Source organism: Accipiter gentilis, chromosome 6 (assembly GCF_929443795.1).
Source record: "Accipiter gentilis chromosome 6, bAccGen1.1, whole genome shotgun sequence".
Taxonomy (NCBI): Eukaryota; Metazoa; Chordata; class Aves; order Accipitriformes; family Accipitridae; genus Astur; species Astur gentilis.
This window is the reverse complement of record NC_064885.1, coordinates 40,961,201-41,105,379: the sequence shown is the minus strand read 5'-3', so window position 1 is coordinate 41,105,379 and position 144,179 is coordinate 40,961,201.

Genomic DNA, 144,179 nt, shown 5'->3' with positions numbered 1-144,179 from the left:
TATAAAATATATGAGAAACTGCTTTTTGAATTTGTTGGCATTTTCCCCATGATTCTTGGCAATTTTAGGTCATTGAGAAATATTAAAAAGTAGTTTTTATTGCTGTCTGCATGTATCTGTAAAAAAAAAATGCCTTTTATGTATTATTTTAAAGGATTGAAGAGTAATAACAAAATGGTCTTACACGAGGAGGTGTTAAATTCTGTTTGCTTTCATACACTTAAGGTGATTCAGTTGTTCAATCCATGTATCAAAATATGGTCTGTTTTACTAATAGTAATATCCAATACAGTTTAAATTGTCTGAATGCTTCTTTCTTAAGCGGTCCTTCTGCAAGGGCAGAACCAAAAAAACATCCGAAATGGATTATCCGATTGACTCCTGATTTGTTGGTTCTTTTTTGGTTGGTTGGTTGGTTTGGGGTTTTTGTCATTTTATTCCTTCCTATTACTGAGGTGTAAAGATCCATCTTTATACAAAATTAATTTCAAATCAATTGTATCTCTTTGATCAGTCCCAAACCTTCCACTAAGTACTATTAGTTTATACGCAAATGTCTTCTGTAACACAATATAATCATATTACCAGAAGTTCTACAGAAACAGTAGAGGATAAACAAATTTCAGGATCAAAACCCAAAGAACCGATCTGTTAGTAGTCTAGTGCCAGGAAACAATAACTTCTTCTTGTTGGGGATTTTCTTTGTCAGTGATTTTTTTTTTTCTTTAGTTCTGTGTAAACCCCAAGATGTTCGTTTTTAATCAGTAGGGTTCATTTATACTTATCCGATGCCAGTTGCAAGGAGCCAGACTCTGTATTTGCAGATGGAGCTCTCGTTTGCCTTCCTTGCCTGTACTCCACGGTATTTGCACATTTCTAAACCACCCTTAACTAAACAACCGTATGAGTGACCTCTCATAAAAGTAACTACCGTTTGTAGCGTCACCCACAAGAGACCTGCTGAGGCTGCTTCTACAAATTTGGGACGGTGTCCCGAAGGACCCAGCCTTGAGCCCCAGGGCAAGAGGTGCCGGACGAGCCCCCTTCCCCGCGCTCGTCCCATTTAGTCCTGGCTTTTCTGGGGTCCCAGGCTGTGTTGCTGTGCCCCTTGTAATTATTGTCTGTGCCTTTTCACTTCAGAATGCCTGAAAAACTGATGTTGTCACAAGCTGCCGAGATGGTTTTTTTGCAGCGTGACAGTGAGGTGGTGGGAATATTCGAAGGCGCGGGGCTCGCTGGAGGTGTTGGTAGGGTGTGTAAAGCAGAACTGATGATATTTCTTGTGCAGACTGATCTCTAGAAGGAAATACCACCTTCTCGGTTTGCTCCGAAAGTGTGGAACTTTAATAAATGTTTGTTGTGGATGATCAGGGACCAGACTGGAAGGTAAGGCATTTTACAGGGTTAGCATAGTACCTTCTAGAAGGTTACTGTATTTAAGCTGTTAAGACACAGACTAGAGCTCTATGGCTATGCCAAGTAACAAAAATAACCGTAATAGTCATCAAATTGATGAATAGCAATTTCCAATTCAGGTTTTCACACTCTCAGCCTGTCCCGAGGCAAACTAACAACAGTAAAGAGTACATGGACCTATTAGGCACCTGTCTTCCATTGCTAGAGTAGTTTAAATACTCAGTGTTACTTTAAGGTTTTCAGGTGTTTTGTTTGGGGTTTTTTTTGTGTGTTTGGTTTTTTCTTCTTTAAATTGAAATGGAACAATATTGCCCTGCCTGCAATGGCAGAGGTGTACTGAACTGCTATGGTATTTCACACAATACGATTTACTTATGGTGACCTATCAACTGAGTATAAAAAGACACGGAGCAGGTAAGCTAATGTTTTATAGCTCTTTAGTTTTATTGTGCTGTGATTCAAAGCTATAACAATGTATATGGAAAAATATCACTGCAAAGATGGCTACAGTGTACACAGCCTAAATAATAGATTGGATTATCTGAAAACAGATACTGCTGTATAGAAATAATATCGTTGTAATTAAGTCATTGTAGGTGACGTGATAATCTAGTGCAAACTGACTGCCAGGTCCTTCCCAGGAAGATCATCTCGGAGAGGATGAGCCCACCACGTACCGTGGCTCGTTGCAAAGGCTGTGGCAGGCTGCTCGGCCACCTACGGAGGAGAGGAGATATCCCAAGGGATGAGCTGCTCCCTGCAGCTTGATTTGGTTGGAGTAGCAGCACATTGATCTCGTTTCCTACAGCGGTTCGGCTTTGCAGTTAGAGGCTTCGCTCCTTCCCATTTCCCTTGTGTTACGATTCAATGCTATGGTAAATAATTAAATATTAAGGGGAAGTTAAATGTCAGGAAATAGGTAAGAGCCTAAAATTATTCCTGTCCCTAACGGTTTCTCAATCAGGTTATTATTGCTGTGTCTCTGCCTTGCCTCCTCCTCCGTCACACGATGTGGTATGACGGGGATCTATGCTGGCTTTGGGAGCCAGCTCAGGAGAACGGCGCTCAGCTTGAGCCACGGGCTTAAGTGTAAATCAAATATAACGTTGCTTTGTCCAAAGAGCAGACCAGGAGGAAGAAAATCATGGTTGTGGATTGATGTTTGCCCTCTCTGAAGGTGCAGATAGACATGGAAACATAAGCAAATGCCCACTCCCATTCACGCATGCAGAAGAGCTTGGGGCCATTCAGGGAGGCTCTTTCCTTGCAATTGATCCCACAGCTGGTAGTCAGCAGAAAGAAATAAGAATCATCTCATCTCACACTCTCTCTTGTGCCCTGATACAGGGCAAGCCATGCTCCAGTTCAAAATACACAACCAGAATAATTATGGACACTCATGGAATGAATGGATAATTTTTTTCTTAGGTATACTGTAGTATTTGTAACGCCTTCTCCAGGAAATGTAGTGAAAACGTAGAAAATCGTTGTTACAAAGTCAGTGTGAAATCCCATTTTCAGTTGTACCCGTTCTGAATTTTTCCCTGATGATTCTGTTTCAAGAGTAGCCTTTTCTGTACAGTGAAGCATGACCTTTCTCTTCAACATGAACTTTACAGTATACTCGTTTCCCTGGTAAGCTAATAAGGAAATAGATAGACATAAAAACCTCCATGAGCCTCACTTGTAAATTCCTAGCATGTTCCTGTTTTATTCCCTGTCCTCAAAAATGACCTTTCATCATCCATGTTAGGGAAAATCTCTTAATGTTGTAACACGTCTGTGGATGAAATTACGGTTTTAGCTAGACATGTTCTACAGATAGGCTTAAGACAAGCAAAAAATAGAAAGTGCTCATTTCTGTTTGTGCCTTGCCCACTAAGTGCGGTTTTTCCATCTAATGGGCACTGAAGCATACTATTGACCTCTGCAATTTGCTGACAAGTCACTGAAGTGGTAATGAGCCATCTCTGGAGGGTGAAAGATTCCCACCCAAGGTTTTTGCATGTCTTAAGTGTGTTGTAACTTTTAGGGAGTAATTTTTTGAGTGTGGCCCAATTTACACACAAAACTAGAAATTTGAAAGTAGCTTTTATTTCCTTCAGACCCTGCTGGAATACCAGGCTCTTAGAAATCTTTTCAAAACAATTTCATCACTATTACTGTAATCACCGCACAAGTGGGAAATCCTGCGCAGGATGCCTCTTGTCGCTATGGGATGTTGTGGTGGCAGTTCTGCTCACAAATTGATATTATCAATCCCAATGTAGTCATTCGAGTTTGCAGTAAGATTGCTGGCCTGCAAATTTTTGCTACTTTTACTACAAAAGACCAAAGCACTGCAGAGTTTGAAAACATTGGGCCTTTTTTTAGGAATTGGAGGAATGTTTGGATTATTTGACTCTGCAGGGAATTGTTTTTAATAGAAGTGTTTCCTTGCTGGGTCCCTATAAGGAGAGATATGAAAATGCCCTTTACTTTACAAGGCCTTCTTGAATTAGAGGACTCTGTGCAACTGAGGCAGAAGGTGCATTTCAAGGGAAATCTGAAATGTTTTATTAAGCTGAGCGCTATTTTCATTGCAAATTACTAGTTGTTTCCACTGAAAAGAGGGACATAGTCTGTTGGCATATTAGCAGACATGTGCTGATTCGGCCCAGCGTCAGATGGAGGATGACAGCTCCATGCAGAAGCTGTAAAGTTCCTGTTTTATTTTTGAGCTGAGTTGGGAATTGCATCGCGGTTCATTCCGAAAGAAAATCATAATCCAGCTCAGACAAACCTCCAGCACCAAATCCTTCTTTATCCTCTACCTCTGCCCCAGCACGAGTGCCATGCAGGCAGTAGAAGGGGAGGTGGAGGAAAGCACAGAAAGTCTTGATTCACAAGCCTGGATAGTAAGGAATATTGTGGGACCCAGCAGCACTAGTCTATACTAGGATTTTCCAGCAGGAATGTTAGAGGATTGTCTTCGTATCTGGCCTTCCTGAGCCCTCTGATGATTCCACCTTTGTTTGTATGCATGTGACTAATAGAAGAGCTACAGAGAAAAACTTCACTGCTTTGCAAATCCCACCTTTAGGCATGAATTTCCAATTATAAATTACTGGTGACACAGGATGGTTACAGTAGAGACTTTAATAATGGCTAATTAATTGTATAAACACTTTAACTTTTAGTAAGGAGAGAGAAAGACTGGCTTGCGTGAGTAACAATTAAAGGTAAATTATCAGCCATGATTCTGTAAGTGTACCCAAATTGAGAAATACTGATTTTGTCTAATGAAACACCTCTGCTGAGATGTACCTGTACACCCTGTCGCAGCCTGCCTTGCAAAACTCGTGGGGAAAGTTATGCAGAACTGAATGCAGAAACAGTTCCGAGTTGTTTTTTTGTCCTGTTTTTTCATATCACTGATTGCTCTAATTCTTGTTTTAAAACTAGAACAAAAAAACCATTATCAGTTATCATGTAGAAGAGAGCTCCTCTTGTCACAGAAAGATGCTTTGTGATTATGTATTGCACATCCCTCACATTTATTTAGCTCAATAAACAATACAAAGACAGCTTGTAGGAAATGAATCCTCTCTGCATTACCTTGTTATCTGAAACTGCATGCATTTCCTCTGGAAGAAAGAGTGCTGGAGTTATTGTGTTTATACTTTGAATTATAATATAAATCAACTCACAAGAGGAAAATAATTGGCTTCCCCACACCAAAATCCCACATTTCCAGGTTCTGTATTTAGGTTGCAGTATTCAGTACAACTATTGAATTTCCTTGTACATGGTGTTAAAAGCTGACTTTATGGCCAGACGTGATGAGTGGTATCTCTCAGACAGTGGGGAATTTATCAGCTCTTTCAATAAAAAAATCAGATCCTGAAGAACTGTGTAGTAAAAATGTTCATGTGATGTTTCCCCTGCCGAAGCAAGATGCTCCTGGTTTGGGTTTTTTTCAGGTGGCTCATTCCCAAGCATGACACCAAAGTCTTCTCAGTATGAAAGTACTCATGGGCTATCACGAAGGATAGGATTGGTGTACAGAAAGCGTCACGTTACAGCAGAATGAACGCTTAGTCCTTTTACAAGTGCCTCAATTTCCTCAACCTTGAAACTCTTTGGAGAAGAGATTGATGGGGAAATATGAAAATCATCCCGTCCCTGGCTTGTGACTGTGCTGCTTGTCGAGAGCACGAAGAAGAAAGACAAACTGATACCTGGAGGTTTGGACATATTGGGCGGGAGGCAGTGTGTGTGTATGGGTGGGTTTATTGCCTTTTCAGTGAGGTGGGCTAAGATAAACAAGAGTAGGAATTACATTTTTTTTTCTTTAGGAAAATGCTTTGGTAGGTCCTTTAAGGTTTTATTTTAAATACAGAAGTCCTTGGGGAATAACCGAAAGCCCCAGTGTCACTACAACTCTGTTCTCTTTGTTATTGAACCTGAGGGCAGGAAGGATTTTGGGATCCATCTCCTTAAGCCTTCGCCTTGCTGGGGAAGCCGACAGCGCATCGTGCTTTACCAACTCCCTGTGCACCCTGGTGGCAGGCAGAAGTTGGCAAGAGGGACAACCTGTGCACCCAACCGCTGCGGACAGGGACACCAAACCACCCCTCTGCGAAGTCATCTCTTTACATCGCAGCAGTAACGTCCACCGCCGATGTACGGATTCATTTTGTCGCATTTGCTGGCCTAAGGCGATGCGTTACTGTGGAAGGAGCTGGGGTTAAAACCGCCATAAGTTATCCTCAGTGAAAGGACAGTGAATATCGCACACAGGGCTTTTAATCTAATGGCTGTTTTATTTGTTGTGGAGGGAGGGGGTTATAGTTTAAGTGCTAACCTGTGCTCTTTCTGATAAGAAAAATCAGAAGAAAGTGTACTTTCAAGGAAAGTTTTGCCTGGCTGAGAAACAGAAATGGACCGGATAAAAATTGAGGCGGTTTCTCAAGACTCGGCACTTATGTACTTCATCTTCTAACTAATAATTACTACACCGTGAAGGTCTGTATGCAGATAAACATATAAAGGTGACAAGAATAAACTCATCAAAACAAAGGTACATGAAACATTTGCATCATATCAAATGGGCTCAATGTTTGTTTTGTGCACCCTGGCAGAGGGAGTATTTAATATCTGAGCAACCGCTTACAGGGAAACACTGGGACTAATAAAGAGTCTAATCCTCCAAGTGCCTTAGCACTTCTAAATGTCATTAAAAGTCACTCCACAAGATAAGAGCTAAATATATATTCTAGCTATCAAACCCAGATTGCTGTGGGATGTGTATGAAACTGTGCATATATAATGTCCTACACCTAACATTAGAGGGTAAGTTACATTTATCACTAGAGGATGCTTCTGCGGATGTTTGATTTTATCGTTTCCAATTTTCATGAAGACACATGTTTCTTTTAACCGTTTTCAGAAGCCATGCCCAGCCATTTCCATTTGAAGATGCCGGGAGGCGTTCTTGCCCTGCCGTGTCTCGGCACAGCCGGAGTAACAACCACAAAATACATGTGTCTGCGTAAGTTTGGGAAAACCTCAGGTTTTTCCTTCCCTGGCCTGGTGTGCCTGGGAAAGCTAGTGCTGGGTTAATCGCAAAAGTTAAAATTTGATGCTTACTTGAAACTCGGGTTTAGCTTTTGCAGTGCTTTGTCCGGAAAGTGAGGCACCAGAAGACTTAAGAAACTCCAGATGAGAAAATGTTTGGGGAAACAAGCCTAACCTCTCATATCTAAATTACTTTTTATGCCTAGATCAGTTTGGATTAATGCTCTGTATATATAAGTTCTTTGCCTTGGGGATAGTGCATAGCTGAAAATCGAGAGGTGAAATCTGCAGCAGGCCTCTCCCAGCACGGTCTCAGTTGATGGGGGGCACGGGTGAAGCGTCCCCCGAGTGTGGTCCATCGGTCTCTGCACTGGTGGTGGGGGGGGGGACAGACTGCCCCTGGGGGTCCTCTGCCTATTTTTCTCATGCTCCTGGCTGCCAGAGCTGGGATTAACTGGTTAGAGATAGGAAAGTGGAAGGGAGGATCCTCCATCCTTTCTTTTTTCTTTGAATCTTCCTATTAATAAACAGGGACGATCTAACTTCATAGCTTATTGATTTGCTAAGAGGCCAATCTGGATCTTGTTTTATTTTGAGGAGAAAATAATGATTCTAAAGCAGATATTTTTATCCAGATATGTGAAATCATTTCAAGATTTAAAAGTACAATTAACTTAGGTAAGGAAAAAAAGAAATCAAAGCATCGAGGAGCTTTCTGTTAATCAAATATGATGTCTGACCAAGGTACAGTGACAACAGCTCACCACACTGGCGCGGTGTGATCAGAGCAATGACTAATGCATGTGTTACCGCAGAGGAAGTTTTCAAATGAAATATTTGCTATCTAATCCATTACTTCTCTCGTCAATTTGCAGGGTCTTTCTTGAAGTTAATGCATATTCAGTGCAATTATTGCCTCCTCAGGATCATTTATGTGAGAGCACAAATAACTAATTAGCCATACTTCACTCTATGAAGGCCATATAAGCGATTTAATTCACTTAGTCGTATTGAGACTACTAAGAAAATACTCCCATTAACAGTAACAGGAAGAGAAACAGGCACAGCACATCTTTGGTTTGCAGTTGTGATAGTTTACACAGATTTCACCGTGAAACTGCTCAGACCGTAAAAAGAAAGAACTGCTTTTGTAATATGAAATTGCATTAAACTATGATTAAAAATTAATCCAACTTCTAATTGGAAATACTCTGAAATTAATGGTTAAATCATTATAGCGATATATTAAAAGGTTACCACTGTCAATTTTTAATGAATTAATTTTAATTATCAGATAAGGACATCAAATCAACTGGTTTTAAAGATGTAAATTTCTGCCTTCTAGAGTCTGGCCATATTCTGTTTATTCCTTGATGTTTACTGTTGATCGGTCAACCTATGTTTGCCTTTGCAAAAGTCTTTGAAGAAACTTCTTCCTCCTGGCCTTTTCCCAATCCCTTTTAATTGTTGCTTTCCTTGATCTTTTTTTTTTTCTTTCTTTTTTTACTCCCTAACTTTTCTGTTCCTCAGATACAATGTTTTAAATACTTGTTCTGCATTTGCCATGCTTCTATTTAACTTGTTCAGAGTTCACTCAAAGTTTACTGAAGCAAAATCTTTTGATTTTCATATGTTGTTTCATCTGACCAAATACTAAAATGTACTTAAATGTAAGCTCTTGTTTCAGTACAGGACACTATTGAGGTCATGAGGATTAGGTGACAGTTCTTCCAGATCAATATATAGTATAGCTTTAAAGATATGTGTATTTGTTTTACAACAGATTAAATATAACGTCAGAGGTACGAGTGTGTAATATATATTAAAAATATAGGGCATAAAACATGGGCAAATAACCTACTGCATATTTTAATTGCATCGTTCCATCAACCTCTGTTATTAATAACAATCCTTGTTGCACGATTTTATAGACGAGTTTTGCACCTGCTGTGTTGAATGCCATTTTCCTACTAAGAAATCTATAAATAATAGTTTTACCAATATGTTTATGAAAATTACAAATGAGAGAGACTTGAGCCTAACATAGACTTTACTAGAAATATACTGTAGAAATCCTTGATGATGTGAGTGAGGCTTCTCCACAAGTTTCTGCTTCTTTTGTCAGGAGCAAGGGATGTTGCAGAGGAAGCGTGAAGGCAGAGCCGAAGCTGGAAGTCTACAGTTGGGAGGGATTTTTAATTTTTTTTTTTTTCAAATTTGTCATGACTGTGTGTGCGTGCATGTGTTTATGGTGGGATAGGAGAACGTGTTCTCAATCTTAGTTATTCATAACCTTAGCATAAGTAAGTAAAATACAAATCTATGGTGTTGTACATAACGCATTGGGTTTTGTAGAAGAACTTTACCTGGCTAACATTAAATGGCGTTTTAGGTTTGTGTACTTCGGCTGTCTTCCTGACTAATTAATTGGCATTCAGGAATACAATAAGCCATTTTTAAAAAACATATTGTCTTCAAGTATAAATCAAACTTCTCCACTTAATAGAAGAAAGCATGTTAAAATTCCCAACAGCCATATAGTGTAAGCTCGAACTTGTCTATCTCAACAATGCCAGAATTACCACCATCAGTGGTGTTGTCTGTGCTTCAATTATTTAGAATAATAGTACAATTACATTTGAAGTAACTGTTTCCTCCTCTCTGAATGAAAATAATCCTTGATATGTCTCCTATGTATATTGAAAAATACCAATTTTTACAGCAATTGTTCCCAGGCCCATGATGTAGTTCTGTGAGGAGGAACCCTTTAGATGCTGTGCTTATGCAGAAACTGCGTAATTTTTCTCTCTTTTTTTTTTTTTTTTAGTTTAGGTGTATTTTTAAAATTATTTTATAGGGTATTTAAAAAACATTCAAGAAACATAAGGAGTAGCACTTGAAATAAATAGCTGAGCCTAGCCAAAATATTTTTGACTATTAATGAGATATACAAGATGCAAAGGTTTGCTGTGCTATGAATCTTGAGAAGCGTTTATAATAATAGCATGTATTTGTCTCTCAATTTCTCCTGAATCAGCCTTTTATGGTAATTAACACCGAGTAATGGTGACTTGCTGAGTTATCTTTCAAATTTTTCAAATTTCAAGTTACATAAAACTAAATTTGAGTTACTGATATTCTTTTCTCCTGAACTATTTACATGTACAATCTCACAGTGTTATCCCAAATCCCTGATGACTCTTTGAAAACCACACAGACAGACTGCCAGAGTCAGGGAGTTCTTGCTGTTGGATCAAAGCGAAGGATTTACGAAGAAGCTTAAGAGTTCTCTGTAAAAGATGGGATGGAGGAATCTAGCTGTTGTTACAGAAATATCAATAATTAAAGTAGGGTTTTTTGAATTGTTTCTATAAGCCCTGGGAACCCAAGTTACAAATTTAAATTTTAATGACTTTACGTGCATTCACTGGTTTATTACTGTAAGGTGTTGTCTCCATCTTACAGGATGCAGGGTATGCTAAAAATCTGCATGAGTTCAAAAAGTGACTGGAAGAAAAAAAAACAAAACAAACCACACCACACTGAAGAAAATCCTTAGAGGAAAAAATCTGTCACATGCAAAGATTTCACCTCAGTTTTAGGAAATCCTTGAACCACAAATAGCTGCAGGCTAGGAAGGTACTGTTGGAAATAGCGTTGCGTTCTCGGCCTTTGCTTGTGTTCTTCTCTAAACTGTGGCTGTGGGCAACGTTGGAGGACACTGGACTTAACATGCACGTTCAGTTTGAGCAGGTCCAGCGTTCTTATTTTTCTGTGTTATCTCCTCATGTGTGTTTTTGTAAAAATCCCTAAAAGACTCTAACCTGTACGTTTTCTACCAACTCGGTCAACTTTTCTGCATCAAACCGGGGAGAGAAATGCTGGAACGCCTTAGTGCTGGTGAGGTTTTCCGAAGTCACACCGGCGGGTGTCTCCTCCAGACTGATGTAATCCAGCCACCTGCAGCTGGGAAAGGCACAGAGCTCATTAGCGAGGTAAGTGGGGCAGAAAATAATGAACAGCACTGGTGTAAATAACATGGAATTGAAAAGAATTTATTTAGGGGATGTTCAAAATTATATGGAAAAAATCCTAAAAGGCCATAACAGGGAGACAACGTATCATGACCAGTAATATATTAAATAAATTTGAGTTTATAATGATCCTTCCAGCCTTTGGTAGCTTCCAACATGACAAATAATGGTGACCTGGATATACTAAGGGTGGCACAGGCATGGCTCCTGACTTCTGCAAACTGAGCGTTGTATTTTTCTTCTCATGGTGGGGCTGTCTGTGAAGCACTCTCACTCCTTTGGGAAGGAAAGTTGCAGGAACGAGCTGTATTTCCCCCAGCAGATCAATTCTTATAACTCAAAACAATAAAAGAAGCAGTAACATATTATAAATTTAAATTATCCCGCATGGTCTTAACTGTACAGATGCAAAGGTCGTTAAATAATGTCATTTTTAGCCATACGCCATGGGGAGCTATCTATCATATGTTATCTAGCATTCTGGTGGAAGTAAAAATGATTAATTTTTACTGTGTCTTGTATAATTTACTTATTAATGTTCCTTGCGGGACAATCTGGGCTTGATTATTTTGCTAATGCATACTGAAATGGAGCTCTGTATATTTCATTGAAGAGAAACTGGTTCCAGCTAATACATGATGCTAATATATTTTAGATGTAAAAACTTGCTTTCAGCTAACTGTTTAGAGAGGCTGTTGTTTTCTGTGAAGTGTATGTATTCAATATACCGAGTAACAAAACAGCTACTGAACAGCATTCTGTAGGAAAGAAAGAAAAACTAGATGCTGAAGCGGGTCATAACTAATGAGAATACTGATGAGTTCCCCAAACGTCCCATCTCAAAGAGCACACACTATCCTTCCACCAAAGACTAAGCTGAAATGTGCAGCTGCTCCACATGGAAAACAACCAACAAATTCCAACAGCATGAAAAAGTTATCTGAAGAATATGTTTATGCTATTAATGGTTATTTTTAAAGGGGGAATGAAAAAGCAATACTACACCCGTAACTACGTTTACTTGAGAACTTTGTGATGTACAGAGTTTGAACTGGAGAGTGACGAAAGCTTCTGCCCCAAACATTTTTTGCAGTAGAAGAATACGCTCAGCTCAATTCCTTGTTCCCAGTTTCACCTGCCAGGCTGCTTTGGGTTGTCCTGGGGGAATTCGGGTTCCTCACTGTCCCCTCCTGCCCCTTTCTGGGGGCATTTGCCTGGGCAAGACTTTTCCCCTCTTCCATCTTCTGGGAGTTCAGAGCCGGACTTTTCTGGCCCTGACCGATGCCAATGTCAGTCAGGTGTTCTCCCTGAATGTGTCTGATTTTTTTGTTTCTAAAGCAATGTAACAGCTCACTTCTGATCCTCTTTTTTGGCTTTTTTTCATACCTTATCGCCAGTGCATTCAAGCCAGTGTAGGACTGGTTACGCACCTCTTACAGCAGAGATTTTTTTTTTTTCTGTTAGTTCAGTATGGGGCTATTTGCAAGGAAGACCCTTTCAGGGACAGCCATCAGGCTTTTCTTGTCTTTTTAGCCCCAAAAGTATCTCTGCGAAGAAGTTTATGCATCCTGACTGCATATAGCTCAATCCTGTAACGGGCAAGGTAAATGGAATCACATCATTTCTGTACAAATCTTGCAGATGCTTCCACAAAAGCCCATTCCTACGCATCCATTAAGTTTATGACTCCAGATTTAGAAATAGGAGTGGTGGGGGCCAGCTCGCAGTAGCAGCATAGGGGACCTCGGCAAAGCAATTTTAGCAAGGTGGGCAGTATACGCAGATCAATTCTGCTGCAGACCTAATGGAGAGAAAGGAAATTGGGAGTTTGCAGATTCAATGATTTCTTCATTTCTTGCCAGAAAATGGCTTCTGTGTTCCCAAACTGATTCAGCCATAATCAGGCTGTGTTTTATTTTGCTTATTTCCAAACCCTGCACATACCTAAATACACATACATTTCTGTCTAAAATGTTTTAATAAAAGCAAATGGGTTATAAAATTTTTCTAATAGGTAATTTCAAGCAGCCTGATGAGATACTAGCAAAGCAGAAAGCAAAGTAAGCAGCTTCTGATACTAAGGCAGAAATGTTTGGCTAGACCTAAAGTGAACAGCCATAGCACTAGTGGTTTAAAGTCACCTTTTGGCACTGAATGTTAATGTCCATTATCATACCTTGTATTTTCCTAGCAGATAGGAGTACTTTGATAGTATTAAAGATATTTTTTTTATTCTGAGCTTGAATACTCTGAAGTAATACATTCAGCAGCCTAGAAATATGTTGCAATTAGGCCACCTGTACAGCAAAAGACATTTAGAGAAACAATGTTTTTCTGCACTTCATTAATGTTCAGGTAGTTTCTGGCAAAAATATCTTAATTAAAATTCTTTTCGACAATTACCCTGTGACGTGGAAATGCACACAAGAACTTTATTTGGTGCCGGTGCTATCAGAAATGCATTTAAAATAGAAACAAATGTTCTGTTGGACTTTCTGTATATTGCTAATGCTTTGAATTGGAAAGCCTGACTTCCCCCCCCCACCCCCAATGGTTTGGGAATATCCCTTTTCTTTGAGGTCTCATTTTGCTACTCCCCACTACCCCTAGAAGAGCTAGGCTGACTTTTCTGTGGAATTGTAAACAATTTATTTAGGGTATATTCAAATTTCTGTTGAAAAATGTCAGGTTGCCATAATGTATTGTGACTGACAAAATGGAAAATAAAAATTGTATTAAAGCTGAAACTGAGTGGAAAAAAACAGTATAATGTATTAAACAGAGGTATGGGATCACATTTACACTAACCCACTAACCTCCCTTACTGTCAGGTAAGGGAGGAACAAAAAACCCCACCCTGATCTAATTTTTTTTTTTTTCTGATAATACAAGAAACAGAACAAAAAATCATTTTTAAATTACTCTATTACAGAGCTGTAGTTTACAAGTATCATCTTAAGCCAGATAGTTACGCACCTGAATATTGCCTATGATTTTAACAATGGTACATTCCCATGCTCTGGAAGCATTGTTTATCTCTCCTTCCTTAGATAAACATGTGTTACAGGAGCTTAAGTTAAATTTTATTTAGTACCTTTTCCTTGAAAACAAAAGAAATATTTTCAATGAAAATCAAAATTCAGTAGGATTGTTTACCATAGTACTTGCTAATCAATCTGCTAAGGAGGCTGAGCTTCTTGATCAAAGGTGAGAGACCATTGTATCATAGAACTGTGAAAGTAGATTTAATGTTTTTTATTTTGTAAGTATCATTGGAATTAGTGATGAGGATGAATTTGTTCAGAGCAGAATTTGAGCTCCTTATTGGTACCACCAATACAGATACCCTTTTCATCAGTTTTGCAAAGGTCTTTGCCTTTCTTTTCTGTATTCTCTTTTCAAGGTGAAAAACATTTCATTTTAAGCTTCATTCTTAGTCACGATTTTGCCAGATTACATGAATTTTTGCATCAAAATGAGCCCATAGTCCTTTTCATCTTAAAGCCTGAAATGTAGCCTGGGTGATATAAGGATTACATAGTTTGCTGAGGTATCTTCTCAGTTTTTGGCCTTCTTCAAGGTCTAATTTCATTCTGAGTTAAATGCTGCTCTTTGAATTACTCATTTTAATGAGTACTGTGAGTTCCATATTGTTTCAGTTAGAAGCTATTTGTAAAAAACAGGAAACGTCTTAAATTTAGTATTGCTTATTGAATTATAGCTAAAATAATCATAATGCAGCTTTTGGGGTCGTATTGAAGGTTCTTCTGAGCTCTGAGCTAAATCCCTAACCCATAAACCAGAAAATGTTTTATTTTTAATTCTTAATTTTACACTGTAATAAAATTTACTGGAAAATTAGGAGCAGAAACACATCTGTAAATGAGTAAATATGTGATCTCCTATCAATACCACTGGTGCACAATTTGTCTCATTCTGTTTCATATTTTCATCTTTCAGTTTTGTAATTATATGGCCCTTCTGTCAAGCCTGGCAGATCATGCTGCTTGTCCATGAGGTTTAACTTTGACTTCCACCCAAAGTTACCAAGTTTTTATATTTGTTTAGCACTTTACCTAATTCTTGATCTCACTACGAGTAAAGCAATGAATATCATGCTCCTTTTTGTTTTAATTACCACTTTTGGATCTCTAACCCTTAAACTGAAAAAAATAGTCTTTCTGCTGGATTACTGTTCTAATAAATATATCTAGTTCTGTGTCAGTAAAAATATATTTTCACAGCTATACTGGATAATCACTAATGCCAGCTTGTTTGGAGAAGAATCAAAATTATGTCCCTCCAAATAACACAAATCAGCAGTGCTTCAAAACCAGAATGTGTTGAATTTCTACCAAGTTGCTTCATGTGTCTTTTGAAATACTTTCCATTCCTTAAATCAAATATTAGCACAACGCCGAGTTATGTCAGCCCCAGCAACTCCCTAAGATGAAATAAAAAGCATAGTTATTTGCAGAGCCTTCAAAACACATGAAACAAATATTGTGGCTGAGATTGTTCAAAGGAGGCTGAAGGAAACAAGCACTGAGGCAGAAGCAGCTGGATACATCATGCTCTGAAGATTCTCATCTACAGATTATAGTACTTTTAATAATAATATTTCTCCTTCTCCAGGAACCGACCAACCGTGTGTATTTTCTGTAATTATTCCTTACTGCATCCTGGAAAAAAGTTTGAGTCATTGGATACACTGTGGTCATCTGATTTTTATCAATGTGCAAAGAATATTTTGTACTAGTAGCAGTGCTTATCTGAAAAAAAATGCAGTCTATAAAAATGCATTAGATTCCATCTTTTATTGCTCTGTATTTATAAAGGGAAATCTTGAATCTCTTAGTGTTGCTATGAACGTTTTCAAGTAAAATTATGTTTATCCTCAATTTTTTACCGATAACTGTCACAAACTGCGCATGCAGAACATGTTAGATAATATAGAATTCTGGAAATTTTTGTAGGTGTGAAAACTTTATTTCTGTGGCCCAACATTTTAGTCTTTATCTCATTTAGCTGAGCACTGACCTCCTTTTGCTGCCATAGAGTTCTTATGCTCGCTATTGTAACTAAGGAATATTCCATCAGTGATTGCTCACCGCTCCAGCACATCTACGTTTACACATCTTTCCTTCGCATTCATGTTTTTTTCCAATTATTTTTTTCCAAAGATGTTATTTTGAAGCATTTGAGGTTCAATCTCATTCACATTTCTAATGTCTCTTGTTTGCTCCTGGCTGTATGTGATTTCCTAATTTCAGCTGGGTGGCATTTGCCATTTGTTCCTTTTTCCCATATCGTTACTGGAGATACTAGAACTGGAAATAATTTATCTGTCTCGAGTACTATATTGTAGTAGTTGTGTTTGTGACATGTACATATGTGATGGTTTTGGGGCCCAGGGAAGGTAAGGCTCTTAGAACAAAAAGCCTGGAGAATAATTTGTAACTCGTGGGCTGCTTTTGGGGCTTGAGGAATGAGGATTTTATTCCTAGTTGACCACATGTATTTGTAGTTAACAGTGTGAGTACTGTCTAAAATATCCAGGGTGTTACAGATCCATTAAAAAAATCCATTCCTTGTCATTGTTACATGTAATTGCATTCCTGCTTTAGTATATATAATTACCTTTTAGGTACATCCCACTGTAGGATATTTTTATTACTGATACAGAGAAACAACAGCAACCAGTAGCAGCCAAACAGGATATGAAAGCCTCATAGCCTGATCCTTACTAGAAGGAGACTTAATTATAGGCTGACATCACAACATCAGAATACAGTATTTTTGTGAATAGACTGCAAACATTTAATTAAAAATGTTCCCAATTCATATTTATTTAATACATGCTCCTGAAGAAAGTCCATCACCCTATAATACTGACATCCCACCTGCCATTTCTCAGCTATGTAAGGCAGCTGCTGTTAAGGCTCGGCTGGAGCCTACAGCCATATTATGCAGAGAACCATCACATCATTAGTGATGTGAACCTGTACGAACATTATTTTAGTTACCACATTGATAACGACCTTAGTGTATAGAACTATGTATATCCCACAGGTCCTACAGAGTCAGAAAACATCTGCTGAACATCTGGATGGCAATCCAGTGTGATGCCTCCTGAAAGATGAAAACATAATAGATATGTTTTATTCAAAAGGTAGATACTAGATGTTTAATTTCTTGTAACTGGTCAAAGTGCTGGAATTTGGGACTTAAGGATGAGAACTGGAAATGGGTCATGGGAGAAAAAGTGTGTCTGTAACAAGCTGCCTGCTGTACTGCCTTGATGCCTAGGATGAATTTGCAACTTTGGAAAGCACTAAAGCCATGGTTTAATCTTTTGCACAGAAATCTGTGATCACAGTGATAAATCTGAGTTATTGTTATATAACTCTATTTTTTGCTTAGAAAGGATAAAAAAGAGGAAAAAGGGGCTGCACCGGAGATTAAGACTGCACATGCAGTGCACTTAAGGAAGCTGCTAAATCCAGACTTATATTGCTAACTTATTCCATGTTAACTTTTAGAACTTATGAATAGAAAAGATTTCTCTTTAGTTTACTACAAAATGGGTATGCATCCTTGGAAAAAAACAAACAAACAAAAACCAAAAAACCCTTAAGAGTGAATATCTGTTATTTGTTGTAAAAATGTGTTATGTCTACAGTCTGTTCTGATGGGATGTGTCAGAAGAACTTTGTCCATTTATGAATTATTTCTGGAAAGCCTCTAGAGCATTAGGCCTGTTGCTCAGGAGGGGCTTGGTGGAGCTCTGATCTCCCCGATCAGTGTGTGCTCTGGGGCTTTGGTGCCTGTGATGTCTTTCTGCCAGGTACACTTATTTTGTATTTGAACCGGTTTTCTCTTGGCCTTATAACGTGTGTGGTGGGAATCATTTATGTCAGTACCGAGTCTGCAGTGTCTCTTGGAAAAGTGTATACATGAGGAACTCACTGATAGCTCTGAACAGCAGGCAGTTTAGGTTATGAGTCTCGTCTGCTTTAGTTATAAGGTAGCTGTATTTTATTTGTGCTCGTTACCTTCAAATCTTTTTTTTTTCCACTTTCTCCTTCTGTCTTCCCCCTCCCCCCCCAACAGAACTGCTGTTTTATTAGTATTCTCTTCTTCTCAAATGTCATTACAAATCAGCCCTCCAGCTGTCTTCATTCCTTTTTTCTCTGGCTGCTTCTACAATATACTTATTAAATATCATTGCAATAATAATAACAATAAATTATCTCCATTTCTGTTTAAAGCAGAAACACTTGTATTGGGCAGGTTTTGTCCACAAGCCCTGCAGCCTCTTCTATTCTGCTCTTCAAAATGCCACTGCTTCTATCACCTTTCTTATCTCCCTTTCCACCAAACGTTAGACCTACATTACATCCCTGCTTCAGTCTCCTCCTCCTACCGCTTGTTTTGCTGCTTCACATTCAGCCTTTAGTGATTTAACCTGTATTTCAGGCTCCATGCCCTCTACAGTAAAACTTTTTTAAAATTCAGATTTCTACTGTGGCTTAAAATTGCTCTCCTCTTGAAAATCTTCTGGTGACTTTAATGAGAAATGTTGGTAGCTATGTGGTTGCAGTCCGAAATATGAAAAAGTTGCTATTGTAAGTTGTCATGAGTTCTAGTGAATAACCGTGATTAAATTTAAATAAAGATAAATCCAGCTCAGATATACTATTTTCTTTATCTCAACAAAGCAAAAACCTAAAGAAAAGACAGCAGCCCAGGCTAACAAACAAAAACAATGGCATTAATTAGAATAATTCACTGGAATAAGAAATTCAGTGCTCATGTTGTATGAAAAAGGAAACAAAGTCCAGAGCAATGCTATTTTCATTCTGAAATGCAATAAATGCAAAGAAAAAGTAGTATATAAAATTTAAATCACAACATTCTTACGAAACTCCAAACCCCCTACTTCCTGCAGTGCTCTGTGTGTGTTGCAAAGGATGGCTCGTTACATCTCCCAGTTTGATTCAGGTATTTGCTAGACTACTTTTGACTGCTGATGTTTAGGTTTTAATTTTAATACAGACTGCTGTTCTGGAAGCGCCACTCCAAATCTCTCTGTGGTTTCTTCAAAAGGAACTGTGACACCAACACCAGTAAGTATTGGCTTAAGTCTGAGAAAGTCATCTGCTTTTTTACTATTTTTGCTAGTCTGATTTTTACATTGGCTTCTGAGTTAAAAAACCCCACAAAGTAACAAAACCCCAGTTTGTTCTCTGTCTGCCTCTGTCCTTCACGTGTGGACACAGCCCTTCCTTCTGGTCAGCATTTGTGAGCGGGTGATGGATAGAAGAGGTAGACTGAAGTGACAGTGTGCAACTTTGTGGCCTACATATCCTTCCTCTATTCTCATTTAACTAAGTTCAGTGTGAACCTCCCGCCACCAAGATGAGACCCGTGGATAAATCCGCTTCGTCACATGCATAGGACTTTGTTCAGTTTTTATCGGGACCCAGCTGACGCCCGGAGTTCAAATCTCCTTGCATGGTTTGTAAACATCTATGTCTTTTCCACTGGGTGCTGCCCAGCTTAATTTCATCAGTCAGTCGCTGAGATAGGCGCTGGTCCTTGGGCTTACGCATCTCTGCTCTGGGGACTGGGATCCCTGGACTGGCCGTGGATAGCAGCTGCCGTGTGGTATAGAGGCAGCCCGCGCTGCTGGCAGTAACCAGGTCTGCTCGTGCCTGTTGTCTTTTTCCTATTTCAGTTATAGCAGTAGTGCAGGTTCATCTAAGACGCCTTTGCCTCTAATTAATGAACTCTTCCCTCAGGTTTATTGAGTTGAATCAGTTGACGAACAGGCCAAGGCAATACTGGGTTATCGGAGGAGATTAACCACTCCAAAAGCCAGGTGTGGGGATTTTCCAGTGTGCAGTATAGCCTGGAAGTTAAAAGCTACCTCAGAAAAGCCTCTGCTACTTAGCAATCATGGCAGTGAATATAGCATAGACATGCTGTCAAGTATTTACTTTTCATGTTTTACCACGTTTTAAAGCTAAATGCAGTGGATTTAAGAGGAAAATGGCCTTCTGGAGTGCTAGGAATTAAGCACTTGTGTTGAATTAGTTAAAAGCAAAGGATCTTCTTCCCTATTGCTTTACATTTGTGTGGCTCTTTAGACCAACAGCATCTTAAAGCAAACCGTGTATAAAATGCTACAGAATTAAGATACTAATGTTTATTTCCTTTTTGTGCTGATCTAAACTATCTTTCAGCGCTAAAGGTAATGAAGTAGCAACTTATGAATTATAAACAGGAGGGGAATGGAAACTTATTTTCACTGTGTGTATTTATTCAGGCCATATTACTGTCATGTCTGAGAAATCTCCTGAGGTACAGTTGTATCCTCACAGTCTCTCTTCGGCAGGTTGTGTTCTTCCCATGATGCAGATGGGGCTTGAGACGCCATGAGGTTAAATGACTTGCCTGACATGACACAAGCAGTCTGGAGCAAAACCGAGAGCTGAACTGAACTCATTTGCCTCTCAGTTCAGTGCCTCAATCACAAAATGATCTTGTAAAATAACTTTGCCAGGGAGCCATGAAAATTGGAAGAAATACCAAATACTTTTTGTTGAAATTATGAGATTATTGAAAACCTAGAAGGAGAAATCGCTAGACCAATGTGTGAGTATGTCCTTTCATCTGCTGCTTTGCAGCTGCATCAATCCCATGGGTCGCTGAGGTCCTGACCCACACACTGCTGCGAGCATAAAATCCTATGCTCACATGCTCGGTCAGGTAATTGAAAGTGCAAACAGGCAGTTAAGTTCAAACTTATCCCACTAGTAAGTGCATACCCGGGATCAGACCTACATTCCTGCATGCCGAAGTCTGAAGGGCTGGCCTGTAGGAACACCTAGCTCTATCGCATACTAAAGCTGCTGCCATAGTTTTTGCCAGCATTTCAACTTTAGAGTCCATGGTTGAACTATAACTTTGCTAGAGAAGTAAAAATGTTGTGCATTCAAAGCTGGCATGGAAAGCCATGCCAAAATACTGTATCTATTATATATGTAAATAATTTGCATTTAAGTGAACCTTTAGAACAATATCACTTTAAAGAAATTGTGTTTAAAATGCTCCCAAATTGAGATATTAATGTTTCTATCCTCCTCGTGCTGCTACTATTTACCCTTCAGAGCTGAAGCTAATGAAGTATGCACCTATGAAGTGTGAGTAGGATAGAAGTAGGAAAACTATTTTCACTGTTGGTATTTACATAACTTGTATTTTTGCTATTTCAAAGTTAAAATTATGAGTAAAAATAGAAATCACAGATGTGTCATCTTTTATGCTGAAGGAAGGAGCTGTAACCAAAAGCAAAAATGCTTTAGGTTCATAGTTCATTGGAACAGGCTCAATCAATTATCTTATTTTAACGTATGAGGTAATGGGATATTCAAAGTGCCTTACAGCCATTTTAAGAACTGTTATTATGTATTTTACAAAACTGGATGCATCCATTTAGAGAAAATGGAGCATAACACACATCTTCAAGGTTTTTGACTTCTAAAGCATAACCACAACTACAGAAGTAAAGGATTCACTCCCGTAAGATGTGTCAGATGTGCAAAACAAGGGTCTACCTACATATTTAACCTCGGCTGGTACTTAGGGTGGTCTACTGCTATCGTATGAGTACTTATTTAAATCGGGCTAGTCCAGCCGCAGGACAGAGATGACTGCAGCAGCTTGTAAACAGGGTACAGCTATTCTGGCAGCCGTGGGGAGAGCCCCAGCTCAGGCAAGCTGGCACTAGAAAGCAGCAAGGCAAGACGCGCGAGATCCACGCGTATGTCAAACCTAACACAGATTTTACTGCTGCGAGTACTTGGTGGAAGCAATGCAGCCTTTGACCTGTCTGTGTGTTTTGGAGATCGGGGCTCTGATTTGCCTGCCCCTGCTCAGTTCTTTTGTGAAAAAACCTGCTTCCACAGCCTGACCCAGGGGGAATGACTTTGACCTTTAGATGACAATTTAGAGTGCTGGGGCTTCAGCTGCAGCACATGTTAAATGCACAAACAGCCCTTATAACCACTATATCAGCAATTTATTTTCAAGCAATTCTTTCCACTTGCTCCATCTTTCATTGGGTACAGTCCAGCTGATCACCTAAATCAGGGAGTCTGTCTTTCCTCTCGTGGATATTTTCAGACTCCCATTCACACAGGAGGCCAGATACCCCAGATCTCGCAACGTTGACGGTTTGGTTCTGGGTGGTGATCCCTGGTCAGAAGCGGGACTTGAAGTGGAGCCGTGCCGATGAGGGGCAGAAGCTGGCCCAGGGCAGGCAGAGGGATGAGCAACAGGCCTGATGGCAATGGAGATGGGGACAGCTGGATGAAAGGTGGGGAAGGAAAGCAGTGTAGAGCTGCGGCATCGCGCCCGCAGCCAGCGCTAACACATCCAGTTGAGGAGGAAGAAGGCTGTACAAGCAGGACAGAGGAGAAGTACAAGCAATGCCTATAAACTACATCCCTAACTGAAAAATCAATGACCATCACATGGCCTGGGCTCCGTGCTGCACAAGCCAAACTACAGCAGTTACCAGTTTTAATAACCCAGACTGTTTTTTCTGTAAGTGCGGATGGCTCTCCCTTGGCGCTGGAAAAGCAGCTGCGGAAAGTGGGCATCTGCGTGGAGCTGGGGCTGCGGCGTGGCCAGCCCGAGCACACAGTTGGGTTTGGAGGGAAACTGCCATCATTCCGGCAAACACAGAGTGGGAGCCCAAGACGGGCAATTCTAAGTTACGATACTGGCTTTTTAGCTTCGAGTTGAACTTTGATATGTCTACGTGGCACAGCGGAGGTAGGTAGCCAAGGGTAGCGGGAAAAGTCATAGCCATCCTGGAGAAAGTCAAACTATCTTAGTCCTCTTCAGGAGGGTCAGTTAGCCCAGCGAGCGCTAAGGTGGGCTCCATCGCAATACCTGCGGTAGCCAGGTTGCTCCCTTGGGGCTAGCTTGGGTACCTTTGTGCGCAGCTGCGTCGTGCTGGCTGGGTGTCGTTGCATGGAAGCAGCGAAATTCACAGTGTGCGGGCCATCAAGAAAGGTTTGAGCCGCTGAACAAATAGAGAGCTATCAGAGAGGTCATAGTACTGTTACTTCAAACCAATTTACTATTCATTATGAAAAATTAAATACTTCTTGTATGTTACTCGGTCTTCATAATGAGACTTGTTCCTCCTAATTTTGGCAAATTGTGAATATGCTGCTCTGCTATTTATGTTATGTAGTCTCATGTCATTATTTTTTATTAAAACAAAGGGGGTTTTTTATGGCGAGAAATTCGTATATTCTCTTGGGGTTTTATTTAAATATTTTTAAGCCATATTAGGTTAAAAATTACTGCTCCAATGTGCCATGCAGCTAGTACTTAGAATTTCAAAACTCAAACTTTATTGTCCAGATGAAATGAGGACCAAGCAGAGATGAAAAGCTTATTCTTGACACACTAAAAAAAAGGAAAAAGGACTAAGCACTTTTAGTTGCTTGATCTTCCAATGATCTCCTCTGACCTTGGCAAACCTAAAATGATTTAGAGCCCACATTTTAACATCTTTTCTAAAAAGCTCAGACTTTGTTTTGGAGGAGTTGTGCCACAGTGCTTTCAAAGGGATTAATCACTTCTTTCAGTGAGACCAGGAAAAGACTTGCATTTCTAAAAATTTGACCATATATACTACTTTTCATTTGCAGTGCAGGAACAGGAGTATTGCCTGCCCTCGCTCTAGCCTGGCATTTTAAAGCGTGACTTTTACGTTTGTCTCTCTCTATGTCTTTTTGCAAGACCTTGTAAAATTGGGCTCTTATCCCTGCTAAACTTTTATTACTGAAATACTGTACAATTAGTAGAAGTTTGGAATTAAAAATAAATTCAAATGAAATTTAAAATATCTAAAAGTTAATTGAGACTTACTGTACAGCTTCCAATAATACGTGAAAATTAAGATTATGAAAAATAGCTATGTGTTTAGTCAATAATATTGTTTTTTAATGTGTTTTTCATCAGGTCACAGCATAAAACACTGAAATGGTAATGAGTAGTCTTCATTATTAATGCAATTCTATATGTGGTTTTCAGCAAGTTTATTAATTCTAGTGAGCAGTTTATGCAACTGTAAGCTAACATGCAATGTTTCTTCCTGTGACATTTGAAAAAATCAGGAATTGAATCCCAATAACAGCTGTCTCCTCTAAAATAAACAGCTGTTTGGCACAAATTTAGTATACACATCCATATATTATGTATAATAAATATACACATTTGTGCACAACAGTCTGACTCTTGCAATTAACCGCTCAGGTGGATAATCGTATTGTCCTCATTGGGATTGTAATGGGGCTACCAGATGAATATCCAGCTGTTTCCATTCCTTTTAAGTAAAGAAACACAAACCTTCAGCCTGAGCTCCCACTTCTGCAGTTGTGGCCAGGTTTCCAGAAGGGGGTTAGCATCCTGTGTGGTAAATACTATTTATTTACCCATTTAACCTGGTGTACCAAGGGATGCTAAACATTTTTTCTGAAAGTGGACCATAATCTACAGTTCCTGGAAAACCTCCCGAGATGCTGCCTGAGGAAACTGGCTTTCTCACTGAGGAGATGAACTATGTTCTAGCTGAAGTTTGGGTGCTGAAAACTTGTGAAAAATCACTCATTGCTCGAGCTCCATACCTGCATATGTGGCAGACCTGTATTACGTGCAGCTGCTGGAGTGGCAGCAGGGATGCGGTGAAGAAAGGAGGTGATTGCACCGTCTTCTCTCCCAGAGAGCTGACGAAAATAAAGGGCAAGAGCTCTGTCCTTTCTTCCCTCATTCTTGTACAAATTATGAGCATATTGGCTCCGGTGCTAAGCTAATACAATTCTCCGAATGACTTCAAATAAAAGAAAAAGTGAAGGCACTGAAGTGAAAGAGGGTGAAATTTGAGTTACAAGGACAGTATGTTTATACCTTGCTGCTGTTCCTATGTAAAGTAGTGTCATGAGACAGATTCTGCTTCCTGCTAAATTATATAGAAGTCAAGAGCCTCATTTAGTTCTTATTATTGTTAATTTAATTAAAGAAAGTAACTTCACAAAAAGTTTCCTGATTTTTTTTTTTCAACTTTACTTTCAAGATGGGAGATTTATAACACGGGAGAGAATCCTGTCATTTCAAGATAGACTTCCCTTTTAAGAAGAGATGACCCCAGAAACAGGACTATAACAAATGTGCTCCATGCCATCCATTTAGGAGTGGTGATCTAAGGCGTTATTACCCCAGCTGCCAGTGCAGTTGTCTGCTGGAGAGATGGCACAAATCATCCTAATTGTGCACTGACCAATATAAATCACCATCCTCCCCCAATGAGGCATTTTAACGAGGAATCAGCCCTATCTATGTTTTAAAGTAAAACCCTGGATGGTCAGCTGGATAATAGGTGTCCAAGTGTGTCCAGTTTTCTGGTGTTTGCTATAATGGAGGTAAACATTAAAACTGTTGCAGAAGGACTACTGGATTAAAGAAAAGTCTCGATGGTCACAGCAAAATCTTCCTCAGATCGCCCGTACCACTTTCGCATACATGATTTAAGGTACCAGCTGACAAGTTTAGGCATTTTGTCTCTTTCTGTTATTTAGAAGGTAATAAATAAAACTTGTGTATGTCTTTATTTCAGGCCAAGGGTATTGCATGACATTTATAAGGGAGCGATATCTGGTTTTTAGAAAATAATTTTTTAAAAAGGCTTCATTCAGACTTCCTTTTGCTTGCAGAACAATTAATATTAGGCTATTTTTTCATCATCATCCATAGTTCATGATACCTATGAAAAGAGCATTTCCCTTCTTTGTATATGCAAGGTTCGCTAGTTTCCAGTATTTTAAAAAACTGCTGCCTCAGTATATAATTCCTAAATGAAAATTAAGTGTATGTACTATTCAGAAAATCAGGACACTATTGTTCTGAGGCCATGTTATATCATTTATGCAAAGTGGTTTCAGGAGCAACAGGAGTAATAAATAGCCAGTTCTTTTAAGGATTTTTTTTTTCACTGAAAAAAAAAAAAATCATACTAAAAGATGTGGGATTTCCCACTGGAATTAAACTGATTTCATAAGCAAAGAAGTGAAGGCTTTCTTACATGCAAGTAAAATGAATTTGAGTGATATCCCTGTAATTGATTGCTTGTTCTGCATTCCTGGTAGGTGTAGCAGCAGATTGGCAAGGTGACATAACAAGTATTTGCAAGTCTACATGCTGTCTGATGTTACTAAGGTAACTAAATTGCACAGCAATCTGCCTGAAGTCCCTATGAAGATAAAGTGGTCAGCGCTGCTGCGCTTTGAAAATGTCAGGTACCGACCCTTTTCCATATTACTTGGGATCTAACGTGAAGCAGAAATCATTTGGTCACAATATTACAGATAGCTTGCAGAAAAACTATAATATTCTATATTTCTCCCCCTCCTCCCAGCCCTGCTTTTTTACAGAATATTCCTGACCAGCCGAAATGTTACACAAGCAAAATTCGGTCTTCACTTGTACTTCTCCTTCATTTGAAGCTGCCCAGAGGAACAAGGCAGAGGAAGGTGTCTCAAAACCCCTTTTGCAATCTCCCAGTCCTAGGCTAGCCTAGAGGCAAAACAACTCCCTGTAATGTAGGATTTGTGCACCGCGATGTGCAGAAGAGTCTGCCCTAGCAGCCCCTCATCCTGACCTGGGCACTGGAAGAAGAAAGAAACATCCCAGTGTGAGTGGTAATGTCTGCAGCTGGCATAGCTGTAACTGGGAAAAGGCTTTGAACAAGCCTCATGCAAGTGAAAAAAAAGTCAGGTAAAGTGAACTGAAGCCTTTCTCTTTCAAATGGGTTTTATACTGTGTGCCATGCTGCGCCATGCATTGAACATCAGTCCTTGAAGACTATCTGTACTATATATTGAGTTGGAGATCAAGCCTAGTTTAGCAGACTGTAGTCCTGGATTGGGCATCAAGGGAATTTTGCCTATATATGTGATGCCTCCTGCCTTCCACTGGGAGAGCCATCTCTCTTCTCCATGTCCTGACTCTTTTGGGAGCACCGCAGCAGTTCTCAGCCATAAAGACGAATTCAATGTCTGATAATTTCAGCAGACAGGGAGCCAGTTCACAAGCTCCTACCGGGCCAATTTGAGTAACGTGCTATAGGAAGGACTAGAGCGGCTGCGGTGCCAGCTAACCAGCTACAGCCATGGGGACACTGAGTGCTCTGAGTGTGCTTCTGCCTTCCCCCGGCACTTGTGGTGCCCCCTCTTCTCTGTTCTTGGTCAGTAGCTAATATGCCATTGATCTGCCATCTAGGATCCCTGTGTGAAGGGTTGAGTCAAAATCAGTCAAATTAGCAGAAAGTGCTTAAAAAAATTGTAGCTAACCCGGCTGGGGGTAAAACATGCTGGAGAGCCCTGGCAGAAGGTGCTTGGCTGTTCAACTGAGGAGAGAGGTCGTGATGGCAGCTCAGAGCAGCTGCAGCAGCGTTGCTGTGGCACAAAGAAGTCAGGAGAAGAAGCCCTGAGCGAGCACAAGATGTCAGGCCAGATCAATCCTCCTTCCCTTTTAAAGCATGTTTCACACTAAGTCCCATGCTGCTCCAGAGATTTTCTCTCGGGGTGTCTGTGATGTTTACGCAGGGGTCGGTGTCACTTCGCCCGTCCGTGAGATCTGCCGTCATTAATGGCGGCTGCTTACAGGGTTCAGAAACCCAGCAGGAGTCTGAAAAGACATGAGAAACCACCTCGTAAATGATTATGTAATAGCGAAGATGAAAATCTGAACAGCAGTCATTTAAATAATGACCAAAGTCATTACGTTTTGAAAAAGTCACAGTGTTAATGCAGTGGCACTTTATCTGGGCAGATTGCACATCCCAAGTGTTCAGCTTTATGGCATCTTTCAGTGCAACAACTGTTAGTACCCACAGAAAATCCTCTACGGGCACGTTTTACGGATAGTGGTATAAAATGGTCCAGTGACATTATTTACACAGGCTGACACCCAGTAACAAACTCCAAATGGGAGTGGGAAAACCAGCAAGCGTAGGCATGCATTTGCTATTTTTTCACCCAGAAACAGATTCTCTGGGGAAAAAATTGGGGAAAAGTGGGAATTTCTAAGGAAACACGGGATATTTCTCTAGAAGAACAGCCATGAAGCAAAAAAAAAAAAAAAAAAAAAAAAAAAAAAGATTATCTTAAAGGGGTCTAGGGGAATATTAAACTTTTGGTTTGTTGTCTCTGACTGTGCAAAATACCTGGCAAGCTGTTTGTCCCTTGAGCTGCCTCTGTGTGCTGTGATCGGCTGAGGTAAATCTGGTTTTGGGTCGGTATCTGTGGTGTCCCTGACTCTGACAGGCTACAAACTTCCCTCCAAACACGCGTCCTGCCCGCTTGGTTTTTGCTTTGCTGTTTTTTACGAGTATATAAAAGCCAGCAGATGTGCAAGGGGGCAATTCTTGCCTCTGCCACCACCACAAGAGCAAAGGGGTTGTTAAATTTGGCTGGTAATTTACTTAAATGGAATATTGTCAGGAAAAAAAAAAATATAAAAAGGAGCTGCCTTTTGGTTCTTGGAGGGGTAATGCAGGGGGTGAGGAACGGGGTGGGGGGGGCAAGACCTAGCGAGGGAGTGGCAAAGAAAGGGTTGACTGGGTCTTAATGGTAGAAGGAGAAATTAAAAAGGGACGGGCCCGCTTCACGGTGAGGTGAGGGGCTGCCCCGCCGGGTCCGCCTCGGTCCTTAATGAGCTTGTTAGCAGCTCGTTAGAAGCTCCCTCAGCAGCTCCCTCAGCCAAGCCTCGGGAATGCGGAGCGGCGGCACGCTGTCCTCCTCTGAGGGAAAAGGAGCGGCCCTGAGGGGAGAAGCTGCGGTTTCTGAGGGAAGCCGTGGCGGGAAGCCGTGCCCACGAGCCCAGGTAGGCTTGCCCGGGGCCTGCCAGCCGGCGGGGGTGGGTTACCGGGGTCGGTTACCGCGTGTTTTGGGTTTTGCTGAGAAACGGGATCTTTTCGGCTTTTGAACCCGAATAGGGTTAGTACGTCAAAGCGGAGAAAGTGAGTAAACCCTGAACGTGAAAGAAGGGCGAGTCTGCTCCGCGGGCGCTGGGCTTGTTTCCCTCTCAGCTCCTGCGTCACCAAGTGCCTCGTCTTAATATTGGAAAATAAAAAGAACAACACGCTTATCTGAAAAGGACAAATGAAGGGAAAACATCTCCTAGGACGCTTGAGTAGGAAGATGTTACAAGGCATTATCTGGCGTGTCTGAACTCCCTCCTACGCGGAGGAGAGCGTGTTGGTGTAGTGGTGCAAAACAAGTCAATAAAAACCACACGAACAGGAGGTACTTGCTCCAGCGTGCTGTTACTAAGCAGGGTAATTTGCATAGTGCCTCTTTTAGAAACCCTAAAGTACCGTGAAAACCTAAATAAGTCACAACTCCTGTATGAAAACAAGTTAGGATCATTATTCACATGGATTACTCCTAAAGGATGTGCTCATTTAAATTAGCTCTTGCTTTACTAAATTAGCTAGGAAGAACAACCTCGTGTTAATATTTAGCTGCCCAGGAGAGGTAATCAACGGGAGGATAAAGTTATCATTAGCGTTCTGCTTAATAAATATTTTAAGCTACATAATGCACGAGTATATGGAGACGTAGATGCTCCTCTCTGTGGTACGGCTCCTCTGGACTCGGGGCGGTTTGGGCTTAGGCCTGTCCTTTCCTCACTAAAACTGATAGTTGACCATCTTGGCAAGGTGTGGTTGGTTTGTTTTGGTGTTTGTGTTGTGTGGGGGTTTTTTTAGTCAGTTTTGTGCGTTTGCACGAAAATAAGGCTCGTTGTAGCCTTGCAGGTACGCTGGGCAAGTGGCTTCCTCAGGATGGAAGCTTTCCCTCTCTTGGGTTTTTGGTGCAATCTGAGTGCTCTGTCCAGCTGGTGAAGCAGCAAGCAGAGCTAGAGAGGACAGCTTTTACCTTGGGTGTTTTGCTTGCATCTCCTTCCTCTCAACTGCTGGATGTTTTCTGTAGTCTTATGAAAGAGGTGGAAATGACTCCTTTCTCCCCTTAGTCCTTCAGAGTTGCTCCTGCCCTTTGCACAAGGATTTTAGCTCCTCATTTCTTGAATCTCTTAAAAAGTAAGTTTCCAGAGCCCTTGGGCTTCCCCCCCCCCCCCCCCCCCCCCCCAAGCCTACTTGCTTAGACTCTGAGCAGATGATCTTCTGCTTAAGGCTTTGTTTTTTAGCAACTGCCTTCCCTGGGGATTTCCATCTTTATAAAGATGTTTGGATCTCTGCTATTGAAAATGGGTACATGCCAAGCTTAACAGCTCATTGATTGGTAGTTAGGTGCTAAATGCACCTAACCCATTACCTCAGCTTTACCACAGGATGGAGCAGAAAAGCAGGGAAGAAATCTGCTGCGCTTGGAGTGCGTTTAGCAGTCTAATAGGGATGTGCAGAGTGTTTCTGATGTGTCCCCCCCCAAATCCTCTTAAGTTCCGTATAGGTGGCTTTTTGCAATGCTGATTTGGACAAGAGTAAAGCATGGGAAATAGAATGAAAGGACACCTTAAAAATAAAAGTATGTATTTTAGAGGCTAAGAGGGTTTGGAGGTTAGCTTTAATCTTAACCACTCCTGTTAAGTCTTTGTCGTATTTTTTTTTTCTTTTTTTCTCCTATATGGAGGCAGACTAATGAGTAAGCTGACTTTTCCACAGACAACTGGCTGCTCGGTGTATAAATCTGTTTGGCTTCTACAGGCCCTTTCTTGCGCTTAGAAATTTTTGCATGCTTTTCTACAAGAGACAGCCTATGAACTACTGCTTGAGTGCAGGCTTGGAACAGAAACTCAGAGGCAGTCTTACTGATTTATAGTTGTCCATGCATATGCAAGTCAAAGTATTTCTCTCTATTGCTTCCCAACCGAAGGGAGCTGCTGAGCTCTGTCCTTTATGGTGTGTGAGCCACAACTGTCCGTTTATTCATGAAACCTTTGCAAGCACCTCAGTAGATCTGCATGATGAGCAGCTGGGTGGTTTTTATAGTAAAGGTTTAGTGCATCTTGAAGGGTCACTGTCTCCTGAAATCACTTGGAGCTATTTAACTCACAGGGGTTTTCAGGGAGGCTGTTGCTGGGAGATGATGATAAAGCATATCCTTCTGGTCTGACCTACTGACAGGCTGAATTATTTACCCCATTTTAACGATGCTGGATAGTAATCGTGATGTGATTATAAGTCATGGGTGTCTAGGATGTTGAGATTTTTCTTTCTGTGTCTCTACTTCAGCTGTAGTTCTATACTTCTCTGCCTCTCCTGTATGCTTTTAAAAGTGGGGAGGAAATTACAAAGTGCTCTTCAGAAAGTCATGGAGTGCTTTACAGAGAAACACAGTTGAAATGTTCAATAGTTAACAGTTGAAAGAACAGGAAGTATTTTTGTTTTGAATAGAAGAACAGTTTGGTCTTTCCATATGTCAACTGTGGAACTTGCTTCCTACTGAGGAATATAATTATGAAATGCTTTGAGCTCCCGTTGTCTCAAGGTTATGTTTAGGACATATTAAACAGCCATCAGTGTCTCATAACGAATGATAAACTATACAAATTGGATCAGTGGTCACTGAAATGCACTGGCTTATAACTGTAAAATAATTCAAGTGCAAGTATAATTTACTTGAAAATGACTGTAAAAAATCAACTGGAAATTAAAGTTCACTTTTTCCTCAGTACTGTGAGAGATCAAAATGTTACAGTGCGGTTGTGGACAGCTAGAGAGCTGGATTACTGCATGCTAGCACAGTGCAGTTGGGGGGTTGAGCTTGAGTGCAGTTGTGATCCCCTTCAGCGGGAACAAAGCTGACCTGCTGCACCCCAGATATGTTGAAGATGTAATGAATTAAAAAACCCAAAGGAACCAACCTGAATCCCCCAAAACCCAACCATTAATCTGATCTTGGTTTAAAAACTTTGGATTTTGTTATGCACTGTTTGGCAGAGTTGCTCATGTATTGAACAGAGCATCTGCTTAGATACTGTTAGGTCTGGTGAAGTTTTACCATACGAAGTTGAAAGTGCTAATGATGTAGTCAGAATATTATCAAACGTAACTCTTGGCAGGAAAACTACCTTTCTCTCAAAAAATAAAGTCCTAGTAAGTTCTGTGTATTTGTTTTACTGATTGATTACTGATTTGAACTACTGATAGCAAAGGCCTGTTGACTGTGGCTGTTCCTCCTGTCCCTAACAGCCCTGTGATGCTTGCTCAGGCAAATATCCCTCTGTTCAAACAACTTCACATGCCCCTCTGTAAAGCACTGATTTTCAGCATTGCAGTACCCTGAAAACTCTTTCCTACTGTCACAGTCTGTGCCAGCGCCAATAAAAAGCTTGTGATCCAGAGTTAGGAACGAATGTTCAGCTTGTGACCAGCCATCAAGTGTGTAAGTAGTCGTTTGGCATATTTACGCAAATAGGCAATTTACTTCATGTGGCTCACTTAAGTGTGAGTGTCTTTGTCCAAGAGCAGCAGTGTTTAGGGAATACACGTTTTCAGCCAGTCCATTATTCCATTGCTGCTTTTTGACAGAAGTGACATGTTTTTTGCCTCCTGCTATTCAGAGCCTATTATGAAAAATGATTTTAAATCAACGTTGAGGAGAAAGAAATGTACTTTGTACAAATGCTTAACTTCTGGATGCTGAGGAGATGGTTTGAAAACATGGAAAGAGCAAAAAGATAGGACTGTTGGAGTTCCTCCTCCAGACTTCTGTGCTGCCTGTCATATTACTACTTCAGGGGAAAATCACCCCAGAAATGCTTCTGAAACTTGCGTTGCAGGTCTTTTTCTGATTATCTACTGCTCCACAAAGTGGAGCAGAAAAATAGAAGAGAAGACTTCTGCACTTGCAGTGGGTTCAGCAGGTGAATGCTGACAGGCAAAGTATTTCTGATGCCTGAAAAGACCTCTTAAGTTCAGCATAGTTGCATCCTGCAATACTGACTTGAAATAGAGTCAAGTTTGGGAAACAGGATGAAAGAGCACTTTAAAAATAAAGAGTATCTGGCTTGGCACGCTTTTTTTCACTCCTTCAAAAATCCCTTTAAATGCAGTTTACTTTTTTTTACTTGTTGCTCCAGTGTCTAGGTTTTGACTGTTTTTATTTCTTGAATTAAAATGAAACCATTGAGTGGTCAGGGGACAGCTGAGGTTCATACCTTTTATTTATATATATTTATGTATATATTTATGTATACTTGTGTGTTTTGTAGATTCTGATACCATTGTAGCAACATAAAACACTGTAGGAGTGTGAGATGAAGGCTGAGAGGTAGACAGCTGTCTTAAGTGTATCTCTTTTTTCCCTGGTAACATGGAAGTTAGAAGTCAACATATGGATGTTAGAAGTCATCTGAATTTTTCTACAGATAGTTTACTGTTATGTCCATGCAATGTGCTAGGTTTATCCTCTGAGGAAAAATTTGAAATGCAAATCTCCCTCTTTTTTTTTTTTTTTTTTTGTGTGTGTGTTAATGTTTGGACAGGTAGAAGACTTGCCTGAGGAGTGTGTTTGTGGGTTTTGTTGGTTTTTTTTCTCACTGTAAATTGTCATCTTTACCAAAAGGGGAAGGGGAAAGTTTTAATCTGTTTTTGAAACACTAATTAATAACAAAAGTGAAAGCAGATGTTAGATTAACAGGAAGGCACAGTAATAAAAGATTACCAGCCTTTATTCCAGTTGTTATGAATTTCTTCAGCTAGGATGAGCCGACATGATACTGTGCCTCAAAGCAGAAAAATATTGCAATATTAGATTGCTTAAGTTTCCCTTCAATATAAAGAAATATTGGAAACATATATTGTCCTCTTCTTTTTTTTTTTGTTTTTTTTGGCTTCTTGATATCCAGTGGTCAGTCTGCTGTATTTGTGAGTTATTGAAGTTCAATTAGAGCCATAAAGAAAGTATGTTTATTTCAAAATGCTGTATGAAGACAGATGATGTGGGTACTACAGCTACATGCCTGGTTGCTCAATAGTAGCTGCTCCTGCAACTCGGGGGCATTTTTGCCAAGTGCATAATGCCAAGCAAATCCCCTTGCTTCAAGAGGCCTGGCAAAGCTAAAAGCTTGTTCAGGGATTCACGAGAGTGTGGCAGATGTGCTGGCTATCTTTGTGATCCAGCTATTCTTGTGCTGGTGTATGCTAGTGCGTGTCCCAGCGTAATGCACGTAAACACACTCTGTGAATTGGCAACAGCAATGCATAGGCAGCAGTACTGCATTAGAAAGGAACTAATTTATGTTGGTGAAAATATCTTTACAAACTCTTTGTTGTGTTCAATATTTAAAGACTGGCTATCTGAGTGTAGTTCATCCTCCTTAAATATCACAGGTCTCCCAGATGCTGCATGAACTGGTGAACTATTCGGACTGAAGGTGCACCAAAGTCACCCAAGAACAACTAAATTAAGAGATCCTATACATCATGATGGGGTAAGAAAGAAAACCAAAATACATGTCAGTATCAGCAGAAAGCAGATATTTGACTGTGCCAGACCGTTCCCACTCTGCCCAGTAACAGGGGGAAGGGGAAAAGCAGACATCCAGAAGAAACATCATGCGTGGATTTGCCTTTTTTGATGTTGTTTGTTTGTTCTGAACTACTGATAAAAATATTGTAAGGGGAAAAATATGGCAAAGTTAGAACTCCCTCTAGAGTCTGTATATGTTTTATCCAACTCTGCACAGAAGTTTCACCTCTGTGTAACTGCATTTCAGTGACAGCAGTGCTGAGATACTTCAGGAGTCCAGGAAGCTCACACTGGTAGCTCTGATGTCTATAAGAGACCACAACCTGCAGCTGTTTCTTACGATTAGGCAAATAAGATCTTTAGTACTATATTTAAAATTCCTTTCTGTTTTGCCTGAAAATAGTTAGAGAAGTTTAAATCATTGGAAGCATAATACAGCTTTTTGAAATTGTTTGAAGGTGTTTAGTATCACATGTAGTGAAGAGGGGAATATGTTTCTATGTGTTTTCCATATAGACAATCATTTTTTTCTTGATTTCATGGCTGAAAATGTGTAATGTTTGAGAAGTGTGACTGAAAGCAGCAGGGATACTATTTTCCAAGTTGTGATGGACTGTTCTCTATGTGGTGTAATGGCAAATATTTAAAAGGTTTTGCATCAGTTTAAGTTGGAAGAAAAATAGTCCTATTAACCTCTAAATCTTTACTTTTGATTTTTTTTTTAATTTTCTGCTTTTAGTATCTCCTTTCTACTCCTTCATAATGTCTTTATTAAAAGGGCAAGCTTCTTTATGGCAGCCTATACTGACTTGGGAGAAAAAGGTCATGGAATTAAAATAGCGTTGTGGTGGGAAAAATGGCATATTATTGGTGGGAAATCATGAATAGATTTCTCAGAGTCCAGTCTTGCCTGTGTGAACATAGTTTACAAAAGAAAAGCTCACTGCTTTCTGGAAAAGTACCAGGTAGACAAAAGCAAATCACGACGGCTAAGCTTTGTCAGTTTAGTTTAAGTGTAGATTAGATCTGCATCTAGCAGAAATTCAAACCCTGCAAAGAATTTGAGACTAAAACTGTACAGTTCACTTTGTTCTATCATACTTGTCTTTATTCACAGAAGAACTGCATCTTTCTATGTCTGCATGAGTCTGTAAGCAGTTCCTTTTTTTTGATTTTTTTTTTCCTTTTTTTTTTTTAGTTTTGTAAAATACGATTGGGCAGTTGCACATAACTTATCTTCCTGTCTTTGGCACCTTTATGACCAAATAGGCATCTGTGCATGTAGAGAAGCACAAAAATGTCTGGTTACATAAATCAGGATGCAGTATGCAAAACACTGATGACAAGAAACTTAGTTGCAACTGGATTCTAAAAGATCTAAAATCACAGTAAACAAGTTAAATGTGTTGAATTGCTTAGTATTCCTGAAAAATAGCTATAGGTCATAGTCAACTACATCAAATTTTTGTAGGTTAAAAGGAACTTGGTATACATGTTAAAGCTTTTCAGCTTTGAATCATTTGAAAAATCAGAACATCTGAAATGGACAGCATATATTTGTCTTGTCAGGCATACGTGAATGATATGTTTGGACTCGAATAGTAGTATCTGATAATGTGTATATACTTACCACTGTAGCTGTTTCTGACAACTAGTGTACAATTTTGGTTCCTTTCCTGTGTGCACCTAGAATACCTCTTAATCTGTCATCAGGTGACCTACTGAGGCTCACACTGAAGTTGTATGGCATGACTTAGTTACCAGGTAGCTTGAAATATTCCCATGTATATTTTACCCAGTTTTCAACATCACTTATGCTCTTTTCCCTTTTTTCATTTTGCTGCTCTCTAAGTTATTCTACTGTTCAGGTGAAATAACAAAAGGACCTTATTGTTGCTGTGAAATTGCTTCTGTCTCTTACTTCAATAATATGGCTTTGTTTTTCCATCTCTGAAATACATTCTAACAGCCTAGAGAAATGTGGCACATATGTGAGTTGATGGTGACCCTGGCAATGAGGTGGTTTTGGGGGATGCTTGTATGGAGTCCGTGAGGTTTTTTTCATCCCGTAATAATCTCTCTTGGTAATGTATTATATAATGAGATGTGGAATGAAAACAAAGCAATATACAGGAAATCTGTAATCTGTTAAGGTATAACTCTAAGCAAATTTGAACTGAGAAATATTTTTTGTATTTCTTTATCAGAGAACAGATCCTCTCAGTACAGACTGGGGAATGCAGGCACTAAAAATACTTCCTTTTGTTAATGTGTAATCCTTGTAGATCAAAACTCTTCCTTTACTGGCTTCATCTCGGTAGCACACAAAGCTATTATGCTCTTTTCCTCTTGTTGTGGCACAATTTTCTTTGTCTAGTATTTACTACAATGTGTACCCAAAATGCATTCCAAAGGTGATGCAATTAGAATGAAATAACTAGTAGAAGTAGATAGGAAGGTTGGGGGGTGTTAAGAAGTGAGAAGAGATTTTAGGAGAGATGGAAGGGAGAGATGCTGCAGCTGTATTAAATCAGCATGAGCTGAGGAGAGAAGGCTGTCAACCTAAGCCTGCAATGAGGGTATAAAGGGGTAGAGAGATTTGTAGTAGGCAAGTAGCAAGAGTAAGGAGACAACTGAATTCTGGGTATTTATCTTGCTGTTCTGCTACCAGAATTCATACGTGTACATAAAATACAATCTGAAGTATGGAGCAGATGTGCAGTTTTTTAAATAACACCTCTCTGCCCTCATTTTGCATACACACAACTTTGCTAAAATCAATCTGGTCAGCGAGAGAAGAATATAAAACCTGAAATATCTTCTGAATTAAGAGAAGCGGTGCATGAGCGTATGTTACTTTTGTTTTATGTTTTCTGAATAATGTGCTTCTATGTAGAAAAAAACTTCTGCTTGCCTGATTTTTCTTGGCACTTCATAAGATGAATTGCAGAATATTGATGTTTGACGTGAATGGTTCTATAATGGCCACTAGAGTCAGAAACTAATAATCTTCAGTGCAATCACCTTGTAAAGCTTTCTCTTTGGTCAGATTTTATAACAGTCCTTACTGGTATACCCTCTGAAGAACAGCAAGGGTTTTGTAATCAAGTCTCTCATTCTGACTCATTGTTTGTATTCCTGGTTGTTTTCTCTCAGCTAGTTGATGCGCTCTGCTGTGCATATTTTCATGTCCTCCAGCTGAATCATAGTTAAATTAAAATGTTTGTGGCTTTTTTTAAGGGTTTTCTTTTTCTGTTTTTTTTTTGTCTTGAAATCTTAGTTCTTCTGCAGTATTTGAAAGCAGAGCTGTGAAGACTGAGAAGCATAAGTCTAATCAATATTTGCTAGAACAATTTCTTATAGTTATGTTAAATCATGTGGTGTATGTTCTTAGTTTCCCAAGCATTGAATATTATTTGTTTCTTTGTATTTTTTTACTAAAAGTACATGTGAGTTATGCATGCTTTCTCAGCAACCTTTTTTCTGTGTCTGTTCATAATTTCAAGCTTTCCTTAGGAATAGGTTTAGAAGCCCCATATATTGTCTTTTGTTTTCTGGGTTTAATGAAAACGTTCCTTTTTGAGAGCAACACAAAAACCTTAAATATTTAATATCTGAATTAGAACTGCAACTCCATAGGTATATACCCTAGTACTTCAGTGTTGGTAAATAACCCTAATAAAGATTGATGTTCCTGAACTTCTTGTAAAGCTAGTGCCTTGTAAACATTTTGATCAAAGTACGCTCTGAAGAGTGCTTTGAAAGTTGTGTTATGAAGACCTGTGTGATCATGGTGTTTTATCATCGTGCTTTACAGATGACAGATGACCTCAGCTGCTAAGTACCAAAAGAAACCAGATACCGTTTTTTACAGAAAAGTTGTTTGACTGTTGTGGTGATATTTCTAAACACTAGAGGTTTACTTTTAATCACCCATCTGGGAAAATGCTGCAAAAATCTCCAATGTTCATTTGAAGCCATGCACAAATGCTTTCTGCTAATGTAATAAATGTGCATTCATAAAAATCTTTACAGAGAAAGAGACTGCAAAATATTCCCACTGGTGGGACCCTAGTCCAAGCATGCATCTGGTCAGACCTGACCCGTGCTGTTTTATCAAGAAACTCATTCAAAGCAGCCTCAGACTTTACCTTGTAGTTTCTCACCTGGCATTTGTTGGTGTTGTAAGGACATGGCAAAGATTATTCAGTTGCTGTGTTGTTGGCTGTCTTCCATCTGTCTTCAGATAATATGCAGATAGGGGGAAGAAGGATTTATCATAAATTATTATCAGTTTGCTTAGCTGCAGTCATGAGGATTGCCTGTTTCAAGTTGCTGAGTGGGTTATGATGGATTTCCTCCTGCTTGTTTGGTTAAGATCCTTAAAATGCTGAAAATCTTGGAGAAAGTGATTTGCTTTTGATTATTTCAGACAAGAATTAAAATAAATTAGAATGCTAGTGCTTTTTTACTAATTATAGAAATAGAAACCTAAGATCCATGTTCCCTGTAGAAATCAAGAATGTGTCTGTTTATACTGAATGAAAGGTGGAAAGGATATTTTAGGTGCTAGGAATGTAGAGTAGCTGTGCATGGAGACAAAACCGGGGAGGATATCCTTAAAATAACAATGATCTGATCTTAAAAATGCAGCTGGCTACTGAGATACCTTATGCCAAATGTTAAGAGTGTCTGGTTGTGTTGCATAGTTATTTGAATTTATTCCTGTCCTCAAGTCTGTTCTAAATCGGTCTCCCCATTACAAAATACCTTCCACCTTGGTTCCTGCCTTCTGTATTGGAAGGCAGAATCCTAACCCAAACTGAACTCTCGGACTGGCTGAAGCTGTGTCCTTTTTGGGTCAACGGGGGCAGGATGATTGACGAAAAATGCTGTTGGGGTGCAAGGGTCTGAAGTTGGGCATGACGGGCCTGAGCTGCGCAACCTGCGAGGCTGAGGGAGCTGGGCATGTTTTGTCTGGGGAAGCCTTAAACCTCAGCTGAAGGAATCCCCTCGTGAACATCTCTTGGCAATGGCATCGTTTCTGCCAGGAGGCTCTGCTGGGTGGTCGCCAGAGACATTTCCAGCTAACATCTCTATGATCTTGTCATCTGGGAAAATTCTTGTTAGTGTGAGTAGCTGGATACACAGTGCCGCTTAACAATGTTTATCGTCTTCTTCCACTGGCTCTCAACCATGGAAGCCAAGGTGATGTTCTAAAATGTTTCCAAACTTGGCAGCTGGCATAAATTAATGCTTCTTTTAAGATCTCTTGGGGGTCCATAGGTTCCTAGTAGTCTATGAATCTTGAGCTGCGAATCTATCTTTTGAAAGAATCACTTTCAAGGGAGAAAGCTTTAAGGCAAAAAAACAAAAGCAGGGCTTTCCCCATTTCTATTGATAATGAAGGTTAAACCAATTATTTTTCCCACTATATGTACGACTATTGAACAGTCTTTAACTTCAGATGATGGTTGATCCTGTCTGAAGAGAAGTAAAGGTGTCTGCATCTTTTGCAATGCCTGTGAATATATAGTTACATTCTCCTATGCAATTCCAAATTACAAAATGGAACAAGGAAACTTTTAAATATGAATAAATAATCAAGAAAAGATTAATGCACTAATTGGAATATAAAATGCAGAAGATGTTTTCCTGCAAAGGTGGCTCAGTGGGGGATACAGCTTTAAAAAATCAAAAGTATAGCACTTCATTTCTTGCTTGTTTTGATCTTGCCTTAATTTTGAAAAGCTCAATTAGGCTTTTCTCTTTAAAATATTTTCTTTCTGTTGAGAGTCAGCCTAATTATTTTTTCCTCACTTTTCAAACCCTCCAATGGGGTATTATTTTGGTGGTGTGGTTTCTACATCTAGGAGCTAACAGGAAGGTACCTATACAATTTTCTTTCTTGCAATAATTCTTTAGGAGAAACAGGTTATGGGAAGTTTTGTATGTGGTTTTTTTTGTGTGTTTTTGTTTTTTTTTACACAGGTTATCTATTTGTGCTGTAGGCAGACAGGGTCAAACATGCTAAAAATCTATTAACAGTGCTCTGAAACTACAGCTGTTACAGGAGACATTTATGCTGACTTTACCTTTTTCGGTCTGTGGATGGGGTTCTTGTATACAAATATGTGTTTACAATGCTTCTTGCTTCTACCTTCAGCAGAGTTTTAAGTCTGACACAAGCATGGGATTCTGTTAATTGAGCTGGAATGTAAGCTTTTTATTCTTGCCTGTGTTATGAGAGTAGGATATTCTGTAGGTTCCATGCCATCAAGGTAGCTCATATGCAGGGCTTTTCTTGGGCACTTGTAGCCTTTGTTAACTAACAAGGAAGAGGACCTAAACTATGAAATTATCTTTGCTTCACAGACAACAAGCCACTTTGTGGTTTATGTTACCTGATACTTGCATTCTATTAGAGAAAAATACATCAACTCCTTTTTCCTTTCCCCTTCTTCAACCCACCCCAGCCCTCAAACCTTTCTGGAAGTTGGAGGAAATTTTTCTCTGCAACTGTTATTCTCCAAGAGTTTGTGGCATCTGAACATGAAGAGGCATCCTGGTATTGTTTTATCAGTGGGGATAAAACAGAGAAGAACAAACGGATGTTTACAGAAACTGCCCCCCTCCCCCCCCCACCCCTTCACATCAGAAACACTTAAGTGAATTTGGAGGGAGCTTCTAATTAACTTAGTCAAAATTAACTCCTCTCTCTTTTTTCCTTGCTCTTGCTTATTGAACTGGGATAAGGTTGTTTGTTATCTTTCAAAATCTAAATTATTTTTAATATTCTGCCATATAATTTTTTTTGGAGCATGTTTGGAGTTTCTCCTTAGCTTCTATGATTGACAGCTGGAGGAAGAGGAGGATAAACCTCATGTGAGAACTTCCTGATGAAAAGCAGTTCTATGAATTACAGAAATGTAACTTCTGTTGCAGGATTGTCATCCGATGCAGGATTAGTAATACCAAAGGAGCTTTATTGACATTGTCACTAATTGAAAATTCTAGATCTTTCTTTGCAACTGGGAAGGTGTGATGTGTTAGCTGTTGTGTAACTTTTTTAAGAAATTCACAGTGACTTTAGCCAACCAATCTGCCTTACTTCACAGTGAGTTACTCAAGAGCGGTAACATTTCTCTTCACACTTGTTAGGCTGATTCAGTCATGTAACCAAGCATTTTCATTTGTACACAATCAGTAGGTAAGTGATAATTTTCCAATCTTTTAAAAATAAATGTAGGATAAATGAACACAATATTAGTTTTTGTATTATGTTACTTTAATGAATATTGAATGTGAAAACCATAGTTCATTGGATGTCTTGAGACCAAAGGCTTTGCAGTGAATTAAAGTAGAAAGAAGAATTACTTCCAAGAAAATGTGAGCATCATAAATCCAGTTGTTCTTTTTTTTTGTGCTTAAATCAGATCTGGTTCACCCAGATTGGTTCAGGCAAATGTAATTGTTCTTTCTGGGCTTCCTGGGGCTTGCCAAATTAGGAGCTAATAGTAAGTCAGGGCTGGCTCTGAACTCTTCAGCTATTGTATTGTTTCAGATTTAATTCTCTTTTCTTCACTTGAAATATATGCTTCTACCGTGGTTTTACCACAGCTATTGAAAGGAGTATCAAATATTGAGATTTTGGGATTACTGTCTCGTTGTATCTTCTAGGATACAATAAAATCCCGAAGAACTTAAAAACGATTCATTTCTAGGTGCTGTGTCTTTCTGAATTACTGCAGTCTTGTGTTAGTTTTCTAATGGTTGATTATACTGTGACTCCTTGGGGGTGAGCAAAAATTGCTGTTGAATAATTGTTCCTCAAATAGCTGTCACAGTAATGTCTTGATATTTACCAGTAAAAAAAACTGTAGAGGAGCAGTTGACTTGTGATAGAAGGGAGTAGTTACGGCATTTGAAAGTAAGTTCATGTCAGTTGCATTTTCTTGCGGTGATGCCTAGTGAATGACACTTGTGGATGTGTGGGGCTGAAGGGGCTCTGTTTATATGAAGCTTACTCCCAAACTTCTGAAGTTTTTAACATCTTTAGGCCTTTTTTTTCCCCAAGAGCTAGGAAATGAACTTTGAGGCTACTAAACTATCATGTTTCACTTCTTTAAGAGGAAAAATAACTTCAGTACATTTGTTGCCAGTTGTCGCTATTTTGGAGTTGGGTATAGAATTTTGATGTTAGCGGATTTTTGATTTTTTAATTCATTTACTGGTTTTTTTCTAGCCTGTCTGTCTGCAGACTTGGCTGTGTACAGTGTATTGCAGTACAGGAAGCTAGTTGAGCTCCTAAAGAGCTAGAGCTGTGTTTTGGTGACCTTCTGGAAATGTGCTCTGTGGGCTACTGCTGTAAAAGATGAAACTTTAGCTACTGGGAGTAAAGATGGCTCAGTGACTGCAAAATATGAAACACAATTCTTCATTATATTGGCTTTTGAGCTTTTTTATTTATATGAATACACACACATATATGTAATATCTATATTATGAAGTGAAAGGTAACATTGCAGAAACAAACCAAAGAACACTTCCCTGCCCCTCTAAAACTCCAGGCAGTTTGTTATAGGGGTGGTTACGTGGAAAACAATGCTGTACAGATAACATAAGTAATAAGATCTACATATAAATGTAACATAGGAATGATAATTAAAAATAATTAGAAAACCAAACCCATTTTAATTATTTTCAGTCCGGAGTAAGGATTAAAGGGTGTTTTAAGTAGATGTCAAACAACCATTACTTTTGCAAATTCATTATTCTTTGTTAAGATAACAATTAACATGTATATAATGGGACTGAAACAAGTTCACCACTCATAAGAACAAAGCTAATTAGAATTGTGCTAAAAGTGTGTGAGCTTGTTTGAAATTGCCTCAAGCAGCAGGGAATGATCCAGAATTCCCTTTGAACTGAAATTACAAAAAAAAAAGGCAAGCAAGCCATGTGAAGTAGCCAAGACTAACTCCTGTTTCCAGGGAATAGGCAAGAAAAACTAATAATTTGAAAGAAGCAAATTTTGGTTTACCATATCCGGTCCCATTTATTTATTGAACAAGAAGTGTTTAAATGTGCCATTTAAATCTATATTCAAGCTCATGGGTGTCTAAAAAAACCCCCTTGAATATCACTGCCAAGGTATGTGTGGATTTTTTTTTTCTTTTCCCAATGTGGTTTAACTTCCTTCATAAAGCAGCTTTCCATAGGTAAGGAAGCAGGCTTCTTCCTCATGTTTGTGCTTAAAATTGGTAAGTAGTAAGAACTGCAGTTATAGTGCCGGTGAGCTCAGAAAAATCAGTAGTTTTTCTCTGGTCTGTTTCGTTTATTACAGAAGTAGTGAATGGATAGAGCTGTACTTGGAGGATGAGTTGTTGTTCCTTTCCAAGTCATGTGTAAATAGAATTAGGCCTGAAGAAACAAGATAGTCAAAATCAGTGTTTTCTATCCATAGTGTCACACATTACAAACACAGTGCTTCTGCTGTAAGAATACTTCAAGAGATGATATTAGATCTCTTTTAGAGAGGCATAATGGGGTTGTTAAAACAGACCTGGGAGTAAAGTATACAGAAATTGGATTGAATAATAAAAACGTTCGAGGCATTTAAATAAAGTGTTAATATCTACTAGGAATTAGTAAGATGGTACCATGACAAACTGTGAGGAAGGGCTGTTCATTAGGAAGTTTTCTGATTAATTCTATTAATATGGTAAAGGATTGGTCACTTGGATTTTCGCACTTTGAAAATTCCAGGAGTTCAGGCACTAGTATAAACAATAATAAGAGGATAAGATGATGGTGTAAAAAATAAGATTAAAAAACCCTCCTTTGGTCTGGATGAGGAAATATTCAAAGCAGTATTTGGGTTTCTGTATTTGCCTTCTGGTTGCTATTAACTTAAGGTTTTAGCTTTTTAGAACTTGAGGTAATACTAGCTGGGATGGGGGAGGCAGGAGGCTCTTAATCACAGATTGTAGAAAGACATTATTGGTTAAAACTTAGAATAAATATGACTTATGTTAGAATCTTTATGAAATTGCTAGGCAATATTATGGATATTGCAAAGCTTTCTGGGTTGAAAATTTTTTGGGCACAATTATGAGGACACATTTCTTGTGTGTGTATTAAATTCTGTAGAAGGGTGCCCTGCAGGGGTTGGTCTCTCTGGCTGGTCCCAGCACAGTGGTCTTGCTGGTGAGCCTGCAATGCTGCCCTGGCCCAGCAGCTCCATAAATGAAAGTTTTATTAAGAGATCTATGGTTCAAATTCGGTGAGCGTTTTCTTTTTTTATATTCATAGTGAATACTTTGACTGAAGTAAAGTAGATGAATTCTAATGTAGTACTAATCCATTTAAACTGGTAGACCACATAGAGCCTACATATAATTTTTTTTAATATATCTGCGCTTCAGTCAAGCATTGCAATTTGCTGACAGATTTTCTTTCTGCATATTGACTTCAATTATTTTTGTGCCAAATTGCCCCTTAAACTTCACAGTAGACACATTTCTTCATCTGGACCTACATCTGTTTCTTATCTTTTATGTCAAGCTCACAGACTGCATATATTGAAATATAGATTGTTTTCTGTATTATAGCATTGAACCTGCTTTTAAAATAGGAGTGTCTGAATCTACAGAACTGAAGACACTGTAAATGGACCAATGAATGTTTGAAGAAAAAAACCCACAACAAACAAGAAAGCTACACAATACAATATATAGAACCAGTTCTTTTGTTTGCAGTCCTTGTACATAGAATGCAATATTTAATAGTAACCTCATACCTCCAACCTCCTAAACACTATATGGGCAATTAAATGAAATACTTTATTTGTAAAAAAAAAAATAAAAAAATAAAAAATTCTTCAGTCAAACACTATTCTAAAGAACGTTTATTACAATAAAATCAGGATCAAATCTTGATTTGTATAGTTTACCACAGTTTTTCCTGCATTCCCAACTTTTGTTACTGAAGTATTAATGCTAGATTCCCTTGAGGTAATACAATGTAGAAACCATCTTCTAAGCATGTTTGAGCTGAACAAAGAAATGATTTGTTCTAATTCACTTTGTGGAGACCTCTTAGCAGCATCTTGTGTTACGCAAATTGCAGCAGCTGAAGAGTCTGATCTCAAAGTTAAAATGCTTAAATTGATTTTTCAAGTCTTTATTAATTTCTCACTGTTCTACATCTCAGTAATAAATGAAACTGACATTAAGAAATCTGTTTTTGTGCTGGAAGTGGAAGCAGGTATGCATACACAAAGCACTGGCTGGCTGCTAGTTCTTGCAGAAAAGCATAAACTGGTCTTACGTGGCACAGTGAGGTTAAACTGTTATTTTATAGTTGTGTTTCTAACGCAAACTGGGTGAGGAAATGCTGCCTGGACCTCATGTTAGCTCTTGGAGAATTCTACTGCTGGAAGCCTACTTCAGCACTGTGGGGATTTGGAGAGGAGGTCTGAGGAGCATGTACTGTGGAGTAGAGATGAGTTACTTAATGTGAGTTTTGAATATTTTCTGGACCTATTAATACATTCTCGACTTGACATGGCTGCCAAGTCATCACCCTTATTTAATGTGTCTCAGTAATAAATTTAGCATCTTGGTTCAGTAAGGCACTTAATCATGCAGGAAATGTGAGTGGAAGAGCTCATTCAACAGATTTGTCCAAAGTTTGGCATATAAATCCTTGGAGCTTTAAGGACAGACCCACAAAAGGCAGAGGTCCTGCTGAACCCTTCCAGTGGGCACATGAATCTCCAGAGACTTCTGTAATGATCTCTGTCATACCCAAACTTGTAGCTAGTTGCTGCTTGACCCTGAATGGGCCAATGTCATTGAACTTGCTGGTAAAATTCTTGTGTTTTTAAACCCCTACCTCTTGGCTTTTGGAGATGTTCCTGTAGTACGTGGCCTCTGGGAGCCAAGTGCTGCTTGTCAGGGTGCTCCGCTCCTGCCTACTCCGTGCTTGCTGGGTCGGTCAGGGGCACATTGGGGTGTCCCTGGGCAGAGATGGTATCGCTGCCTTCGCCAAGACCCTCTGCTCTTCCAAATCTCAGCGCTCAGAGCGTTCGCCTGCACTCAAGTATGGTTCTTGGTGTCCCCCAGGTTGTTAATCTGATGAGAAAATTCATGGAGAGGTTTTCTCGGTTTTGCCTTCTGAAGATTTTTTACTCTCAGTATGGAAAAACTGAATATTCATTGTCTCAGCACAACAAAACAAATGACCTTGTAGTGTGGCAGTCTTCTCTGAAAATTGTAAGAATTTAGGATTTAGGTCCTTACTGCAAGTGGCATTTCAATACTTGACATTCCCTGGAGTAGAGCAGAAATGCGGTGATCTTTTACTCGTTCTCTTTTTTTTTTTCCCCACTGCCTTTCCCCTCCCTTCTGAAGATTTGGGATGTGATTAAAAATTGGAGGAAGGTGTCTGACTAGGCTGAAAATTGTGTCTAAGCTTCTGTGAAAAATTCCTTTGTGGCTGTGCCTCACTGTGTACATAATCAAGGTCCAGCTTGTAGTTTCCTCCGGACAGGGATGTGTCCAAAGCCCTGGGAGCAGCACTGATCCTGACCTGCCTTCTGGAATCGTGAGTCCAGGGTGGGCTTGCTTCCCACCTGGGGCTTGCAGGAACTGCTCTAGGATGGAGATGTGGGAAGAGGCAACTCTTCTGAGAAGCTTTAGTTAAAAGAACAGTAAAATAACCATGTTCAGTGTGTAGTTTTTTAGACGTCGGTGGCAATATAATTACAAACAGAACAATTTGGAGCTATTACTGGTCAGTGTCACAGATTAATCCATCATTTCATACCCTGAACTCACTGGTATTTTACATCCATATTATGATTTGAAGAATCCAGGTCTCATTTTCCACAGGAGTTAATGAAAACTTCATGGAACAAGAAAGATAAAGTAATATGAAGAAAAAAATTGCTATGAAGAATTTGTCTAAATTAAGTCTGTAACTGATCTCCTCAGATGTCGTGTCTTGAGAAGTCGGCCAAATTTTATTGTGCATTTATTGCTAAATGACTGATTACCAGATAGATGGAACATAGCAAGCACCATATGTTTTGTTTACCTAAAGGCTCATAAATTCAATGTCTGTTGGGTCTCTCCAACATGATATGTTAGCAGATTCCTTCCAGGAAAACAAAACCCAACTACAAAGTCATCAGGTTGAAGTATTATCCTTTCAGTCGCTTTTTCAACCCAATTCATTCTTTGGCTGTAAATACAAGCCAGATGCAGTACTGAGTTCTGATTAATTGTTTGTCAAAATATGTGTAGCACGCTGAGCATGGAGGGATCGTGGGCATCTTGGGTTGCTAATGAACTATACCCAACAGTCTGCACAAAGTCTGTGTGTGGATAACAAACTCTCAAGAAGAATGTATCCTTTGATAAACTGTGTTCTCTTAGAGTTAGCAATGTGAACATCACAGGGATGTCAGGTCAAGCATTTTATAGAAGAATGTATATGTATTAAATTGTTTGAGTATTTATTTTAAGCTAGTTTGTCAAAGGTTAGGAGAGGAGAGTGGGGTTATTGTGCTGCTTCTGCTTAGAGCAGGCCCTGGAAAATGAGAATGAATGAATTCTTATTGTAACAATGTTGCTGCAACCTTCTGAGGCAAACAAATAACTCTTCAGGTAGATAACTTGAAGCATATATAATGACTCGAGGCTGTATGTCAGATCACTAATAGAGTACAATGAATCACTTGCTCGGGCAGTGCCTGTGTTTGGACCAGCAATCCACTTCTGCTTAATGTACTTATTCTGGATGTAACATGTATGTAATTCCTCTGTCTGTAGCAGTTACCTCTTCTATTTCATCTTGGTTGGTGTGTTCTGTTGCAAATAAAACGTGAGCCTATGTTGTGCCTTTTGGGGGACCTATGGCAGTATATACTGCCCACCATTCCAACTTCCCTGCTCTACTGGGGGATCTTTCTGCAGAGCTGACAGCGGCTGTATGAGAGCTTTGCATCCTAGAGAAATAAGCAATGATCCAAATAAGCAAATGATGTCTCCTAATCTATATAAATCTTTGAATTGCAAAGTGTTAACACCGTTCAGATGAGAAGATATGAAGATTTTTTTGTTACGCTAGCTGAAAATCGGATGAAATCTGAGCTTGTAGAGTACTGCAGTGTAAACATACGTGGTGTTTGTATACCTATGCTTATTTTCACAGTCCTGTTTTATTTGCATTGAAGTTGGGGGGGGGGGGGGGGGGGGGGGGAGGGGGGGCAGAGGGGAGAATGTTGCTGCTCTTTTCCCCTTACAGGTAATTACTTGGAAAAAGTGTTTCCCCCTGCTCCCTTCTGTGTCCCCCCATGCCTCTTAGCCAAGGATTAGCACATTGCTCCAAACTTCATTATAGATCCAGTCTGCTCTTAAAAGCTGTAATTTAACAAGGATTTCCATGCATGGTGAGGGTGCCACAGCTGTGAAAACCTGATGAAGTTCCCTGTAACAGCCCTCACCTTATAGACTCCTGTAGTCATTTTTCTGACCAGAGCATATGGAGGAGGGAAGGAACTCCCAAGTATTCGACCTGCTGCCTTGTTTGTTTAACAAATGGTCGTCACTTGTGGTAAAGTGAGATTTCAGAAAGGCTGCGTGGCTTAAAAGTTCCTGCAGAGAAGGATGGCTTTTTCCATGGTTTACTGAAACTTTTGCACATATCACTCCCATTTACTCTTACCACTGTTAGAGAGGTGAAAGAGGTGAAATATCTATTCCTCTCCACTCTTTGAAGCTTTTTTTAGAGACAACGTTGTATCCCTTCTGAATGAATAACTCACTGCCAGGTCAAGCGGAGTGTGGGGTTTTTTGTGTGCGCGCACAGATAAATCGTAGGATTGGATCCCTGCTTTCAAATAAAACCAGTGATGTTAAACCTTTCATGAGTCTGATTCAGTTCTTGCTAAGCTCAGTGGGAGTTTTGCCTAGGGGAAAAACTGAGAACCTTCACATTAACTTTGATTTCATTCAAGCTCATTTTTGGAAAAAAACAGCTGATCCACCAGAATACTGTGAATACCACATCTGTGAATGCTAACGGCTGTTTCTACTGTGCGTGATTACCGCAAAACAGCTTTGAAAAATCTTAACAGGAGAGAGTATGAGCCCCTGATTCCTCTCACTGGAATTAATGCAGTTCAGACTATTAATTGCAGCTGTTCCTAACATCCTGAGTGCTCTCCTGTCACCGGCATGGTGTGAAGGGGAAGTATTTGGACTGCAACAATTGGAAATCAGGAGTTCAACCTAACTCCTTACGAGTTGCTGTGTTAATGGGGTGAGAGGAAGAAATAAATGACTTCTAGAAAAATCAGTGATGGCATACTTGATTAACAGAAGCTCCATTTGGACATAGCAAGGTTAACTTGGATACGTCCTGTAGAACCACCTTTCCCGCCAGCGTGCAGCAGTGAAGAAATCTCGGTGCTGCTGCTGCAGAGAGTCACGATCTCCTGGCTTGTGTGATTATTCAGAAAGTAGCTGAAAGTGATTGTCCAAAACTTGTTCATAGAAATAAATGACTCTGCAGTGAGCAGCATCATTTTTGCTCATTCTGGTCCTTTGATATATTGGACTGTGTCTCTTGCAGAAGAGATGAGGCAGCCAGGCTAGGAGGTAAGTCTCTGCAGGCTCCAGACAGCGGTGAAGAAAGGGGGATGAGAGTGCAGTTCAGATCAGGCGTCTAATTCAGATGTTCTAAAAAATCCTCTGAAAGAAACTTTTTTTTCCCAGTGATTATGTAAGAAGTGCGAGTTAGGGGATGTGAGTCCTCCTCAGAGTATTAGTCATAACACAGACACTGTCTTGAAACATCTCCAGTTGATACATCTGTACTTTTAACTTTAAAAAGGAATTGTTTGGCTGTGGTGGGACTTGTGAGGACTGTAGGTCCTCACTGGCTTTTCTGGCTTTTTCTTACGTGAAATGTTTTCAGTCCTGTGTTACACATTTCTCCTAATTGCTTGGTATTGGAAAACCTGGTCAGTGGGGACTTGTTTTTATCTCTCTGAAATGACAACTACAAACTTAATTGAAAGGGAAATGATTTTTCAGATTTATAGATTTCTAGGGGTAAGAGTCTGCATGAGTAACTTTAATTAAATTCATTTTCCTGCAGAGCTGCTCATTGTTTCAGTTACTCAAATCTCTACACATGTTGCTTCTCCTAGCTTTTCAATTTGCTTGCAAGATGTTATTTAAATGCTTGTCAGCTGCTTGAGAGAACCTAGAGGAGCAGGTATAATTCAAATGTTGCATGGGGGAGGGGAAAAAAATTGCGGCCTTTCCTATTTTTGTTCTACTTCATGCGGGCAAATGTAAGTCAACACCTATGTCTGAGTTGAGTGATAAATCAAAACAAATAACAGTCCTGTTATTTTTCTTCAATTGTCTCCTCTTTGGCATTTGGTTGAGTAACCAGGAGACCACAAGGTAGTGACAAGAACACTTTGAATACTGTTAAATAGGTAACTAAGAATCCCTTGAGAGGATTTCTCAGATATATAAGGTTAATGTGAGGACTTCATGTATGGGGAGTAATATGGCCAAAACCAACGGAGAGGAAATGTCTTTTGGCTACCGAGAAATAGTTTAGTTGGAGAGACGAAAGGTGAGTGACAGGTTTTCCGTCGGGGCTACAGAGTACTTTCACAAAGTGGAGGAAAAATGGTTTGGAAATTGTGTAGACTGACAGTGTTTTATGGAAAGGAGATGTGACATGAGTTGTCTAACTATGACGTTAGTGCAACAGAAAACAGTCAAACACAAAGAATTGTTTTATCAAAGAAGCAGCAGGATCCCTACGGAGATTAAAGAAGGAATTATGATCTCTGAGCTACTGGAGATTAAGAGGCAGATGCATGAAACTTGTGCAAAAAGAAAAGCAGTTTTGTTCTTGCACAAAGGGTGTGCGGGTTACTTTCAGTCAGCAGTGACTCTTTTTTGATCCAGGAAAAAATGCAAGAATGAGGGAAATTAAAGTTCTTATTGTATTTTCTTGTTTCCTTGTTGAGCTATTCTTAGAAAACTTGTAATGAAGATATTGTACCTATGTGTATAAAGCAAGAGGGTGCCTCACAGAGAGTTGGAGATCTTACCCATAGTCGCTGAAGGGAAGAGAATGAGTTCCTGAAGCTGAGCTGCTGAGGAAGGCAACAGTTTGGTGGTGTTGCATCAATGAAAACAGCCAAAATGGTGCTGATGCTACTGTGTTTAAATAGGGAGGGTGCTTGTACTCTTAGGCCTTTACTGCTGAGCCCTCACTTTAAAATAGGAGGCTTGGTCCAATTTTGGTGGAAATGTGCTGTGTGAGATTGCACATATCACTTGTCCCAAATGCCAGTGGACAGATTGCTGGAAGAAAGCCCTCTTTCTCAGTACATGGAGTTTCAAAACTGGCAGTAGGTCAAAGCTGTGAGTTAAAGTGTGCAGGAGTTATGGCAAGGATTGTTCGCTTTTTTCTTTCTTTTTTTTTTTCAAAAAAAATTATTTTACTTTGAAATGAGGGATTTTTTTTTTTTCTGGTTAAATGCCTCTAAAATTTCTGCTCCATCTGGTATGAAAATTTGAGGGGAGACCAACAACAAAGCACTGGGTGGAGGTGATTTTTATTTAAAAAAACCCAACAAACAAACAAAAACCCCTTAGTTAAGTTCCTGAATAAGTCAAAGGACAGTTATCACTGATGTTATATGCAGACTATTTATTTAAGGAAGGACAAAGACATCAAACTGTGAAGATAAGCTCTGAATTATCATAAACTCCATTTCACATGAGAAACTGGTATTTTAATTCAAAAGAAAATATTCATAAGCCATCTTAGTTTATAATTTGAATATAATACGATGAAACCTGTTAATAAGAGACTAGTGGGATTTCTTTTTTTTGCCGTCACAACAGGTGGCTGTGTAATACAGTCTTAACAAAGTAGCCCTTCAGAAATAATAACCTCATGAATTTTAAGTGGAAATTCAAATGCACATCAAGGATACAGAAACAGGATCTTACCTTGCATGGTGAAGAAGTAAGAGTTCGTTCCAAAGGTCAGAGAAGCTTGTGAGGAAGCTTGTATTGACTTTGGTCAATGGGTTGGTTTGGTATTGAGTAAAGCTGCAAAATTCTCATAGTTTTAAGCTATGGGTGTTTGCATCTTGATCAGTGAAAATGAATGTTTATGTTGTGGGAAGATGATTTGAACTCTTGTGGTATGCATCCGGTAGGAAAATTCAGTGTTTATTGGGGGGGTGGTGGGAAGTCCGATACTAAATAATGTCATGAAACTGTGTTTTAATTGCAAGAATTTACCATATGCTTTTATCAAAGTTTTATCATATAAAGCCAAAACGAAAGAGTAAACAACTCGCTGCACAATGAGCATAAACTTCGTTTGGATGAGAAATAGGCATTCTCATTCAATTTTGCATAAATATTTACAAAAAACCTTGCCTGAGTTATGACTTTCTGTCTGCATTTTATTTCAGTGAAGTTCTTTCTATATTTGTGGCTGGTGAAAGAAACTCTGTCCCTTGATCTTCAATTCCTGGTGCATCTTGCTTCATTTAATTAGGTGATTCACCCACAGGGTAATGCCACAGTTGTCCTTGTTGAGATGCCCATTAAACACATGGCACAGCCGCTCCTTTTATGCTTTTCAAAATAATGATGCATTCAGATGTGGTGCATCAGATGGTCAAGGTTTAGGTAATGTCTTTTTAAGTGGGATATTCAGGTTGGAGCAATCTAGGGGAAAGAACACTTTTCAAAACAATTTTTTTAGCCGTTTTGCCAAATCTCTGTTTGAAAGTGAAAATTTGAGTTTAAAACTGGGATTTGTATTCACCTTTGTCTTTCAAAGAAGTTTCAAGTGTCTCTGTGATATCTCAGTTTCTGCTATGTTGGTAAATACACTGATGAAGCCGTTCTGCTGCATCTGAACTACAATCAGTTAAACTTGGCGTGGGAGGTAATAGGCTTTTTTAAATTTCATTCTGCAATATATAGCAGTGCTGTTGGAGAGGGCTAGTGGGTAATGAGTAATAGTAAAAAACAATCTGTGCTTTTGACTGTTGGGGAAGGAATATTGAGTTTTGAAGAGGCTTAATGGCTTTGGTGGTGGTTTGGGAATGGTCAGTATGTTGGACCTAAGTACTGAGGAGGAAAGGTCAGCAAAGTTACAGAGCAAACTGTGATTTGGATAAACAAATGGTAGGAGGAAGCATCTGCTGCCTTTGTCTCTGCTGGGTTCCTGTTTGAGCCCAAGCCCTGTAGAGCCCGTTCCTGTATGGGCTTTACCCAGCACCCACCAAAGTCAGCTGGGAAGTTCTCCAGCCTTCTTCAGATCACGTCCAAGGTGGTCTTCCATGGTTGCCCTATGGCTTAGCTGCCACTTCTGATTAACCAAATTCTGAGTTGTACATCACCCACTAAAACTATAACTGTATATTCCAGGGCTTTGAGAGTTACTTTTAAATGATGTAAACAATCACTATGTGGAAGACTTTTCCAGATCCTGTTCTTCTTAATTTCAGTGTTGATTCAGTGATTTTTTTTCCAGTGTTGTTCAGTGTAATTCCAGTGTAATGGTTTTGCTAATGTGTTAGCATGCCTCAGCCACAATCTACTTGATGTATCTTGAAATAGTGGGTTTTGGTGGTGTGTGTGTGTTTTTTTTTTTTTTTTTTTTTTTTTGGTATTACAGAGGGCATGGAATTCTATACATTATTCAGTATGTCCCCTGTTATTCCCTAAAGAGTATAAAAATAGAAATGAATAAAAAGTGGTTTAAGTGGATGTCTGGTTATGAATGAGATTAAGACTGTGTGTACACACAGGTTTGTCTTTTTCCCGCTGTGACTTTGCTTTCTGTGACGTAAATGAATGAGATGACCTTCCCCTTGCAGAATAAAGACAAAGTAGGTTAGGAAATTTGTATAATTTATAAGGTATTCTCTATAGATAAGAATGAATATCCTATATAAATCACATCATTGCAGAAGTCAGGAAGAATTTTCAGTGCTGTGAGATGATGCAAACCACAGACTGACAGTTTTGTATCTTTTCAGAAGATGTGTGTTGGATGAAAAATAGATCTGCCACAAAATGAAGATATCGCAACATGTTTTATTGGTTTTGGGGCCAGAGAAGCAGCGTGGGGGGAAGTGATCCAGCTCAACGAGCAGCACAGAAATCCGTAGTTTTCCTTTCCTCCTGAATTGTTTCTAAAGCCTCTTTGTGTCTCTTATTATGCAACTTGATGTTTAGATGCTGACTTCCTTATTTCAGTGCAGGTCACTGAAGTATATAATATTTTATTTTTAATGCTTACAAGTTGGTATCAAACCTCACAGATTTTTCAGCTCAGGCCGGATACGTCCTGTTTCTCTAGAAGTTGTGGGCTTTAAGCAGTGCTGTAGGTAGGGCATAGGAAGTGAGATGCAATTTCAGGGGAACGCACCTGAATGGGACTAGCTGTAGCACTTGTGTTGCTGGCTGCTGTCAAAGAGCGCAGACAGTTGCAGGAACTGGGCAGGGAAAGCAGCAGCTGAAGGACCCCAGGGTATACGGGAAGGAACGATGTGCTTCAAGCACTGGGATATCTTGCTAAATATGTTTAAGTCTAACCCGTATTCTTCAGAGGCAGGAAAAGAAATGCAAATCTAAGACAGGCTTATAAACGTGAACAATGGGAAAACTGGTGCTGGGCCATCTCATGCAGTTTACAGAGGTGCAAACTGTTTTATTGATATTAGCAGGGGGCCTGTTGGCTGTAATTATATAGCCACGGAGTATAGAATATTTTTCCAAGATGCCATAGCACTTGCTGGTTTGCTCCAACCCACTGGCATTCTTTTCTTCCTTATTCCCACAGAACCTGTGTGGTGCTGTTTCTTGCTCCATAGAAGTAAGCAAAAGGAGTTAATTGAATTAAATCCTGGATCTGAGTAGGTAGGAGTAAGGCAGGCTGAAATATGAAGCCTAAACTGCATTGGAGCTTGCAGAGAGGCACTAGGAAAGTCTTGGGGTGCAAATCTATTTAGGCTGCTTGGAGACCAAGAGGGCTCATGAAAGGTAAGGATTCAAAGGGCTGCGGTGGAGGCCACAAAAACTGAACAAAACATTTGAGGGGTGATCCTGTAGTGCACAGGGTTTTGCAAGTGGTTCTACCACTGATAACTTAAAAGAACCCCTCCCTGCCCCCCTCATTCCCAGTTGTGTATGATGAATTGTGTTACAGTAAAAATCTTGTAAGCCAGAAATAATTACCATATTCATACTTTGCTATTTGATGGTTTCTTTTGCAGAAATGTTTTATTAACAAGTTTTGTGCTAGAAAAATCTTTGTGGAGGAAGTAATTATCTAAAACTGAGTGTGAAAATCTGTTGCTCGTAACAAATGGGCTTAATTCTGAGCAAATTAACTAAATGGTCAAAACGGAGTATCTTGGACTTTGCAGTTATTTTGTAAAGTAGTGAACGCTTTTCCTGTGTTTTGTTCTACCATGCGTACTTTTAAGGCAGTGAGTATGTTCCCATTAGAGTGATAAGAAAACAAAAGCCTGGCAAGACAAGTGGGCTATATAACTTTTATAAGTCATGACCATTGAATATGGTGAAACTTATTCATACAACAGAAAATGAGAGAACAACATCAAGGACAAAAAAATTGTACAAACCGCAGAGAAGTTGAGAATTAGGTCACGGACAAATGGCGTTTACTGGCAAAGCAAGCATGGGAGGGATTATGTACTAGAAAATAAGGAAGTAAATCATTGCATCATTATCGGTAGTTCTTTATATTTTCAATACCTGAATATATACCTTTTTTTTTTTTTTTTGGTGGCAAACAGTATTTTAATACATGTTTTTCAGTATACTCTTATTTCTCTTGATTATTCCCAGACCAGAGGAAAAAAATCATGAGGCTTGTCACTAAATGTTTCTTAAATTGCTAGGGATACAAACTATCAGTGTGTTAGTAATGAGTGGGGCTTTTGTTAACTGTAGTCTTATGTTTATACTGCATTGGTAACATAGTTTCAGTGTTTGCACTCCTCACCTAAACATTCAAGATCCTATTACTTCAACTAAAACGGAAGCAACTGATTAAAATTTGACTTGCTGGCTGTGGGGAATACAGTCTATGCATAGGTCTTTACAGGCAGAAGGCTGAAGAATTTGCTTTGCTGGATGCAAGTTACTCGGTATTGCTTATGGTTCCTTCCCAAATTTGACACTTAAAGATGGTGCATTGGTTTTATGACAGTTCTGACCTAACCTCAGATTTTTTTGTCACTTTGGAAACAACAGCCTTCTACTTAAAGCCTGCAGTTCTGTGCTGGATGTTATTCAAAAACCACATACATGCCAACTCTGATTTAAAGATTGTGTTTTTAGCTTGGGTAGACAGTAAATAAATAATTGCTATCTGCTGTGAAATAGAATATGTTGTTATTTAACGTATGCAGATTTGAAAAAAAAAAAAGCTTGATGAATAACTTAATTTTCAGGAACAAAATGCACCTTAATTTTGGACTGAGCTTTTAAAAATGTATATTACTACACCCCTGCGTATTAGTGTTGTGATGGTACTCTTCCTCTGGTTTCTTGTTCTTTCTCATTCAGCTGCTAAAACAGGAGGCTTGCTTGTGTTTACAGGAAGAGTGTGTTGGGTTTTTTCCCCCATTTTTTCTTTTTCTTTATTTTTTTAAATCAGTTGAGCAACAAGTTTGTTTTTCTCTTGAAGTTTTGTCCTCTAACTTCATAAGGGCTTCAGAAGGATTCTTCACCTGATATCAGATTCCCTGTTTTACACATGACCTTCCTTTCTCCTCGTCTCCCCTGCTAGACAGTGGATATTGCACATTCTCTCTTAGTCTGCACAAAGTTGGCAGCTGAATGGAAAAGGGCCATGGGTGTTTTTCTGATTTTATTAATTCATACCATTTTATCACTCTGTCTGAAAAGTGTCCCATCATTGTGCTGTTATCTGTGTTTCAAAACTTAGCAAGATGTATTTCTGAGGTAGGGTGGTTCAGAGTGTGTTTTATTTACACGGTGTCACTGTGGAGAATTTCAGATGTTGGATAAGGAACAAGGTACACCCCCTCACTTACTGTCTGTCACATGGATGCTGTTTTGCTCAAGATGTTGTCTTAAAGAAAAATTATGGTAGCTTCTGATATTGGTATCAACTTGCACCTCTTGGAGTTTAGTATCGCTTTACCCTTGTTGCTTGATCTCTTCCAGCTTTTCGTAAGTGCAGTGCATGTAGCAAATGTTTTCTTTTTCTGGTACTTTTTTCTGGTACAGTAGGTACAACCTACTGTGTGTAGGTTGAGTACTTAAGATGTTTGAGATCATGGTATACTGCAGAGGTTGGCTTTTTTCTAGACAGTAGGAATGTCTTTACAAAGGGTAAAGACATACTGGGTTTACCAGAACTTGGGAGATTTCTCCCATCGCTGAGGAGAGACACAGGCTTCTCTTCCAGGCTCTTGCCTAGCTTCCAACCTCCCCTCCCAGCTTGACCCCTGAAAGCAATAGTGCGTGGCAGGTGCCGAGAGGTAAATCAGAACTGTGCAGTGCAAAGTGGTTTATGTGCAAGAACACTGTTGGGTTTCTGGAAATCCACGATTATCTCAGTTCTTGTGCATCCATGAAGTATTTTTCATCAGTATCATGATCTTTGTTTCCAGAAGGTGGAGAGCGCTTTAGGTTTTCCTAAATCGTTAGGAAGCCAGCACCCACTTTGGAGTATCAGCTCAACCGCTGAGTGCCGCGTGCTTTCCTCACGGTGTCCCCAGACTGCTCCCAAATCTCCTGCCCATTGCTTCTTAGTAGCTGGTGCCTGCAAGCTCCATTCTGCGTGGGTTTTGCTGCCTGCTCTGGGCCTGTGTCTCTGGCACCGAGAGCCTCTTCTGCTCCCCTCCGTGGTGCCATGCTTCCCGAGGCCTTTGGAAGATCCTTCTCACAGTTGTCCCTGCGTGGTAGAGCTGGCCAAGACCTTTAAAATGAACGCTGATGGCGATGTCTCGGGCCATTCATGAGATGGTGCGCAGAGGAGATTGCGTGGGTTTTGTAAATCTAGCAAATGCTTAATTTTGTTTTGACCCTTATGTCTTAAAGTTCACATCCCTGAAACACCACTGGTTTTGGGGGAGGGGATTGTATCCCAAAATGTCGACAGGTTGTCTTAAGTAGTGACTGAGGCAAACTCGTAGTGCTGTTGAGAGGAGGTTTTAATCTTCGTGCTGGGAAGTATTGTCCCTCTTAGCTAAGAGTTGCTGGCACAACCTATTGAATAATTTCAAATACCATTTTCTCATCATCTTGTGATATTGTAGCAGTGTTTTCCTGTATAACTTTGGCAAATGAAATGCTGTGGCAAAATAAAACTGTCTCTTCTGGTTATTGTTGTCTTCTGTGAAGCAGATAGCTTCCTCATACGTGGGCTGGTACTGGGTGTCAGGCAAAATTAGAGTCTAAATCCTAGCAGCCCCAAAAGCAAGTATGTGTGGAAAAGCAGGGCAGAAACAGCTCCTATAAATCACTGGCTTCAGTGGAGGTTTGTGCCAGGTGAGGAGCTGGGCTCTACATCTGTTTTCCATGCTTAACTAAATAGACCTTGAGAGGTACTGATACAAGTTTTTAAACTATAACCTCTGTTTCCAGCTGTCATCTTCAACCTGTGGTTTGGCTCGTTCTTCCTCTCACTTGACTATGTGGTGGGGAATCTGAGAAACTGTCTTCAAGGATCCTGGGGTTTCCCTAATCTGCTGCTGAGGAACAAAGTTGTCTCCTGCATTGAGGAAACCTTATTTATGTCTAGGAGCTAGCCCTGTGGCCACGTGCAGATCTGGGGGAGCAGAGAGCTGTGTTTCAGCTGTGGTTGTCTCTGTCCTGTTGGGTTTGTGGCAGTATCCTGGCACCACAAGGCATTCTTACTGCCTGGGGAGCCTGGCCTGTGACCGGAGAGGTGCCCCAGGCTGTGTTGGGGAGGGATGATGGTACCACCAAAGGAGCAGTGCCTCCAGGCCAGGACAGTGGCGGGTGCCATCCCACGCCCGGTGCAAATCACTGCTCTGCGCCAGGTGGCAGAGGCTTATGTGTACCTACCTGTTCTGGTCTTTCTAAATAAAATAGGAGTATTGCCTAGAAACAGGTAAAAATTGCAAGCTACTGTTTGGATTGATTAATTTGTGGAGCTTGTAAATCATTTTCTGTAATAATTACACAGGCTGAAAATGATTAAAATTCATCATCAGCTGCTTCTTACAGTCAAGCTTGTGCTGTTTTATGTGGTAGGTGGAATAATTTATTTTAAAAGCCCATTTAAAAGCTTTCTTGAAGAGATTAGCGACTGTCGTCTTTATTTCTACTATTCTACTTTTCTAATATTTGTATTTCTACTCCTACTTCTACATATTTGGACTATGATACTTTGTAGGGAGTGAAATCAGATATAAAGACTGTGAGCACAGCTAGCTTGTTCCAGGAACTCCAAGGCACTGCATGACCTTGAAGCGTTCTGTAAATGCAGACTCTTTGAACTAATTCAAATAGCTGTAATTCATTATTACACCTGAAATTTGGAGATGCTGTAGATAATTTTGTGGGGTCGAGGTTTTAATCCTGGGTTTTGTAAAGAAGGGGCCACTAGCAAATTCAGAATTGTTTTGTCACAACAGAAGAATTATAACGTTGTTCTCAGTCGGCAACCTGAAGATAGACAAAAAGGAGTACTCTTATTACAAATCAATCTAATTTGTGAAGCTACTTGTTACAGGATGACCTAGAGGCCCTGCATGTGGATCTCTGGACTAACCTTTGCTGGCAGTCCTTGTGTTTTGAAGTCAAACTTTTGACTAAAGATCAGCACCGAGCTTGGAAAAAAAGACAACATCCCCAACTTTCTACATCATGTGTTTCCAACTTCAAAACATAGAAGAATAAAAGGAGGGTGAGGGCTGGACCTGCAGAGAACTTGCATTTTTATATTTGATTTCTTGAAATACAAGTAGGTTGGTTCAAATAGATGTTTCGTACTTCTTGCTGTATTTTCTTTAGATGCTATGCTAAGCAGTACTTTCCTTTTCCACCTTGTCACCTGCATACCTGGAATAAATCAGCCTCCTGACTGAAGAAAATGCTGGAATGGGGGAAAGTGACTGACACAATTCCAGTGTGGTGGTTCAGCTGATCTCTGTGACAGCTTTTACTGTCTCGTGCAGAATTAAAAGCAGTGACTCTGTATTTTTCATTTGGCTTGCGATTACAGCTCTCGTTCTTAAAGAACCTGCTTCTGCTTGCTGTTGTTGATGTTGCATTTTATGTGTAGCGCAGACGCTCACTTTTTATTGCTGGGGTGGTGGGTGAGATACCAACTCAAAATCCAGTCATATTCTCCAAGTGAGATGTCTGAGGATGTGGGAACTTACACGCTGACCTATTAAAATAATTTAACAGTGTGCTTTCTAGAAATGCGGGCTCAAACTTAACTTGGAGCAAATTTAACTATTTGCCAGAGCACACAACATCTATTATTACTAGAGAAGCTTAACTCTCCTGAGCTTTAATTAAAGACCCTATTGTAGGTTGTCACAAGAATGCCAAAGTAGCCGTAATGAGAGTTGCTGCCATTCATCATTGTTCTAACTTCTCCGAACAGCGAGCAGTAGTGGAGCACAAAATTATAGCTAACCAAGCAATGAGAAATGGCAAGATGATTCACAAGTACTATCCCCATGGTTGGAGATTAATTGAGTGAAAGATACTCTCTGTGCAGCTTGAGTTAATGAATATAACCAATCATTCCAGGAAAACTCATAACACACACACACACACACACATCTTGATTGCTTTCCAGGGATGAAGAAAATATCAGACAGCTTTTGTTATGCCTCAGCTAGTTACCTACTGCTAGCTAGTTGTCTGTGTGCTCAGAGGCGAGGTAGATTACACAGACTTAAGGAATTTGGGCTTTTTATAATTATGAACAGTATTACTTGAATAACCCGGTAAACAGTCTGGTGGCATCTGATTGTTATTCTGTCGAGTGATTTCTAAATCAAATTGGTAAGTTTGTGAGTAACATAATTTTTCTTACCCCACTGATTAAACTGAATAAAACTTAAAATTCATGCTAACATTCTCCTTTTAATAATGAAAAAGAAGTGAACTTGACATATTCAAGTTTCTTCTGCTGCTTTCCAATTTTATTGTGTCTAAAAGTTTCATTAGAACAGATGTTATCCTCAAGTCTGGTTGTTAATCCTTTTTTTATTATTATTTTATTTTTAATAAGAAAGTACTGAAGAGTGCAACAGGAGTGTTAGGTGTGCTTCAACAATGCAGCAAACAGGCTTAGTTGGCTTCAAACATGGATGAATGGTCAAGTAGGATTCTGTTTTGTCCAAACAGCTTTGTTGGTATTTCTAGGGGTGTTTTCAGTTGCTAAAAAAAACCCCACCAAACCCCAACAAACCCTATACAGTGTTTTAAATCTTTCCTCTGAGGTCCAAGTCAGGGTATATTGTCTCTGCAGAGATATTTTTTAAATGGGAAAAAAAAAAAAAATAATTTTTTTTCAGTCTCCATCAGACCTGAGGATTCCTTGTTTGAATATGCCTTCCATGGCTTTTAGAGTCATAGCAAAAGCCCTTTGCTTTGGTTTGATATATTGGACCCTGTTACCCCATCTGCTCAACTCTTTTTGCTTTTTTTAATTTTTGTTGTTGAATAATGTGTTGAATAGATTGGGAGGGAAAGATTTATTAATTTTCAAAATAGCAGGGTGTTCCAGGCTCCTGTAATTACTTCAGAAAACAGTGAAGTAGTATAAAATTGGGAGGATGTAATCCAGGTTTCTTTGATCAGTTGGCTAATGAAGAGCTGTGAAGATACTGCTTCTATGAAATCAGTCAACTGATAGTGCTGTCGGTTCCTGGGGGAAAAGGCAGTGGCCCAGCAGTAAGTGGCGTGGGGCAGGGAGAGGGGAGTGCTGTCATAATTTCGGGTTGGTTTCTTTTTTTTTTTTTTTTTGTAGCCAGGTATAGAACAAAGGAAGAAAAATGATTTAAGATAGAGGCTATAAAATTGTATCTCAGTAGAGACACTTGCCTGTTTTAAATGTAGGTGTGCTTCTTCCTGCCAGTTCCTTTTTGTTTGAAAGGGAGTGGTTTGTGTCCTGACATTTGGCTTTTGTCTTGTCCAGGTTTGTGGATGTGGCACAGTGAGGGGGTACCGCTGTGATCATGTCGGCTGTCCTGGGAATGCAGCAGGCAGGACTACCCCGAGTTACTCGTATTTACTTCTTACCATATTTTGTTTTTTTTTTTTTTTTTTTTTTTTTTTGGGGGGGTGAGGATTTTGATTTTTACGCTGTTCTGTCATTAGAGCATCCATCACTATCTTTGGTAACTATTAAAAATGTGTTTGCTGTTTAAAAAACAAACCCCCAGAACTTTAGTGATGTTTATTGGCACACAGTCCTTTCATGCCAGTGTCAGAGGTGTGCACTATGTCAACCTTTTGAAGGTAAGGATTACATTTGGTGACAAACTTGAGTCTTTTTAGGACTCTTCTTTTTCCAGAGCTCTGCTTTTCTTCCCGTTTGTGTGAAAGGCAGTCATTTTCCTCAGATGAGTGTGGTAGGCTTCTCTTAGTACTCATGGTAAAAGAGCTTTCTTCAAAGGATCATATGAAAAAGCCATTTTCACAGTGCTAGGAGAAGAGTGAAAGAAGCTACAAAAAAGCCCAACAAAACCAAACCAACCAGTTACCTTTTTAATATGTTGGTTCCATGCCACAGATGAAGTTTACACTAATTAGAAATCATCTGGAGGCACCGTAGCAGATTGAGTCTTCGGCTGGAAGTGCTTCCTGACAGGTGGTTTACCACAAAGCAACATTACAATTACCTAACACACTGTTTGATTTGTGTAAACCCTCATTACTACTCACATTATTTAATGAACTATGTGCATTCTCTCGCCTCCCTGCAGAACGCAACGCTCCCTTCCAAATCTGCAGTGCACGCGCGCGCTCCTGGTTTAACCCTTCTCTTCCAAGGTAAAGAAATGTCACCATTAATGAGGAGGTGAAAATTGAAATTTAAATGCAAAAACACGCCACGTTAAAAAGGTGTGCGATACTTGGAAATTAACTGTATAATCTGCGGTTTCATTTTAGTGAAGCAGGTAGATTGATGGCATTTTATTTAGCTCTTAGTTATGCTTCATTGCAAACTTTTTTGTGAACTGTAAAAAGTATTTAAATGTCTAATACAAAAATCGAGATGATCCCTTTGAGATTTTTTTCTAATATTTTTTAAGAAGTCCAACACAGATTTCATGGTTACTATAACCATACACAATCAAAAAGAGAAAGATAAGGGTTCTGCTGGTCACGAAGGAATTCCTCAGCTTATCAGAACTTCATGTATTTCTGCAGGTTTTGTATAAAATACCCTGAAGGTTATGGACTCTCTGTGTATTTGCAGTCCTCGTCTTGCTGTTTTAGCCCCATGGGGAGGTATTTCATAAACTGAATGTATGTGGAGTAACACAGCTGCAGAATGGTCTGTGACCCATAGAAATATTCTCTTTCATGTAGTTCAGACTCTGATGTGATTATACTCTCCAGCAAACCCATATATTGAAATTCTCCCTCTAAGTGAACTTGGCTGTTTGCTGTTTATTACAGGAAGACCTCTTAGTGAAGCAAATGAAGTAAAAATCTTAACCCCCAGGCATGGGGAGATATGTGTTTTGTGCTGTTTGTTTACCTCACAGACTTAGGTTAATCAGTCACTATTTCAGTTTGGCAAATAACTTGAACCTTAAATTTTTCATTAAAAAAAAATAAAAATCAGAATACTGTCAACAATTCCAGAATTATGATCTCCCTCTTGACTACAAATGATGCACTATACAAAATAATACAGAAAGGTGTTTCTTTAAAAGCAGTTATTATCACTGTGTGGGGTTAACTAAATGTGCATATGTGTTACTTGCTGTGTTACAAAACTCCTGGGTTAATTTTTTTTTACGGAACACATTTGCTGCCTCAGTTCCCACTAGAAATATGTTTTTAACAGATCAAGTAAAAAGGAAAATAACTCCACCACCTCACAAAATAATGTCAACTAACTTTATAGTTTTGTGCTGTATGATATAGATGATAATTAGCAGGTGTCCAGGGCACACTTAGGACTGAATACTGGTGTTGGACTAACTTGAAAGTGTTTATCATAGGGGAAGAATAAAGTGTAAATGAGCAGGAGAGGCTGAATATGAATTGCACAGGGAAGAAAATAGGTCTGTGAAAATGAGAGGCAGCCTTGTTGTCAGTCGGCTGGCAGGTTGGTGCCAAGGGTAGGAAATCATGGCAGCACTCAGGAGCATCTCTGCCTCCCCCGAGCAAAATCCCAGTGCCTGAGTTACAGTGCTGACGTCCCCACCGGGAAGCTGTGCAGGCAGGCACAGGAAAAGAGGCGAAACCCTAGTGTCATGGAAATAGAATTTTAGTAAACATCATCATCCGTAACGCATGTCAAGCAGTGACGGTCCGTGGAAAACAAATGGCTTCCCCTTGTAATCCTCTCTACAGAAATGTTCCTGTTGCAGACATTTTGGCTACCTCTAAGTAATTGTCCTGTCTTCAGTGAAAGGTTTCAGGGGCTCTTGACCCAAGGAGGAGTTTGGGAGACAGGGGAGACCTGATCAAGACACTGTGCTTGAAGCAAGCCACTGAAGCTGAGCTGCAGCTGGGAAGGCCCAGGGCTCGGAAGGAGCATTGAAATGATCTTTCCAGGATAACAAAGCCTGTGAGGAGGGAAAATATTGTTTATCTTTGGTGTTTTTTACCAAGTCCTGGTGAACTTGGTCAGAGGAGGACTGTGACAGAGCTCTCCTTGCAGCAGGTGGAAAGGGTCGTGGTGGTCTCCCTGGGCTGAGACTGCTCAGGTAGTGTTTTTATTCCAGGTCTGTGCCCTCGCACCCATTGCCCAGCTGGGGCTCAGGTCCACGTTTTCCTCACACGTTTCACTGATGTTAGCAAAGTTGCCACTGCAATTTTTAAGGCCAGTTAGGAACACTCAAGCTTTGAAATATGAACAGTCTCAGACTGTCTCTGAACTATCAGAGGGATGTGTATTTTGAGGCCCTGAATCTGTGCATCTATTTAGCAATATTGTCTGAGCCACCCCTGTGAGTCAGTGAAATTACTCATAGTGCACACAAGTACATTTATAGACCTCTGCCAGATTGGAGCCTGACAGTGTGGTGGGATGAGCAGCTTCTCAGATGCTGGCTATAACTTTTATTGTTTAAAAAAGACCATGGCATCTTTAATTATTTTCCAAATCTAAGTCAGTTGCATTCCTAAAGTAAAAAGATGCTTTATAACATTAAATTACCTTTTTAATGTATAGCCTTTCCAATAAGAGATGCATATATCCGTATTTCCCCTGAAATAGTAGTAGTCTATTTTAGGGCAACATTCAAAGGTGTGGTGATACAGAGCTTACGTTCTCCATCAGTCTTTCCTGTGCGTGTTGCAGTGGAGACTGAATGAATTAATGGAAAGCTGATCTCTTCCAGTATTTTTTTCTGATGGGTTGTATTGTGGAGGAAATTGCTCTTTGATTTTTGCCCTCTTTAGCAGCTGCTTTTCTCACTGAAGAACTACTGCCCATGAAGTGCCAACACCAGCACAAGATCAGGTTCAAGTGCAGCACTGCTGTTAAGCTCAGTTAATTTGTCTCACATGGAGACTAATCCACTGCCTATTGAAGTCATTGGAAAAATTGTCTTTGACCTAGGTGGGCTCTGTAAAAACTCAAGTCTGGCTTTCATAACTAAAGCAACTTACAAAATCCAGAGTAGACATAAAAACTATGTGGAATTATGCAGCTGGCAAATCTACTTGCATTTGCTTCCACAAAATGAATGATTTTCAAGAATAGTGAGTTTTAAATGCTGGCAGTGTTTGCTGTTGCTTTGAAATTTACAGTCAGCTGGTTAGAGCGTGTTTTATTTTAAAAATCATAAAAAGGTGAGTCTTTCTTATGCCAATAGGAATGGGATATAACTTGTCTGATCAGGGAAAAAATGACACTGGAAAAAAGAGAGGAGTTTGCATACTGTGTCAAATAGATCTGCATAAGGCTGGGCTTTTTTTTTTTTTAATGCTTTCTTACTTATTCATGCTGATGTGAGTGAGCTTTGTGTTTGGAGGCAGGTGAGCAGCTGAGGGGATGGGAAGGCACCTGTGGGCTGGAAATGCAGTACACGGGTGGAAATTTCCCGACAACATAATGCACAGTGGCTGAGCTATGGCAGTTAGCTGCAGAAAGACCAGGGGAAGCAGGTCTGTGATCAGAACCTACCCTCCATGGTGGTTGAGCCTTCTGAAGACAGGGTCTTGCTGAATCCAGAGAACATTTGAAAGAAATGCCAGAACAAAATGTTAACTGTGCTCTGCAGATTTCACGTAGCTCATGGTACTGAGAGGAACTGTTCAAACCATAATGAAAAAAAAATAATCCCAGCCAGTGATGTGTTAGGAAGGTATAAGTAATCGTAACCATCTAAAAAATAGTGGCATTCTACAAAAATGTTGCTATTTCTACAGGTTGCTGCTGGTCTATTACACAAAGTTTTGAAACCAAAGTAGATTCCGTGAAACGCCCAACATGCATTGTCATATAGGCTTTCAGTAATACCTGATAGATATAGCAGGGAGTTAGCATCACCAAGTATCCATGCAAAGCACATTCAGTCTTTCTGCACCTGTAGTTTATGCAAACTGGTGCCGAGTCCTGAAAGGTCATCCTCCCTTCTTCAGTGTGGCATTTAAGTGACTAGCTCATCAGAGAAGCTTCTCAGCCGCAATATTAAAGGGAGGCCTGTCGACAGGACACCAGCTAAAACAAGCTACTTTCGTATTTTTTATAATTACTCATTGAAGAACCTGTGCAATCAGATGGACAAGTAGCGACTGAGGAAATCCACTTTTTGGGCTATGTGGCTATACATGCTGTACCAATATGCTCAAATTCAAATTTTTACAGCTACCTGTTTGAGGAACAATTATGTCCCGCACTGTTCCCTATGGCAGGACTGTCTTCCACTTAAGACTCACAATTTTTTCAGTTCTGAAGAGAAATACATTAATATGTCTATGCTTTTGTTGTTAGGTCAGTAGTTTGATTTGTCTATAGAGTTGTGAGTGCTGAGAAGCTCTGGTTCTTTTCACACCCAGTGATTAACTAGGAAGGCAATTTTGAATTAAGCACCAAACTCTGTACTTCTGAATCTCTTTACCTTTTGACTATTTAAATGAAAACAACACCACCAAACTTTTTCAGTGCGGGTAGTTTACCAAGAAATACTTTGTTAGTAAACTTAAAAAAAAAAAAAGTTTCTGAAAACCAGTGTGTTCCATGTACTTCAGTGTGTTTCTGCAATACCATTTTGGGGTTTGTATCTTCTTCGAGGCTTGGTAGGAAGAATGTTTTGGTGAAGACGTGATTTTATACCAGGTTTTATGATGCTATATTATAAAATCATGCAACGCGTGGACAATTTAGGAAAATCTTGATTTAGCTGCCCTGCCAGTATAGAATGCTATTTCAGAAGAAGTTCTTAAGAGGGGAAAAAAACCCAAACCCAGTGGTGTATTACTAAGTTCTTGCAAAAATAACTTTCGTAGAATTTTCATGCAGATACCAAAAGCATGAAGTCAGTGACTGCAGAATAGCATGTTTTATTCAGTTTGTCTTCATCCGCCATCTGAGACAGAGGAAGGAAGTCAGAGTTGGTATTTTGAGCTTTAGTTAAGAGATTGCCCTTATCAGAAGCTCACACCTTTAGCCCAGAAGTGAACACAATCTGAATGTAAAGGTGGTGCTGCTGCAGCAGTCTTGACAGACAGCATGACTGATGCTGGCCAGGCTCCAGTATCGGGGAAATGTGTGACAAGCAAAGGTTTGTAGTGGTAAAAACCTTCTCGCTCCAGGCTGAGGGTAAAAAAAAAAAATATCAAAATTTCAGATGCTGTAAGAAGGATTAGTGGACTCTTAAAATATGGTTGTCAAAGACAAACTTAGTAATGAATGCTTCTGCATTAACTAAGATGCAAGCAAATAATCTCAAGGCGGTTTCTGGCAAAAAAGCTTACCAGTTGAGTGCAAAAGAAAGGGAAGGAACCAACACCTGTAGAAAGAGCAGTCTGCAGAGCGTGGGTCCCTGCAGACGGCCCGGCACACAGCACGCTTCTACACAAGGCTTCGTCGCAGAGCATGGCAGCCCTGCGCTGCCTCCCTTCCAGCAGACAGATATCTGAATGATGGAGGGTCAATGATTCAGTGACCCTTTAATGTAATGAGAGCTGAGAAACCAGCTGTGTATCCAGCTCTGGAAAAATTGCCTTAGACTATTCAGCTGCTGTATGTAATAAAAATTTAGTACGTGCTTTGTGCTGGATAGCATGAGGAGTCCTGCTTAGTATTTAATATAGGGCATTGTGCTGTTTTCATACAAATTGATAAAATACTCCAATTCATGAAGCATTTTCTTGGCAGAAGTAGTAGAATAAGAGGGCATGAAGGAGAACTGTAGCTATGGACTGTTTTTGGTTTTGTTTTGTTTTTATTTTTTTTGTCTTTTATATCTTTGTGATTTACTTCAAAACAGCTTGGCGAGCCCGTTTTCATTATCTGGTCCATTTAAAGGTGGTGTTTGATTCTCCAGCTTCTGGATAGGGATGTTCTGCTGAAACAGCAAATGGCCATGTAGGAATGCGTGGTGCAATGGGAGTCTTTCTTTACAAGCTGTCAACATATCACAGCTAAAAAGCAGCAGAGTGCTGGGCAGTTTAGTCTGTCATATAAAGGCAGCATGCATTCAGAAATAATGGAAAATACGTCTTAAAAAAACATATGTTCATGACAGTCAAAAGGTGTATCTTTGATTTTCACCCTCCCCAATGCTGCACCTTGCTGGTTTTGTAGGTAGATTCTAGAATTGGTACATCCATGTTTATTCTGTCCTGGGGCTGAGTTACTGCAAGGGTTAATACGCTTGCTCGGCAACAAGCAGATCTGGTCTTTTTCCAGCAAAAGCATAAGATAACATTGTAGGATTCCAGATATCAGTGCAATTTTCAGGTTCAGTAGCTGTGCCAGTACAAGCCAGATGTCAGGGACAACTCGCACTTTACTGTAGTAGTAGCAGTAAAGACAACGTAGTTAAGCTGCATTTAACTGTGCAAGTTTCACGCCCTCAGAACTGTAACTGTCACCATTTAGACTGCTGTGAATCGATGGGAATGTCCCAAATAGATGGAGTGGAGGGATGGACTTTCTCATTAAAAATCAGTGGCAAAATTTTAACTTGCATTAGGAACTCTCTAGAGCAGATGTGAGTACTAACAGATTTTTGGGATGTATTAGATATTTCTAATAGTTTTAAGAGATTATTTCTAAGAATTTGTGCATTTGATGTCTCTAGTTTTATATGATTCAGTTCTTAAGTCACATTCTGTTTCTTTTATACTAAACTTTTATATATTTCCACATGATGGAATTTTTTTCTGTAATAATTTCAAAAATTCTCTATAGTCTTTAACATTTCCACAACAACTTGCATCACAAGTTTGATAATGAGCTTGAGAATGGCTCATCAATTAGAACTATTATTTGGCATACTAGATGAGAAAATTAGTAAGTCTTGCATGCGTGGTACCTTGAAAAAATTCATGTTTAACAAGATTAGCTTGCTAACCCTAAATGTCACAATTTGCAGGCCCACTTTGTGTAGTTGCAACCACATATATACCAGAAGGATTCTCCAATAAAGCATAGCTTCATCTGGTTCTTGAAAAAGGTGTTTGTATAAGAATTTGATACAAAGTAATATAATGTGGTTACAACCCCACTCCCCCCCAGCAAATATCTTACAAAAATAAACAGAAAGGGGCTATACAGAATGTAGTGCCGATGCTGAACCAGGCTTACTCTTGCAATCTGGATGTAAGGGCAAGATTTACTCACTTTTAAGACATGAGGTGCCATTTGCTTTCAGGGCTCTGCTGTCCTGGAGTGCAGAAAGAGCTGAGTTTGGCCAACAGTTTCTGATACAGGTACCCGTGGGACTGATAAATGGATTTACTCTTGGGGAGATGAAAACAATGATAAATTAACTGGGCATGTAATGGCTACTGGGCTACGCTATTTCTGTATGACTTGTTGATAAAAAAATTCACTCTATTTCAGCGTGGTAGTGCTGAACTAAACCACTATTTTGTTCATATCACTGAATGACATTAGAGAGGCAAGCTTGGTGTGAGCATCTTCTGTTGAAATTAAATTGTCTTACTTGGTACCCGCAAGCTAGAAAATAAGACAACAGTACATCATGGAGTAGCAAGTAATTATTTCCAGTATATGCACATGCAGTGTAGACTTAAAGGATAGCATCGCTTTGCATGCTTGAATTTCTGAAGAACATGCTATTATTGTCTTGGATTGTCTTGACGCTCACCACCAATTTCCTTTCCTGAAGAATTCCCTGCACCTGAAATTCCTGTTGTCAATTACTGATTAGTAGAAGTGAGGCTTCTTGTTTTGGAAAGCAAAGGGAGAGGGGTGGGGCGGGGAAGAGATTATTTTTTTCAGGAACTTAACCCTACAGAGTAGGCCTGTTTTGCTTCGAAATCTTGCTTTGGGCCATGCGGTACTCAAAAGTTGGCTGAGCGTGTTAGTAGTTTCTTGACTTTGCTCATCTTTCTTTCCTTGCCGTGCTTCATTTAAAATAAATAAATAAAAATATGCTAATTTGTGGAGGTAGATTGTGACTCACATCTCGGTGACTGAGGGTGGTAGTGCAGGCAGCAGTGTGAATGGAGCAGGATGCTTCTGAATAGATCCGACTGGCCACACGAGTAGGATTTAAAAAATACCCTTGGAAAAACTTTCCTTTGCTCACGACCTGAAGTGCAGCCAGTACCGTCTCTAGTTTGCTCCCAAATGAAGTGCTTTTTCAGAAGCAAAATTTTATGCAACGTTTCACAAGAGGCGATCGTTCTTCCTATTCCTTGCTCAGTTGCTCAATAGAAAACTTGCTGCCATTTCTGGGTTTGGAAGGGTTTTTCATCACACTGTTCAAAGTGACTGCTTTTGCCACTGCTAAGCACGACCCTAAGGAAGCGGTGGCATCATGTCATGAGGCTGCTGTTGCTGCTTTTCTGGTGGCTTTGGGGCAAATTGGGTTGTTTTTACCATGTAGCAGGACTTGGTGTTGGGTAACTGCAGTTGTCCAGGTCCGCCAGGACTTTCTTCCAGCTGTTGGGACCAGAGGAGAGGTTGCCACAGCAGGGTTGTGGCTTTTGTTCGTCTGTCTTAAGATTTTTGGGGTTTTTTGCTTGTTTTTCATCTTCTTGAAAAAATATTCTGGAGATTCTCCTTCGCCAGAAGACACATTCTCGTTCAAGACTGGTATATTCTGAGAATTATGACTTGAAGCTGAATCTGTGTTGGCATGATGCAGTTACTTGTATTCACTGAAACACTGATATGTGAGCTCGTGTTCCTTCCCAAGGTCATGTTTTTAAATTGTTTAATATTTGAAGAAAAAACAAGTCCAGCGGTATGCAACTGAGTGTCTGTGCTTCATGAATATCAGGGTAGGATGGCTAAGATACTGTAGCACCACCTGCTAAACTTTTAATTTTGCTTTCTTTTTCAGTTAATAAAGTATAGCTAGATGGCTGTGTTTGTTTCTCTCTGGGATAGATTGTCTGATACAGATGCAAAGAAGGGGAGTTAGTCTTCCATTATTTAAGTAAGTGATCTTTGACAGGAATTAATATTTATCAATGAAAGATAAATTTAGGGAGTTCACTGTCTTCAACCATTGAAAAGATGTGGGTGAGGAGAGTTTTGCCTCCTTGAGTCATTCTAAAATTGTTCAAGATCTGCAAATTCAGACTATAATCTTACTATAGGGAAATATTACTGTTAATATCCAAAGCCTATTAAAAAGGGATTTCACATCTTTGGAATTTATTATCAAATCTCAAAGATGTGAAACCCCTTTTTAATAGGTTTTGGACTTTATAATCTCTCTGTCAGGAAATAACATTGTTGACGTGGTTTAAAGATTGTGACATAAATTTTTCTTCACTTTCATGACAATTGTTTTAAATTAGTGTTGTACCAGTTTTTTGAGGAGGTTTGTTGTGTTCCCCTCCCTTTTTTTTTTTAAATGAACAGATTTTTATGCAACAAAAATTTCAGAAGCACTTGGGAGTCTGGAAATTACCTAATTCATTGGAGAGATCTGCTGTTTCCATAAGAATAACTTTTCTTTTTTTTCTCCCTGCCAGTCCCATGAGTATTCAATGGCATTGGCACCCTGTTTTCCTTACTGTCTCTTCATAATAAATTCTGTAATACCAGTAATGTACTTAGAAATACACTAAATGTACTTATTATAGCAACTGCAACTACGATTCATACAGTTTCAGTAATTAGCCATGCTAATTACAGTTGGGATGTACGATGGGAGATTGCGTGCTACATTAAAACTAGAGAAATTAAAACAGAGCCATTTTATGGAACTATTATGTTCTTTTGGGGACTGCAGATCTTAGTGAAGCATTAGCTAATTAAAAACACCAGGATAGTTCCTGAATAAACCATTAAAGCTAAAGGTTACTTTCACACTTGAGTGGTATATGTCAAAACATTTTTTTCCCCATTTGTAGCCCTTGTGGAATATAGATTTAAAAATACTGTGCACAAAAATCCTTCAGTATTATAACGGCACAAATCTATGCTGGTTAAGGGATCTTGAAAAGGCTTTTCCTGTGTTGTCAATTCTCAGCTTCTGTTCCTGAAGGGTGGAGATACCTTTCAGGCATTGGCCCTGCAATTCTGTCCCCTTTCTGATTGCTTCACCGCTCTCCAGCCAGGCTGGAGGACTGGATCCCCAACCTAGTAAGCAGGGCTGCCGTCCTTAAACGCGGTCCTGAGAAACTGCTCTGAGATACTTGCCAGGGTTTTGCTGCTCTACAGCTCGTTCTCCTTAGCCTTCCTGAATCCTGGATACAGTCACTTATCCTCTATTACTGGATTAATCCTCTCCTCAGCAACAGGAGGCAAGCAGAGAAATTCAGGTCTTTGCAGAGGATTTTTAAAGCTACGATGATGACGTTGACTCTTAGGAGAGGACTGCGATGTGCAAGCTGTACTGTTTAACAGCTCGTTGCAGAACAAAATTCTTCTGCCTTTACAAGACAACATGTCAGTGCTGGGACTGTGTTTTCAATATACATGATTAAAAAACATCAGATTTAGGAGACGCAGTTTACATGCAACAGATTTTTTTTTTTTGCTGGCATCATGTAGGGGTTTAAAAAACCAAATATCTGCCAGGATGAGGTCTGCTGCTTCCCACTTATGGCCTGACTGATGTGCCTTTCCCTATGTAATCAGTAGGCAGTAATCAAATCCCACCTTGAAAGGTTTGAGTTTGCTTCTATTTGAGCAGTACAAGTGATCATCTGTTCAAAGGTTTTGGGAAATCATTGATACGTGACTAAGGCATGTTTTAGGCCTCTGTAAAATGAACATCCCTCAAATGCTGATTTATCTGCAGAAGTTCCATGACTTTATTGTTCACATTGTGGAAAAATCTATTCCTACAATCTGGATACTAAAATACTCCTGCCTATTTTCATTGCTAATTCTTCTGTTCTTGCTTTAAATTTTACTCGGGCATAAATTTCCAACTGAGCACAATGCGGATGAGTGAGTAGGAGGGGCAGAGTGAAGGCTGTGCAGGTGGGGGAGTTATTTAGTTGCCAAACTGTCTTTCATGTCTTTAAGATTTCTCCACCTTTTTCAAAAGGACAAGTATATCTTTAAGAAAAGTAGAAGGGACCTTGCATTTGGAAGGGAAAGGTAACAATTAAAAGCATTAAGAAGAGGTGTATTGCAGCAAAAGAGATCAGAGCAGAGGTATCTGGAGATTCATGTTATAGGAGAGAAGACTGTGTTACCAGAAAGACTTTTCAGAAACTTACTCTTCCATCATTCCAGTGAATATTCTCTTTAGAAAATATATGCTACAGATTACTTAAATTTAAAAAAAACAGTGTAATTGACAGTTACAGAGATGCTATTTCCACATTGCTGATAAGCCTTTTGTTTAATTAGCCTTAATACTTTTTGATGCCCTTTCCAGCAATGGTAATGTTGGTAGAGGTCATATTGGTAACTTCTTCGATCTAAGAACAAGTCTCCTCACATGCAGAAGTTGTAGTTCGTGATTAATCAGCTTTGCAACTTTTCAGGGTTTCAGCATGGAAGATTTAGTTTTCTCTGACAATAGTTATTTTCTGTTAGAATTGGAAAACTGGCAAGGGATCAAACTAGTTCTTTGAATGTTTTATGAATAGAGATAGTAAAAGCAGCCTTAGCCATCTCACAAGATACTTGCCTGCCCAGCAACTGACCAGAGCAGGGCACAATTTTCCATCCTTCCAAAAATGTACAGAAAAAGCTTTTGCGAGTGTTGTCTGCTACTGATAGCTTACGGTATTCAGAAAGCTGACAAACGCCTGGAGAAAAAGCATTCATGTTATGAGACAGCACACAAAGAGCATGAATTTCAGTTGTCTTAATTCGGATTTGTGTAATTAGGTGTTATGTATTTTTCAAATCATGTTTATAGAAGGAACACTGCAAGGAAGAATATTAATGATTGATCAGATTAATATACCAAGCCTATTAAAATCATGGGTGAAAATTCTGTGGAAAATATCCTGAAGGGTTTGAATAGAGTGTTGTAGTGGAAACCTTTGGAAAACTTTTGTTTCATTCTGAAGAAATTGCTGGAGGAGCACATACATGGTACTCATTAGGCTGTTTTGATTGTTCAGCCAAACCTTGTACACAAAAACATAACCCCTCAGCTTCTGGCGCTGCCTGGCAGGTAAGGAATTGCGGTCTTCTGATGAGAGAATTTCGTTATCTTGGGATAGGAGAGGAGATTGCTTGCTGGAGCAGTGGCTCCGAGTAGGAGCAAAACATCGTGAGAGGGGATTTACAATGACATTTGTGAGTGGGGAGGTCATGATCAGCATGGCTGTGTAATTGTGAGGTTTCTGTTCCATAGGGTCTTCTGTCTGCAGGTCAGCTGGCGTCTCCAAGAGAAAGAGTCGGAGTTGAGAGATGAGCAGGGATGTTTAAAAAAGAAAGGCAGAAAAGAAACGTAATAAATCTATACTAGTCATAGCTGATGAAACGGGTCGATGTTATTTCTGAAATGCAAGCTGGTTGTATTTTCCTTTACTTGTTTTGTTTGTTCGTTTGTTTGAGGAGATAAGTGAGCAAAGACTGTTTGAGGAGGGGAAGCAATTTCTTGTTTGGAAAAGAGAAGTGATATAAAAATACAGATCTGAAGTGCAATCCTCCTCCCACGCTATTTGAATAGCAATTTTGGAGTGGGTTTCCACAAGGAGCTGTAGATAGGTATTTGTTAGTATTTCCTGGTTACTGCCTTTCACGTGTTGGGCAAATGAACATTAAGAAAGGTAATATGCTCAAATAATCAAGAAACTTAAATTTGGGGTTTGAGCCACAAAATTTCAATTGGCCTGTAACTCTTTGAGGCAAACTCATGATCTTGTTTCCGGTCAGTCTCTGTAAAGAAACACCCCCAAATTATCCAAGAATTATCACATATTGTTGTCTGACTCAGCATGATGAAGCAGAAATTTCATTACTGTCATCTGAGACCTGCCACTTGGTATTTTTAGAGACGGATCACTTAGCTGAACTGAATTAACTTTCTGCTCCATGCCTTCCGCTGCCTGTCCTTCAGGGACACAGAGCGGAGATTGGATGGCAAACGTAAGGCACTGGAAGGTGGCAGGGTGTTTTAGTTCTGTATTATACAAAAGGATAAGACAGTGGTTCTGTTAAAAACTTAAACAAAAGCCAACCCCAACAAACAAACAAAACCAAAAAACCCACAACACAGAAAGGGTTTTGTCAGAGGTGCATGAGTGAATATCTAATGCTTATCTGCCCTTTAGGAAAGGGATAAAGGTTAATTTGTAAGAAAGCACAGGTAACAATTTAGAAAAATTAAAAAAGGCAAGCAAGCAAGCAACCAAAACACTTAAAAAAACCCTCCTGGGGCTCCCCCCCCCCCTTTGCTTCTATTTGTTTTTGTGCAACTGACAGATTTTATTGCAGTTTTAGTTCAAACCCATCAACCAGGTACAGCAGAGGAGTAGAAATCTGGCATGGGTGGAGAATAACTAGTAGGCCAGATGGTAGGAAACATAAAGCTACAGTATACAAGCAAAGAGAGAGTTTAAAAGAGATTATATTTTAAGTCCATAAACAAGTTGGCAAAGGCAAGAGTCAGCCCTTTAAAAATAGAGTGACATTTCTTCAGAGAAGGTAGACATTACTTAAAAAAACACCCCATTTTGTCTGTCTTTTCTAAAGACAAGCATCAAAAGGCATCACTATATCTGAATTTCCAAAGGTGAATAACAATATTTGAAACAGAAATTAGATTGTGGTAGGAAAAGGGATCTAAAAATAAAAATGACCCCAAACTATTGAAATATCTGCATCTGGCCAAATTTTATAATATCTGGGGGGACGTGGTGGGTCTAAAGAAAGATTGGGGGGGGGGGGGGGGGGTGTCTATATTCAGCAGGTGAGAGAGAAGTCCAGTAAGGGTGTTTCAAGGAACACTAAACTTTCTATCTTGACATCTGAATTGCGAAGGCTCCAGCACTAGGAGGCACAGGAAGAGGATTATCTTCAAAGCTGTGATTACCTAAACACCCAGTAATGTATTCATAACTGGTCATTTCTAGAGGAGCCAAACCTTTTTAAAATAAACACCAGGGAAGTGCCAGATACTAAGTCCATCACGTAGTTTACCTGCATGTTGCAAAATTATCACAGGATTGTATAATAGCCACATGGCTAATAATTATGAGGAGGAGTTCAACTTCTTGATTAGATAAGTAATTAATTTTAGGATGAAAGACACAGATTTTTCAAGTGAAAGCAGATCATGAGGGAACAAAACAAGTCGGTAGCCAAATACAGTTCTAGAAGTAATTGCCTTCTGTATAATAACGGCTCGAATTTGGAAGGAAGTTTATTGCTCCTAAGATGTCAGGACACTCAGTATTGGACTGAGGATAAAAGGAGGAGGAAGTGGACAGGAGACTGAATTGCAAATGTCAGGGAACCATGAGGTGGAAACAAGGGAAGGAAATGAGCAGTAATTTCACTGCTTACGTGCTATGAAATGTTCAAGAGACATCTGGGGCTCTGGGGACTTGAGCAAAAATAAGATCTTTGGAACAGTGCTCACGTGGGCAGCGGGGTGAGAGGGGGGAAAGAAACAAAATGCTTTTTATTAGCAAGATAGTTATGGACTGTAGTTAACATGAGGTTTTTTGAGCAGGGTGCAAAGGTCTATTAATTTGGGTATGCACTGTAATTTGCAATGTTCAGTTTATCTCACCTTGTTACAGCAAAATAACTTATACCTCTGGGTGCTAAAGGCCTTTGGAGGGAAATCAGCCCTCTACAGCTGCTCTGGAGTTTCCTACTTCTAAAAAGCAAAAATTTTCTTGTGATGTGGTGGCGTTGTCCTTATGAGTAGGCATTTCAAGGTGCTTAATCCCATTCTTAGCTCAAACATGTTGATGAAGGAAATAGATCTTTTAGGAAAATGAGGTAGAAACGGGCCTTTGGTTTGACTTTTTGGTTTTATTTATTGACTGAAGAGGATGAGTTGGAGAAAGCTGAGAAAGGCAGGAAAGAATCAGCATGACAGCAAGTTTTGATTTCATTAACACAAATAAAGGCACTGCAGCAGGTGACCTTGCCCTTTTTCTTGCTCCTGATTTTTCTCATTCTTTGGTTTTCTCATGTATTCCTTGGATAGCAAGAGAAGGAGGGGAACGCAGAAAGAGTTCCCTGGGGTTTTGTTGGGGTAATGCAAGTGCCTGTGCTGAGGGACGTACGAGAGAGATTCTATCAGGAGATATAAAATCCTGGTGTAATCTCATCACTGGAAGCCCAGGGATTTCTTCAGACATGGGAATTTGTCATGAGAGGAAAGATGAGGAAACATTAAGCTAAGAACAAGCCAGAGGGCAAGGGAAAAATGAAGCTTCTTTAACAACAAAACCGAACCACTAGGTGGAATTTGTTCTACAGGTTTTGCAGCCAGGTAGAGTATGATGGCGCTCTCAGTAAAGGGGTCAAAAGAAGAGCAATCCAGCCTACTGATATGAAAAAAATAAGGCCTAATACCACATTAAATTGACATTTGGAAGATTATAAAGAAATTTGTCATGGATTGGTTAAAATGGGACTGTTGCTGTAGAGTTACAGGGATGCTGACATTAAATACAAAGGCTAGACTGATCATTAGGTGCAGAATATAAAATTGATTTTGTAGGTAGAGCACAAAATACCTACTTTGATTTACTTATCAGGATTGTGATCTGACAGATTAAAATGGAGTGATAACAAGATTGCTTTTTTTTCAACACAACATCCTTACTTCCTATAGGAAAGCTTGAAACTAACCTTTGTCAAATGTAATTCCTGGTATAAAATGTGGGGGTCAATAATGGAGCATGAAGAAGGTGCATGATTTAATATTGCAAATGTCTGAGATTTTAAGCAGGATTTAAAAATAATAGAAGGATTAGGTAATCTGGAAACATCAAATTAAACTTCTTTTAGAATGATCAGAACCCATGGGGTTAAACCATGGTGGAGCTTAAGAAGTGATGGTGAAGAAAAAGGGGCCTAAGAAATGTACTCCACTGTAAATTGGGAGTGCCATCTGGTTTAAGGCTTATGACTGAGGTAGTGCAATCCTAAACTGTCAAAGTATTTAGTTTGGAGTTTATATCGGTATATTAGTGGAATGAGGCAAGTTGCGTGTGTACTTGAATTGGCTTGCTGAAGTTCCATAAATTGTAATATTTGGGAGGCAGCAGACCGTAAAATTGGAGAATTGATATTGCAACTTCATTCAAAGAATGCAGACTTGTGTGAGGAAATTTGATGTTTCTGTGGGGCTTGTTTTGAAAAGAGAACTAATGGCCTACACTTACTTTATTGGGAGAGAGCGTGCAAAGCATCTTGGGGCAAATCGATGAAAGAGGCTGTGGTTGTCCCTTCAGTGCTCACAGCCTTATTGGATGAATAACCAGGTTCAGCTTCTAGGCAAATCAGCAGAAAGTTAACTCCTTAACAGCGTGAGTAAAGGGCAGGTGTGTGTATATTTACATTTCCTTAAAAAAAAGAAAAGAAAATGAGAATTAAATGACTGGACTTCAGGCATCCGGGTAAGAAAAGATAATTATAAATGGAATTCTAAAGAGCGATTCAGCCTGAAACAAAGGCTTCTGCCGCAGGGGCTAGCTGTGAGCTCTGGAGCACCTCTGCAGCAGCGTAGTCATCTCGGTCTCTGGGCTGTGGCAGCACTTGGGTCACTCTGCTGACTCCCACTTCTTTAGGTAAAGAGGCCAAGAGTACAAACACGTCTCAAGAAATTTAATCTACCATACAAAGGGACCTAGAGCATCAGTGTAGTCTGCTTTGAGCAACGAGAATGGGTTATGAAGAAGCGTCTCTCTGAATTCATCACAGTTTAGGCAGCTGGCAGTAGAGCTGCCAGGGGAAGGGAAGCAGGGAAGTGCCAGGGACTGTCAGAGACCCAGAGCTGGGGCTCCCTCTCCTTTTGGTTAAGAAATTGGTAGGACTGTAAGAGTCGTCAGGAGTCTGAAACGTTTCAGAGAATGATTTTGCGTGAGGCATAAGCTGAACCATACTGAGTTTCTCACCACGTACAGTATTTCTTTTTGGGGAATTAGTTCAGCTCAGCTCTAAGACTGCAACAGATCAAAGTTTGATGTCAAATCTATAGCCGGTGAGTTGGTTTGGTGGGTCATCTATAACAGACGGTGTGGCACGTCAGTAAGTTTCCAGCATTCTGGCAGTAGGTCTTATGTCATTAGGTAGATTCTCTTAATAACTTTGCCTTGAAGATTTAGCTTAATAAGAAACAATTGGGGGTAGTTTAAATATGACTTTTAAAAGATGTGGATTTTTTTTCCTCTGATGCTCTTTTTCTGAGATTAGCTGCATTTTTAATTCTTCTCTATCTGATGTCATGGCTTCCAAAGCAGAGGGAAGGGTATGTTGGTGCATTCCTGTGCTGGAAAAATTAGGGCCATTTCTCTCAGTGAGGAAAATGATGTAGATATGAGACCCTCCACAGGAGGAATTGAGTCCAGGTATTCCAGGGTGAGTGCTTTAACTATTAGATTAACAGCAGAAGATATCTACAGCATTTTTGAAAGAAAAATGTTTTAAGTTATTTTGAGCTCTAACTGGAGTGCATAGCTGGATTTCTGCCGCTCTTCTGTGGTGTGAGTTCAGATAGGTGTACCTGCATTGCTCTTCAAGTACACGCACGCAGGGCTTTGCTTGTCTTCTGTACGTAAATGTGGCTCAACCCAAGAAAGCAGTTCCCTTTTAAAGAAAATCTTTTGAATTTCATGGACTAGGACTAGATATTCAGGAATTAGTGGACTTGTTACTCAAACTTGTGATAGATGCATAAGAAAAAAATTCAGAGCAAAAAAAAAATAATTAAAAAAAATTTCCCCACGTTGGATCATGTTATGTTAGACTAATGCTTTATTAGTGATACACTATAGGAAATTCATTTGTTTAAAATACAGCTATTAAATTTGACTCTATTCCATAAAAAGATAGATTAATAGCTCTGCCTTAAAGCAGCTTAAAAAAATGTGTTAATCTTGTCATTTACTGCTCCCCCTTGCATTGTAATGTTTTAATGTGTCTGCTATGAATATTTTCATAACATTTATTTAAAATAATTTGATATGATATAGCGGTCAGCTGCCACAGCAGTGGTAGCACTATTTCTGTGTTTTCAAACTTCCTTTTAATTTCTGAGGTACACATCTGGTTTTACTCTCTCTCCAATTTAACAGTCGAATGGTCATTGTAAAATGGTTGTGCTTATTGTAACAAGTAGGGAGGTAACTTTGTCATATGAAAAACGTGTTTCAATTCTCGCTATAAAACAGTGGAGTCATCTAGAGCCTAATTCTGGAGAGCAGGTACAGTGCAACCTGCTTTTCTGTTCAGCATGGTCTCCAAGGGGTATATTTAGAATTGTTGCATGTGATAATTCTTGCAAGCGTTGTCTTGAGAAAAAGGGGAAAAAGACAATATTTTAATGCAAACTCCCCCGTGGTTAAATATGTAGTGTCTGGTAACACCTGTTGTCTTTAATGCAGTTCTGAAAGTTCACAGCATTTTCTGACATGATAAAAGAAGAGAATCCATCAAAACAGGCAGGTGGATATGTTTTATTTCTACAAGTTTTTTCTCGCTGAAAAGTAAAACATAGCAAATGACAGGTGGGTGGAAAATATCAGTAAATCATGCAAGGCCGTACATTAGCAGGTTTGTAAAGCTCTGCTTTATATTTGGACATTTCCATTAGCGTTTTCTTCACATAATTGTCAGGCTGTACCCATCTGGAACTAATTTGAAAATCAGAGGTTAATGGTCACAAAAGATGACTTGTAGCAATTAACTGTAATATTTAGAAGTTCAGTCTCTATGTGAGTTTCTATTATAAATACTGTTTTCACTTATCTGGCACTGACAATAATGTTTTAACTATTGAATTATTAACATAGTTTATATAACAAATACAGATACAATCAAAATTTTTGAAGATTGCTATTTGTCAAAGGATGCCTATTATCTAAAACATATTCTTTTAAACTTGTAGGAAAAAAATACGGATTATTTCAGGAACATCAAAGCCATTGTAATCTCTGTGTATGGGGATTTACTCTCCTTTGAAGTTCCTGCAGTGGAACTCCCTGCCTTTGTTAGACTAGCTGACTATTTGTATGTTCAGAGAAAATAATAAAAAAACCTGTGAATCATTGTCCTTCCATCTGCACTTTTTTAAAGTTTCATTTTGAAGCACTAAGATAGAAAGTTAATTGGATGTATTTATTGATTTAAAAGTCAGTGTCATAGTGGCAATTGGCAATTTATTAAACTTTCCCAAGTGCCCTGTTGCTGGAAAGTTTTGAGGGTTTCCCTACGCTGACATGATAAAGAAATGCATTGAGAGGACTAGAAGAGGACATCATCTCTCCTGCCTCAAACGCTTGTTTTGCTTTGCCAGCATTTGTTTTTCTGCTGCAGTAAATAGGTGTTACACACTGCTCCTTACTGTAATCAAATGTGTGTGCTTTATGAAGGAGATTGATTCATCAATGAGCCTCTGAAAGCTGCACTGAGCAGCCTCTTAGGATGTTGTTCTGGGGGAGACATGGAATTTCATTTGACTTTCTCACATTTGTTAGCTGCTAAAATGTAGAAAACAAGACGTGTCAGCCGTGGCTCTAGGCAGATTTCTGTAGTTAATAGAAAACCTAGATTTCGCAGTGTTTACTGAAGCACTGAATTAAAGAAATCTAAATAAATGGGTTATTATGACAGGGTGAGGGGAACTCTTAAGCCTAGGAAAAATACTTCAAGTGGGTGTTGATACTCTCACTTCACATTGATGATCAAGTGATGCATGAATCTTTTTCTACTGCAAACATAACGTTAATTATGTTGAAGGAGGAAAATATACTATATGTGTTGCTTTTCATTCTCTGAAAGTGTAAACAAGATGTATTGAACTGGAAGACTGTGTATCTTCATGTTTAAACCAAACCTTTGGGATTTGGCAATGTTGTTAAATGACTTGGGAAATGCAAGAGGCATATTTTATTCCTGAGGGGTCAAATCACCCTGGTTTGAGGTGGTACTTCTGCCTTTTCTTTGCAATGTTGACTGCCTATATGCATTAGCATAATTCTTGTAGAACCATAGGATCATTTAGGTTGGAAAAAAAGCTTAAGGTCATCCAGTCCAACCATAAACTTAGCACTGCCAAGTCCACCACTAAACCATGTCCCTAAGCACCACATCTACCCATCAAATCTCCAGGATGTGTGCAACGTGCTTAAATTTAAACTGCTTGCCATTAAACCTCGTTACTTTTGGAAGATGTTCTGGAGGACTGGCTCCTCAGTGTGGTCCCCTAAGGATATGAGGCCGTTCATTTTTCTTCAATGTAGTGGTGCTGTAAGGTGGTTTGCTTCCTTGCTCCTGCAGAAGGGCAATCTCACAGGGACTAATAAGGCCTGGAAACTGGAAAAAATGTGGTGGGATTTACTGAGTCTTTGTCAACAATTTGAAAACCTTGCTCTAGCTTGTGGAGGGAGGATGGAGGATCTGGCCAGTTCAGGTTTTTCCTCACAACAGAACAGGATCTTGCCACCTGTGAGGCTACCCGGCGGCTCAGGTTTGTCTTGCTGCAAAAGCTGCGCGTTGGGGATGTGTGCCTGAGCTCGTGGCGGGGGAAGGACCCCGGTTGCTGAGTCAAAGCAACATGAGTGTCCTGTGTGCTGGTTAAATGATGAGTGCATTGATCTGATCGATCATCTGATGCTGATGGCTCAGCAGCGTCTGGCACGCAGGCTGTGGGAGCGGACGAGGGGTGACAGTGCCACGCCGCATTTCGGTTTGGTGCAGACAGAAGGAGTGTGAAACTTGTAAGGGACCTCGCGGTCCTGCACGTATCTGTATTGGCCATGTTTGGGCTATTGTATTTTGCTAATGATCTGCGTGCAAGATTCGTGTCTCTAGGTATAGAAATGCATGATAAGCTTACAACAGCCCTAATACGCTTGTCAACAGGATGAGGTTTGGCTGGAAATCCGTCAAGCGTGCACAAAGTAAAATCTTGAGCCGGGGCCCAAATAAGAAAATGTCCCTTTATCGGCATAGTTTAATCAAGTCAGCAGGTCTAAAAGCAGAATCAGAGTTGTCAGGTAGATTGGAAGGAGCTCTAAGCGTGGCCATTTATAATGTAAATATTAACTTCTGTTACAGAATTGCAAGAGTTTTGTATTTGTAACCAAATTAGGAATAGCTCAGGGGTTTTTTGTTTGTTTTGGGTTTGGGTTTTTTTTGTTGTTGTTTTTGTTTTTGATATCAGGCTTTATAAGGGATTTTTGGGCTTCATTTTAATGTTATGATGACTTATCAAAATTGACCTTAGTGGGTTGTTAAAGTCCACGTACTTGAAATACACAAAGCAGCTAGCAGATCAAGTCTGTCCAGTAACAAGGGCAAGCTTAAAATATTGTAACACAGAAGTACCATTACTATGATGCATTTTTACTATCATGTGCAAATAGCTGTGTAAAGCACAGCACAGGGTCACCTTTGAAGATTTTCCATTGACTTTCATGGGAGACATGATTATGTATGAAGGATTCCAAATCTTTCTTTAATTTCTCAATATTAGAAATATCTGCATGTTGTTTCTTATTTCTTTGCTTTTCCAGGCTCATAGCAACCTAACAGTAGTCTGTGGTAGGTATTATTTGGTCTGATTCTTTGGTTTGGTCTTGATCTTGTAAAGACAACTATTGCTGTTAACAACTGTGTGCATTTGAAAGAACTGAGTGCACGTTCTTTTTGCTGACAAAAATTTAGTACAGCAGTATCATGGTTTTGTACAGGTATAGCATAATAGACTGGGACTTGAAGGTATTGTGACAATGCAAGTAGAAAATCGTAATTTACTGGAAGGAAACTGAAGTATTTTTGAGAGTTCAAAGCCCATCATTTGTCCATCAGTGTCTTCTCCTGTCTCCATTTATGTCATACTGGTGACAAAACCAAGGAAAACTTTTAATGATTCTTCTGCTGCAGTAATTGTGAATCATGGTGTGTGACACCATTGACTGTTACTTGTACTTAGATACTGACTTACACTGCTACCAGTAAGAAAACAAAAACTGGTAAGAACTTCTTGATTTGCTACATGCTTGCATTTCTCCTTAGGGAAGAAAATCTTGTTGTAATTACTAAAATACATGGCCTTAAAGATGCACGATTCATTCATGATCCTTCATTTCGCCTGTGCACACTTTCCCCTTGCTGTTTGCTAACCGTGCCCATCAGTAGTATTTGCAGCTTGTTTAGGAAAAGCAATGTAGCACACACCAGGTCTTTTGTTGTACCTCTGTCCCTCATCTCACATTTACATGCTTCCTACCCAAATGCAGTAGGAACAGTTTTCAGGTGCAAGGGGTGACCTTGATTAGGAGTCTTAAATTTAGTTTATATTTAACTTCTCACTTGTCAGTCAAATACAAGATTTGGGGAGGAACCAGCATCTGTATCCCTACTTCTGTCCACCTCACCAAGAGAAGAGCAACTATGCATCCTAGAAAGCACTGCAATACTGTAAATTATTATATATACACACAGCGAGTTCAATGTTAACATAGTGATTAACAACCAGCTGGTGTTTTGCCCTTCAGTTTTGCTGCATAGGCTATTAAGAAAGTACAGACCAGATTAGGCTACTAAATTATTGAATTCAAAATATAATCCAGATTCTCATACCGTTTGCTTTATACTGCAAACAAAACCGCAGGGTGGTAAATTTTGAGCACGTAGAAGAAATAGTCCGGATGAGTACCAGAGAGGAAATATATTAAGCTACATTTCTTTTTCTGTGTTTCTTTGTGTATAATGTACTTCAGTCAATACCAAATAGTGTTTTGAATATAATCCAGAATGTGTCTTGGTTTTTGACCTTGGCTCGTATTTCCAAAGATGACATCATGAGCACAAAATAAATTGTGCAGTGGTCTGGCTTTAACAACCTCATCTTGTGAGTTAAATAAACCAAGAACGTTCTATTGGTTATTCGGTTTAGACCTTTACCATTTGAGTTACAGTAAGGTACAAATGTGTGCCTTTGCCTGCTAAACTCTATATTGCTTTATGATGTCTCCAGTTTATACAATACTTTGATCTGTATTTTTATTTAGTAGAATTGAATAGAGCTAAGGCAAGTTTAAAAAACGAAAAAAAAAAAAAAGGAGGAGGGATAAAAAGGGAACAAATTCCCCTTTCTGTTGCATTTCAAGTAGGTCGCCTTCTCACCCAGGTTTCCTATTGACTTTGTTAAAGACTGTGTCATGGAGAGCTGTTACCTGTTTTTAGGATGACCTTAATATTTCAAACTCATAGGTACCTGAAATTCCTATCCAAACCAGAGCAATGTCTCCCTTCTGATATCACTTTCTTTTATGGTCATTTTAGCCAAATGAACTCAAAGTTTTCTGCTAAATTTGTGTAGCTGGAAACAGCAGGTTTTCCTGCTGAATAGGTAAGCCCCATTTACTCAGACTCTCACACACAACTTTCTGAGCTGTTATTTGAGAAACAACTTGAATTATTCAAGCAGGATGGAGAAGTTGCACTCTGAACATTGAAACCATGGCTAAATTCTGTAGTTTCCCAGAAATCGGTGGAAGTTTGGCAGTGATGGGTTCACTGTCAGGACCCCAACTGAAGATCATTGCAGTTTAGAACAAAGGTGCTTTGGCGATAAGTGCTTAAATCACTGGAGTATTTAAACTCCTGCCCCTGTATTACGCCTCAGTCTAGGTGTTTTTTTTCCCCATGTCTTGCTGTAGCTTTCAGATGAACAAGGACGTAAATGCTTAGAGTCAGCTGCTTGTCCTTCTGATGTGAGCTCTTTACATCAAGTTCATTCTCCTTGAGCATATTTAAACAGCTGAAAACCACAATTTTACAACCCCCTCCCCCCTCCAACCTAACCAAAACCCCTGCTGTTGAACTTCTTACATATTTCACCTTTATTTATAGAAGTTATTTGGGAAAGGAAAAGGACCCGGGAAACGTAGACACAAAGAAGCTGCTCACTTAATACTTTTATCATTTTCAGCGTGGTGAGGGCCTAGGTGTCGGCAAAGATGTGTTTGGAGATTGGCAGGTCACCAGGCAGTACAGCATCACTTATATTTGTGATTTTGTAAGCTGTAGGACAGGTTTTACTTCGTGTTGTTTCACCTGAGGAAGAAACTTCTTCCTTGTCTTGCTTCATTCTCATTTGAACAAACCCACGCATTTGGTGCTCTGTAGCAGTAAACATGCTATTTCTTACAACCTGTTCTGCTGTCTGATCCTCTCATACACTCTCTTCCATTTGCACTAATTTTCATGCTTTTGTTGTAAACTTTTGCACTACTCTTATGTCTATGATATAAACTAGGCTTCTTGTTTCACAGCTGACTATAAAGCTGTATCTTCCAGTGTCTTCCAGAATATTTCATGGGGTGGTCTCTTAAATGCCATCTAAAAACTACCCGTAGTTCAGAGGAACTGCAAAACTAGAGCTATCAATCTCTCAAATACATAGAGAGAAACAAGTCAACTCTATTCTGTTCAGGTAAATGCCTTCCCATGAAAGCTTTTATAGTCATCAGGGGAACTACTCGTAGTCGAAGGAAATTACTTTTACTAAACACTTTGAAGATCTTCAGTGACTTAGTCACAAAACAACCCCACAAAAACAAAACAGGCAAGCAGCAGTGGAAAGTCCTTGCACTATCTTTTTAGCAGATTTCCAGAGTGGAAAAAAAAATGTGTGTCAAAACCTAAAATTTTGAGATTCCAGCTCAAAAAAAAACCACTGAGGCATATTCCTGATTTTAAACCAGAAGAGTAGTCCAGTTGAAGTTGGTAAATCCACTCTGGCTTAGCAAATCCTGCAGTTACAGAAAATGGCCTAAAAAAGTACAAACCGAGAACTCAAGAACACTGAAACGGGGAACATAAAATGTTATCAGTTGCAAAACTATTACTTTACTATGTGTTACATGTTGATTTACTGAAGAGAAGAGGAAAAAAACGCATTAGATATCAGATAACGTCCTGCTACTTACTAGAGAAACTTCACTTTTCATTAGAAACAGTTGATGTAGATATTCCTTATTGTATAGTTTTCAATCCCTAATCTAAAAGGAAGAAGACGGTGAGCCAGGGAGCAGACTAGGGTGTTCTGGCATGGCATTTGCTTCCTGCTCTCTTCCTCTTCCTCCCTGCCCTGCTGAAGCAGTAGTTGAGGGGAAAGCAGCGAGACGAGGTGCAGGGAAGAACAGGGTGGGTAGCGCAGGGAGCAGAAGCAAAGCAACTCTGCGCAGAGCTTTTAGCTGTGTGCAGCGCTCCAGCACTTGTGCGGGAGTGGACTATTGAAGCTATTTTTAACTCAGAAATATCACAGTGAAATGCATTGAATTCATCAAAAAAAAGGAAGAAAACCCTTTTCTCAAGGTCCATATCCCAAGTAGTATTTTAGGCAAGCTCTAGGGATGGAGGTGTTTTGCCTTGGAAATGGCAGTTGTGATGCAATGACCTCAAGAAACCTTCCTGTAAAAAGCATTTTCCTAAGCAAAAAAACTCCAAACAAACAAAATAACCCCACCTCAGCAGTTTTTCTTCTTTATCTAAATGGTTATATCATCTTCACTATGAGTAAGTTTTTTTTTTTTAATTCCATGCAGCTGCTGTAATATTACAAATAAATATCCATGGAACAAGCTGTTATCATTTGTGTAAGAGCGGCCATTGACTTCAGGAGGAGTTACAGACTAGACACTTGGTGTGTTATGTAGGTGATCGTAAGGCTGTCTGAGGGCATAAATGTTGTACAGAAATGCAAAGAAAATTTGCTTTTATGGTTGTGGGACCAAATAATATTGGAGAAGTATTTTTTTTTTTCAGAAGTGGCAAAATAGAAGAGCTCATGTAGGTTTACGTTGTTCTGGAAATCTGGACATATTTGGACAAAAATGTGGCTTTTAAAATGGAAGATTGGTTTGTCTTTAAAACTATTTTTGTCTGAGTGGTCAGTTTATACAGGGAGTTGCACCCATGGATACTATTTATTTTCCTGGTGTAACTTGCAAATATGTTTTGGAAGCATATCCTTGTTTCATAGCTGAATTCTACAAACTGCTGAAGTTTTGCCTGTAAGGCTGAGACGTTTGCTTCTTTGAGGTTAACACCAAGGTTTGACAAACATGAGACTCGCTGCCTTGCAGTGGCTACCACCATCGCCTTGTAGTGGCTGTCACTGTCACCTTGTAGGTGCACACAAGAAGCTCCTGCAACCCTGCTATGGAGCAACCTCAGACGGATTAGACAGTGTAATGTACTCATTCATTCTTATGTTCGGAGAAATCCTCAAGCAGATGGGAAAGATGAATGGGATTAGTCACTTTAAACAAAAAGCACTAATGAAAAAGTGTTTTTTTTCCACAGGCATGAATGTAATGCCACCAGTTGTAGAATTCAGAGTGTTGTCAGCTCAGGAAGAACAAACTGATGCTGTAATTTTGCTTGAGAGACCAGGGAAAAGAAAAATTGATTAAAATAATGCTGTGGGGATCCTGGTGTTCTTGCAGTAGGTCAGAGAGAGTCGGAGTCTTCTGAGTCAATATGTTTTCTCTTTGCTCATTCCTAAGACATCAGACTGGTTTTGTAACAGACTATTTGTTCTACACATTTGTGGAGGCTGAAAGCTTGGCATAATATATATACTGCAAAGTGAATATTTTTCTATGAATGAGAACTTTTTCTTTAGCTTTTCTTATTCCATTTACTTTTCCTTCATCAATTTGTGCCGTATAATCTGAACCAGAGGTATGCAACAGCATCCTCGTACTGTTCCTCTTTTTAAATGACTGACAACCCTTTTCTTTGAAACTTGAACACGTAACAGCCAAGCCCTGCTTGCCCTCCCCAAGACTCTGCTGCTCCCCAGCATTTTCACTTTGTGCAGTGGGACTCTTCTTGACTATAATAACTCTTCTGTGGTGTTTCAAGAGCATTGCAGTGTTGTTTTACTGAGAAGATTTGTTTGCATAGTATTGATTTTTGTTGTTGCTTTTAAGCTTTGGGAACTAGTTTGATACTAGGTTTTGGTTTTTTTTAATGCCTGTAAAGATAACGGCTGTTTTCCCAAGCCTAGTGAAATCCAGTTAAAAATAGGAAAAAAGGTATCTGTAATAGGATTTAGGCCTCTAGTGTCTTAGGTCTCAGAACTATAAGAAGAGTTGTGCCTTTTGTAATTTTTCTGTAACAACGGAGAAAAAGTGATTCTTACTATCTTACAAAAAAAGGTTTTAAGTTTGAGCCTAAATACAAAGGTAGGCTGGTGAACTTCCCTACAATTACAGCTTCAGTTTTGTATTCTGAAGGTTTGGGGAATTACAAAGTATTACAGTACTTGGCCAATTTTTGTGCCAGTTTAAACTACAACTAGGATATTCCCCCCAAATCGTTGCCAAAATGCACTTAGATGTCTCATTTTGCCAACACATTTTGTGAACCTGTAGAGTTTCGGTAGTGGAAGTCCGAGGTACAGACCAATCTTTGAAATTGTGGCATGCAGCCCGAATCAACAAAACAGGTACATTTTAGCTGCTTCCTAAATGCAGCATGTACTACAAGTACTGTGATGAAGAGGGGCTGCAAGGGATTTCCTGTGGTCTCTTCTGGAATATTTTGTTGTTTCTTTGAGATGATACTTTATTAAAAAGATGACTACTATCTACTTAGGAAAGAAAAATCCTTAAATCATGGAAAAAGGAGTTTTACATTACAGGCTGTAGTATAGGATATTGGTTATATTTTATTAGGTAAAAACAAAGCCTGGTTGGGGTCACAGTGGAATAGTACTTCAAAAAATGTCTGTCAGTTTAAGATTTTTAGGACTTAGTATCCAGAAATAAAACTTTGTTGTAGAGATTATACCTCCAGCATAACATCCTCATGCATGGGTAACATTTCAAAGAAAATCTCAGTTTAGTGATTTCTCCTCTGAATGACTTCTTATTTTATTGGCTCTGGCTCTCCTGCTTGTAATAATTTCCCTTTGATTCAGTGGTGTACTTGTTAGTGTTTACTTCAGATTTGCTCTCGGTTGCATACCCAATTGGAAAATGAAAGCTGCTTGTGGAAAGCAGTCCCAGCAGGCAAAACCGTACAAATCTGGTACACTCTGAAGGTGCCTGGGCTTGTTCCCCTAGCTCTGCGGAGTGACCAGCACAGATCCGAAACGTAATTTCCAGCTAAGAGTGTTTTTGCAGTCTTGACGTCCAGTGTGAAGTCGAAAAGACCAAAGCTGGACAACTCATTCAAACTTCAGCTCTCATTCAAACTGTCATTAAGACTAGAGGTAAAAAGCATCAGCGGGGGAGTGAGACAGGGCTTTCGTATGAGTCTGCATTTCCCGAACATCACATCAAGAATTGTGCTTCAATAGCATGCAGCAGCCAGGAAACATAGTGAGCAACTGGTACAATTAGGAATATTTTTTCTGTAGGAACTGGGGTTTTTGGTTTCTCTGTAGCTTTTGGGGGTGCATCTTTAATTTTAATGCTTCTATATAGAAATGTATTTAGTCAGCGTCAGTGCTGTCCTTCAGCTGCCTCATTAGCGCTGGCTGTTGCAGTGATGCCAACAGCAAATGACCAGTGATTACAGCAGGGAGCTGAGGGCTCTCACTGCTCTCCACAGACATATTGCCACGTTTTCTCGTGCAATCCTCTCTGCATCCACCCGTTGGATCCTGTCTAATCCATAAATTATAAACTACTCTGTGGGATGGGGACTCTGCTTTGTGCAGTCTATGCAGTGCTTTCTACAACAGGTCCTAATCAATTATGAAGATTTATAAATGCTATTAGAATTCAGGTCCATGAGTAAAGAAACTTATTTTGAATAAAAACTGGGACAAGTATGCTCAGTGGGCAATACTGAGAAGGCTAGGCTAAATTCCTGACAAATAGATTATTTCAAATATCATCATGTCCTGATTTTTTTTTTTTTCTCGGAATGAAAATTCATAATGTCACCAGGCACTCGTCCACCTTGTCTCTGTGTAACGTACACACCCCTGTGTGCTATCAGCTGCCTTATGCTCTTTGGCCTCTAATTATGCAGCTACAATAATGAAGATGATGAGCGGAACAGGGGGTTTGGTGCAAGTTATGAAGCGCCAATCAATTCATACACTGACATATTACTGGCATTTCTTTCAAGGCTAGAGACAGATGAACTGAGAAGCCAGTTGCATAATGATTTTTCCCTCCTTCTGCCTTGGAAAGCTGATGTCCAGAAATTTTTAAATTAGGCTACAGCTGCCTATCTGTGATGTGAAGTGTCAGTACGTTTTCTCGCAGGTTACTGCATACGCTTTTCAAAGGACTTTATCAGGTTTTAATATATCTATTGTTTTAGAAGACAATATCTATAGCCTTTGGGTTAAATGGCTTCTGGTTATTTCTTGTGAGTTGCCCTTTGATTTCACACTACTGGAGTGAGGGCATTATGCATTAATAGTAAAGCTTTTATCTACTATGTCACTTATGCTTTGGTAAGCCATTGTATTTATGCTTTACAAAATCACAAGATAATTTATATATGTCACAGAGGAAATAAGCTTTTGTGTCATGTTATTTCTCTGATTAGATCATGAATTACACCAAGGAGACAGAGATTTTAGACAGGATGCTTAGAAAATAAAGCAGAAGATCTTTATCAAGGAAATCAGTATAACATTTGAGATATTACGTGTTTTCTTCAGCACAGGAGATACTATAATTTAAAGCTTTGACCATGGGCCTTAGAGCTGTAACTGTGGAAGTGTGATTCATACATAGCAGAAACCATCAAAATACTGGAGAAAAGGTCCATGTCCAGCAGCAGAGTCTGGGGAGTGAAGACTGGAAGTGTGCTCCTGTGGGAGTTGGCTCCCTTTCGCTTCAGCACTGTTCTTTTGGCCCTGGAAAGGCACTTAGGATTAATCTGCTAGTAATACTTTATAAACAAGGGGATTATTTTAACAACTGAAAGAATTAGAATGAAAGGCTCTTTCTATTGCAGTCCTAAATTAAACACAAGGAAAAGAAAATCCTTGAATATCATTGATACATTCTATTTAATTATATTTTAACCAAGCTGAACTTTTTAGTCACTTATGAGGACACATTCAGAATATCTTTACAAAATAGTAACAGTTTGTAAAATGTAAGCACAGTATTTTCTCTCATAATATTGTATGTAAATGTGCTATTGGGCTCAGTTAGAACATTTACTTAGTTCGTGTGGTCTCAAAATGTGATATAGAATGTAGATACCAATAACCTTTCTGATTTAAAAGTTTTTTTCTTTTGTTTTTGTTAAGAGGCTTAACTACTGGCAAGTTTAAGGTATGAACTTCTAGCATCAAAGAATATAAAATAAGTCTCTTACTAAAGTCTGATTTTAAAAGCCAAAAGGGATTAAAAAAGTCAGTTTTCTTCAGAATGATGGTAGCCCATTATCTGAAATAATTTCCCATGAGCTTGCTTAGAAAGAAAAATAAACTCAATCTGCATTACCCCAAAATGATAAGTGTATAATCCTTTTTGACATCTACATGGAATTTTAAAACAGTGAAATCCCAGTTTGTGATAGATATGAAACCTAACGCTCATGTTATCTTTTTCTGGAAAAAGTCTAGTAAAAACATAAAGGTTTCTTATTCTAGCTTTGACCTGAAAGTACGTGACTTTCAATCTTACTGCTGTCAGTTACATTAGTACATTAAAGGAAGAACAGATCTGTAATATGTTGAAATGCTTAAAGCTCAAACTAAAATGGCACGGTGGAATTGAAATCATTTAAACTTTCAGTAAAGGTTCCCCAAAACAATGTTAAGGCCCAGTTCAGAGAAATGCTGCGTCAACATCCTCAGGAGCTGAGCCAAAGCTGGGAGGGATTGAGGGCTCCCCTGGTTCGGAGAACCTCTGCTTTTCTTTGACATGGCTGCTTGGAGACAGTTACCGCTAGCTTTGCCAGCTTTTTAGCCCCTCTTCAGCGATAAAACTTCTGGGAAGAGCTTCATCTTTCCCTGGACTGCAGACGAGGGACGTGTGGTCCCCTGGATGCTGACTGCCAGGCAGCTGGGAAAAGCTTGATTGAGGGAGGTCAAAGCAGCTTTGGAGATGGAAGCAACTCCTTGAACAACAGCTTCGTTCTTGTCAGGAAAGTGTGTGTTGCATTTAATCTTCACTGTCCCTGTGACTGCTGCGAGAAAACGGTAAAAACCAGTCACGTGTGAAAAGGAGAATTTGTTACTGGTGGTAAAACCTCATGCGTAATCTATCGATACTAGGAAAGGGAGCTCCTTCCCAATTTGCTTTCAGGGATTCAGCAATAGGAAAGCCCAAGAGCTGCCGTTTTACCTCCCAAGTAAAACCACAAAGCCCAGTTTCTTCAGCTGTGGGGTTCTCGTACTTTGTATGGCCATAAAGAGGGAGAAAAGGAGATGGCGGAGTGCCATAAGCTGGGTTTGGCCTTGCAGGTGGGAAGCAGCTACTTAAGCTGTGCCTCATCTCATTACATGCTCTTCTGCTAAAGCTTTTCTCCCAGCCAAAAGGAGTGGGTTTCAGTTTCAAGCAGGAAAAATGATACCGTGCTCTAGGTCTGAGCACGAGAGACTTCTTGAATCCCTGGCTGAGCTGAAGGTCCCTCAGATTTCCTTTGCTCCGCGTCCAGTCCTTTTCTGGCATGAACGCGATTACACAGACATCGCGCAAAATCTGCTGGTTTCAGGCGAAACCACCGAAAGGCTCTGGTGAGGGAATGTAGGAGAGGAGCGAGGAGGAGTTGGAAGAAGGGAAGGAGTTAATTGCACCATCTGATCTTTGGCACTTGGCTGTATCTGGCTGCAAGCAGTTGGTTGGATTACACCTAGCGCTGGGTATGTCAGTACAAACTCATTGATTGTATGTTATTCTGAGCACGTAGATGACTCTCCTGCCTGGAGCTTTTAAGCACAGAAGTTCAGGGTGGGGACTCAGTTGCAGAGGAAAGATTTCAGCTTCACTTTTTCAATTCCAATCGCCTCTAACCACTCAACTGCATTATTATACACAATACCCTCACAAATGCTAAGGCTACTATTATTACCACTGCAGGATAAAGGTGTTTTCCATATATACTTTACCCTCTGTGAGCAATCTGGCACTCTCTAAAAGGCTCTCAGCTGAGATGAATGCATGCTAAAGCTTGTACTTCTCCTACAAGTCATGGAGGCCTTTTGCTCCAAGCTGTAGATCAGAGAAAAACAACAGTGAATCAAAGTTGACAGGTGAGAAGAAATAATTTTAAATTCTCCACATATGGAAGAATACTCTGTGGAACTAAATTTACTGAACATCATCAGTCAGATTTTGTTTCTTCAGAAAGGTTGTTAACAATGTGCATCTTAACAATACTGTTCAAAATCTGCTTCTTCCCTCTGGCCCATCAGCTATGTTAATTTATTATTATTTACCATAGTGTAATTCTAACTTCAATTAACTTATAATTAATAAGCACTTGACATTTTCGGAGTACTTCAAAATTAATCCTCTCAACATGCCTCTAAGTAGTTGTTGTTGAAGATGAGAGAACTAATTTCAGATTATTTATATTTATTGAAATGAAATATATCACGAGAAGAAGAAAAAAGAAAATGCAGCAAGCGGAATCCCAGTTTTACTGAACTCAAAGCTGCACAGGAGTCAAACAAGTACGAATTAAAATAGTTTGAGCGTGTTAATAAACCTGGAGCAAGCGATGCTGGCCCTTTGCTGCCCCAGCAGGTCTGTGGTGCAGCAGGAGAAGCGATGCCAGAGTGAGAGGGTCCCTGCATGCACCTGGGTTGAATGCGGGGTGGGAGCCTGCAGTAGGAGTTCCAAGAGGGAGCTCTTATTGCAGAGGCAGGGTGCAAGCTGGCTGCAGGACTCTTGGTTCGGCGTCTCCAAACCCTTGTTTGCCCTCTCCGTCTCTGCCTGGTAGAGGGGACCACTAACTCACCCAGAAGGCAAACGGCCGTGCACAGGCACTGCCTGTTGGACCTGGTTAGAAAGACTTCAGTGTGCCCGTCCCCTCATCTTAGAGCAGAAGGTCTGAAAGCCCAAGTCAAGAGGGCCCAGGTTTTGCTGGAAACCGTAGCAGTGAAAATGTGAGTCTGAGCCCTACAGTAAGAGCAGACTCCTACGTGCATCTTTGGGCGCTGCATGGCTGGGAGCATCCATGTCCTGCGCCAACAGTGCTCCGGCTTTGCAAACCCCAGACTATGCTGATTTTAAATGTTAGCCTCCCGTCTTTGTCTTTCTCAGTGTTGTTTTTGGCTAAACACTGGTGATAGCTTTTGCAGCCAATATTCTAAGATATTACTATTAGTAGTAGTAGTAGTATCTGGGAGTATGAAATAATTTCTGTAATCTGTTCTTGCTTTCACACTCCTTATAACTTTTCATTTAGAATAAGCAAGACAGTTACTTGGCATGTTCAAGCAAAGGGGTATTTGCAAACAAACCCGAAGGTGGGTGCTGAGGTGGAGTGGTCCCCTGGACACTGGAGCCGTTAGCAGGCACGTCTCACTGGTGACGCTGGTCTTGGGTTAGAAAGGGTCGAATGGGTTTGTGTGGGAATACTGCAAGTCATTGCCTATTAACACACTGCATGGACACGGATCTCACAAGACAGCTAGAATAAAGGAGTATTCTGAGCTGTTCAGCTGTTAAATAAATTCCAACTCTGTAAAGTCGGCTGTATTGTTTGCTATTAATCTTTGGACTGCTCTTACACACTGGTAATCAGACTCACAGGGGAGATGTCTGCCTAGATACCTGCTCCTTGCAGTGTGGCACTCGGGCGTCCAGTGGGTCGGTCCTGTCACTTGCCGTTCAGCGGGCTACTGAGAGGAATGTCTTCATGCATACCAAACAATGGATAAATTATATATATGCTTGTTCATTTTTCTTCCCTAGACTCTGCAGAGGGATTTCTTCTGTTTCAGCTACTCATCTCAGTGTTTTGCTTTGCCCTCTGACTGTCTGTATGGGAGAGCCTTGATGTATCAGCATACTCTGGAGTGAAAGTCACTTTCTACTGCAGCCCAAAGACAGATTTTCTTGGTGTCTGGAGCATTCCCAGCTCCCGTAGTACAGGCTGCGGTTCAATTCCTTTTGTGTAATGCTGCTACACTTTTGTAAAACCCTACTACTCTCCCACCTGTCCTTTGTTACTTATCGCAGGTACTCACCAGGTAGATAAATGCATCCTGAGGCTGCTTTCCAGGCCATAACCTAATTTTTAATGGTTTTTCTATAGGAGGAACGAAACCGTTTCCCCACCTGGGAAAGAAAAAGGACCCTAGGAAATGGGGCACTGCAACTTTCAGCTGAAGCACTAGGCAGAATTTTCCAAGTGGTAGTGGTGAATGCCAGCTTTACGTGTGCTGCGCCTTGCTGCAGGGCCAGGAGCTGGACCCAAGGGTTTCAGCTTAGCTTAGCCTTCATACGGAACATATGCATGAATTTTTCCCATCCAATTCTTACTACCAGTAAATGTAAACACAACCTGACTTGACTGTGTAATTTGTTTTCTTTGAGTAACTGGACCTTAGAGAAGCGCTTTAATCTGTAGGTCTGGATCTTGGAAAATACTCTCTCAAATCCTTACTTTTAGCATTTTAAGTTTTGAGTGCTGCGTTGCTTCCTGGAATTTATAGGTACAAACATGATCTTAGGGGGTTATAGAGTTGTGGGAAAGTACTGCTGCTGGCAAGAATTTAATTTTGGATTTTTATGTGTTTTGAGATATATCCATCAGTTTGGGCCTTTTGCTGCCTTCCTATTTCTCCTTACACAGGTGAGTTCTATTCGGTTTTGGCTTCAAATTACTGCCCTAACTCTGTTTAGCTTTAGTATGTGTGCATGCTCACCAAATCCAGTGTCCCCACAGCGGTGTGAATTCCTAACTGCTATTCCCTGCCCTTTAATTGATGTTTCAGTAGCTTATGAAGAGTGGAGCAGGTCCGATGCTGTACTGGTTCCAGCAGTGCTGAGAGACTGCTGGTGTCATTTGGGTCCCTCTGAGGCAGAAGGTGAGATGTTGCCCAACTCTTCTGTCTGGGTGCATGTCATGCCCGGGGTCCTCTGCCCCTCCTTCCCTTTGTAAATGGTGCATCCTTCAATCTTCTTATTCTGTTGTTTCCCACCATTAAACATTCCAGAAAGAATTTTTTTTTTTTTTTCCATGTCTGTGAAGAGAGAACAAACCACAGAAATCATTGTATATTCTAATTGAAGTGGGTAATTTTCCAATTTTTTGGTCAGGCTACAATTGACAAATCAGTTTTTCACACAGCCTTAACTGAAAGACCAATATATCACTTGGACATAATAGGAGGGGAAAAAAAAAATTCTCTCTTATAAATCAATTTTAACAGGTCAAAACTGTAATCCTTTCACTTTTTCATTCTCTGTAGATGCCCAATGCAGCTGCTATTTAAAAAACAAGCAAGCAACCTGCTATTGACTTCAGTAAGGACTAGATAAGACCCTATCTATGCATGAGCAAGAAAATTCTTGCAGGAGATGTAGAATATAAGACAAGTAGATTATCTCCTATGCAGAGTTATTTCTCCTTTTAAATAATAAGAGATTAGTATGCCAGCTTCTAAATCAATAACACAAGTTTAACTTTCTCCTGAAGTTCACTTACCAATCCTTTCAATTTTTTTTCTGTCATGCTAAGCTAAAACATTCCAGTACCAGCATTTAGTTTATTTTGAAATAGTGCTTTTATATTTGTTTTATAGGACCTGCTTAAATTATTCATATCCTTCAGAGTAACAAATGCTTAATTTATTAACTTACCCAAGTAAACAGCAAATCCATAGATTTGATAGGGGTTTTGATATAATTCTTTCACATGAAACTCCAAGCTCACAGGTACCTGCCTAAAATGAAGCTATGAAACATGTAAGCGACGTACTGAATAAACCTCAAAAATTGCCCCCTTTTTCTCAACTAATTTTCAACTAAATTGATTTAAGGTTTAAAAACAAATAATGCTCACCCCACTAAGTTTGGAATGCACCTGTCTATACCAGCATGAACCCTGAAGGTGAGTTTAGTGCCTGGTCAGTTATTGCTTCATGCACTTCAGGTGTAGAGACTCTTAATTTGCTCAGCAAATTGTGTTTAGGAAAAAAAAAATAAATAAAAAATAATCTGTGTTAACGGAAAAAAAGGGTTTTAAAAAAATTTCTCCTATTGAAGTCCTGAAATAGGAGTGAGTTTATTGTGAAAGACTCCCTCATTCCTGATTCCTCTTCTGATTGCTGTAAGTGACTTAAAACCAAAAGCAAAACCACCACCACCACCAACAGAAAAACCCCAAACACAAAAAAATCCAAACCAACTAAACAAAAAGTTTTTTTAAAAAAGATTTATTTGCAATGTTTCACTTTATATAGTAGGGCTAAATCTGCACTTTTTTAAAATTCCAGATGACTAACAAGCTGAAGGTGTAAGTGGAAGCTGCTAGAAAAGTAAATAAATTAAACAAGCTTTAACTGTTGAGTCTTCTTTTTTTCTTTCCTTGGTTCAGTAAATCATTTTTTTTATGGCTGGCAAAGATCCAGAAATTTACAAAAAATAAGCAAGCAGGAGTAAGTACAGGAATGAAATCCCTATCATTATTGTTATTTCTGTTGGTTTTTTTAAGTCAGTTGATCTGATGAAATAATTTACTGCAGCATTTGAAATAAAATAAGGGTTCTTACAAATAGGTGTCTTTAGGAAGAATAAATTAATGGTTGGATGGCAAGAAGTAAAGTAATTGGATGGCATTGATTTTTTTTTTTTAAGTAAAATAATACTGGGATGCGTTGTTCTATTTAGATCATATTAAACTGTTTCAAAAGAGGAGAACCTGCAAACCCCGCCCCCCCCCCCCCCCCCCCCCATCATAACCCATTGAGCTTTCGCTGTTTAGCATACACAACGTTTCATGTAAGGGAGTCAATCTGGTGGATCCCTGAGGGAACGGGGGAAGAATTAGCTCAGATTTATTAGGACTACTTCTCCATTTCCTGAGAAGGTCACATTGGAAACTTTCATAAAAATTTCAAGCCAATCTCTAACTTTTCCATGTATAATTCATCTTTGGTCTCTTGCATTTCTTTTCTTTATGCTAGGTCCTAAACCTTTCAACTGATATTATAAAATCCAGGATGAAATGAGTGTTCTGAGGTGGGAACCAATAAGACACGCTTGTTGCTGAGATTTGTAAAGATCAGCTTTTAATAGTTGCGGCTATTACCAGCTTTGATGTGGTCACTTAAAAAATAAAGCTATCTTTCTCAGTGGACGTTTAGACTTGCTTAATGCAATGCAGCAGGCTTCTTAAAATTACAAGGTTTGTCAGGCAAACACTTTTTTAAAAAAAAATCTGAGCTTATTCACATGCAATGTAAACTGCTGGAGAATTGCAAGGTGTAAACAGCTGCCAATTTCTGCTCACCTGAAGCCAGAGAGATGTCTCCAATGTACAGGAATGAGCCTGTGTTTTCTTTATCTTAGATGTATAAAATGAGCCAATGACTCAGAGAAAACTATTGATATTGCTTACACAGCTGTGTTTGCTTGATTTCCTACTGTCTATATTGTGTGTTCCCACAAGTTATGTTTTACCGTGCTGGAGAGACTTTAAAATATGCAGATAATCAGTGTTAGTGCAAATTTGGAAGTGACCATAGGTGCTTGCTCACAAACAAGTATAAGACTAATTGTCTTTTCTAAAAATAACAGAATATACAATAGATGGGAAGACTCAAAGGGCTTGTTGAAACAGGCGCAAGCTAAAGAAAAAAGTTTCATTAAAAGGAGCCATATTCAGCACCTATTTGATGCCCGCATAAATAGAGCATCTGTGCTACCAGGGCATTCTGAATCTTAGTTATTTTTGCATTTGCTCATTTCAGACAGAGCTGCAGCGACGTATTTTACAATTATAGATTATACATACTATATAGTCATTGCCGAGGTACACGGTAAGTGACAGCTCTTTGATAAGTTGACAGCAAAGCTGAGCAGCAGGCTTTTTGTCTATAGACTCAGGTGCTCCTCAGAGACGGAGATATCAAACATGTCAGCAGTACATTTAGCCGTTCGCTAATAACGGATGTTGTGGTACGTTTCAAAACAACTTTGAAGAGTAACTTCCATTTAGTAGTCAGCTTAGAGTTTCCATAAAAGCATAAAACAAAATTAGAGGCAGCAGCTCTTATGAAGATGAGGTATGTGTTTGGCTTAAACTCTGAACAAAGCAGGAAAGGTGTTTACCAAAATGCAATAAAAGATCTTTGTGAGTGGTACGGGAGATGTCGAAACCGCAGTCTTGTACCTGCAGAAATGAGCAGGGCGAAACTGTGTCACTTGGCTGCTGGTACTGTTGGGTCCAGATAATATAACTAAAAGCAAGATGTCTTATTTTCAAAGCGCGCTACCTAAGCCTGAGAGATGAGCGCTGTCTAAAGGGATTGAAAAAGTATTGCCGTTGAGTAGTATGATTTCGTGACGGTGGGCATTGTAATGTACCGCAGATGTGAAGTGCTTTTGCACCAAGAACGTAAAATTGAAAGCCCAAGGTCAGTTTGGTAGCCAAAAGGAGTTCCTCCCAAACTGAAGAAATGATAGCTGGTGTGGTGACCACCACCATGTGCGGTGATGCTCGGGTCACCGCGGTATCTGTGCGTTTCTAAGCGCTCTGGAGCGTGACTGGTTTTAGTGGGACCTCCTTAGACGGACACCCACACTTGTGTGTTTTGGAAATGAACCTTCAACTTGAATGCTTCAGTACTTCAAGGTTTTTAATGTGCCTCTGAGTGAGCAAAGTGAAAAGTCGTACTCTAGGTAAAGGTGGTTATTCGGAGACAGATGAGCTCCTTAGAGATGCACAAGCTTGTGCTTTCTCAGTGCAGCTATTTCTGTTGAAAACCTGGCTAAATCACAATGATTTTTTGTGTCTCAGTTTTCCCCACTCTAGAGGTTTTCTGCGACCTGATCTCAGTTCGGCGCTTCCCTTGCAGTTTTTCAGCTACTGTGGATACAGTAGTTGTAGATGACTATGGTGTGGCATTACAGGTAAAAAGACCTTGTTCCTAGCACTGTGGTCCCTGTTGTGGTGCTCCTCTCCAGAGAAAGCAAAGCCTCCACAATGATCCTGTGTCATATAATATAAGGAAATGGTCTGGTAGGTTATTCAGGAGAAATTCTTTATTCCTGTTTTTTTTTCCTTTTAAGTTCAGGATCACTCTTTGAGGCTGTCCTTTGGTTCTTCTCAAACATCTTAATCATGTAGAAATGGAGAAGCTATGCCACATTTTTCAAAATGTTGGCAATTCAGTGGATTGTAAATCGGCAGTGTTGGAATTACACTTCCAGTTGGTTAAGATTTAGAGGTACTGCGCCTCAGCCATAGTTTTGCATCTTCCAGATGCAATTTCCAGTATGCTAGTTGGTTTTCATGCCCAGATAGAAAAAACCCCAAACTGATATTTGCGTGTTTGCTGCTGATGGTGTCCTCCTGTTCCTACATCTCGGTGGGACGTAGCTCCGGTGAACATGGGACTGTTCAGGTTGTTCTGGGGCTCAGCTGAACTGTGCAGCTGCAGAGGAGGTGGTGAGCTGAATACTGCACTTTGGAGCTAAATATGCTGAACCTGTTCAACTGCAAAGATTGAAGGAATTGCGAAGAATTCCCTTGCCCCAGGAAGAGCATATTGGTTCCTTCTATCATGGAGAAATATTTGGCAATTAAACCTAAAATTTATCCACAAAGGAAATAATTAAAATTATTATTATATATTTATGCTAATGCATATAACTGGAGTATATGTATAAGTTCTGCTCAGGTCACAATGATTATCTGTTGTGCAAAAAAGAACAAAGTTATACTAATTAATAAGAAATATGAAGTGAAATGATTTGCTAGGGAGTTTTTTACTGTATTTCAATGTTACAAAGTGTTTGAGGTTGAAAATTAATTTGCTTCATTTATGGTTGGGTGGTACACACATGGATTCCATTACAACTAACATTAAATAAAGAAAATGCAAGTAGCTAAAATACAACTGAACTAGTAAGTAAAGCTTGAAATGTAAAATAATGTTTTTTTGTAATAATGCTCTTAAGTGGCCATTAGTGTTGTACTAGAAACAAGGAGCAGATCCATATTATTTCTGGCAACCAAATATGTAGACCATCAAAGAAAATAAGTAGGAAATGTAAAGCTCTCTTGAAACCAGTTTGCTTGTAGCATTTCCCACTTTTGCTGTAAGCACCATCGGCCCCAGGGGAGCAAATATCCCCCCCCCCGCCCTCAGTGAGGCCAGGCAATGTTTTCCACGGGTTGTGTGCTAGACATTTTGGATGGTCTCCCTGCACTTTAATTAGCCTCCAACCCCCGCGCAGTAGGGAATTAATCTGAACCCAGTCTCTTCTGAAGTGCCAAGAGCCACACTGCTGGCACAGTCCATACCGGGGTACTTCATCGCTACTGTATACTGGCATCCCTGTATTGATAAAATGCTGCTAAATTAGTTATACCACTTTAACTGCACCTCAGCTCAGCCCAGTTACACAGGTTTAACTCCTCTAAACTCCTCATCTCTCATCTTAATTTTAAGCTGTGAAGGAGTGTTGCTAAAACCAGAAGGTTGGTATGCAAAGTTCTCATCAAAGTTTTCCAGGGGAAGGTGGTAAATGTTGCTAATAGCTAAAGGAGACAGTCTTTAGTTGGTACAAGGAAAGATCAGCTGTGTCATAATCGTAAAACAAATTTTCAAGATCCTGGCAATAGGATACTTTGTCTTCATTAATAAATTATTATACTGAATTGCAATGTTTAATTATTTGCAAGGGTCTTTATTTTTTCCTGTCTCTAGAGCAATGCTCCCACTGTCGTATGGGGGGGGGGGGGGGGGGGGGCAGAATCTGAATTTCAGCTGGTCCATATGTTTAAACATACCAAGTCAAATCCTAATGAGTTTTGTATTTAACATTTTATATTACCTGACTATATGTTTAGCATTTCAAGAATGTGCACTAAGGGAAGTGCTGTTTAGGAGGTTGAGAGCACAGCTGAAATGAGGCAGGGTTAGGTTCTTTTCTGCACATTATTTCTGATTGGCACAGAAAAGTCATTAAAGGAAAGCTTCAAGATCTGTAAGCTAAAAGTTCATCTAAAAAGTTGTTCATCGGGAACAAGAAATGTCTCCTGAACTCTCACCGAATGAGAGTTATGGGGAGGAGAATCATAAAGGTGTCACAGAGGAAAGTTATGGTTCCTAATGTAGCTGAGATGCCCCTGTTTAACGTGAATTTTAAGACATGCAGCATACAAACTTTCCCAAATCACAATACGGTTTTCATTCAATGATTTGGGAAAATAAGTTGATGACTTGAGAAAACTGCTGCATAGTTTTGATACTATTATACTGAAAACATATATACACACATATTTTAAATGGGATGTGCATGGATAAAAAGCCAATCTGAGATTCCTTTCTGAATTATTTAGAATATTGACAGGAGGAGGAAACTGCTTAGTAGTTTCCACCATGTCCATAATGCAAGATGAGCAATAAATACAAGCTCTTCCTAAATTAACCCCCTGATTTATGACTTCATTAGTAAAGATGGATGAAATTTCTTTTATTCATTACTTATTCAAATAGTTTGGAGAAAATATGTATTTTAAATCAAATGCAGTGGAATTTCTAATGAAGCCTCTAGAGAAACATGGAGTGAATCTGCAAAGAAGGATTATATATACTGATTCTAGAATAGTTTAATATCATAGTAAGGGCGGGGGGGGGGGGGGAAATCCCAGCTCAGTCATACCATGTAGGATTTCTAATCACCTAATGTGATGGATAGAACTAATGTTCAATTGCTGAAATAAAAATACAATGTAAAATAAAATATCAAGAAAAATATACAGAGTTGTTTTCTGTGGGTGGTACATGTTGTGTAGTCAGTAAGAGCACGCATAGGATTATGGAAAGTGTCAGCATTAACAAGTCCTGAAAGTGAGATATCCGGGGAGCATGTATGTGACTTGTGGTTTTGTGTTTGGTTTGGGTTTTGTGTTTTGTGTGTGTTTGGGTTTTTTTTTGTTTGTTGTTTGTTTGTTTTTAACTTGACACAGGAGCAGCAAGCAGCACCTCTGCATTCTCTCTGCTGATCTCAGGTGCTCTGCCCCTAAATGGTATTAGGTCTCCTGTACCTAGAATAGAACTGGAACAGAAAATAGTGTTCCATAGCTATAAAATGAGGAATTTGAAGTCTGAGATTACGGTTGTGCCCTTGGCTGCCCAAAGGGAACTGTGTGTGGGGAGATGGGCTGCCGATTTACCTAGGCTACGTTTCAGCTGCACGTGAATGAAGGCTTATGCCTCCTTTCATGAAGAGCCACACAAATAATTCTCCTAGGCCTGAACTGATGCTACCTGGCAAATAAAGCCAGACTCCAGCGAGCGGTGAGCAGACGGACGTATAGGAGGAGCTGTTGGAACACTTCCCATTTGAGGACATCAGTTTGTTACTTTTTCAGAAGAAAATGTTTATGATTTCTTTTGATTAATTTATAAACTTGTAGACAGATTCAGCAGTGTTAGTTCAATCTGAATTAAAGAGCGTGATTTTTAGAGTTAGGTGCATTTTCAGCAATCTGTGTTTGCCAAAGAATATCTTTTTAATTTAAGACATGAATGAGAGCTCTAATGAACTTATATATCACTTTGTCAAGAACAAAATGGGAGGCTAAAGAAAGAGAATGTCAAACTTTTTTTCAGCTTTTGAGGAATAAAAATCGCTCTTCCAACATTTTTTATAATATAATATCTGTGGTAGGAGTAAGCGAGGGAGTCAAAAGCAGGTGGAGAACTCCCCTTCCCGTGCCCACCCCGCTGCACTGGTTCAGTGGGGAAGGCTCTTCTGGCTCCTGAGCTTGGAAGAGCAGGAGGTTGTACCTGGAAAGCCAGATTCCCTTGTGCACGGGCTCATACGTAGGCTATTGGGTTGTAGGAAGAAGGAGGAGAGATGAGGAATTGCAGCTTTTCTGGGCTGGAGTCAGGTCCGTTCGTGTGCAGCTCCTGGAGAGGAGTGTCTTTCAAGTGACCTGTGACAAATGGTTTCTTTTGCTGTCCTCTGCTTGCATGGGAAAATAGTAAAGAAATGTTTAGAGTTCTGGTAGTTTCCTTTGCTTCCTCTTTTCAGTGAAGCTGAGCACGAGCCATACGTAAGAATGCAATCTATGGTTTCTGCACGTGGAAACCTTGTTACGCTGAGTGTGGGAACAAAGTTTTCTTTGGCGTGAAATAAGCTGAGATTCTGCTCTTATTGTTCACTGTTCAGTGTTCTCCCTAATTTGTCATCCGTGTCCGAGTTGTATTTTTGGTATCTAACGACCTGGTTTTATTAATTAGCAAAAAGCTAGGAATGAAATTCACAAGAGAAATTAATGCTGTAGTCAGTTCATGGAAATAACTTCACCTTCTGCTTGATCCCATTTCTGTACTATTTTAGATGTATACAGTTTAATTTGGAAAAACTCTGGCATTGGATTTTTTAAAGCTTAAGTGAAAGTCTGTTCTGACATACTGGCAATGAAAATAGTTATTTTTCAGTGGAGCAGCTAAACTGACTTTCCACCTAGAGAGGGATCTTCAAACAGGATGAAATTCTATTTTTTAATTACTTTTTGACTATTGAAGGTGTCTGTCTTTGTTAGGCATTAAATGCCAAACCCAAGTAGCAGCTTTACAGCCAGTGTTGTCAGCCATGCTATGGATGCCTTCTCTGTTTGAATATAAAATGGAACCACTGTATTTTACTAGCGAGGAAGGAATTCACAGTGGTTTTGCACTGCAGCTTTTAATAAATGAATGGAGCAATATATATAAAGGTTTATTGTGCCTGTTTATGACTTTAATAGAGAATGTTTTGGTATTCTGAGTTGCTGCTGGAACTTTCCTTTATACATTTGTGGATGTTACATTTGCTTGTTTGTGGATTATCATCACTTCTGGTGTAAATTTCAGCGTATATTAGCCAAGGCATAGAAAAATGCAAATAGTGTCTCAGAAGTGATGAAAGTCCATGGACATGGGGGAGAACTCCTTGGCAGCTTGTTGGAATTACATCTAGGACGAGAGACAGTGGAGTGGCTGTGAAGATTGGAATTCCCTTCCTAAATCCTTTTTGCCGATATAATCTGCGTTTCTGCCTCAAGTAACGTATACATAATCATCTTACCTGTCCCACCTCCCCCATCAGAAGAGGGCTGTGTTGGGCTATGAGAAGGCTGGCTTCGTGGATAGTAAATATTGCAAGGAAATTACTATTAGTTTGGCCATCTTAGTATGAAAATAAAAGCCTAAATTATAAGCTGGATCATAATTGAGATGAAGGTCCCGTACATTATTTGTAACTTTGAATCTGACCCAGCTGGCATTCAGGACATCTGAATGCTGTGAAGGAGATTTGAAGACCAGAGATGGAAGTCCCCATGTCCGTGAAGGCAGTGTGGGGAAGCAGAAGGATGTTTCCATTGCCTGTAATGAAGCCCAGATATTTTTTCTTCATTGCAGATTGCTCTCATTTTTCATTCTGTAAAATTCAGAGGCATATTAATTTTCGATTCCTTACACTTCAATAAACGAACCAATAAGAATTGCACTGAGAGAACTAGAGTTTCCAGAAAGAAATGCTATGATCCATTTTAAAAATCTTTGGTAATTTTTGCAAGTGTTTTAAATAGTGAGACTCAGTAGAGTAGGACAGTTTTATTTTTTGTAACTGCTAATTTGTGCTCTTTAAATTATTTCCTTTTAGATGGCAAAGCTCTTTAAGGATGATTACTTCATTCATCTTCAGTCTGTGAGAGCCAGGCACTGAGTGAGAAATTAGAATTGAACGGGTTTTTTGTATATAGGCTATCACTATGCTGATCCCAGTCCTCCTGCATATGCCATCAGTGGTGAAATAAATTTACAAACTTTGACTTGTTTTTGAAAATTATTTTGACAGATGGCATATGCATGGGCAATTTAAAATCTGACTTTTATTGCGTGTTTATGATTCTTTGTAAATAATTGCATAGTTTCTTCTGAAGAAATAACATCTTAAAAGATGATTACATCTGAGGATGTTCTGCTTAGTTCAGTATATCACAAATCATAGTGTCTTTCTATTAAAGCAAGTCTTCCTGCTTATTGTATTTTATTGTACAGCAGCATTGGATATAATGATTACTTCCTTTTGTGTTGTACTATAGCAAAGTAGTTACTGAAATCTACTGTGTACTTACCACCTGCCAGATTTCATGCACCAGCATTTTTTTTTTTTCCCTTTTATTTTCCTCCTTGGCTCCCTGTACTCCCCCTGGAAGGACTGCACAGCTTGGTTTCCCATCTACTCTGTGGCTTAAAAGGAGAGAGTGGAGAATAGGGGAGAAACTGTAGCTGTATAAATCCAGTAGAGCATCAGATGTTGGTCGGCAAGGCGGCCTTCATGCATATTAAAGAGAAAACTCCAAATACACCCACAAGGATGGCTCCTGGCACTGGGCATTAGTCGATGCCTGCGGGATGACCTCACTTGCAACTGTTTGTCCTGTGGAATGGTCTTACATTGACTAAACGCAGATTTATATTAATTATTAGTTTCATTTGTTGCTTATTATCTGTGCAGTGCTAGATCTGTTTGCTTCATAGCTCACATCTCCATGTCTTTGCTCTCCATTTCTTCTCTTTTGATCAGGCATAACCATTCTGAATTATGATACGTATTTTCTGTGACAACACACGCTTTGCAGCGGCCTTGATCGTGCAAGGTCTCTGCCTTGAGAAGTATCCGCTGAAGTCAATGTGAGTTGTGAAAAGTTCATGCACGTAGGATAGATTTTACATTATTAAATGTCATTTACCATAAAGTAGGATTTGGAGTTTGGTCTTGCATATTAAAACATAATAAAATGATGCAAAATCAATACTGGAGAGGAAATTCAAACCCACCGTGCAATGTTCAGAGTTAATATTTCACCTTATTTATGTGGGTGCTACATCATATTGAAGAAGGAGTTATACATTACCCTACTGAAGTATTATATAGTGGGGGGAAGTGATATAAGTTATTTCCTTGTCCTATGAAACCAGAAAAATTGCAACAATGGTTTTGGAGAGTCACTGAAGAGAATAAGTAATGTTTTGGTTGAAAGTACAACTGGATGTTATCTGCCAATATTTATGTCTTGTGGGACCAAAGTTCCTTTGCTCCTCTCTGGGAATGTGGACTGCAGGTAGAAAATCAGAGGTTATCATTGTCTCAGTTTCCTCTAAGCATAAATCGAACGGAAAGTTAAGCACCTGGAACTTGACTTGAATGGCTGCGTAAGTTGAAGTCCCATTGCCTTAACTTATGGTTAACATCAGGTTCTTCTCTGATATTTTCCTTTGGCCCTTGAGATTACCTAGGGGCAAAACCTCAGTTATTGCAAAGTCCCTGAAATGCCTCAGTCTTGATTCAGGAGCTGTCGTCCTCTCAGGCCAGAATGCTAGAGAGTTTCCCCTGCCTACCTGCCCCTTGGCACCTGCCCCAGCAAACAGAGCGGGCTCTGCAAAGTCTGCAACAGGTAACAGATGCCTTTGGCACCTGCAAAAAAAATCGGTGTCATAAAGCTCTCCTCTATTCTGAGGGATGTCAGGGCCACCCGGCTGCGGGCAGCGCTTCAGCGGCATGCCATCAGTGGAAGGGGAGGATGCCGTAAACGTTCTGGAGGTTGTGCTTTGCGGGGTTCCTCTGCCTCCAGGGTTTCCTGTGGTCTCACAAAAGCATCTGCTGGCTCCACTCCAGGAGGTCAACGCATAGAGGTCATTTGGCTTTATTGCCAACGACAAGTTATTTCCACCCTGAGCAGTTGCACTGAACTTCACTCTAGAAAGATAAAGACAACTTAAGCTCTCCTGAGATTTGCATAGCTGTTAACATGTCCTGTGAACCGACTTTGCCTGTAGAACATGGAAGCAGTGCTGCTAATTGAATTTCCAGGACAGAAACTGTGTTAATACGTCTTTACTGATGTGCTGGAGCTCCCAGACACGATCAAGAGCCGAACAAGCATGATTTCAACTGTTTCTAATCTAAGTGCTTTGCAGCATAGGACTACTGGTACTTGTGAAACCCAAACCTCAGCAATTACATTCGAGTGCTGTTGATACCGTTTGGAGCTGTAAAGCACTGCTTGAGTTTCTGTACACGCATGGATTTAGATGTCAGTCGTGGCAAGGGGTTGGCAGTTCTGCCTTTTATTGTGGGCCTTCACACAGCTCCCCAACAGAACGAGGTTATTGCATTGAAAATGTGACCACTTGGGGTTTGCCTTTACTAGGAAAGAAACCGGAGAGCTTGGCTTTAGCAGGTGTCCCGGCTCTTATTTCAGATAGGCTAAATTGTACCATAGATCTTGCCTCTTGAGTCACAGTCTCATTTTGGAATAGCCATATGTTTGTATCTGAACTTTCTGCTCAGATGCTTGGGGGGGAATTGAGTATTTGCAGGTTTTCCCTCATCGTATAAATGCAACAGCTGCTCCCAGAGCCCGCTTAATCTGCAGGTGATTTAAGGCATCTAAGCAATTCCGAAGACCATGGTGCTTTTGAATTCCTTGTAGGAGTTATGGTGCCGTTTAGCCATGGCTGCACGCCATGGTTTCCTTGACACCAAAGAAAGAGTCCTGTGTGAAAACACTACGAACGACAGGAACATTTCATTCAGAGGTGGTTGGACACAACAAAATTGTTGAAGCTATTCAGCCGCTTTGTAAGAAACTGCGATGTGATTTAATGGTATTCCAAAATATGAAACAAAAAAGAAATCTTTGTTATGTTACGTCTTCATGGCAGAGGTGTGTAGGGTGCCTATATCACCCGGATGCTTAGGTCAACTTTGCAGTCTGTGCTGAGCTCCAGGCTGGTATATCTGTGCTGCTAGCGGCGTCTGACCAGGCAACTTAAAAGTAGCCTGGGAACGTCTGCATTCTCACGTTGTCATACCAGTCCATATATAGGCATACTGTTAAATGATGATATATATATTTAATTAAATTTCTTTAAACTTAATCACATCAAATTCCCTGATGCATAGTGGTCAGAATTGGTGCGAGTGGCTTTCTGGGAAGATGAAAGGAAATACCAGCTAAGTGCAAGTGGGCATGAGTGAGAGAATAATGCAACTTCTAATCACACAGCCATATAATCCAGTAACTCCTTGGATTATTGTTTTGTGACTTTACATCTTTTTAAATCCTCTCTTATCACAGAAGCACTCAAAACAGCACTTTAGTTTATGATCTAAGAAGTCCTAAAGGTGACTATGAGTTATTTTAAGGTGATTAATTTGCATCCACAGATGTATGACTTTGGACTTTGTCCCTGTGCCTTCTCTGATTGTAGTGATGAAAACATACTCTTCTTAATTTGTTTCACGTAGCGCAACTTTTCTCCCTAAAATCTGATGTAATCCTTGACCGCTGATCTGTAGAATCCTACAATAATCCCTTTATGATAATATTATTTCTTGAACTGACCATTCAAAGGCCTTAGGAACTGCAGAGTGCTCCTAATTAACTTCTCTGAGACGCTGTTTATTCCATTTGTCTTTTTTCTTTCTTATTTTTTAGTGTCACCATGGCATCTGTGTGTTCTCATCCTTTCTTCTGCCCCCCACTAATTATAGACAAGTGAAATAAAAATCTAACCTTGCTGGAAATTCATTAATATTAAAATATTCCCTAGATAAGCCTGTAAATCTCTTAAGTTGCATCGTTTGTCAGTACCTTACTCAACAATTTACCTTTGGAGTGAATGCAGATCTGCAGTACAAATTAGTAATTGTTTCTTGCATATTTAAATTTACTTTTCAACTTAGAAACCTGAACAAAATTTCTGTTTTCATGCTGAGAATTGGTAGGGATGAACCATTCCAATCTTAAGGTAAAATGAACAAATAACTTTTAAGAAATCATAGTGTGACTATGTCCTTTTAACAAGAACTCAGAGTTATTTGCTGCTGTTATTATAATCATTATTAAATATACATGTAACACTGTACAAATACAGTGGGTACAGAGGTTGGTGTTCTAAATACTACGAATTAGACAGCAGTATCCTCACTCCTGGGACTTTTCAAGATGATTTCTTTGGGACTTTTTGAGTAATACGAGATAGACGTTTGACCCTTTGCTATAGGTCTGTCAGCTTTTCTTTTGATTAAAAAATACAAATTTAATAAGAAAAAATACAAACAAAATAACCCAACCGAAATTACATTCTGAATTATTTAGAATTGCACAGGAGGTGAAAGCTGCTTAGAAATTTCTAGGTTGGAGATAATGCATCATGATCGATAAATGAATACTACTCTTCCTAAACCCAAATATATTTGGCATACATTATTAAAAAGGTATAAAATTGTCTGATTTCATTATTAATGCAAGGTTATGCTATAGCTTAGGTGGAGGAGGTCATACAGTACATTTGGTTTCATAGATTTTATTTTTAAATTATTTTAAAGGACTGTAGAAGATCATAGAACACTAGATTTCGATCTTCACCTTCTCTTTAGTCTTTCTGTCTCAGTTAAGTCCTTCTCGTTCTTTGGAGAGAAATGTGGGATTGGAGGGTTACTAAACAGTTCTTAAATTTAAGAGTGCTTGGGGAGCATGCCTTCATAAAGACCATCCCTAAAAAACGCTCCTTCCATTACAAAGGAAAGGGAGAACAGGCAGATGAAAAATAAGGGTTGACACTGCACTTGCATTGTTCATGCCTCAGTGCATTCATATCAATACGCTACGTTTTCTGAATTTACAAGCTTTTCTTTAGCAGCTCCGTTTTATCATCTTGCGGATGCCTTGGTTCTTTGGGTCAAGCACCTTCTAGCGCTTTCCGTGTGACATATTTTCCTCACTAAAACACTCTGTTCTTTCACTTCTCTATCTACCCCTGCCTTTTCTTACCGGAGACTGTAAATGTCAGTATGTCTTGCTGCTAATTTGCTGTTTGAGGCTACCTGACTCTGGAGCAAGATTCTAATGCTTGTTACGGCACGGCCGTGTTATTTCATTGACTTCGCTCCTGTCATCAGCTAATTCACTTTAAAGCTGTTTTTACAGCAATATGAGAGATCTGTAGATATTTCTAAAGTTTTGGGTGTATTTTCAACTTCTTTGTCTTGCACTAAGTCCACAGACGCAGCTGTAATGGGAATCCCACTGTGCCAGTGTTTCTTGACTTAAGTCTGCCCAGACAGACAGTGCCTGCCCTGAAGACATGGCCTTGTGAGCACAAATAAGAAAGTCATGGCGTGCTGAACTTAGGCAGAGAATGGTAGTTCATTATTTTCAAAAAGGATCACAGGTTGTATAACTGTACATGCAGCTGAAACCCTGACTTGGGCCCTGTGCGTTGTTTAAGGGTTTCCATCTTTACAGGTTACTGTTACTTTACAGACTGTATCTTGTGTTTTCACTTGATTTTTACTTCCTCTGCCAAACTGTTGGAAGTCCACATGTTTAGTGCCCTGAAATACGTGTTTTCTTTAGTCAAACTGTTTGGAAGAGTACTGTGGAATGAGAGTGGAGGAATTCGGTGCATCTTTGTAACTGAAAATGACTTTTTTAGGGAGAAGAGGTATAGTTGTTCTATATTTCTTACTTCAAAAACAGTAGGTAGGTTACTTAATTTTTTTTCACCAACTTTTTCCAAGTTGTACTATAATGTATCACTTACTGCCAGCTAGACTACAGAAGTGTCCCAGGGAGTTCAAATCCATCTCTGGAGAATGAAGAGACCCTCTTCTAATGTGGACAGTGGCGTTCACCCTCTTATATACTCCAAGCTGTGAATTTACTTGATTCTTTCTACTATGGAAATGTTCACTGCTGCGTGTCATTCTAAAAGGGACTGTCTTGAGATTCCAGTACCTTATAATCAAGCAAGAAATATTGAGAACTGTTTTTTCTATGAGTTGTTGATTCTTTTGTAAACTTTTCTTCTTAATTTTCATGTCATCTTTTGTGTTTTGAAGCATGCCTGTTATGCTCTGCAGAAAAAATAATAATAATAAAAAAAAAATCAATGTTGGAGTCAAATTGCCGAAGCCTTGTGAACTTCTCTGAAAGATCTAATTTCCAGGTCACTCTTAGTGATGGTTGACAGACTTGTAAATCTTATCCAGGATCTTTCACAGATAAACTGAAAAAGCGGGCAAAATGGAAGCTTTGAAAACTTCATAATTTGCTATGAAATGAATAGGTAGAGTGAAGCCTTCTGCAGATTTAAAAGTGTTTTCACTTCCTATATAATGTGTGAATTGTTAAAAATAACTGTATCAGTGCTAAAGTTTTCAAAGAAATTCAAGAAACAAACTGAGGTAGAAACATATCTTTTTTTTACTGTTATTTATTAGTATACGCAAACTGATGCTTACTGTGTTAAAAAAGATTATCAGAAGAAAACAAGAACCATTTATGTGTCTGTATACTTATATACAGCATTTCAGGAGAGATGGAAAACATATAAAAAGTGACATCTCCACCATTAGCCTGCCTCACCACTTGTCAGTCCCAGGAGCGGTCTCTGTGTTCCTGTTATTAGGTGCCCAGGCCACTTTGAGTATCTTCTCTTTTATAGGCTTCTTGTATCCTTTTATCTATCTTGTTTGCCAGAAAGTTGAGGTAAGGTTTGAATCGCCTCTTAACACCGGGAAAAGTCAGTTTATTGAAAGTCAGTCAAAATGCTGTGATTATGGATAATAGGAAGATTATCTCTCTCTCTGTCTCTTTCTGTTTTTTCTCTATTAACTATGCAGATTTAAAAACAATTATTTATCATAGCACAATGATTAGATCATTCTTAATGCTTTAGGTAACATCTGTGTGCTTTTGCAGGGATAGTTTTATTAATAGAAGTACCAACACTAGCAGAAATAAAGCAGATGCATCTTTCTTTCCATTATCAGCTAGCTCCTTTAAAGTACTTTCAGCCATTCCATCTTCTCAGTAGTCACTGCTGTCATCTAAATCAGACATAAATACAAAAGAAAGAATAAGCAGCACTTAATTATCTGTTTCACCTAATTTATTTTGTGGTTCCTTTTTATAGCTGTGCATCCTACTTTTTATTTTGTATGTATTATTGAAACTGTGAAGTCATGGCTAAGCATGCGGATGAAACCAAATTTCAAATGTGATGGGTAAAATTGATTAAGTGTTCTTACTGGTGATAATCAGTTCCAAGGTCTCTGGCTGTTCCAAGGCCACAACCCTTGCTGGAAATAGAATGCAGCAATAAATTGAAAGAAACCAATGATTCAACCTTAAAATTCCAGAAAACCTGAGAAGAAATACACTTCAAGCTTGCAGCAGTAGTATGTGCACGTAAGTTCCTTTTTTTCATTAAAGTTTAAGACGATTTGGAGCGGATCTTGTATAAAATATATCCTGTTCAGAATGCAGACACTGTAATCCTTATCTCTGTCAAAATTCATCCCAATCCTATCAGCTATTAATCTGCTGTGTACACCATAGAATAGGATTGCCATGGTCTGTATTCTTCCATCTTTGCCTACGACTGGCCAGTCAGCAAGAGGACATTAGGGAGAGAGACCGAATGAGAGAGAGTACAACTCTTCCCAAGTTATGCAAACCAGGAGGAGTGTGCGGTAGAGGAAGATCCAGTTCTGCGTTTCTTGTCCGTATGAGCTGCTTTTTAAAAATAAAACAAAATAAGCTGGAGGTTCAGTCCCTGGAAAGCTGACTGTCGCTGGTAATCCATCTCTCTACATGCCTATCTCTATATGTAGTCCCATAAGTTTTTGGTATGAGAATCCTGTTGGAAAGATATTCTAGGAGCCTAAATAAAATGGGAGAAAGATCTCTATACAGGACTAAGATCAGCCTTTGTGTAAGGACACCTTTTAATTTCTATGAATGCTGTTCCTTTCTGCTCTTGTCTTTCACCTCTTGGGATGCAGATTTAATTGGTTGCTTTTAAAAATGCCTACTGGCATCAAGGTCTCATAAACGTTGGCAAAAAAATCCCACTTAGGTTCCATTGTTCTAAGATTGAGAGACTAAGTCTGGCAAATCTGTCTGCATAGCTAAAACTCCCCCAAATTCTGTGTGAATTGATAGCTCTGACCTGCACCTGCTTGATTTCTGCAGTGACTTTATGTGGTAATCAGAATTGCACATAATTTTCCAGATGGGCTTTCAGTAGCATCTTTCCCACTGCCAGGGTGCCTTTCTGTGATTTATGCTTCATTCCCTTGTTTGCCCAGTGTAGTGCTTCTTACTACTGGACAGATGGTTTTATTATTTGCAATCACCACAAGATCTCCCGTATGATTTCTGTATTCAACAATGATTTCCATGTTTATTTTTGGTACCTGGATTATTGCCTCGCTTTTGCCAACACTGGGCCGCCTGTATCCACCCAGAAACCAAATCTACTCAATCACTGTGTATCTGGTGGTATTTTCCTGTTTTTGCGTTATTGTTAAAAGTAGTTGTTCTGGAAACTGAACACTTCTCTGTCTCGCTTGTAGAGCTGATAATTCCAACATGCTGACCCAGTGGCTTTCCTTTAGATGCTTATTTTCTCTCTGACATTTTGCTGTTTGCCAGTACCGCTGGCCTCGCCTAAATGCAAGAATATTTTAATTCATCCATGGAAATTCACATTTTTCTGCTTTATAGTTGCATAGCATATACAGCTTTTTTCAAAGTGCAAATAGCACTCACCTGATAGCCCACCACCTTTTTATGCTTTTGAATAATAAACTAGTTAGATGGACTAGAGAAAATACTTCCCCCCCCCCCCCCCCAAAACTATGCCATTCATCAAGTGATGTGGTTTTATATTTGTGTTTACACAAACATTTTCTCTTTTAGTACCAATTTCTCTCTTAACATTTGGGGTTCTTCTGTAGTACAAAATCCAGTTAGAGCACTGTCATCACTTGAAACGGATAATGTGATTTAGTCTGTTAGTGTAGATGGGTACCATGTTATAACGCTGCCCTTGAGTCAAGTTACATTTTAGACATAAAAATAGGGATGATTAGGTAACATGGTTAAAATGCGATTTAGTTATACCTCAGTTACAAAACATTTTTTTAGCCTGGGCAAAATACGATCTTTCTGGTGCTCAGGTAGAGTGTTTATTTTTGCAGCAAAGCTGACCCACGTACTGAGGCTAGGATAGCAGCACCCCTACAGCTGCTGTGATTTATCAGATAAACATATCTGTAACTACTTCTTTGCTCCTGCAAATGCTCTGAAAATTCTCTATTAGCAGACTTTATGAGTCCTCATATCCTCAAAACCAAATTTAATCTAGATCTGATGAACACTATTGCCTCATTCCATCTACTGTTGTCTTCTGCATGGAGTGGAAATGACTTATGCTTGAAGAATAGTTATCTACAGCTTACCTTGCCTTCTGGAAGAGACCTCTGTAAATCATTGCCTTTCAATATAAAGGCCACAGCTTGTTTTATATGTAGTCAAGAAACTGCTGGTAATTGAGAAAGATGTAGGATTAACATCCAAGCACACTATCACTAGAAATTATCAAAGAAATGAAGTAGATCTCCTATTTAATTTCTCTATGTTTAATTTTTATGCAAAGAGCCTTCATTTTCTCATTCTGTCAGACTGCAAAGTCTTTATTTAATAAGTATTTGCAATGACTTGAATAAATTGCTGCTTAGAGTACTCCCCCCAAATTACTGTTCTTCATCAATAGGAAAATACAGTCTCACTAAATCCCAGTACGTGTTTCTTGAACAGAGATCACGAAGCACTTGCAGTCACCTTGGAATTGATTTGCTAAATACACTGTGCCAATTAGTAACCCTGGTATGTCTTTTTAAAAATTGAATGAACTCTAATCCATGTAAATTACAGGAGATTGATGTCTTTTCCTGAGCAATTCAGCAGTCATTTCTGGAGCATTACCAATGATCAGCAGTAATGGGAGTGCTGGGAAGTGGGAAAGAAAGATGGACAAAAGGGCAGTGCAAGGATTGGAGAAGGGAAGAGTAGTGTTAACTCTTAGGATTTAGTTGTCTCTTTGGATTTTGTGTGGTATGAGATGCTTGTAGACAAACCTTTTCTTCAGCATGAGAAATAAAGCCCTGAAACTTGGCTCTCGCTTCAGGACAGGGAGGCTGGCATTTCTGTCCTGCTGTGAGCAGGCTTGGTGCGATTCACTAGCCATAGGTGATGGAACAAGTGAGCAGAACTATGAAGCGCGTTGTACGATGACACCAGCCCTCTCTGGTTTAGCTTTTTTCATCTCTACGCCCGCAGTCACTAGTCGTGCTGTCTCCAAACTTGGGTTGTGGCACAGGCTTCTGAACGAGTGTCGATTCAGCAGCGCACAGAGACGTCTGTCAGCCGATGCCTTCGTGGTGCGGCTTGAGGTACGTCTTAGCTGACATCAGGGTTTTTTTTTTTTTTTTTTTTAACTTGTTCCCTGTGTGGGGTTGATATTCTGTGAAGTATTTCTGGCGTGCTCTATATCTAGCTCCAGAATATGGTTCCAGGTCTTTTATTTTCCATTCAGACATCCAGTTAACTCGTGTTCATCATTGGATGTGCCTGTCTTTTATCTCATGTTTTTGGCTTTTTATCCGAGCACCATGATTAGATTGCTTTTTGAATGAAATCCAAGTCTTCTGCACTTGACAGTTTCCAATAAGCCTACATTTCTGATTCATGGATACCACAGCTATAAAATTTGGCACAGGATAATTTTCCATAGCAGTAAACAAAATGAAAATCCAGAAATCAAAAAGACTCTTATAGGCAAAGGTTGTTGCCCCTTGTGCTCTTTCTGTTTCTTTTCTTTTTCTATTTTAAAGGTATTTGCAGAACTCGGCTTCCCTGTTCCATTGTACTAAATCCCAGTTTCATTTAAGCACAGAAAATACCTTTTCATTCATTCAACCATGAAGCTACTGCTGTTACAAATGGATTTTTTATAAACATCATCCCATGTAGTCAAGTCTGGATCACATCAAAACAATCTGCTTGAAAAGAGCTGTTGTAATGCTGCCTAACCTTTTGTTTCTCCTTTGCCATCAGAAGCTCTTCCACCTATTAAGTGCCTCTAAGAAGTCCTTCTAAATCCTCAAACCTTATGTCTCTTTATATCCCTTTTTTCAGTGCACATAGTTTGCACCTTCAGCTGCCTCTGATGTCTGTTTTTATATAGCTGATCACCACTTCAGACAAAAAGTGTTTCACAGTAACATCCATGGTCTCTCCAAATTATCCATCCTCTCCACTCCTTTTGATGGCTGCTTACATTTTCAACTCCCTCCATGAATATGCCATATTTCTCCATGGAAAGTTTCAGTAGCCTTTCACAACTCTTCTTCTGCCTGAACTCCAAACCTCTTTTTGATTTATCAGCCTTTTTATTCCTTTGCTTCTTTCTCTCTCCTTTATAACCTGTGTAACCAACTTATCTGTTCAGAGATATCCTATAATCCAAGTGGTATCCAATCTAACAGTGTGTGGCTGCGGAAGTGCCTTTTTTTCCAATTGCAAAATGCGGTATAGTGTCCAGAGCGAGCTGCTTTGCTTTGAGATTAAGCACTAATTCCAGTTATTTAAACTTTTCTTCAAAACTAACAGGAAGAGTGATCATTATGTGAAAATAAGTTATAGTTTTCAGTTTATATTACACTTTCATTACATTAACTTCATGGTGTTAAATCAAATAATGTCATTGTGGTAAATGTAGACAGGGAACATGGAAACATAAAGCCCACGTACAGTGGCAGAGATCAGGGCAGGCTAAGTGAAGAGAGAGACTTCACTCTGCCCCACCAGATGAAGTTGGTAGTGTCATCTTCCCTAGACTGAGACAAGCATCAAAGAGTTAATAAAGCATTAAAAGACTTTGGCCTGGCAAAGGAAACAGAGATGAATGAATAGGCGGTAGCAGGCTGGTGGAGCAGTAGGAGTTGCTTGAAGAACGTGCTGCTTCTCTCAACACAGGGGTGGCGCAGAGTCTTTGAACGAAACTAATCAAGTCTGTCTTGCAAGGAAAAAATAACGTCTAAGTAAAAAAAAAAAAAAGCCTTTGCTGTGTTTTACCCTTTGTCTTGTTCAGTAAGCACCGCGCTCTGCCAGGAGAAGAGGACATTAGGGGGGCTGTCGCAGTTGGTGGTGCCGAGTTAAGGAGCTGCAGCCAAGGGACGTGACTTAGGGTTCGTAAACCCACGTGTTCCCAGTAATCGCCGACTGGGCAAATGGGCCGTGTCTGCAATGAGAACTGCGAAAGGCAGTGGCAAGCATGGGGCTTGCTTATCACTTTCAGCTCTGCTTAAGCTGCTAAACTGAACAACTGGGAGTGTAATAGTAAATCAGAAAGAAGAGTGATATGGAATTACGTTACAGTTGTGGGGTTTTGTGGGTTTTTTTTGGTTTTTTGTTGTTTTGTTTTTTGCGTTTTTTCTTAGAAACTGTTGGAAAGTTGAAAAGTAACATCTGCCTTCCCAAACAAAGATACCACAGTTATTAATTTCTGTTAAGACAATGAATAACTTTTTGTACATGCACTTGCTTTCTCAGCCTGTTAACGTCTCTTCTTCCTTATTCTTAACTATGTAAATCAAACAAACAGGATAAAACTTTCATGATCCAATTCAGTGGAAGTTCTTGCCAGCTGCTACCATGTTATTGAGTAATAGATCATCGGGATGGTAGTGCATTTGTAATGATGTATTGCATTGATGAATTGTGAGAGGAACTGTATTCTTTGTTATGTTAGTCAATAAACGTCGTAAAGAGGAAAGTACTGTGATAAGTCAAACTCCAAAATCTTATTTTAAAAGTTATTCATAAATGCACTGTAAATGGAAGATATTGGCAGCTCATGTTCTTACGTTATCTTTCTGTGTGTGAAAGTCTGTATACCAGGTGACTTGTGAAATCATTAGAATCTGTTTTGCACATTTTCCTTACTGCAGGCTACAGTATGAATAGGTATGCAAGGAAGTAATGGTAGAAGGAGAAGAAAACATCTGTCTTCACTGAGCTAGGGAAAAGGGCAGAGAGAGGTCCCTCGCAACCAAAAGGATGATGTTTTGCCAGCCAAATTCAGGTGTCCGGTGGACTGCTCTCAGGGAAGATCCTTGGGGGTTTTAGACTTGAAATCTGTATCAGACTGTGTAATGATCCTTTTAACTTTCTGTTTAAGTGATTTTTGAATAGAAGCAATCTTAACACACTGTCATCATCTGTCCCCCCTCTCTCTAATTGACATCCTGTGCTGATGATTACAATTTTAGGCTGTGGCACAGCTTTGTTACTTATCTAAGTAATTGCTATACCTATAGATGCATCTATTAGAAGCAAATTGAAAGGGATAAATGGGGCTTAATTTAAAGCGGTTGTTACTTCATGTTGAGTGGATGTGAATGTATGGGTGTACAATTACAAGTGTCAAAAAGTACACATAAATGTGTTATGTTTACCGTTCTTGAAACCCTTGTTTGTACTTTTTCCAATTTTCAAGGAAAGACAAAAATACTTTTTTACTGTATCGAGATAAGAATTTAACCTTCAATATGCAAATTATTTAATAAGCATCATGACCTTATTAAAACAAAGTGCTTTTCCTCCATTCTTGGCTCTTTAAAGAAACTCCATTTAAGCAAGACTGACAATAAAATGATTGTTCCTCTTTGGTTATGCAGGCAAATAAATAACTTAGTACATGACTAATCTCATTTTAGGCAAAAATCTTTTCTAGTGAGCAATTTTTCAAATAAGTTTCGTAATTGGCAAAGATATATAAACATTTTTGTTCTAAGTTGGGTAATAGCTAGTGAATAAATGGGGAAACATGAAATACCAAAGAAGATAAATATTTGTGAAGTGCCAAAAGGTTAAGTTAACATTTATTTGGGACTTTTTAAGCCAACGTTTTTACAGTGATTTGATAACTATGAATGAAGATTTATAAGCCTTTCTTGCTATTAAGCATTTTGTAGTGCACAGCTCCTTTTGCGAGCTGGTTCTTTTCCAACACCAGCGGTAGCTGCCTTAGTGTTCATATATTGAGCGATATCCAAATCTGCAAGGTTTGTAATTTGGGGATATTGGTGTAGACTTTCCATATTTGGTCTCTCAGTTTGAAGAGCGTGAAAATGAGCTTCCACACTACATTTTGACCCTCATGTTAAGTAAGAGGAAAAAAAAAAGTATTAACTGTATCAGCATATTTATTTTACAGTTATAAGACGTTGAGATTGTATGTAACAGGTGTTTAGACTGGAGAACATCTAATTTTATTCAAACCAGTTTTCATATGTCTGTTCTTCACTAGTTGAACCTTAACCTATAACCAAGATGCACAACAGCCTTCTCACAGACAAGAAAGGTGAGGTCCAGAGCTAAATTGCAGTGATCCATCTGCCTTTAAAATTGTATTGAAGTAGACAATGGTTCAAAATTATGCAGCTTTTCTATTTCTGAGGATTAATATCTGATATTGTAGCCGGAAAGGTGACATTTAGAATAAATTGAGTCCTGCTGCTGATTGAAAAACACGAAAGTTTACCTACCTGTGTCAGGTTGGTCTGTATTTTCAGTGAAATTATTTATTCAAAAAGAAACAGAAAAGGAAGAATAAATTTCTGTGGTTAAATTGAAGGTTGAGCCTTAGAAGCTGCTGGCAATTTTTATTTGCAGTTTGACCACAGCAAATTTCATAATCCTGTACCTTAAACCAGTTTAGTGTATAATCTGTGCAGCTGACACAGTCCTTTCCTTACATGGGAATGAAGAAAACCGTGACTGACTCCTCCATAGAAACAGGTGCAAGAAAAAATATGAAGCTGCATAATCTGATACAGTTTTGACGTGACATCAGTTTCACTTTGCAAATTTTCTAACTAGTATACTACAACATGTAGAACATATATTTAGTCTAGAAACCCATGTACAGTAAGTGAGGTGGACTTTCACCTTTGTAATTTATCTCTCTGGTCTGAGAACCCACTCCGGCCCATTGCAATACGGACTTCTTTTCAGCAAATCTCCCTTTCTCATTCACTACATCATACTTTCCATGAATTTCCTGGAATTATCACCTCCTGGACATAGAAGTCATTAAGAAACGTCAAACAATTCCTCAAATCAGAATGAAAGACTGAAATCTCAGAAAAAAACAGATTGATAAACGGAAGAAATCTCCTCAAGTCATATGCGTGGCTTGCTTCAGTTGTCCAAGAACATTGTTGTTCACTTTTGACACTCTTGTGGTTGCTAGAATTAGTGAGATTCCCAAATTGAAATGTTATTTTACAGAAAAAGTCTGAGAAATTTGTCAGAACTGTCATTCTTGCCAAAAGTTTTGGCTTGATAGCGTCAGCATTTTCTGACTAAAATGATGTGTAGAAACCAAAAAAATCCTGACACTGGATTTATTAATGTTTTCCCTCAGTATCAAGCCAACAGGAAGAAAATTATGATTCAGAGAGATGTATCTGAGACACAGTAGTTCTCAAGCTATCCCTGAGGATAGTGTAGTTCTGCATTGGTGCAGGTCTTTCCAAAAAACACTAGTGCTGCTACTAACATAATAGGTCAGATTTTTATCTCACCTGAAGAACCACTGCAGAGTTTTACTCAATAATAATGAAATTCATCTTGGTAAAACTGGTTTTTTCTTCTGTTGATGACTGACCTGATACCTTAAATAATTTTTGAACTAAATTAACTAATTCTTTTAATCTACGTTTTCTCTATTTTATTTACCGTTTAGCAGATGAGATGCAAAAAAATTTTCATCAGGTTAAAAGAGAAAACTACATCCCTGATCAATTTGTATCCTTCTGTTTAATTTTGAAATTATCTTTAGTGTCTTGGCTCTTGAAAGCAGATGGGCTGTAGGCTTGCTGTAAATCAACCTTGAAGTAGCTGTCTCTTAACACGTTGAGTTGTAAAATGCAGGTTCTACTGGAATCGTATGGACTCGGCACTGCATCTTTCCCATTTTTCCTGTCGTTTCTTTAGTGCTTTTTCACATCACTGTTTGTAATTTCAGTGTGACTTAATTTGGTTTTCCTAATAGCTAAAAATGTGATCCTACGTTGTTTGCTAAATATTTCACTTAGTATATTCCCATGACTGGTTCTGTTGCAGTGCCTGAATGCACAGTGTTTACCTCCTGCCTCTGTCTGAAGCTCTTTTGATTCTACCTTATTTCCACCAAACAGTTGTTGTCATTGCCATGACTAAGTAGCAAACACATGCTATCCCAACTAAATCAGTAAATTGTCTGCTATTTAATAATGCCAGAAGATGACAGCACCAATACAGCACAGGACACACAAATCTGAAGATGCAGCTAGAACTGTTCCCCAAGTTATTTATAATTTTACTAATTTAAATATTTTTATTGTGGGTTTTTAATACCCTACTGCCCCTGTTCTTATCACCCCGTTTTTAGCACTTTTTGTGTAGCAGTAAAGTACTTTCTATTACCTGCAGGCTAAAAAACAGGCTGGGAAAGGAAGATCTGAGCTGCAGATGGATTACATGAATAACTTGGGACAGAACAGTCTGTGAGTTGTACAAAGTTATCCATCTCCTGATTTTGCCAGGAGCTTATCGTTCGATGATCTGTTACAGTGAAAGAACTGTATATAAAAACTTTGATCGAATGAATAAGAAATTTCTCAGTTTCCAGCAGACACAATGCAATCCTTAGACTGTATTTAATTTCCTCATTTTGCTTTTGTTTCCGTTGTGCCTTTGGGTCAACTTTGAACTTGTGGTAAAGATTCTAATTCATTCTTTTTGGATTTCTGAGGTTGCGCAGTAATGTTTCTTCATCATGTCAACAAAGTCACCAGTTCTGAAAGTAGGTCTCCACTTGGTATTTTTAGGAGGGGCTCCATATGTGCAGTGTAACTGCTAGAACGTATCAGGAAATAAAAAGGGAACTTAAGTTCAGATCTGAAATTAGCACCTTTGAATTTTGCCTGAATTAAAGAAAGAGATTCCTTTACCTGTCATTCCCTCTGCTTACCTTGGATGTGTTTCACCAGTAGGGAAGGAGCATCTTGAATGGTTGAATATTACCGAAACTGAGAAAAATACAAAAACGGTTTGGTTTTGTAAATATAACTAAGAAGCAGGAATGAAATTAAATAATTTTGGGGAAAAGTCACAGCTTTGAGGTAACCGTAAGGGAGAAAGTTATCCAGATTTCCAGCAAACTAATGCTAATCAGTCCTTTGCAGGCAGCATAGGAACGGGGAGGAGAAAAAAAGGAAAACGTGTGCTCACCCACTATGAAAATGGGATTAAGCTGCTATAGTTTAGCTATTTTTTCATTGCAATTGTTCAACCATATCTAAAAACAGGGACTTTGGTTTTTTTTAACTTTTGTAGCTTTCTTTGAGGAAAAATCATAGTGTTTCTTACTAACAGAAAGCCTCATCCTGTCATTCCTCTCTTTTTCCAAGGGTTTACCTGTTTTTACTTTCTCATGCATTGAGCCAATCTGCAGGGAGAATTAATATATTAGATATACCAAGCCAGCTCATTTTTCTTCTGTCACTTTTGCCATGATTAATGATAGTGAAAGTGTGTTTAACTCTGTTCCAAATGACACTTCTGGTATTGCTCAGTGCTTGGATTTTTTTCAGTCTGTTATCATTAACTAAAAATAAATTCAAGTTAAACTGCAAAGGCAGATAAAAGTATTTCCTTCTCTTTCTTGTTTAGTCTTGTTTTGTCCTTTTGGAATGACTGCATTTATGCATTCAAATATTTTGATCGTTGCCAGCAACTGTAAAGATTATGCAATTAAGCAGCATTTAAGCTTACTGTATTTTATAAATAGAGGATGATATAGTGATATCTTCTTTAAGTGGACAGTTTCAAACTCATAACTGTTAATGTACTAAAAGAGCTCTGGGCCCTGAGGTGGCTGGGAAGTATAAATCTGTCTCTCATCTGATAAACCAGCTTTAAATAGAATCAATACCTAAATCTATCACGTGCTTTTGTAACAATATGCTGCCCTATAACGCTGCACAAAAAGTAGCCAGGAAACCATTAAGTACAGGAAATACTTCTAACCAGGTCTCTCATAAATCAGAAAAAAGGGTCGGGGGAGGAAGGATGGAAGGGGCTTGTTGATAGAATTGCAAAGAAAGAATTTTAAGGCTCTGAGTGCCCTTGGGTTGAACGTAAATCCCCTCCTTGCAGAAGGGCTCGTCTGGGTCCCCGGGAGCTCTTGGGCTGCATTTATAACCTTTAGATCCTCTTAAGATGTTAACAAATAAGAGCGATGTAATGATTATCACTGTTTTTTCCCCTTCTTTTCTCTCTCTTGAATGTGAAATGATTTTAAATTGTATTCCTACCAGTAGGTGGGGGTAAAAATGTCCACCACTGATCAGTAGGAGAGTGAGCAATTGCCAGTATTTATTTAGACGGTACTGAAAAGCCTTGAAAGAAGTGCTCGGTAGGTGTATACTTTCAGTGCTCCTCTTAACAAGACCATAGTAGATTGATAGATTTTATCTTTAGTGGGCATTTACAGCACATCGTGAGTCTCTCCTGGTTTTGAGTCGCTGCAAAGCAAAACTACCTATTATCAAAGCACGTTACTTCATAAGCAACCTGCCCATCAACCGGCTAGAAAGAGGGGGGGAAAAAATGCATTATTAATGCAGATCGGTAATACTGTGTGAAAACTGTTCAGCCACTGTGAAAACTGCTCATCCACCAACAGGGAGAAAGAAAATTTGAATTATTAATGTGTATTATTAATTCTACCCAAAGTCCCTTAAAGGGAAATGAAAGGTTTCAGCATTTCTTTTGAAGAGATTTGAGAGTGGTGAAACCAGTATATGCATAGCAGCTGTCTACAGCATATTAAAAGAACATAAATAATGAATGAATTACGGAGTATCATCCCACAAGAAAAGCAAAATATGCATTGTTAATGTATATTATTTGTATTAAATGAAATCCCAAGAAAGATAATTTTAGGAACTGGAGAGTGACTGTCTTTCGCAGACTTACTGAATAATTAGTGGACAAAATGAAATCGTATATCATGAACGTGCTTTATCTGTCTTACCAACTTGGCTTTGAGAATTTCAAAGTCCTGTTTGGAAAATGATTTGACTCAGTGGAAGTTACTGTTGGTGTCACAGTGATGAAGGGTCAGAAATGGAATCTGGTACGTTCAGTCGTCCCCGCATGAAGCGTTGCCCGTGGGGTCAGGAATGTATGTGGCTGAAAGAGGAAAGAAGGGGAAGAAAACCAGTGCAGGTTGGCAAACACTTAGATCGCTTGTCAGATTGACGCAAAACTCAGCTATTTGTTCTGTTAAGGGTGGACAACTATATATATACATATATATATATTTTTATGACAAGATACAGGAAAATAGATAGGAAGTATGGAAGTTGGTGTAAAAGATGAAGGGTAAAGCGATGTACCGGTTGGACTTCATCCTTCATTAGTTTGTGCTTTTACTGCAAAAAGCTTTTCCATTTTCCCTGAGGTTTAGGGATGTGCCTTTGGCTTTAGTCAGAAAGCAGAAACGAACATGCACAAATGTCCTATTTACGTCATCTTTGAAACTACTGTAGAGTACATAGCCCAAGAGCTTCAGCAAAGCTGAAAAACTATAATCTATGTCAAATATGCTAGGTCAAGAAAACAAATTAGATGCATTTTGTGTCACAGAAGGTCTTGGTTTCAGGTCACCGAGCCAATGTCTTAAAACATGATACCTGTTTAAGCCCATTTAATAGGATTTGAACGCATTATGAGATGTACTCTGTAGATCAAGCCTAACTTATCTTGATGGTTTACCAAATCATAATGTTTTTATTGCAACATCTAGTCTGCTCTGTCAACAGGAATTTCAAATGGGAAATCTTACAGGCCAGATTTGGTCTGGTATTTGGAAGCCTAAAGGTGGCAGTTAGTACGTCAGGCACTTTTTCAAAGCGTGGTTGCTGTACCAACGCTGGAGTCCACGGCAGCTGGTCCAGGTGCATGGCCTAAAACCCCACTAGAAGTATATGGGAGTAGGTCTGTGTAAAGCCCAGGTAACAACCTCGTGTCGAGGTGAAATAAGTTCCTCGATCTGGAGCGGTAGGTGTCTGCTGTGCCCCTGCGCGTTGCCCTGACCTGTAAAGTGGTTCTATTCATCTAATAAAAGGATTATTTTGAGGGCGAACGTGGTCTTATCCAGCCTTCTGAACTTTTTACTTACCTGCGTAGTCCCAGAGGAGATTATCTGTCTTTCTGCGGTACTTTCATGGTTGTCACCCATACTGGCTGAGCGCTCGCAGTCTTCCGTGCCTTTATCCTCTCAGCCTGGGGAGACCAAGGCACAGGAGGAGTAAACGGCTTTTGGAAGGGCGTTGAGGAAGTTTGCGTTGGGGAAGTGCAAAACCAAAGTTTCAAGACATAAGATTAGCGCCGCAGTCACTGCCCTCTCTTCCCTCTCCTACGAGGAGTACCTGTGGAGTAAGGGCGGGCAGGAGGGGAGGACCCGGTGGTGGGTTAGCGCAGAGGGACGTGAGAGGACGTGCGGGGCAGGGGCAGCAGCTCGTCCCTTCTGTCACATCCTCGGGGGCTGCAGAAAGATCAGGCTTTCTTTGAAGCTGTGTTCAGCCATCAGATCTTTTAGCTTCATCTTGTATTTGTTTTGCAGGTTTATTTCGGTTACATTGTTAAAAACCAAAAATTGATTATTATTTTTAAATATAGACACAAACTCCTTTACCCAGCAGATTCTCTAAGCTTTAAAAGACACAACACGTTTTAGTTTACACTCTCTTTCGCAGACCTGAACAACTGCAGAACAGATGGTTCAGCTGGTAATGGAGGTAAAAGGCTCTGTAGATTAAAAAATTGTTGGCTATTTTTATTCCATTTCTGCTTTGGCATTTTGCCTCACTTTTGCATCGTTGCATGTCGTATAAAATGAGGCATTTCTGAACGTTCTCAACTTTTTAAAACTCCTTCTAATGATGCATGGTTTATTCTGTGTGGGAGATGAGACACCATCAAAAGTGAAAGATGACCCAAAGAAGTAAAGATACAGAGTTAAAAGTAATGGTCTCTTTCTGGAATTTCTGAGTACATGAATATTTTGGCTTTGGATTGTTTCTTCTTCCATTTAAGTCACTTGCCCTAAACAGGCTGTGATAAGAATTTGCTCCTTGAATATAGTTTTGCCTCAACACATATTAACCAGTGTAATATGGACTGAGTTGCCTTCTATGCCAGTTAGTTAACTTTTGTTACCAAATTACGATTTAGGGGAGTTAAAAAAAAAATCGTAGGCTATCTTCTTGCTGTCACAGTTCGTGGTCGGTGTCAACTTAAAGAACGTTTGACTGTATTTTTTGTGTCTTGCTGCTAGTGCCATCCTTCAGAAGAATGTTTTGCTCCTTTCAGGCTTCTCAGGTGGTTCCTTACAAGGTACCTGTAAGTTAGTCAAAAATCAAAATGTTTACATATGTGACAGTCTCACCAAAATCAGTGGGACTGCTTATGCATTTAAGGTGAAACTCCCATTTCAATGTTTTGATGAATCGGTGTCTTGATCTGAGAAACGATGAGGATGATCTCTGTCCTGGCAGTCCTTGTGTGCAATGTCGTTCCATATGATAAAAAAATGACAACCGCAAAGGAAGGGCTTTTCTGCAGCATCGGCTGCTCTGAAGATTGCACTGGTCTTTGAGATTTGTCAAATGTTTTTTTAATGAGTTGACCCGAGTGTTAGATTTTCTTGGTGTAGCCACTGTATTAATGCCAGAAACATGGATAGATTTGGCAGTGATAATTGATTACACCAAAGAAGCTGCTCTTAAGTTCTGTAGAGATTAATTTAAAAAAATAGCTTACAACTCCCCTTTTCTATTGATAAGTCTTCAGCTGCCAGTCTTCATCTCTGACTGTACACCAAAGAGACCCTTCTCGTCTGCTGTGATTGGAGGCAAGCAGCTGCTGGCTAAAATTCAGAGGGGGGCTGTGGTTGGAGCGGTATAGGCTAGAGAACTTCAGAAAAATGCCTGGTTTTCCTCGCGTGCCAGCAAAGAAGTTCTGGCTTGTCCTCGGTGCCCCTAGACAAATCTTTCACTTCGCTCACATCTTTTTCCCCACCATCTGTACTGTCAGTTGTTTGTTTCCTCTCTTTTCAATGGGTACCGTTCTTTAATAATCAATGTGATATCCATAGGGACAGTATTCAAGAAATCTGAATACTTGCAACCTTCTCAGCTTAATTGAGTGTTTATCTCGGCTATTAAATATTCTTGAGAGTTCTTTTATAGAAAAACCTTGAGGTACTCATTAAAATTAATGTGTGTGGTTTGTTTGTTTATCTGCCAGAAAAGGAAAACGCACAGAAGTGTTGCAGGTCTCCCTGCTAATGTGCAAAGGTGAGAACTAGGATGCAACTGTGATGGGTGCGATGAAACTGGGAGCAGGCAGAAACTGTTTTTCTAATGTTACAAATGTATATGTACTTTTATGGTTACAGTGCAGGCTGACTTACTGGCTAATGCGAAGACTATTTTTATCAAAGATATTCTGCAAAACTAAGGAAGAAGGAATAATTAAGGTAAATCCTCAATATTGAAACTGTAAGGTTGGCAGGACTTTTGAGTCATACGAAGCAGGCACAGGCAGCTATTCAACTTGGTTCTGGAGCCTTAGGTCACAAAAGATTTGAAACTGCATTAAATTACAGTGCTGACATGGTAGGCACTAGAAAGGCCAAGAAAAAGTAGAGTCTGTGGGTAGGAATGAAATATTTTAGACAAGCTAATTACCTCATGCACAAAATGAGTTACCACTACTACTCGCAGCATCCTTATAAATTGTTTCCTACTCTTTGGATTCATTTTCAGTTATTTTTTTCATTCTGGATTGAGGCACTTTGCCTTACGAGCGCTGGCTAGTGCACAGGAGTTAAGGTTGCCCGTGTCAGAAATCAGACTTGTAGGTGCTGAAAGAACAAAAAATTGCAGAGATCATAGAGCCTACACTTTTATCTAGAAAGTGCAAGAGATGAAAGTGGAGGTCTGTAATCTTAAATGTAAGATTCTGCCTAGGAACCGTCAAAAGGTAAATATGAGAACTAGGGTAATGGCATGCTTCTCTACCTGCATCCCGTTGTACGTGCATGTGTGTGTGTGTATCTGAGATTGCAGTATTTAGTGAGGAGAAACTCTGAAACATTGAATTAGACCCTGAAATGAGAAAAGACTTCATAGCACAGGGATTGGACCAGGGGAAAACTATGTTTCAGTGGTTTAGCTGTGCTAGTCTTCAGCTATTAGGGATACTCATTTGTGACATCTGCATTTCGGAATATACAGTGTAAAAATCACAGTCAAGATCATTAATAAAGCAAGTAAAAGGTAGCTATTATTAGTATGAATCAGTGTCAGGCAAAATTTTATCACTTTTTCCTGCTAAGCTTTTGTCATGATATTCTTATAATCTCGGTGACTGCAATTTGTTAAAGCGCAAACCAGAGATGATAACAGTATCTTAAGGAACTGGACAGGAAAAAAAGGGATATTAAAAACTGCCTTACAGTGGTTCCTAATGTACTGGTTTGTCTGCGTTCAAGGGTACTTTTTGAAGGAGTAATGTAATTATTACTGGCACTGATAATGCTGACAACAAGGCTGATTCTAGAATGATAGTGGAAGATAAAAGGAGTTTGGCAGTCATTTGAATAATTGGTTTTGAGAAATGCAAAATAGGCAACCAACAATTTAAATAAATGCAGATTATAAGTAGTGAGTTTGGGGATTTCCATTAGTCAGAATACAGAAGAAAGAGTAAAAGGTTTAAAAGGTTAATTATTATTTAGAAAAAATAGTAAATGGCCTACAAGAAAAATAGGATGAATAAGAAATTATTAAACTATTAACTTAGCAAAATGATCTTACAGTGAGTAGGTTGAGCTCTCTTTTAAACTGAGAATATATGTATTTCTTTTGGATTCTTACACGAAAATAAGCTTTACTGTTTCAGGATGAATATATTGAATTTTTTGCAAGAATATGGGAACTCAAGTAGCACGGTAAAGGTTTAGCAAAAATAAATACAATGGGGAAAGTTCACAAAAGAAAAGGTGCTAGGAAGGAATAACAAGAATGTTCAGAAGACATTGTCACTACAATTCCAAGAAAATGTAGTTGTGTAATCTGTGCTCACAGTCAGTTGGACATATGTTCACAATAAATAAAACTTTATCCTCATTTTAAATACTTCAATTGAAACTCCTAGAGTGGAAATTATGATAGTTAGGGTCATTAGTGTCAGTGCTTCCATTACCTAAACAGATAGAGACCACATCCTTATTCAGAAGGTAGTCTCTCCTGGTTGATGGTGTGAGGGACAGATCCAAGGCCTTTGGGATTCATTTTAGGATGTTTTGTGGACTGAGACTGCAGCTCTAGTACACTGACATAGTTCCACTGGCTACACCACTTAACTCGGAATCCTGAGCAGTGAGTGTGGTTTAACCTATCATCTGCCAAGGAAGAACAGACGAGTTCCTTCCTTTGACTTGAACCATTGATTTTTTGGAACTCAAGAGTCTTTGTTGACCCTCTCACTGTATTTTTTTTTTTTTCCCCGCTTTAATTTTAGCTGGGATCTAACTGTAAAGGAGTGTAAAGCAGTTATAAAAGCAATGATAAAAATGCTTCGTCTACTGTATGCCTGAAAAGTTGTTTGAAATCCTTGCAAGTCCATGCTCTGATTTGCAGAAAAGAGACTGATTGTATAGGTGGACTGAATAGCAAATAGCAATGTTTAGTTTGCTGAAGTTCTTATGGCAACAGAACCAAGACATTAGTAGTTGTTGTTCACTTGTTCTTAGTGAACAGCACCTAAAAGAATAGGGATGAGGAAGGAGAATTGTCATTAGAAACAAAGTTTTTTTTTTTTGTCTTCTGTGTTCCAGTCCCTTGTTTCATCCTCTGTTCCTCCTTTCCTTCCCTTGTCTGCTGCAGTAAATATTGATTTGTGGGCAGGAACAGCAAAGGCTTTGCCTGTGCACATTCTGATCTCATCGGAGAAAGAGGTGAACAGGAAAGGGCAATCCTTAATGACATTTTCCTGAGCCCAGAAATTACTCTGATATTTAAAAAACCCCCAGCATTATGCTGAAAAACAAAAATAGCTGTCATTGGGAATGAGAGGTTCTTAAAGGTGGAACTCTCAAAGAAGCTCCTTAAGTGCTACGTAAACTGTCTAGTACTACTAAGAACAGTTTTCATTTATTTTTAAAACACAAATGTAAGTAATGGAGTTGTGTGTTAGTGTGGGGCAGGGAAGAGAGAGCAAGTTAATTGGCAGTGTAAAACTTGGGGATTACAAGGACGATTCTGTAGTCCTGTCTACTGTGGAGAGCTCCAAGGTAGTGTTCTTAAAAGTCAGGTCAGTGGCCTGACACCACTCTCAGCGAAAGTAGAAATGACAACGTTATTTTAAGTTTTTTTTGTGGGGCTATTGCATTGTTTTACACCCAGCTGGCCTCCTGGGTTTTTATCTTATTAAAGTACGTGGCAAATAGACCGTTCGAAGTGTGAGCTACAGAGAGTGCCCGCGTAGAGTGTGCTGTGCAGGGAATCGCTCATCTGTCATCAGCTGGAGAATGATCCAGATCAGACCTTGACACTTCAGAATTATGACAGCACATGCTGGATAAATGAAAAATTCTTGCTTACAGCAGAGACGTATTTCATCTATTTAAATGTCATACCAGTGCCGTTAGTATTCATGGGTTCAGGGAAGGTCAGATTCTCGGCTACTTCTTGTCTGACCTCACAAAACGCAAGCTTGAAGTCAGTCTCACGGCTCAAATGCTCAACATGATTCACCTAGCCACACACGCAAGTTACAGTGGTCTCAAGACCGTCATGTTGAAGTACATCATCTACTATTTGAGTTATTTTCAAACCCATCTATATTACTTAGAAATCTCAGGTTTGTATCTTAATCAGTTTTCTTATCTTCATCAGTAATGACAAACTAGGAAGCTTTCTCAAGAGAACCAGGCCAGTTAGCTTACAAACAGCTGCACATCTGTATTGGTTTTGTCTGGCATTTTAGTGTCAGATCAGAATGCACAGTGCAACAGTACTAGAAAGATGTATTTGATTTAGCCAAGACTTTAGAGTTATATTCACGAGGGCAATTAGGCCAGCACTTTACACTGGTACTCAATTTGTTAGAAAAAGGAAAGATTTGATTTAGAAGATAGTTAACTGTATTTCTAATTTTAGGTACGCTGACGTTGTTAAAGTTGGGCAGATGCCCAACTGCTTTGCTTATCAGTCCCCAGCTGCCATCAGAGTTGTTACACTTCATTGGTTTTAATTTTCTAAGAAAGCATGTACCTATCTCTGTGCAGATCTCTGCTGTTCGGTTGTAGTCTGTTTCCTTTTCTTCAGTTAGTCTGAAACCTGGGCTGGTGTCCATCTTTGTGTGTGAACCATCTCAAACATTTAATAATCCAAAAAAATCAGAAACCAACTGGGAGAGCTTCCTTACTGCCTAGATCAGGAGCTCCAATACTCAAAAAGGGTGGTCAAAGTATTGGCAACTTAAAAGGCAGGTGCTGATATAGCAGGCGGTAGGATCTGTAGTCCAATAACCTTGAGAAATTTGCAAAGAAGTAAACATAAAGCCACTGTTAAGGAAAAATTCATTAGGTAACGCTTTCGTTTCTGATGCATCAATGGATGCAATTAAATTCTTGGCAACAGCAATGGTATTAAACCTTTTGTCCAGAAGGTTATTATAGCTTGAATGGAGAGGCTGGACAACTAAACAACTATTGTCATCAAAACATGCGGGAGAAAAGTTGGCCGTTTAGCAAAGTGCGAGACGAAGTGCTGGCCTCCCAGTGGGATACTTCAGGCCGGCTTCCTGTCGGAGACGGTGTTCCCCATCCTACCCTGGGTGAGGGTGGAAGAACCTACTTGCACAGCTAGGATAGAGCCTGACCTGAAGAGACAAAGTGCAGACACGGTATATCATTATTACTCTATCAAGTAAAACATTTCATTCAATTGCATTCTACAAAAAAAACCAGCCAGGGAAGAAGGGAAAGGAACACATTATTTCTGCATGCAATTAAATCAGATCCTTTTTATGAAATACAGGTTCTTCATTTCTTATCTGACTTCAGTGACAGAGACCTTAGATAACACATAAATTATGCAGATTTGCTTTTGGAGACTACTCTTTTTTTCCTTTTCTATACCACAATTGTGTCTTTTAAAGAAAGCTCATTAAAATGATACGTACTTTGAAGAGAGGATGCGGTTATAACTGTTTCACACCCTCTTTGAACAGTGTGAAGAGCGTTGTTTGTTGCCCACCAAAAGAGATGGATCTCTACAGTGATGGTTTAGTGCCACAGCTCCTTGTGCAGCTGGTTGCAAAGTAAGTGAATTATGGAGCACAGTCATACTTCTCGTTATGTGTTAAACATTTCAAAAGGATGCTTGGCTGTTTAGTGTGTAGTTTTGTGGCCATTGCAAGAAGAAGGTGTTCCTTGTCGTAGGTTCATGTAGAGTAATTAGTTATTTTCAGACCAAGGTAAGGGATAATTAATCCACTCTAGTTTACCTAAATAAAGGGCAAAACAAAGACTTTTCTGTTTTGTAAAAAGAAGTTTCAAAGTAAGACAAGTAAATACATCTTTCAGCTGGAACAGGTCTTTGTTCAGAAGCTTTAGGACTTCTCATGAACCTGAAGAGTAGGTCCAAACCCTCTGCAGAGCTTTGGTTAAGAGCTTAGCTTAATAAAATGAATCATCAGGGTACTGCACAGTGGTAGGTGGCTCTGAGCCTGATAAACATGTATTACTTGTCCTTTAGATGTGGTTTACAGAATAACATCTTGCTTTCCTTTCAGTGTAATAAAAGGAAAGTATCAAAGTGTTCTTCTGGGGATTTCCCCTGGCTGCCAGACTAATTAACCAGAGTGGAACTCTTTGTAACATGACTTCAGACTTTGCTGATTATATTTATCAAGGAAAATCAGCAAAAGGTTTTCTGTTATTTTATTCTGGGGCTTTTTACTTACTTCATTAAGTGAGATGAAAATTAGATGTGTTCTGGTTTGGGTGGCCACCCTCCTTCCATATGCAGCGATGCAAATCCTCTCACCTCTGGTACTCCCCCTGGGAATCCACTGTTTATTTTCACTAATCTTGCTAAATACTATTCCATACAGCTAAACCCCCAAAAGTTATGTGAACGTAACTTCAGAAATACGAGTCTGTTCTTAAGAACACAGAAAGAGTCAGGGAGACCTAGTCATAGCAGGGTGTTTCTCACTGAAGGAGTTGGGCAGCCATGTCATGTGTAACAACTTTGCTTTTCTGAGATCAAAAGAAAAAATTATGCATGAGTAGGTTTTTGAGAAGGGCCATACTTGATGGAAAATCCCTAAACCACCACATATTTTCTTACTAAAAACGTAGACCTGCAGACAGACGTCATCCTCATTTTGTCCTGGTTGAGGCGTGCAGACTGTACAGTGCTGCAGTAAGTCTCTTTTTTAATGTAACTAACCAGTCACTGTGAGCCATCATGGCTTCAACTTCTCGAGTAGATCGTGTGACGGCTTTACTGAATTGCCTGGAATGAATCCAGAGTTGCAACATACACATATCAACAAATGCACTGAGGAAATTCAGCGTGAAATACACTTGCAGAAATTTCAGTTTGTTCCCAAATGTTTTTTGAGAGAAAAAGAGAACAAACTGACTGTCATGTAATTTATATCCTACCTCAGTCGTTTACAATCTAGTACGGAACTCATCCCAGTAAATCACAGGGCCTAAAATTTTCCTTCTAGTTAAGTCTCTCCTAAAAGAAGATGCGCCATCCATACCATCTTATCATCAGCCAAATATATATACAAAAACCCGTATCTATTTCTTGGAAAGGTCATCTCTGCTGAAATGTTAATTAGATGTTGATGCTGTTAAATATTAATAAGCTGAAGTTTAACTACAAAAAGTCTTTATCTCAGTATCAGTATAAGTAAGTATACGTTTTTTTGAGGCTATCTGTGTCCCAGAGATTACTGGGGATAAAGAATTTTTTTATTTATTTATTTTATTTGGGTTTTTTTAGTTTTCTTCTTCTCAACTTACTGCTCACAAGAAAAGCAGGCTCATAAGTTTATGAAGAATGTAAGCACTCGTTGTAATGAATTTAAATTCTTGTAATCATGAATTTAAACCCAGCAGTGCTGCTGAAGAAACTCTTAATAAATTAAACACATTAATTTCACTTTACCGGATTATTAGAACACTTAAATATTATTAGCTAGATAGCCTAAGAGCAGCAGGCTTCTGTATGGAAATATGTGCAGTGTAAGGCTTGCAGAAAGTCCCAGTAGATGCAGGAAGCTTAGTCATTCTTTCAACTTATTCCTCATTCGTTTCTGAATTCTCTGTGTAGCAGTCTGGATTTTTCTTGAAATTAATTGTTTTAATTATGGCAAATGGCTTGAATGGCTTCTGTGTGAAGGAAGAATTAAAACTCTGGGAGGGTTTAGTGCGGAGAGGGGACATAAAGAGGGCACACGATGGAGATATACAAATAATGAATTGCATATACAGAAAGTAAATCTGGCACTTTCACTTATCCTTTCGTATAATACAAGAACCAGGGGACTTATAATGAAACCAAAAGGCGGCAAAATGAAAACCATTAAAGAAAATAAGTATTTACACAAATGCATAATTAACCTGTGGAATTAATTCCCACGAGAGTTCAGTGAAGCTGAGAGCTTAGTGGGGTTCAGAAAAGGATTAGACACTTGTGTGGATAATGGAAACGTCTGTAGTTGTACTGGATGGCGTGAGAAGTGTACGGGGCGCGCGGGACCGCAGCTCCTGCTGAAGACAGTGACAAGGAGATGAAGTGTATAAACCCTCGGGCAAACGGCACCGGCAAGCCAGAGCTGACGCAGGGAGGAAGAAAATGGCTGAGGTAGGGAGTAACCCTTCAGTAATTGTTCTTTTCACTTAGGTAAATGCGACTGTTTCATTTCCTTTTGAAGGAGATTACGCTGTGCTGAAGTGATGTGAAAATGGCATACAGTTGTCTACGTGTTTTACCGCAACCGAGCCAAAGAATAAAGGTTTTAACATCAGGGGAAAATGAATCCAGAGCAAACTGATTGTTGCTATCGTATACAGTTGTTATCACAGCATTCCTAAAGAAATGCATAACAAATAAATATAATTGATCTTTGAAAAACAGATTAGTTTTCCAAGTCAGATGAGATGTGGTGTGATGGGAACTGTATGGTGGCAGTATTAGTGGTACTGAATCACTGTGCATGCTGTTTTGCCCATCCAGTGTTTTAGTGTATTGAATTTTTCTGCGGCACTAATATTTTAAATCCTGTAACAACATAATTTCAACAGACATAAGTTGTCCACAGTTCATTGAGTTCCTAAAATAATCCATGTTAGCTTTTTTTGTCAGGGATCTCTGCCAATATTCTGGAGACCAAGGCAATTTGATGACCTACATGACATTATTATTAAACCTATTTTCCCTTTTGCTAATACTAATATTATCCAAACTAGGCTCTCGAAAGCTCTCTATCCAGTGCATGCAGGGACTTGTTCACTATAAACACAGATGTTGCGGAAATGTGGCAGACATATGGCAGGTTGGAGGTGGATTTCCATTTCTATTTCATTCATTAACCTTTTCAGGATCTCTGCCAAAGTATTTTGACCCCTCCATTGATGGTCTTTATTAGCGCACTTGTGCGAGAAGACTTTTTTTGGTTGATCATCATTATTTTGAATCAGAGCAGGAATTCCACCTCAGCACTGCTAGGCATCGCAAAAGGCTTCTCATTCATGCTCAATTGATTTTGCAGCAATCTTAAATGTTTTCCAGACCATTTATTTATGACTTGTTTCATTCTAGATGATACTTGAAAGCTCTGCAACATGACAGATATGATCTCAGGTAGGTCAGCAGCTTCCACGCAGCTGGATGTCTAAACTGTAATTTACGTTACTCCTCGAATAACACAAACTCTGAATGCTATCAGCATTTGTAAAGCAAATTTTTTAACTTTGAGTAACAAATAACTTCTGTGTTGGAAATCAAAACAAAAATCTGACTCCCAACTTTAAAATACTCTAAATTTTAAAGATTGTGTTGTTCTAAGCAGCGTCTGTATTTTTGACTCAAATTGTTCGGGTAGTTAGAAATAAGATTCACCAAGAGCTTGCACCCAAAAGCCTTCCCTGAGCTTGAAATGTTGTTATTGTAGACAAGCTAAAGAAAACTTCCTAAGTGAAAACTCCTTCTAGACATCTTGTGCTTTACCCTCAGTCTGTAACACTCGAATAGCTGCCGTGATGACCCGTTCCATCGCAGACCTCTCCCCGCTGCTTGCTGGCCCCGGGCTGCCCGCCTGCGCTCCGGCGCAGTGACAGTCACCGTCCTGCCTGGGCAGCGTCATCTGCCGGCTTTGTCGTCCGCATTGCAGAAGCTCGCTTCTATGTCTGGAAGAGGTGGCTTTAAACTCCAAGGCGTTCTTGCTTACAGCTGCCAAAACCGTACCGGTAACACCTCATTATAAGTTATATTTATACACAGACTGACATTGTCTGGGGGAGCATGCACAGCTGAGTACTCCTTCAGAGCATTGTCTTCTTTAAACTCATCTTTAATGTGTTCTTTGTTTGAGAGCTCCTTTTGTAATTTACTTGAAGCTGAACTATGAAAGAATCCTGATCTAAATGAGTCACTGTCCCACTAGAAAGAATGTGACAAATATTAAATATTCTTATGTAGCTTGCAGATCTGAAAGTAAAATTCATTCTTTTCCTTTAATGCTGTCTCTTCCTTTATATTCTGATGACTCATTTGGTGAGGCATTATGGTGCCAATTTTTTTCTTCATCCCAAAGCTAACAGGTGTTTCTTGGATTTGCCTCATCTGTTACGAATCACTGTTGAGTCCAGCTGGAAATTTTCTGTTCAATAGTCAGGCAGTGCCCTGCACATTGGTATTCTGCACCTGGTTCCACCATACCCAGTCCACCCCCAGCATCCTAGTTGAGTCTGGCTGGCCGGCCAACGCTTGACAGCTGGTTCACCAGATCCATATCGGTGTCCGCACAGCGTGGATTTATTGTACAAAGAGCCCAGGGCACCTGTATCACATTATGTAAATGCAACTGCTTCTGCCCTAAGATGTTGTTTACTGTGGGAATGGGATTAAAAGCAGGTACTACTTCTGAATTGTTTCCTTTTCTGAAAAGACCAACACTTGAAAACAGTAACATCAACGTTATCCTTAGGCAAGAGTTTGCCTTTTGCAGTACAGTGAAAGCTTATTTTAATAAGGTTATATTGTCCAAACTCTCATCTTTTTAAAATGCTCTACCAGAATGAGATGAATGAGTAGATTATTCAAAATAAAACACACGTACAAGTTCACAAGTTCTCATCTGTCTTTACTTTGGCAGACGGTGTTTCCACACATCTAAAATCATACGAAGCAAAACTGTCCCCATTTGGTAGGAAGTGCCAAACGGCATTTTACAAATATTAATTTGGTTTGATCTGATTATAGTGCAATATTTCATTTGCAAGATGCTCAGACCTAATTAAAAAAATATTTTTAACATATTAAAATCTCATGGAAAACATGAGACTCCTTTAATTGTGATCTCATAAACCACGAACTCAGTGTAATCAGCCCCATTTTAATCTGGTTCTGGAGAAGCAGTAATTGCAGTAATACCGAGTAAAGAAGGATTAAAAAAAAAAAAAAAAAAAAAAGATTCGAGTCCACTTTCTATTCACATCTCTTTGGTTTTCTATTTTTATTTTATTTTTTTACATTTAAGTTGTCTCTACAAAATGTAGGGAAAATTATTTCTTTCAAAACTTACTGTTATTATATTTTCTATTTCAGAACCCTAAAAAGAGGGATTAGTATGCCAATTTACTCTCATCTTGCGAAACTGATAATATGATAAATATATAATCCTGGTTCTGCTGTTGCTCATCATTGTAAGAATTCACCTCTATTTAATAAAGCAGTTAACATTTTGACTTTGTCTTATATACCATTTTAAAGAATGCACAGGCAAAGTCTTGACCAAATACCTCTTTTCTCTTTGAAAAAGAGGTGTATAGAAAAGTTAGTAGTAGTTTTAAAATTTCTAAAACTGTAAAGGTTTCAAAAAACCAAATCCACATCCTTTGGATGCATTATATTGTGAGAAGGCTCAAAAAAAAATAAAAATAAAAAAATTCTTGCATCTTCCATCTTTTAAGTAGAGTAATGGGAAGACCAGACTGACTTGAAAGAAGTCTAGTGCTGCAGTTGTGAGTTGAACAAGTCATTTCCATGCTCGTAGGGAACCAGTATGAATTAGGCTTGAAAGTCATTGCTGCACTCCCTGAATTTTCTCAAGCAGCAGAAAGGATTAAGCTGGGTGAAAAAACCTGTGTAGTGATATGTTTACTACCAGTCCCATGGACAACATAATTCCTATTTCCCTAATTTTGAGTGTTTTAAGTTTTTCCTATTTTTCATTTGTTAATATATGGCTGATCCTGCAACCCCGTGTTCTCCCTGGCACTGCGAGCGGATGCAGCGGGCTTAGTCTCACGAGCGTGTTGCTGCTGCGTGGCAGTCGCTGTGACTAGTGTAGGTGCTTTGCAAGTTTCTTTACAAAATAAAATCACTAGCAAGGTTAATTAGAAACGGGAATATTTCACTGTAGGTTTAGCACTATTGAAATGTGCTGATTCAGATGAGAACACTGACAGACTTACTACTATGGCTGATTATATATACCTTAATTATTATATAATTCAATTCAGTATAAATAAGACCTTCTTGGTATAATGGCTCTCTGCCATTTGTGATTAATATTTCATTAGGCATGAAGCCATGAAAGCACTTAAGCAGGTGCTCAATTGTAGCCACTTTAGTCAATTATCCTTAGAATTAGGCATATGTTCCAATGCTTTGCTTGACTGGACCACTGTTCCCCAAAGCCGAGCTGACCTTTATGTATGTCATTTATATCAGTGAGCATTTTTTGCATTCGTTATCACTAAGGATTAAAAATAAGAAATTCTCTTCTTTCACCCACAAATTAAATGTTGTCACGATTTCTAGGAGGAGGTTGAATCTTTTTTTACAGTATATCATATGACTGAAAGGATGGTTTTCCTAAAAATCTTGTTTCCCTTTTATCCTTTGACTATCCAGGTGGCGATCACATTAATACATTACACGTTATCAGTCTGTAGAGAGCCAAGCATATGAATGGTGTGTGCCTGTTGATAGAGGGTAAAGTTTTCTAAATATTTCTTCCTTGTAGTAAATACATTAAAATAGTGATGTACCTTTTCCATAATCCAGCAGAGAAATCTCACCTGGTCTTTGCATCGCCAGCAGGCTTTTACACCTATTTTAATTACTTACTTTTGATTTGACAGTATTTCAAAAGATACCAGAAGGAGGCAGTTAAAAATCATAGGCTAAAAATGCAAGCCCGAAGTCTGTGGTCAGTTTAATACATATTTTTCAACCCTTTGGTGGGTCCTGCTTCTGCAGAAGTCGGTGGCAGAAGCCCATTGCAGAAATGCACTGGACCAGGGGAGGCCGTTAATTATTTGTCTCATAGCACGATACTGTGCAGTCCGATGCTTTAGCTAGGGCTAAATAAACTGGATTCGCAATCTGCAGCAGCACAGCCGCGCCGGTGGAGCTGATAAACTGGGGAATGGCAGACCTCGAAGAAACCAATTAGCTAACAACAAGGTGAAGCGGCAGAAAGAACCCAAACGGGTTTACGAGTACCGTACAGTGTAAAACAAAGCGTAAAACCCGTCGTGGTTGTGAATTTTTACTTTTTTTCCCTTGGGAGCTCTGCCTGGTGCCCACATGGTGCCAGCTCTGCCATTGCTCTGTGAGTGATGGTGGCCAGCATGGCCAGAGTGTCCACACACTGGAGTCGCTCCTGTCCTATCTGCTGAATTTTTGTTGCGAATGAAAATATAAGATAAGGAGGGTATCTTTGTAGCGTGAAAAAGGGAGATGTCTCAATGTTGAGCGAAGACGTATTGTCTATGGTGAAGCATTGGCCTGAGGTCTCCTGAACCCCCAACCAGCCCTCGCAGGGCACTGGCCTGAGCGAAATAAAAAGCGAGGTCAGGGTGTGCAGCTTTACTACGCAGCGAGCAGGGCTGTGACTATCTCCCTGCTCGGAGGCGGCTCCCTGGGACAGGGCTTTGCTCCATGTTCGCAGAGGCTCACGCTGAGGACGTACCCCAAGATCTAATACCCCAGCGCCACTGAAATTCGGCGGTGAGACTCCCATACGCTTACATTAACAGCAACATCTTTTTTCCGCTCTGATGATGAGCTAGTTTGTGCTGTGATATTTATCTGAACTGCAG